The sequence below is a fragment of the Crotalus tigris genome, unplaced genomic scaffold (genome assembly GCF_016545835.1).
Source record: "Crotalus tigris isolate CLP2741 ecotype Arizona unplaced genomic scaffold, ASM1654583v1 scf7180000018016.4438896, whole genome shotgun sequence".
Lineage (NCBI taxonomy): Eukaryota > Metazoa > Chordata > Lepidosauria > Squamata > Viperidae > Crotalus > Crotalus tigris.
In genome coordinates this window covers 434,167-564,960 of record NW_024096778.1, presented here as the reverse complement: position 1 = coordinate 564,960, position 130,794 = coordinate 434,167, and the positions used below count along the sequence as shown (strand labels likewise).

The 130,794-nt window shown below is 37.9% G+C and overlaps 1 protein-coding gene across 3 annotated transcripts; it reads left to right on the top strand.

Moving 5' to 3' along the window:
• The first annotated feature begins 31,717 nt into the window (after positions 1-31,717).
• SENP6 (SUMO specific peptidase 6) lies at positions 31,718-130,426 on the top strand. 3 transcript variants are annotated; one of them, XR_005557079.1, is made up of 25 exons: positions 31,718-32,492; positions 44,102-44,195; positions 60,523-60,586; positions 62,703-62,845; positions 70,204-70,299; positions 73,887-73,907; positions 90,255-90,325; positions 91,112-91,257; positions 91,830-92,178; positions 93,497-93,726; positions 96,492-96,665; positions 97,762-97,795; positions 100,467-100,652; positions 101,948-102,174; positions 103,398-103,510; positions 103,587-103,703; positions 105,317-105,439; positions 106,061-106,153; positions 107,558-107,982; positions 111,149-111,252; positions 122,312-122,400; positions 127,139-127,207; positions 127,300-127,450; positions 128,144-128,455; positions 130,238-130,426. XR_005557079.1 is itself a non-coding variant. In XM_039346622.1 (24 exons), the coding sequence occupies exons 1-24, from the start codon at positions 32,417-32,419 to the stop codon at positions 128,342-128,344; spliced, it is 3,396 nt and encodes a 1,131-aa protein (XP_039202556.1). In that variant the 5' UTR covers positions 31,718-32,416; the 3' UTR covers positions 128,345-130,426. The 3 variants fall into 3 exon arrangements, 2 of the variants coding, with proteins under 2 accessions (XP_039202556.1, XP_039202557.1); XM_039346622.1 differs by having other exon boundaries at positions 128,144-130,426; XM_039346623.1 differs by lacking the exon at positions 73,887-73,907 and having other exon boundaries at positions 31,719-32,492; positions 128,144-130,426.
• The last annotated feature ends 368 nt before the right edge of the window (positions 130,427-130,794 follow it).

Here is a 130,794-nt window from a genome sequence, read left to right as displayed (position 1 = left end):
GACTGGATTTCATTCAATATCCCAAAAAAGAACTATTCTTACTTTAATTCAAATTTAAACCCAAAAAATCAGAAAACTAAATCTTTGAAAGGTCAGCAGTATTCATTAGGAGAAAAGGTGACACGTGAAGAGCATGTTTAAATTGGTGTGCCTGTTCTGAAGCAAATAAAATTGGTGCATTACCTGTTAACTAGGCATCTGTGAGGTAGCTTGGCATTTTAGCAGATCAGCTACTACAACAAACCAATCTTAATCAGCTACTATGACAAACCAATCTGTGAATCAGCTTCAATCATTGATCTGTTTTCACACTATAGGTGAGAAGCAGTTCAGAGTCAATTCAAGAAAAAATAGAAATCTTAACAGGAATAATTGCTTTGCTTTGCTTTCAATCTGGGATTAATGATTATGTGCAACAATAGAACATTATCTCAGTTTACTAAAGGCAAATGTGCGGTGAATGACTTACAACCCTCAGCATCAGAAATAACAAAAGCTTAGTGTATTCACAATTGGCTGGCATCACACATTATACTAATACACAAACTTTCCTTAACTTGGTTGCCCTCCAGATTGGTCAGCCTCGACTCCCAGTATTCCCGGTCAGCATAGTTATTAATTACAATTCTGGGATAGATTTCCATCTGGACAGCATTTAGATTGGGGAAAGCCAAACAGACTAATTACATGGCATAATATATGAATCCAGAGAATATCTTTAACACTCCTATCCAGTTTCCAAGCCTAAATCATATCCGAAAATCGTGGTAATTCCATGGTGAGAAAAACTGTTGTGGTTTGTGTAACTACAGGTAAAAGGTCAAATTGAATCTAAAACATATTGCAGGAGAAAGCATAATTATTCCCAGATACACAGCTCTATTTCTTTGACCAAACTTGAGCTTCCTAGAACATGTAAAAAGAATAAAATGAAATGACAAACATTCCCTTCTTTTATTACTAAAAGACCAAGTAGAAAATATATCAATAAAAGCTGGCAATTCATGAAAGTAAACAAAAACAGAATGATATATTTATGTTTCCACTCTGGCTAAGCCTTAAATGCAGTTTGCTAACACACTCAGATTTTAAATCTTTAGAAGCCAATTGAATAAGAATCAACATAATTGGACTGAGGCCATGGTGGATATTGTTTCTGGATGCATGACTTCTGATTTCCTCCTTACAAGGAAGCACATTTGATTTTTTTTAAAATCTGTTCAAAAGAACATTCTTAGGATAGTGTGTTTTGAGGAAAAATTTAGGCTTCATTCATTCTGCTGATGGAATGAACCCCAAATTAACAACTTAATATGTATTCTCTTACTTAGATATTTATTTTACATTTGCTTTATGTGAATTGTTCATGATTTAACAATAAATAATTTCCTATAACAAGTTTTTCATAGATAAAAGTTCCCATAAGGAACTGTTAAGACTCAAATTGAAAATTTTCACATATGCGTGTGGCTACTAAGCTAACGATTCAAGTGCAAATTGCAGTATTTATTTAGACAGAAGACATGAAGATAGATTTGTTGAACTGGGAACACATAAGGGAATTTTGAGAGCAAATGGTGGGGTATTTCACAAAATGGCTGCAACAATAGGCATGGAGTATCACAAAATATCCAGTTACCAGAAGGCATATAAGTGCCATAAGATGTGCTTTACCATCTCAGAGAAATTTTCATAGAGTCCAAAGATATAGAGACCGATGTTTTGTTTTGCAATTTGCCAGTTTGGCGGGCACAATTAAGATGCCTGAGTGGAACACTAGAGCAAGGCTTTTCAACCGGTTGTACGCATACCACTGGTGGTACGTCGGCACCTGGCAGGTGGTACGCTTACAATGGGTTGAAAAGCACTGTAAAAAAAAGTGTAAAAAAACATTGTAAAAATGTAGCATGGGAATGAACTGAAGCGGCGGCAATGCAGCACAGGCCTGTGGGAGAGCCAGCTGGATCCGCAGTATTGCCGGGGCTCTACTGAGCACCCAGGATCCACACTGGGCTCCAGTTGACTGGCACTTCCGGAAGCTGCACACAGCATGGGGAAAGGAGTCAGTTGCAGCTATACTGAAGTCGAGGAGGAGGGGATAGACATGGCTGCAGGGTATGTACATTTGGCCCAGGGCCACCCTGGAGACAGTGAGGGGCCGGCCCATCCCAGCTCACAAAGGAAAACCCCGAATCCAGCGGGCCAGAAGGCAGCCCATCCTCCATGCCCCTGCATTTCCTTTTCCTTGCCCTCTGGGCACAGATGCAACCGTAGCTGGAGCGGGACTTGCAAGTACCTCCATCCTGCAAAGCGCGCTCCCCAGGCACTCCCATCCACCGCCATGCCAGCAGCCCCAAATAAAGGTTGCACACTTGGGTCTCGCCCTGCCAAGAAAGGGGGCGGCGGCCGAGACTACAACAGATCTGCAGCTTGTCAGCAGCGCTCAACAGCTGCCCAACTTCACTCTGCAATTTCGGGGTTGGAAAGTGGAGAGGCAGCGCCACGTTTGCTTCCCCCCCACAGCGACCTCCTTCGGAACTGGCCTGATCCCGATGGGCCTGCCAGCATAGATCTGCCAGCTTCGTCCTGCAAAGCACAGCTCACCCGGCTCTCTTGTCTGCCACCATGCCGGCAGGCCCGTCAGAATTAGCTGAAGGGGGGAAGCAGGTTTCCTGGAATGCGGTGTGTGCGTGTGTGTGTGCACACGCATGCGCTTGGCTGCTAGCAGTTTGGGGAGGCGAGGAGTTTGTGGGGCACCAAGTTGTTCCCACATCAAGTTAGCCAGTGAGACTTGTTCCGTTCTGACCTAGCTGTCTCGAATCAGCTGTGTCCAGTGAGTGCGTTGAGCAGGTGACTGGTGGTACTTAGACATAGCCATATCCTAGAAGTGGCACAATCTCTGAAAAAGTTGAAAAGCCCTGCACTAGAGTATACTTCTGGATTATGAAATGAATTTCTGTCCTTGCTATTTACACTAGTTTAATATATTTGGTGTGCTGCTGTCCTTTTGATTCTGACTTCAGGTGGACTCTTCAGCCTGCCTTGTAATTGTTCTTTTATTTATATTCTGGTTTTGGTCAGAACTTGCTTTGCGGCCTCTTGATTCCAGGTCTTCTGTGCAGCACGTCTGTCTATGGATTGATGGCTTGATCGATTGGATTAGTAAGATCACCTAACTATAAAACTCGAGATTTCCTATAGGACAAGTTAAAATGATAATACAACAATAAAATAAAAAGCAAATAGCAAACAATAATCAAGAGCTAAAAAATTACAGCAGTTGTAGCATACCATAAAACTCCAAGGGCCCAGGGCAAGAACAAGATCTTTATGGCCCTCCTGAAGGGCAGCAGGATTCCTTGCTCCCAATTGCTGATCTCAGGCCATTGCTTATAGAGCAGCCCTAACAGTTCCTTCTGCCTTGAGAGGGCTCCTGAATGGTAAGCAACCTTGGCTCTTTTATGACTCGCGGATTTCAACTCCCAGAATTCCTGAGCCGGCTGATTCAGGAATTCTGGGAGTTGAAGTCCGCGAGTCATAAAAGAGCCAAGGTTGCCTTCCCCTGAGCTAAAGATTAGAGGCCTTCTTCTAATCCTTATCCAATCTGAAATTGCATTCATTTTTTCGTTATCTTTTGGAAAGAGAGTGTTACTTCCATCTTTTGGGTGAAATAGAAGCAGCTCTGACTACATACTGCTCTGCTTGGCCTCTTCACTGTGTTGAAAAGGCTGCCAACCACAACTGTCTTATTCTGGAGCAGAGAGTTTTTATGGTACAGGGCCCTTCTGAGTAAATACTTTGGGAATTGATGTTTTAGATATAGCCGGAATGAGATCAGTGGAAGTAAATTGTTTTTGTTTTTGTTTTTTGTCTCGCAAAGTGGGAAATTTGTGGCTCTCCAGAAATTGCTGGAGCCCATTGGCAATGATATCAAACCTACTAAAACTAAAAGACAATGATTATATAAATGATTCTCCTGCAGCAAGATTTCCACAGCTTCCCCACTCCCATTTCAGGATCAGACACTGGGGATTATCTGAAAAGAAACACTCTGATTCCATTTTTACTTTTGAAATTCATTCACTATTCTTATTACTAATCTATAAATACTTATGGCCTGGTTATGACATTGCTATCTTGACATCCACTGACCGGACCGAATTGTTCAGAAGCGATGCAGTCATGCAAGGATAACATTCTCAAGGGCTACAAGGAAGAATAGCCTTCAAATGGCTCTTGATCATTCCTTCTACGCTTGTAGCTGTTTTCTTGCTTAGAAATAGAAATGTTTTAAAACCCAAGTTAGTTACCAGTTTATTTCAAAAACAATCAGACTGTTCCCTGCGGTTTTTCCTTATACTGATTGGTTTAGCTATCACAGACTACTACCATCTTTCTCAAGAGATGCATCAAGGCAGTTCAGAAATATATACCGTCCCCCAAATCCACCTTGTAGGGGAGATGGGCGGAACAAAAATGTAATAAACAAACAAATAAATAAAATAAGTGTCTGCTGATTTCAACAGTATTTACTCCAAATAAGAATGTTTAGAATTGTAGTCTATAACAGCATTTTCTTTTTCTCTCCTTCCCAAATATGAGTACAATAAATGGCTGGGGGCAGGAAGTATGATACATGTAAGGCAGTGGTTACACTACTCAATTTCCAATACTGTTGCCCAAAACACAGCAACCTTGCTATAATTTCAGTCATATCCCACTTGCTTCACCAGGATAATTAAACACACAGTTTAATCTGTATCCACTCTCTGAACTCCATAGAATCTACTACAGAGTATACATGCATAAGGTAGCACTATCAACTTCTCTGAATGAAACATTAATGTGATGCTTTGTGAGATCATGTCCTGCCTTTATTCAGGCATAGTTCCTTTAACTGCTGCAAACAATCAGAAATGGGTAAGTGGTTAGCGCCCAATTTCTGCAATGTTTCCTGTGGAGCAACACAGGAAACTTATGTCCCAATGAATAAGATAATGTGAAAAGTGTGAAGGAAATCTGATGGCTGTAAATTGTTCATAACCTGACCCTTTACTTAAACTGCAAGTTTTAATCATCTTAATTCTGAAATTGGTTGTTCCAGAGAAAATGTTGGGATACTGATATTGTTAAGCAACACTAGGCATCCATCTAGTCAAGTGAAAGTACCGGTATATGAATCCACCATCATTCTGTCCCCCTTAGGGAAATAGGAACCAGAAAGCATAACAAGGAATATCTGGTACAATACTGAAATTATTACAGCAAGGTAATTATGGCATTCTTTTATAAATTGTCTAGACAAATTTTCTTTTAAAATCTAAACAGGTTTCCAAAGAAATTGTTATTTTTAAACAGCTATGAGCATATGTTAACCCTCATAATTCTTTTCAGTATTAAAAAAATACTACGGGATGGATAGTATATTAGTCTAAAGACCTTGCTGAGTAGATATTTCTTCTTTTCTTCCTCTGCATATTTTCTACAGTAAACAACAAAAGATGAAAGAAACGGTAGAGAAAAACAGAGCCATTTGAGATGGAAACTGAATCCCTGCATTACATCCAAAATCTCTACTCTTTGGTAAAATTCTACTTTTTCTAAAGCAGAACAATTGCAAGGTGAAAAATCTTATCTGGAAGTATCTGACGGCATTACTACTGGTACAATAATAAAGCTTTGTATAAAAAGATGATAGGTGTATAAAAACAATGGTATAAATTAATTTACCTATTTAGGGTATTTTTAATTCAGAATGTTCTTTGCAGCAAAGATTCTACTGAAAAAAATAAAATGAATAATATTTTTTTAAAACAAGTTTTTATTGGGTTTTTTCCCCATATATTCAGTAATATTTATTCAACATACGTGCTGTCTGAGTTTACATTTGCTAATACATATTTAGCTCCTAATCCTTTATTCTTTCCTCTAGCCATCGATAAAATAAGTCCCAAGTTTGGTAATATTCCGTTTCTTCTTTTTCTTTCAGTCTCATAGTCAATCTATCCATCTCTGAGCATTCTAGTATTTTTTTAATTATTTCTTCATCTGGTCGTATTCCTTCATTTTTCCAATATTGCGCAAATATAATTCTTGCCGCAATTTTGCCATTTTTCTAATTCTATATTGTATCCAAAAAATTTTGCCCATCTTATCATTGTTTCTTTAGCTTGTTTGCTTTCCATTTTCAAAGTTAATAAAAATATACATTTTCTTAATTAGTTTCTCATCAGAAGTTAACAATATCTTATCAAATAGTTTGTTCCTTATAAAATCCATACAGTTTAACATCTTTTATCATATCTAGCTTACAATTGTAAATGTGCCCAAATGATAAGTTGATACCCTGATTTTCCATTTCTTGTTTAGATTTTAAATTCCCTTCAGAGTTTAGAATATCTCTATATGTCCAGATTTTTTCAAAGCCCACTAAAGTTGGGTATACAAATGCTTCCATTGTTGTCAACCACCCTGGAATTTTCAAATATATTTTACATTTTATTTTTTCCCATGCTGTTAATAATGCATTTCTTATATAGTGATTTTGGAAGCATTTATGAATTTTATTTTTCCGTAAAAAGCGTGCCACCCCAATTGTAAATCGTGCCTCTCCAGATACAACAGCCTTTTATTTCTAAGAGTTATCCATTCTTTTGCCCATGTTAATGCAGATGCTTGATAATATAAAACCCATTCTGGTAAACCAAGACCTCCATTTTCCTTGGCATCTTGGCATCATCTTAATTCTAGTTTTCTTTCCTTGCCAAATAAATTTCAAGATTAATGGATTTAAATCTTCAAAAAAAATTCTCAAGTTTTATAGGTATTGTTTGGAATAAAAATAAGATTTTCAGTAGTATGTTCGTTTTCACTGTAGCAATTCTTCCTAATATTGACAATTGCTAATTTTTCCATTTTTCCAAATCCACTCTTATTTGGTCCAATAGTTTTGTATAATTATCTTCTTGTATCGTTGAACATCTTGCTGTTAAATATATTCCCAGATATTTGACCTTTTTAATTATTTGGAATTCTATTTTTTTCCGACATTTTTTGTTTTATCTGAAAGATTTTTAACTATTACTTTGTTTTTTTCTCTGTTTATTTTCAGTCCTGCCATTAATAAAACCAATAATTCCCAGAATCCCAGAGCCCAGAGTTGCTTGATAGTGAGAGGTGCGGTATATACATTTAATAAATAAATAAATTCTATCTATAAGATCTACTTTTATCAAAAGTTACTGGGGTAACAGGGGAGCCGTAATATTTCAACACTTCATGTGTTATAGCTTTGAATACAAAATTGACTTTAGCACTGCAATCCTTCCTTCCCAGAAGCGTTCCTACTAAACATAGCTCAATGCACTGTAAAACAGCAGTAAAGGAAACAGGGTGGATTAATATACTATTCTAGGCATGTTTACCCAGAGGATAGTTCCATGGAGATCAGTGGATCTTGTTTCCATGTAAGTATGCTTTGAATGTCAACCAAAACAAGTTTTCCACATAGCGTTAATTTTTTTTCCTTTGAAACATTTATCTAGCCTGTTATTCAGACATGGGCTATTAAAACAAAAATGTATCTCCCAACAAATTGGAGAATATCATGTAGTACATTTGGATGGGGGGTAAGATCCCTAAATATTTGTTAAAGGTCCAGTCAGTTAATGAACTACTTAAAATATGAAGATATTGCAAACAGAAATGTTCAGGATTTCTACTTTCTCTATCTGAATCACAGGGGGATCAATTTGAACTAAAATGTTGAAATACATTCATTATTGATATTGCAACCATTATGTAATAAAGAGATACACAAATTCTTTGTAGAACTATGATCGTGTGAATTGTCACTTGACAATTATCAGCACTAAACATTTATTTTTTTTGCAGAATTCTAACTTTGCTCACCCCCCCCCCCTTCAAAAACCTTCTATTTCTCTGCATATACCAGCATGTTATGTGTGATTTCAAGTCAGTTTTTGACTCTTGGCAACTACCTAGAGTAGTCCCTGCAGTTTTCTGGGCAAGATTTCAGACATGGTTTGCCATTGCCTGCTTCCTAGCGCTGAGAGACATTTACTGGACTAAGAACACCCAGCTGGCTTTGTGCCTAAGGCTAAAGTAGAACTCATGCTATCTTGGTTTCTTGCCTGATGCCTTAAACACTACACTGAACTGGCTCTACATACAGTGTAACACAGGGGTTCTCAACCTGTGGGTCGGGACTCCATTTGGGGTCGAACGACCATTTCACGGGGGTCGCCAAACAACGCAGTCTGCCATTTTTTCCCCCTTTTCCTTAGCTGTGCTACTCCCTTTTATTCTATTGACTTTTGAAAGCCAATAGAATAGACTCTCTTGAATAGAGTCTAATTCTATTGGCTTTCAAAAGCCAATAGGAATTGTCTAGGCTGTCTCTGCCTTGCTGAGCCCACCAAAAGTCCCATTCTGCAAACGGTGCTGCACCAGTTGAGTAGTCCTCGACTTACGACCGGTTGAGTAGTCCTCGACTTACGACCGGTTGGGGGTCGCGGCATTAAAAAGGTTGAGAACCACTGGTGTAACAGCATTCTATCACTTAAGCACCCAATTTCCATTGTTAAACTTACTTTTATGCTTTTCTTAACATTTCCCATCGTTACTTCCACGAAACAAAGTAGGCAGAAGTGTACTCTTATATACAGTCATTGTTATGACCAACCTTAATCCCTACCAACAGACTATATATTGGGCAATGTAATTGTTCTACTAGCACTTGTATACTTTAAAATCTCTTAATTTTCCAATTTTTAGCCAACTTTCTTCCAAGAAAGGGCAATGAAGGTCACAGTCATGTAAATAAACAATGGTGCTGAGTCAAGCCTCACCCCTTTCATATATGCACAGTGATGTTGCCTGTATGCTGCTTTTATTCTTTCATCAGTAAACAGCCCAACCAAAGAATTCCTAAGACCGCCGCCAGCCACACAGACAGGCAAGACGTCAGGATATAAATCGACAGCAAACAGCACTCCTTACTAGCACTGATGATGTTACCTAGTTCGGGTAATGAAACGTCTGCAAGAAAACAAGCAAGCTCAGAGAGCACCAAGGACCCCTCATTTTAACCCTGAGCTACAAATATTCTCCTTCATTGGTTTTATTCTTCCAACAAAAGCAGCAATAGCCTGCAGGTGCCACTGCTTTCAAGGTACACAAATTCATGTATTTTACCTATTGCAGGGTTTTTCAAACTTGGCAACTTTAAGGTACGAAGACCTCAGTTCCAGAATTCTTTAGCCCGCATGCTGGAATTCTGTAAGATGGATTGGTCCAAATAGCAGAGGACCAGTGATAGTGATGGGAGGCTGCTGAGTGATAAAGCAGCAGAGAAGCTTCATGATATAGCCCTCTCATCAATCACTTATTATCTGGGCTCCTGTTAAGCACTGGTTTAACATTCTTTCAGAAGAGTTTTAAATCTATGTTCAAAAGAAGCTGAAGAGCAGCTGTCTAATAAGGGAACTGCCCTGCCCTCTTTACCACATTACTATGAAGCTCTTTTTTCATTATCGGTCATCTGTTAGTTGAGTTCCTTTTGACCGTACTTCTGCAGAAGTAGGAAAGAGTTTAGCAATCTGTCTAGCAGTGTCAAAGTTTGCTTTGTACTCCGACCTCTCCCTCGGTAAGGGAAAATTATAAGTGGTTGCTTTCCCTCCAGGTCAGTGGTTCTCAACCTTTTTAATGCCGCAACCCCCAACTGGTCGTAAGTTGAGGACTAAACCGGTCGTAAGTCGAGGACTACCCAACCGGTCATAAGTTGAGGACTTTCCCTGCCCGGGAGCGCAGCGCATGTGTGGTGCTGCCCCCTGCACCAGCCGAGGGGTAGCTGGCAAGCGGCAGAGACGGAGCAGGCCGACCACCAGCTGGCCCAGCCCAAGGGAGGTAAGGCACCCGCCGGAAAAGGGCAAAAAATGGTGGACAGCCTTGCTTGGTGACACCCGTGAAATGGTCGATCGACCCCAAATGGGGTCGCAACCCATAGGTTGAGAACCGCTGTTCCACGTGATAGTATTTGGTGACAAAGGAGGTTAATAAAATGGGAGGAAACCACCCGTTCTTTTACGTTATATTTTCTGAACGCAGCAATTCCCAAAAAGCAGAGTAGGAATCAGCACAAGGGACAGTAAATTTTAGGTTGGCATATTTTTTTTCTGCTAGCTCAAGAGCTAATGGATAGCACATTAACTAAGACTCAAGGAAATCCTTACAAGTTGGATTGTTTTCTCTTGCTAGATTAATATATGACTCTGGGAATGTGATTCCCTTACAAGGGTTATTCATAAAGACAAATAGCATTAATATATGCAAAATCATGAATCAAGATTTATAAACTGGAATGGTTAGTTTCACACCCTTCTAAGTTAAAACCAAACAAAGATATTATGGCTTAGTGCAATCTGTGAACTCAGTCATTGTATTTCACTTCTGCTGGTATTAAATCTGTAACTATTTCAGAGACAAAATTGTTCAACATGATGAGTTTACTAAAATGTAAAGAGCCTCAGCTAGTTTGGTCATAAATAGCCTATTTGGTTTACTGCATAGAACTGCTTAAGATACAGGATTTTGTACTAAGTGTGAACTCTTAACATTTCTTCTACTTTTTTACCATTACAAGAAAGCACATTTCTTTTAATGGACAGTTGTTTCAGTTCTCCTAATTGGCTGGCACATGCCACAAGGAGATGATACGTTGAAGGTTCAATCCTATTTTGAGCACTCATCAGCTTCATTGCCAAACATGTGAGTAAAACATGTGGTCCTACTCCAGAGAGGATCCAGCATTTTCTTACCAACTGATCTAATTTCCAAAAGCTAGCAGGAATCTGTTCTTGTTTCTCCACTAGTCTTGCCTATAAATCACTCCTGGAAAGTTAATTCTAGTAGAGAGTTGTAAAAGAGAGAATGGATCAAAGAATGACACATTTTGATAGAAAAGAGCTAGGAAAAACACGGCAAAACTTTATAACACTGGAGGGTTTAGGGGTGTTTCCTGTCAGTGACCTTTTAGTGCTACCAATCACAACTGTTCTTGTATATTGCCACTGACAGTTCAGTTCAAGTATACCAATCCTTTTTCAGGGTATGCTTCTCAATAATTTCTGTCTGCCCAGCAGTCACTCAAAGCCAGAGATGACCAACTTTGGCAACTTTAAGACTTGTAGACTTCAACTCCCAGAATTCATCAGCCAATATGGCTGGCTGGGGAATTGAAATCCACACGTCTTAAAGTTGCCAAGGCTGGACATCCCTGCTCTAAGCTGTTTCATCCCATTTCACCATGTTCTCTATTTATGTTTAAATAAAGCAACAATTGGCTAGAAGTCTTATTCCTGACTTAAGATAGAATTGAATAGTCTGGATTTTTCTTGTTGTTTCACAATCTACCTAGGAAGTTTGCTTTATTCTATGAATTTCAATCTGAAGTTTGAAATTGACAGTTGGAAGAATTCTGGAGTTCATTATATCCCCAGTGTAATCAAAGGCTCCTTTTAAATCACTGGGTTATTTCCTGAAATTGGAAATGTGGTAGGTGAACTTTACATGACAGAGTCAATATCCCTTCCTTGCCTTCTTTTGCAATTGCAATATTAAAAACAAATTTTGCCTCTAATGATCAATTTATACAATTGCTGAAGTAGTAGCACCATTATTCAGGTTTTATTGCATTGGGTGAGAAAATCTGTCTTATCCTGGTATCCTTGTCTGTTAATCAGGAAATCAAGATGAGGGAAAGAAGTCTTAATAGAATAACATTTTGGTGGTTACAACACTGACCAACATCCAAAACACTTTAATAATAATAATAATAATCTGATAAGAAAGAAAAAATGTGTGGATAATGGACGTTATAGTACTTGGAGATAGCAAAATAGAAGAGAAAGAACTGGAGAAAATCACAAAACACAAAGACCTACAAATAAAAGTGGAATAACTGTGGCAAAAGAAAACAAAGATAGTACCAATAGTAATAAGTGCTTTGGGGGCAATCCCAAAACAACCTGAGTACCACTTGAACACTAAAAGCATTAACAAAATCACTATCAAAAGGCAATTGCAAAAAACAGAGAACATCTGCCTATCCTAAGTCCTTGGGAAGGACTCAATAGGTGAATAAAAATGCCAAATCCAGTCTAAACATCTGACTGCCTGAGTGACCAACAATAACATCTACTAATAGTAATAGTATTTTTTTTTTTTTTTGTCTTGCAGATGTTTGAGGGAGCAGAGCAAAACTGTTCTTATTACTCAGGGCAAGTTTTGGTTGGGTGACACTTCTCTGCAAAAACTTTAAAATTGCATAGAATTGAATGTCTCCATTCCAGCAGCATTTGGGAATCCATAAATAGTCAGAAGACCTACTCAAACCTGCCTTGTTTTCACTGTGAAATCCAAGGATTTGGGAAAGTTGGTCATTTTGGGGTCTCTCTTACATTCAGCTCCCCTAAATGCTATTTTCTTAGGCTTCTCATTATTTATGAGCTTTTAAAAATTTAGGAATTGGAAAAAGAAATGCCTTTGCTTTCCAGGGTACGAAATGGCTGTGCAACTGAAAATTCCCAACTTATGATGAAAGTTTCCTCAACACGTCATTCAGCTTCCCAAGGGGCAGCAACTAACATTTTATCTTTTATGCATATGACTTCTGAATGCATAATATCTTCCTCTGCTTTGTCCCATTCCCCACTATAAAATGTTTTGTGGTTAGAAAAAGAAGATGCAACAAGGTAATTACAAATACTTTGAAGCATTATCTCAACCTTCTATAAAATTCCATGAATTAAAAAGTTGTACAAGCTGTTGTACACCCAAGGGATTTCTGGGAAATTCAAATTCTTATGGGAAATATAGATATTTGTGAATATTTATTATTATGCATAAATGCAGGAAAGAATTTTGCTTCCTGACCAAAACTCACTGTGAGAGACATTTATATAATTGCCAGAGAGAATAAATGTGCTCATCAGCCCAGCTGTTCAAGTAATAGAAGGAGCAAATTGTTGATTGGTTCACCAACTGTGCCAAGACATATTGTGGTTATTTCAGTATTGGTTTAACACAGGTGTCTTCAAACTTGGCCCTTATGACTTGTGGACTTCAACTTCCAGAATTCCTCAGCCAGCTCTGACTGAGGAATTCTGGGAGTTGAAGTCCACAAGTCAAAAGGCCAAGTTTGAAGACCCCTGGCTTAACATATAGTGTGCACCCAGCCTTTTCTGTTTATAAACCATGTTTTATGGCTACAAATGCATGAACCCTTTTCGTGCTTTTTGTCAACAAGGCATTATTTGTATTTGAATAAACTGCAATTTTGGGTTATTCAACAGATTACTGTTTAACAAACAATAACTTGAGAACCAGCTTGGTCTAGCGAATTAAGGTACTGGCCTAAAAACCTGGAGACTTGGAGTTTGAGTCCCACCTTAGACATGAAAGCTGGCTAGTTGGCTTTGGGCCAGTCACCCTCTCAGTCCAACACATCACACAGGATGCTTGTGTGGAGAAAAGAGGAGGAAGAAAGAATATGAACTACTTATAAAGTATGACAAATTACACCAGTTATCAATGACAGGGTTTGAACATTCCATTTCTTTCCAATTTTCTTATTAAATGACTCCATCTCTGGCTTGATAAATGAACCTTGCTGTTTTGTGTGTCAGCTGAAGCCAGTAACAGTAAGGAGTGACATTGCTGTACTGAATAGTAGAAAACTATGAAGTTGACTGAATTCTTCTTGAGTCACTGTTTAGCCCTGCTTGTGCCAGGCTTCCCACCATTAACACCAATGTTTTGCTTTCCAAAGCTACAATAAGCATTTATTCCTCAGGCTTAATTATAGCTAACTCCACTAAGACTTGCCCATAATTTGAAAGCAGCATTAGGCAAGCAAAGAAATGTGGTGTGTGTATCTTGCATGAAGAGAAAGTGTGACTAACAAGGAAAAAAAATTCAGGCTTAAAGAAAGACTTGGTCAATGGCAGAAGAGTTTAAGCTTGGACACTTTTCTCCTTAGAATCTCTATTTTGTTTTAATTACTAGTTGAAAAATTCCTGAGTTTCAATCTTTTCCTCAGCCAAGGACTGCAATTCAAGATTTCAAACAATCCCTGTGTCATGGTTCCGGCAGATGAAACTCTTTAAAGAACTTTGGGGCATTGTTTACCTTAAAGAATCTTTATGGGAGTAGCATAGCTTCGGCAACTAACATAGTTGAAGCCAAAAACTGGATTCCCCTCCCCTGAGCACATAGTATCAAAGCACAATTCCCTCCTTCAATTAACAGTCATAAATCACATTGCCCAATTAGTTTGAAATGCAGGCTTTCCCTCCTGTTCTGCTACCCAGCCAATTCTTATCATCTCTTATTTCAAACACTAGTACAATATTGTTATGTCTAACTAACTCCCACCACATCCCGCCTCCTCCCCCAGCATCATCTAATTCTAAGAGTAAAGCATAAGAAAGAAAAAGGCTGCATCTTCATATGTTGTCAAAGCAAGAACATCCAATGTTAGCAGCGTTGACACTCTGATTGGGAGGTGGAGGTGAGGTTGGAAGTTTAAAATGAGTTAAGGCAGAAATTTAATTCCTTAGCCCCAAAAATGTACCCCTCCCTATGCAAAAAGGATCCCCTGCCTCTTGGGCTACAAAAGGGCACTTGTACAGTAAACCACACTTTTCCACTCCTGTCCAATGGCCTTTAGGATACTCTCCTAATATAGTAAGATGGCACTCCTTGCTTTTCAAACTGGGAGTCAAAAAGAGATTCTCCTCCCTATCTCAATAAACTCTTTGTATTACTCTGCTATTGTTAATAAAACAATAGCATAGAAGCTATGAGGGTGCAGTGGTTAGAGTATTTCAGACTAGCTCTACCCACTGCCAGAAGTTCAATCCTGAGTGGCTCAAGGTTTGACTCAGCTTTCCACCTGATATTGGTAAAATGAGGACCCAGATTGTTGGGGGCAATATGCTGACTCCGTAAATCACTTAGAGAGGGCTGTAAAGCACTGTGAAGTGGTGTATATATATGCTATTGCTCTAAGAAGTGCTAATAAAATTAATCCTTTTTATTGCATTGCTCTTGTTACAATTCAAGGCATAGTTAGCTGAATCCAGGGGATTGGGACTGATGATTAGATTGAGCTGGAAATCATATTAATTTCTTCCATGGTCCCATTCACTTCAATCAATTGTTCCCATCTGGTTGCATAATTATAAAACAATTACAGGTTTGGGTATATCAAACATCTTGTAGAGAATGTTCTTTATTGGTACTTTATTGTCCTAAGCACATTAGGTAATAAAATAATGCCATCTTGTGGTGCTTTACTGAAATATGTTTAATATATCAACAATATCTTATTATCTGTCTATAGCACATGGAAGAAAACCCCCACTATTTTTATACTTTATACTCAGGTAATACCATCTGACTTATCCAGGCAGTCGCCAGAAGTCAACATAGATTAGGAGGCACCAAGGTGGATGGATGGATGGTTAGCTAGACAGACAGACAGATAAGATTTTATAAGGTCTGGTATATGAGGCAGAACTACTATTTTCTTGGGCTGAATGATTTGATAGTACCATTGTTGTTCACAATCCAGGAATAAGGGTGTGTATGTATTTCTCTCTCATGATCAGGTTAAATTGATTTTATAGTTTTAAAAAATAAAAGTAGGGTGCATGCGTCCCTGCCTAGCAATATCAGTAATTAAAAAGCCATTTCATTCATTCCCTTTCTTTCCAAATAACTTGGAATCTTATTTTGAATGATCATTAAGATACACTTTATAACTTTTTCAGTTGAGCAAATAATATATATTTCCCCACACCAAAATGGAAAAGATACCTGTTATTCACTATGACACGTCTAGCTGTCAAAGCAGGATTGGAGGGAGAACTATTGCATTTATAAAAATGGAAGCTACCCTTTCGCTTTTTATTGGTAGTAAAAACCCAAGGAAAGCTACCTAATACAGTATGGCTATGGCTGATTTCTGCCACCCAGATATAGGACCTCTAATACTGTATTGCCATCCTGGGGATACTTCTATCCAGCATGAAAATATAAATAAAAATGTCTACAATGTAAGCACACTTCTTATAAAGTAAAATCTAATTTGACCCAGAAAATGAGCATAAAACAGTATGTATGATCCTCCAAAGTAGAATAAAAACCTATTTTACAAAGCCTAAAGGGTCTAAATTTTATATTAAACGTTCACAGGCAACCATATACTGTTCATGTCTATGCATAAAAACAAAATGCAACAAGACAAAAAGGCAAACTATTGGTAAAACATGACAAATTGTTTTCTTGGCCATTTCCCAAATCCTGCAAGCCTTCCTTGGCTCCCTATTTAAATATGCATAGCATTATGACTTCCAACAATGGTATATCTACTCCTATTTATTTGCTTGTGTCATTTGACCCAAAACTATCCTGCCCATTAACATAATAAAAATATTTATTCATAATACATATTTAAAAAGTTGGATATTAGAAGCACCCTCCCAATATTATGAAACAGAATTGGAAAATTACCTCTAAAGAACCCACTGAAGTGCCAAGACCTTTTTCTTCTTCCAAATGTCTCCGATTATTACTTTAAATGCTGGATTTTCCAAAAGGAGGATTACTCAGATCTTGAGGCAATTATTCTGAGAAAAATGTAGCAGTATCATTGGATGACATCACTATGTTAAAGGAGAAGTACAGGACATGTAATTACTTAAGAGGTAGTGTTATTTATCTGTTTTTGTAAGATTCCTCATCATCTTTACCTTGCTATGGGAATTTAGAGAAACATCTATGTACTACAGTAAATTACACAATTAATAATGGGATCCTTTTTAAAGAAAACTCCTGGCTAATTTATCAGTGGCACTATTAGTTTACAATACTGCTTAGCAAACTGATGCCTTCACTTTGTATGGAACACATTGACAGGGACATTTGGAATACTGCAAATATATTAAGAAATTAGGGAATGTTTGGAATGAAAACAGTGAGCTAAGTGATTGCCCAACATTGGAAATACCTAATATGCAAATTATTTAGCAAGTAGAAGGAAGAAAGAATAAGCTTTGAGACAGTTCCCTAGTCCCATTTTTTACCTAGTATACAGATAATATGCAGATAATACAGATAATATCTAAGTATCAAGATATGTTTGCATGAAAGCATGGGAGAAACACTGATATTTTTCCATTTCTGTTGTGATGCGCAATAATACAACAAGCTTCTTAGTAAGTTCTGGATAATGGCAATACAAATCTATTAAATTCAGCTCTAACCAGATTGTACTTTGCTGGGGAAAAAAAACAGCCTTAAATAGTTGTTGTTGTTGTGCCTGGACTAGAATAGTCCAGAATAATTATTTGACTATTTCAGGCTGCTTTATTTTTCCACAAATCCAATGTGTCTCTAGGGTTAGTGTTAATCACTAGAATGTCATGGTTCCAACAGACAGAGACAAATAAATTAGAACTGCAAGGCTTGCAAATTCCTCAAAGAACATGTTTATTAGTTACAAAGTATCGGCACATCAAAAATGAAACCAAGTCTGGAGACACATGTAAACAATTCCACAATACAAAGTTAAAAATCCCAACCCTAGAACTATGCAAGCAACTACGTTCCCCAATACATCTTCTTGGCGGGCTTTTTACGCAACACCCAGCCTGCAAGTCGGCCATAGAGACATTTTTCTTGGATACACGGTGGCTTGGGTTCATTGGTGCTTGACTTTCAGGGGCAGTCCAGCTTGATGTCCAGTACCACCGCCATGCAGTACCATTTGCGCAACAGGTTAGGAAAACCTCGAATGATGCAGGTTTGAAGCAAGTCACAATCTAGCCCGTTTGAAGTAGTTGATCAGTGACCCTTCTGGCCACTGCCCGAGCCAGTTAGCAACTCTCCTGAATTCTCGTACTCCTTAGTGGGGCAACCTCTTTGCTTCAGGCGGTAGATTTCTTTCTCGGCCAGCAGGGCTCGGGATTCATCTTCAAAATGACCCCTCAGTTGCTCCATGAATAAATTGTCATGCAATTCAGGAGCCCCTTCATCATGGAGGTTGACCACCCAGTCGGCCGCTTCCCCCTCTAAATTTGCTGCCACAGCATTCACCATCATAGCCCCATACAGGTAGGCATAAGCGTAGCGATCTAAATGAGCCTACACCCGGTTTAAGAAGAAGATCAGCTTCTCAGGATTCCCATCAAAGGTGGGCTTGATGGGAGGCGGTTCAAACCTCGGCGGAGCTGCCTGCACCTGCTGTTGGGCTTGGGCAGCTTGCTGGTCCTGGGGACGAACCACTCTCTGGACTTCTTTTGGCTGGTCTCTGGGACTGGCATCCCGAGGCTGCAGCAACAGACTTGGCTGGGATACAGGGCTTGGTATCACAGCTGGTTGGGGGGATGGGCAAAGCAGCATGACCCCTGGCGGTTGGGCTGGAACTCAGGCGAGGGGGAAGAGATGGGTAGCTCTTGGCATTTCCCCCCATGGCACCCACCTTTTGGGCAACAGGAATTGTATCCTTTACCTCCAGCCAGCTGAACTTCTCCTTCAGTTGTTTGAGTGAGGGCCTGTGGACTGCAGACTCCACTCTCAGGAGTCATCCCATCCCATCGACCCCAGTTTTTTAGATGGGAAAACTGATAGAAAGCCAGATGTTCACTCCAACAACAATCTTGATAATGAAAGTCAAACAGTCCTAATTGATCTCTAAGGTACGATTGAATAGACTGAAATTCCAGAACACCTTCAGTTATTTCTTAGACAATACTTTTTACACTATCAGTGTGCCTTGTTTCACCAGAAGGAGCCTTCTGCACATGACGCATAAAACAACTGGAGCATTGCAACATGAAGAATCATGTCAGTTTCCATGGTCTCTTGACAAGTGAAAATGAAAATGTTAAAAGAATTTGTTAGTTTCCCCATCTTCTTTAAGGCTGCATAGCTGACATAAAGTACCAAGTTGCCTGCGTTTTGTGTTTTGTATGAGGTGGGTAAGGGGGATTTTTAAAATTTAATTTATATGTATTATTTACAGGGCAACTTCTTGTTCTCATCATCATTTCAAATCTGCGGAGGTGAAGACAACTGCAGATCATCTTCAAACTGTTTCTGAGGGTTTGAGAAGTGAGAATAATGGTACTATGAAGAATTTACAACTCTTTACAGAACACAGTAAAAATAAAAAACATGGCCCTTAAAAATAATAAGAAATTGGTAGTGTTAGAGCAAAATGTCCTCCTAGAAGTACCTATAAATTATTGTTGATTCATAAACTAGAAAGGAAAATGAGACTGTTATTCTAAGACTACTTAATTTACCACTTGTTCCATCAAAATAAAATTTCCTCCTGAAAAGGTATATTTAAAATGGGGATTTAAATGTGAACTAAATCTTTGTTTCATACTTTAGAATCAAATATGAAGACAAAACTTGCTATTACCCAACCATATAACATAGTTTGCATTTAGAGTCACCTTTCTACAACTGTAGAGAGAAAAAACAGTACAGTTCTGAACATTTCTTCTATAGAAAGTTTTTCATGAAAGATATAATAGAAGCATGTCTCTAGGGGGACTAACACTGATTCCATCAGCCCTATAAATGGACAGCCCTATAATTCCATTACCATGTTTATTTATCACCTGAGTTGCATTTGACTCTAACATCCAAGTAGCCATAAAAACAAGGGGGAAAAGAATAGCAAATGAAGTAACACTCATTCCACCAATCTAGCCCATTGCTCAGTTATACAAAATACAACTTTAGGTTGATTTGTTTGAAATAAATAAAAGAATGTTTGATTGAAGTGCAAATTCATTTAATTTGTCTTCTGTTTCAAGTTGATATTATGATAATGCATACCAGGTGATTTCTTCTGGGATATTAGAAGAAAAGAAACACATGAATACATATTGATAAAACACCAGGATTTTCAGCATATTTTAATCTGTAATATAGAACAGGGCTTTTCAACCTTTTCACCCATTGAACCATTTTTAGGATATGGCAACATCCGAGTACCACCAGTCGCCTAGCAAGGTGTCAAAAACTTGATGACCACAAAAAAAAGGAAAAAAGTGATAAAGTACAGGTAGTCCTCGACTTACAACAGTTCACTTAGTGACTGTTCGAAGTTACAATTGCACTGGAAAAAGTGCCCCCCAAGCCACAGCCGAGCAAGACACCTGCCTGCGGCACTCTTCCTCCTGTCTGAGGTTTTCATTGTTGTGAGCATTTCTGTTGAGGATTGGCAGCAGGAGTGGGGTGAGGGGTGTTTGTTTTAATTCCCCCTGTCTGCTGGGTGGTTGCAGCAGGTTTTGGTCACTTCACATGACCCTGGGACACTGTGATCGTCATAAATATGAATCAGTTGCCAAGCATCTGAATGTAAATCACAAGACCCTGGAGATGCTGCAACATTCCAGCTGATCGGTGCTTCTTCTGGGCTCAGCAGAAGCGCCAGGATCAGCACCGAGCTGTAGCTGGAGCCTGGTGCTGATCCTGGCGCTTCTGCTGAGCCCTGACAGCCCTGCAGCTCCAACTATCTCTCGCTCAGGCTTGTGCGGTACTACTACCGGTTCAGCTCATTCCCCTACCCACTACCACTTTTCTAGGATGGTCGCGTACCACCTGCCAGGTGCCAATATACCACAGGTGGTACCCGTACCACTGGTTGAAAAGCCCTGATATAGAACATATAACAATATAAATTATTTTGTATTATATTATAAGGTTTAATTATACAAATAAATATTGGTTTATAATATATTAGTACATCAAGAAATATAATGGACATATCAAGTAATGCAATTTATTTAGTTGTATTTTTATTTATTATATAACTTATTAAATTGTGTAAGTAACTGAAATTAATCATCAGTTCATATTAGGATTGGGCAATTTAATAGATTCCAGATATTTTAGAACACATTGCTATTTACTTTTGGCCATTTTGTCCAGGGCAAGGGGAAGCTGAAATCAAGTATTTGAAGACAATCAAATCATAACATCATCATCATCACTACAAGAATGTAATAAATTTTAAAGAGTTTCCATTTGGAACCTTGATGCTGAACAAAAATAAGCCTAATTTTATGGTATAAATATAAGAAATGATTAATAGCATTATTAAAGTTTATTAACATATTGATATTTTATAATACAATATTTAATACATTAAATGTATTAAATATATAATTAAGAAATTGATATACAATTTATTGATATATTTTAAGCCATGCATCTTTCGTTCAGTTGATTAGAGATCGGGGAGGAAGGAAAGGTGGGAAGGTGATTATCAGTGAGCAGGATCATTTCTGTTTACTTGCTTCTACCTCACTACCTGTTTCTATCATTTGGAGGGCCAGAGGCTTCTTGTTTCTAGTCTTTGGACCCAACATTTAACTTAATGACACCACTGGCAGGTAAACAGTTTAAATTTCTCACTTGCGCCTTGACCATACCAATTTATCTGGTTCTTGATTATTCAAGCATCTCTTTAAGAGTTAGTACTAGAATTGTCATTCATAGCAAAGGAACAAAGATGAAATATGTGCTTAAGATTTTATTTATTTATCAAATTTATATAGTGGCCCATGTTCCCCATAGGGGACTCTGGGTGGCATATAATAAATAAAACAGCCAATATAAAACAGACAATAATCTAAAAGCCACAGTAATAAACAACATAAATACAAAAATACTACCGTAACTCTGGGACAAAGGGAAGATAAAAATGATCCCCCTCAGCAATGGAGCCATTGGGACAAATATCTGATTCCCTGGCAATCTTGAGGGCTTTATGAAAAAGGGATTAAAATTAGAGGCTTATCAAAGTTTTACTTTAGAACGGAAGTGCAAAATGTGTGGTCTCAGGGATATATTCATCCCACGAAACCTTAAGAGAGGAACTCCCCAGAATCCCCTCCCACAAGAAGTTTATAATTTTAATGTGAGAGAAGAAAAACTACTCAGTGTAGGACTGGGAAATAGTCCTGTTAAGTATATTTAATCTAATTCAGTTTAGTTAACTTAAATGTAAATGAAAATAATTTGATCTGTCCCCTTGTTCCACCTGTTTTTTTGGAATAGACCGTAATCCCAGGACACCACACAAAAGCAAGCCATTTGGTCTTAGAAAAATTGTGCAGCTTTTCTAAACTCTTGTGTAGTTGTAGAGGATTTAAAAGCTGATTAAACGTATTAGCCTACCTCTATGGAAAGCAAGATTGTCCCTTAGTTAAAAAATGTATTGAAAAAGGCTTAGAATGAAGTGACAAAAAGTGACAGAGCCTGGATTGTTTTCCTTTTAGAATCCAGTTGATTTCTGAGATTTCTGGGATGGAGATTTTCTCATTCTGATATGAACTGCTGAGGCAGCTGTTTTAAGAAAAAAAATCTATGTGATAAAAGAGAAATGATCAAGGGATTAGGATGTTAATTCCTCTCTGGCTTTTAAGATAACATTTCAATAATCCTCAAGTACCTGTGTTTATTTGGAGTCTTGGATCATCGTTCTTCATACCAGTATGTCCTACAATCAAAGTTGACATGTGGTTTGTGGGAGTAGCAAGAGCTATGGTGAGAAGAACAATGAAGCAAAATGGAAGCCACAATATAAAATAAGTCACATGGCTCCAGGATATTTTGGGGGGAAACTTCTTTTTAAGTAGGTATAAGAGGTTTCATTGAATTTCATGTAGTCTATTGTTTCCTATCTCTGCATTGGTGCTCATCTATGCCCTATAGGCTATATGATATCTCCCTCATGTCACACTTTCAATAATCAGTTCAATATCTCTCTTTTCCACAAATTTTAGAGCAGAAGCATATTATAATACTTCATTTTGATAAGTAGCAACTTATAGACACCTTTTAGGTATATGTTAATAGCTTGCTAACAGTAGTAGCATTAGTAAAAAAGAAAGCTGATAAAAATATTCAAAATAGTATGCATCTAACACTTTAGACCAGCTATAAAATAATTCCAGAAAAAAAAATCAGAATTGATTTATTGGCTCTTTTAAATCTCTCATTTAATGACAAAATTGATTATTTGTTTAGATATCTTTTTGTGGGTGGGAATACACACTCACAATTCAAAACAATTGTTCAATTTTAAGAAAAATACTGGGCAAAGGTTGGATAAATATAAATCAAAATGTTGCCTTATCTCAAATATCTTTCCTATTAATCTTCTAGACTTCTTTGAAGGAATTGATTGCCTGCTATTAGTATAATACTTAATTTTTCTATATATTTACAAAAGCATTATAACCATATTTTGTGTCTACAGCAAATAATTTTCAATACAGTTTGTACCAACTGTAAGATTGATGTTTCCTAGTGTTGTCTAAAAAAGGGGTTGAGTTTATATAAAGAATATATTTGATGGTGACAGAACACCATCATTTGTGTTTGTAAAAATACTACACATGGTAGTATAAATTAGTACAGCTTCATCTTCTTGAGATGGTTGACAGCTGGCATTTCCTCCCCTCTCTAATGCATGCCATTGGTCTAGTATAATTATTGTCCCCCCCATCTGTCTTCTTATTTTTCTCAAACAAATTTTCTAAGTGGCAGTGGTCTAAAAGCAAAATGTTGCTCAACTTTCCATCCTATAATGCTGCTGTTATTGTTGTTTGGTCTGGATGTAACAATGGATGTTGCTGAGAAACAAGAGACTTTTAGAATTGGAAGGTCATAACCTGAGGCTTGAATGGCATGGATATTTATGGTATGATGTTAAAATTGATGTGGATTTCATAAATCATTTTATTAAAATAGCCATATTGAGAATATGGAATAGATATAAGATTGTGACTGAAAACTCTTCTATGGATCTCAACTCAGGAAGCATACAATAGAAAACAAACAGCAGACAAGGACAAATGTTTGACATATTGGGAATTATTAGAAAACCATTGAGGGAAATTTAAAATTAAATCAAGAGAGCAGTTAATAGCAGACAGAGGTAAGATGTCAATTCCCATTAGAGTTATCAAAAGAATCTAAATACGCAAGAAATGGTATGGAGCAAGGTAAGACAGAATTTGAAGTAAAATTGTGAACTGATGATGGACGTGTATTTGCTAACATGTTTAAATTTTTGTGGAATTTGAAACTGAGGAAGAACAAGTTAAAGAATGTATGATGATAAAATGGGCTATGAATTTTAATTATGATATACAGATGAACCAATGGGAAATTATGTGGTTAAAAGAATTGAAATTCAAATTGATTATGATCTTAAACAGAATTTCTATAAAATGATCCATTGCTGATGCATGATGCAGAGAGATGGAAAGATTCAACAGTACCCTCTATAGAAGAATTGATAGTGAAATTGACAAATTGTGTTGAATTAACTTCTTTGATTACAGAAAAGACACTCTATTGTCACTGGAAACCTTGACTGGACTTTTTGAGTAAAAATAAATAAAATGAATTTGTGATATGTAGTTTTGATGATTAGATAGGATAGATTAGAGAAAGTAAAATATTATGATGTAACTTTAGAAAAAAAAATTAAAATATAATTGTGCTTATAACTGCTGTGAAGAATATCGGAAGCCACTTCATGTTTTTTTCTTTAGTTTCTACTTTTCTTCAACTTTTTTCTTATATTGCACTTTTTACTTTCTGTTTGCTTTTGCTTTTTTTCTTTCTTACTTAAATTAGTTTGTATTAGCTTTCATCTTTTTTAAAACCTTCATTGAAAATGATAAATGCTGTTATCAGGTGACTATGTTTGAGAGTATGGGTGAGGAAAAAAAGGACAAAAGAGGCATCTGCCAATCTACTTTCCTCACTTTGGTGAAAAGGAAGGGGAAAGCTGACAGTTGCAGCATCCTCACTGGAGGTTTAAGTGACAGTGAGCCTGGGAATTGGCAAATCCCAGACAGCTCTGCTGTGTGAAGGGGGGGAAAAGTTAGTATTATCAGTAGTGTACCAATGACTGATGCCTGGCCTGCTGTAAATTGGAATGTGAAATGACATTCTTCTGTTCTGATCTGATAGATATGTTCTTGAAAACCAGCCTCATATAATTCTACTGTGCTTTCCTTTATGCATGCTTAGAATACCAAGCAAAGGATAAAGGCAATACATCCTTGGCAATTAACCTTTAGGTAACTGACAGCACCAATATTGCCTAGAAGAACTGTAACTTTTTTTAAGAACCACTAATTCTTGCCCTCTGGACTGAATGGCAAATGATATTCAGGGCAGAAAAAAAAATACTATAACTTCAGTGGAACAATTTTAAAATTTAAGCAATTACCTCTAATCCAAAGAGAGCTGAAGAAACTTCTTGGATGAGAAGAGAAACCTCTTCAAAGAAAAACAAGAATCCCCATAGACATTTACCTCTTATCCATGTGTCAACACAAACGTTAGGTTCTCACTTTTCCAATTTAAGTTAATTGCTACAGTCCTCAATTTTTAAAAAATTTTGTATACATATCTTCAAAGATAAGCAGTTTGTAGATTATTTCCAATAATGCATTCATTTTAATGGACATATCCTCCATTAAATGTATATAATGCTGTATACATTTTGGATTAGCTAATTGCATTATCAAGAATCAGATAAATGTGAATACTGAAGGATAACTGTATTTCAATTATCAAATATGTTTGGAAATCTAAGAAATTACTTTCCTCTATAAATAAAGAACACAATGCAGTTAATGACTTTAATCCAACCTATGACAATACAGGTTTATTGTAACTTATTCTATTATTCTAAGAACTTATTTCCTTCCTTCAAATGTTATATAAACTACAACAAGGAAGTTGAATTTTTTTTGTTTAGTATTGTACATTTCATGCTACATAAATTACTTTCTTCTCAATACTCAAGGAAAACAATGGTGAAACTATAGTACTTTAGTCTATCTACTACAATGTAAGTTTATTGGGGCTTGTTCTATTATAGTTAAGAACTTTTCTTCCTTTAAATGTTATATAAACTATAACAAGGAATATTTGTCAAAGTACAAACTGCACATTCAGTACATTCTATACTATATTTCCCTCAAAAAAAATCAGGCGGGTATATCCACATTTCTCCTTTATATAGGTAGTCCTCAATTTATGACAACAATTGAGTCCAGAATTTTGGTCTTAAGTTGTACTCAGAAGTCAAATCACCACATGACCAGAGTCAATTTTATGTCCATTTTTATAACGGTCATTAAACAGGCCATTGTGGTCATTAAGCGAATCATATAGTCATTATGCAAATCATGTGGTTATAAATCCTAATCCAACTTATTGAATGGGCTTTTTTTTGCTGGAAAATGTCACAAAACATGATCATGTGACTATGGGATGCTGTAACTGATCATTAACGTGAGCTGGTTGCCAAGAACACAAATGTGATCACATCCTTGTAGTTGTAACTTCAAGGACAGGTCATAAGTAACTTTTTATTTTAGTCCGTTGTAACTTTGAACTGTTGTTAAGTGACCACTGATTGGTCAAGAACTACCTGTATTCTTGCAATATCTGGATAGGATAGGATAGGATAGGATAGGATAGGATAGGATACAGTAGGATACAATAGGATAAGATAGGTTGAGAAAAAGTAACCAACCAAAAACAACTCCATGTCCACCATAAAATTCATGACAGAAAAATCCATGGTTAATCTACGTCAAATAAATGTGACATTTGTATAACTGATAGAAGTATGATTTTTTTTGGAAATTATTTATGCTTAGCTAATTACTTCTTCTTTCACATTAATGTATAGTTCTGTTCCAAACCCAGGTCATACCTAATTATATTCAGATCACATAATTGTTATACAAAGTGCAAACATTTAAAATTATAAACATTCTTTTCTTTAGGGTATAGCCTTGAAAGCTTGACATTTTTATATTCTCTTGATTGTATTGCATTTTGTGCCTCTTAATTTGGATGTGAGCCAGGAAGTTGGAGTGCAGTACAAAATAAAATTATATGACTATATTTAGCTGGACTAAAGCTTCCACTGGAACTCCATTTACTAGATTATTCCATTCCACAAATATTACTTTACATCAAAGTTCTATTGCTGATTTCCTTACCTTTCAGTTAAAAAATAGAACCCCTAGTCCAGGCGAACGCAACCTTGGTTCTTTTATGACTCGTGGACTTCAACTCCCAGAATTCCTGAGTTAGTATAGCTCAGCTTGGAAACCTTTCCCTTTCCCCTCAGCATGGCTGGCTCAGCAATTCTGGGAGTTGAAGTCCAGCTTGGCTGACTCAGGAATTCTGGGAGTTGAAGTCCACGAGTCATAAAAGAGCCAAGGTTGCCTACCCCTGCCCTAGTCCTAATCCATTTATTTGCCATTTGTTGAATCTATTTTGTATTTCTGAGAACCAACAGATTAACATAAGCAATCTGACCACAAGCAATAATATTGTAGTTGTAGTGCAAATTAGATGCATTATTCCTATTTACTTAATACATACTTCTGAGAAAACATTCCTAAATGTATGTTTATGCTATATATTTCTTACATAAAGCTCAAAAAAATTAAATTATGTCTTTCAGGACATTTTATAAGCTTTTGGTATCAGTTACTTAATATCATCTAGATCAGGCATGTCAAACTGCCAGCCCACGGGCCGGATGTGTCACACCGAAACCACCCCCATCCCATTGTCGGCAATGGGGAAAAAGTCATGATACGTTGCGCGATGTCATGTGATGTTGCAAGTTTGACATGCCTGATCTAGATGAAAGAACAATGAATATACATAAACTCATTTAGTTGCTGTAATTTTTCATCATTTACATATAATTTATAATCATTCACTCCATTTTTCTGTCAAACATAACTACCTTTATTTTTGGTACATAATTTTTTCAAATTCATACTTACTAAAGAAATCTTAGGAAGGCCTTGCCTTAGTGGATCAAGCAGTTAAAAGTGGCAGCGGAATGTTTATATTTTCAGATGTGCAAAATTGATGTCCGCCCTTCCAGGTAAAGTAGACAGGAAACATGACTAGATGAACTAATTCTACTTCATTGTTAAGACTACATTAACATAATCTAAGTTTTTTTCTCTGACCGTTAAGCCATTGGGGATTTCTCTTGTTCAACTGTTTCCTAGGCAGATCTCTTCCCCTTGTCCCCCCAAATCATCCACACATGAGAACTGAAGAAGCTTCTTGGATGAGAAGCAAAACATCATTAAGGAAAAACAAAGAAATTCCAGTTGGCTCTTGAAAAAGCACCTTTGGGACAACCATAACCTGGATGGTTGAGAATCTCCATAGACATCCACATATTCCACTATAGATATATAGTTGGACATCTGTTCTGATGATATCATACTCTATGGTAATGGATGAGCTCACCCAGCAGCCTCATGTAATGTTAAATAGGAGAGGGGAAAGCACTGAACATTGTGGTAACCCACATAATAGGGGCAGAGGATGGGACATTTCTTCCCCAATTGAAATCTATTCTAGAGGAAGGAGGCAAACCAGCATAACACTGTGTGGCCAACTCCCAATCCTCTGAGCTGATCTAGAAGGATACCATGGTTGATGGTATTGAAAGCTATCAAGAGGGGAAGGATGGATGCACAACCCCATCTTGCTCATGTCAGAGGTCAAAAATGTGTCCAATATTGTTTCCATCCCATACCCAGGTCTGAATCGTGACTGAAAAGATCCAGATAGTTGACTTCCTCCACAGCTCTCGAAGTTTGTTGCGCAACCACCTTCTCAACTACCTTCCCCAAAAAAGAGAGATTAGGTACTGGGTGAAAATTGTCCAGTATGGTGGTTTCAGTGATGGCTTCTTGAGGAGAAGCGAATCAAGGCACAACCTCACTCAAAGAATTAACTAATATACTGCTAGAGCCCGTACACACATCCATGCACATGCAAGCACACACAAATATGTATATAGCATACATGGAGATCTATTTGTGTTTTCCATAAGAATTCTGGATAGCACATTGAAATTATGGTACAAATTGTGTTAAAGAATTGAAAATATTGTTGCAGGTACCTAATTTAAAAATGGCAGGTGCAGGAGAATGCGCAAATTATTGAACCATTACACCAATTCTTCACAGAAGATTTTGCTTAACATTATAAACTTTAGAGCCATACATGGGAAGAGGAATTCTAAATGACTAGGCACTTTAAAAATAATAATGAAATGTGAGATCAAATAGCTAATGTAAGATGAATAATGAAAAGAGTGATAGAACACAAGAAAGTATATCTTTGCTTCACTAATTATAGCAAGACCTTTAACTATGTCATTTAGACAAAAATATGGAATGTGTAAGTATGGCATACCACTTCTACACCTTTTCCTTTTTTCTGTTCATAGACACTTTCTGTTCAATTTGTAAAATTGAATTTACAGATATACTGTTGTTTTGGATATTGAAGATAATAAGACAAGTATATACAGTCTATTATTTTCATATTTATTTAACTAATATAGCAAAGAGAAGAAAGTCAAGATCAGCAATGATTTTGGAGATCAAAACACTAAACAATCTGAGATGTGCAGGGAATACAGCTATATTAGTCAAAAATAAAAAAAGAATTAAAAATAGAAATTGAAAAAATCTTGGTTAATGCTAAATATTAAAGAGGCAAGTATAATAGTTTAAATGTCTGGTGAATTTATGGTTGAAAGTGAAGAGAATGGATACTTTTGTTCATGGGCTCAAGAATAAATAATAATAGACAATATATTGAAAAAGAAAATAGGTTAATCCTAAGGAGGTTAACTGTAACAAGTTAGACAAGATTATAAATGGCAAGGTCATTTAAATGACAATAAATATTGGTGTGGCTAGAAAAAGAGTATTTCCAGTTTCCAGTGATAGTATGGCTATGAAACTGAGATATAAAAATAGTAGCTTTCAAGTGATGGGTTTCGAAATGATTAGTAAGAGCACTTTGGATAGCAAAAGAACCTGGACCAAATAAAGTTTGACTTTTTTGTTGAGAGTAAGGATGAGTAACAGAAGCTCATATATTCTTACTCAGAATAACAGAGTTGGAAGGGATCTTGTAGGTCATTTAGTCAACCCCCCCCCCAAGCAGGAGACAGATGGCAGTCCAATCTTTTCTTGAAAGGTTGACTGCTGAAAGCAAACTGTTCCATTGGTTGATTTTTCTCACTGTCAGAAAATTTCTCCTTATTTCAAGGTTGAATCTCTCCTTGATCAGTTTCCATCTGTTATTCCTTGTCTGGCCTTCAGGTGATTTGGAAAATAGGTTTACCCTCTCCTCTCTGTGACAGCTCCTCAAATATTGGAACACTGCTACCATGTCTCTGAATGAGTTACAACTAGACAAAGCACTAGAAAAAATTACTATGCTTAGGAAGGTTGAAAGGCAGGGGAGAATGCATAAGATTGAGGGACAGAATAAAAGAGATTTTGAGTTTATCCTTGGAAATTATTACCCAGGCAAGAAAAAGTGGGGATGAAGAGCATTTGTCTTGCTGTTATCAGCAATATAAACCTTCCTTGAGAGTACAGAAGTATCTATGCAGGGATTCTGAAGAAGAAAAAAAACATTGCTACTATGTAATACTAATATTACTATGATGGTTTGGTTCCTCTAATATTGTTTTTGGAATTTTCCATTAATCTTAGCTTTTTCTTTGGCTATTTTGGATATAAAGTCTGTTTTGCTTAGGAACATTTTGTTTTTATGTTTTAAACCGCAACAAATTATATTGGAAAAGCAATGTATACAAAGTTCTCAAATAAATTTTAGAAGCCCAGTGGTATAACTTAAGAAAAAGTAGCAACAATTAGGGTCCTTTGTTGACTATATTTAAGACTGAATTACAGGATTATTTTATTTAACTACTTTTATAACTCCTATTAAGTATAGTAATACTATTAATACAAACTACAGTCAGCTGCCAAAAATTAAAAAAATAAAGGAATTTCTAAGCCAATCCAATTGCTTGTAAGGTTGATTGCAACCAATGCATAAACAGGAGTTAATAAAAAGAGAGATGATTTTTAAAGATATAATAGACATGCCAAATGTTTTCCAGAGTTAAGTGTGGTTTGAATTTAATAAGTAAGGGATAGGAGGTGGTGGAATACCATGGGCTCACTGTGGTAGGTTATATTCCTAAAAATGTCAGATTAGCCATATTGAAAGATACTGATGCTGCAGCAGCAATTACACTGAAATTACCCCAAAATTAGGGTTCATGTATCTCAGGGCAAATTATAGCATGTGTTGGTTACGTTACATTTAAAACTGTCAGTAATTTCCTTTACATATACTGTATACTATATTTTTACATATTGTCAGAAAACAAGCCAATACCTTCCCTTGGGAGAGAAGGAAAACGTTATCAAGTATATTCATGGTAAAAATAATAATGAGCTATTCAGAGAGTTGGATTTTTTTTAAAGTATCCCTGATCCTAATGACTTGAGAAGGGAGTTATAAAAAAAAAACATTTGTTCATGCACTCCTTAAACAATTGAGTTAATGACCTCAACTTTCCCTCACTCCCTTCCTTCGGGGCTTTTCTCTAGAACTGAGGGGAGAGAAGGCAGCCGAACAACCAGGGACGCTCGTGCAACTGCGGCCATTTTAAACATGGGTGCGAGGAGGGGTGGGGAAGGGGAAGGGGGAGGTAGAGATGTTGGGTTCGTTGTCAAATTAGCTACACTTTCTTTTTTTGCGGCCTCTGGGAGGGAGCGAGCCCCCCAAAAAGGCCGATAGACACACTGTGGTGGTCGCGTACTGATCGGCGCGGCTTGATCTCGGGGCACCGGCGGGGGTTGAGGGGAGCGCCGCAAGGAGGGGAAAAACGTTGGCCGCCTCACAGCCGCCACAGCCTCAGCCGGGAGGGGGGAAGGGTGGCGGCAAGGAGCAGCCTGGCTCGGTTGGGTTCATTCGTTCTTACCGCCCCGCCTTTGGGTGGCAGGCAGCACAGCGGCCAGAGCGAGCCCGCCGGCGGGACTGCAGCGGCCTCGTCTTCTTCTCTTGTCTGCCGCGAGCGGCTGAGAAGCTCTGCTGTCGCCGAGCACAATAAAGGGAGGCGGGCGAAGAGAAGGCAGCCGGCAACGTTTCCCTTTCGCGCTTCGTAGGCCTGGCCGGGTGAGGGGCCCTTGAGCAGCCATCCCCCATCACAGCCGGCGCCTCCAGCCAGTTGCTGGGAAGTCGGCCGGGGGAGGCAAGGCGTAGGCGGCGTAGGCGGCGGCGGGCGCAGGCCGAAGGGAGAGGCCTAGTGTGCCCTACCTGCACCTCTGAGACACGGCGCCTAGGCCAGAACGAGAAAAAAAGGCTGGTCGGCGCGATGGTGTGAAACGAGAGCAGCGCCTGAGCGAAGATGGCCGGTGGTGGCGGCGGCCTCGGCGGCGGCAGAAATCTAGGAAGCATCCGACAGCCGGGCTTTCTTCTCGAGGGTAAGTGGATTTCGTGGGGAACTGGGGGGTTGAAAGCCGAAGCGCGCTTCCCCGAAAAGAAGCCTTTTCCCTGGGAAGTCAGGGCGTCCTACTTCCGAGTAAACCTATCTCGAAAGACGGCTCGGGAAGGTAGCAGCTGGACCCTCTTCGCATTGGCTTCCACGAGTGGGAATTTTCTATTCTATAGGATCGGGAAGTCTTGTGGGAGTGGGGTAAAAGAGGAGCAGGAGCGGTTTACTGTCTACTTTTTTCTTTTCTTTTACAAAATCCAAACAAAAGCAAGAGAAAAATCTGCATGCTGGGAGGGGAGCGGTGGTAGGATGGCTGGCAAAGGTTAATATTTAGATAAGAGATGAAGCTAATTGAGTCAGACTTTTGTGTAGTAGTCTTCATTGTGGCAGCTGCTGGCACCCCTTTTGCTTTATTTTCCTTTTACCCCATAAAGAAGATTCTCGTTTTCTGCATTAATTATTTTTAACGCTATCTTGAAGATACCGAGAGGAAAAATAATCAGACAGATGATAGAAAATGCTGATGTGAGAATTACTATACCCGGTTTATATGGTTTCCCCCACTACCCCCCAAATTTATGTGCTTCTTTCTCCATATTTTGCTATACATTAATTTGTGAGAAAACAGTTTACAGTGCTATCATAGATACCTTTACTGGGAAGTTAAGGCTTATTCTAGGAAGGTGGGCATGCCTATGCTACCTTAATTGAGCATCCATATTAGAAGAAATATCAACTCCAGGCCAACTCAGAAATCACAAAAATGGGCATCTTTTCTATATATTCTGGATAGAACAAAATGTGAAAAGTACCTTCCAAAGTTAAGTATAAAATGCTAGAATAATAAATTCCTTTTGGTAATTATATTTTCTTTGATGACTTAAATAGCTTGATATTCTGCTTCTCCAAGAATAATTGAATGGAGTTTTTTCTTATAAAAGAGATTCTAAGATTAGATTTTTTTAAGCTGTTGTTTAATTTTGAGAGTAGGATACATTCATATGTTGAATGTGCTGTCTAACATTGATAATGTTACTTTTAATGTTTGTATCCATGAAATGAGATAATAAAGGTTTCATACCAGCTCTTCAAATTCTGTGAGGAAGAATGATGTGAAAGCAGGTTCATATGTTACTTCTTTAGATTTCTGTAGAAATGTCCTGGATTTATTATCAGAGCAAAGATTAAACTACCTTTTTCCTATATGTTGAATAGCATATATGTATATATAATTCAGCAGTAATGCTTACAGAGTTATCAATACATTTCCTACCTGCTTTGCATACCTAAAAAGGAAAATATGAAGCATTCCTAAAATTTAATGGTATAGGGATTGTAGCAGTGCAGTGACAGAAAATGACACTGCGCTATTGAAGCATGCTGAAACAAAAGGAATACATTGGTAGTTGTCTCATTTGGAAAGTTGTATATATGAAATGGCTCTCTGTGGTTGGGCAGTTTTTGCCACATCATAGTAATAAACCTCTTCACAAATGTTTGTGAAATAAAAATGTCTATAATGTCGTATGAAGTTGTTTCACAAATAGTGGTTTCTCAGGCATAGAAGTCTTTATGCAGTTTAGTCTCAAATTGCTATTCATAAGTGTATTTTAGTGTGTTATCTCAGTACAACCACAGGGTGTAGTCCACATTAACTACCATTCCACTTAACAAGGTAGATTTGTGAATCAATCTTGAGCCATTTATTTTATCTTGCATTAATACATTAGTATTAGTAATTATTACATATTAGCATTGTTTTAGAACTTCTTACAAGTCTTTGTATATAAATGTGAATTACTGCTTGGATTGCAGGATTATAAACCTGTTGCATTTACTTCATTCAGCTTGTTATTTAAATCATATATGGGGGTAAAATTCCCTGCAATAACTTGGAAAATGGGAATATTTACTAAATGTTAACTTCCTATATTAATATCTGAATTGCATATATAATAGTACCATTCATATGTAATGATCTCAGAACAATTATGGCTTATTAGACCAAGAACTAGTGTTCCTCCTATTTTTGTTCCATAATTTAATCCAAGTATTCTAAGCTTAATTTTCCAATCTCCATCAAGATTTTAGAAACCATTTGGTTCTTATTTTAATATATTATCTTTCTAATCAGTTTGCAGTCTATAACTGTCCTCAGGAGCAAGCTAATTTAAGACTGAACTGGGCCAACAGAGAATAAGGAACAAGGAAGAATCATTGGATTATTGGAATGAACTGGGAGGGCAAGATGAGAGGATAGGGGTGTTTTCACTGATGGTACTAAAAAAAACAGCTGCAGCGACATTTGTAATTTTGAATAGGTATCATAGATTGCTATGGTGACAGTCACAGAAAGGCTACCATAAAAAAGGAGGAAACACAAAATGGCTGTTGTAGGTGAATGGCTAGTTCACAGTAGAATAGTAAAATCTACATAAGACAGATAGAAAGTGGCTCTTTTAATAGACAGTCATCGTTTTTATATGTGGTCACCTTTAAATATAAACAAATTCATATATGATGTGTATGACTTTATGGTTTCTATACTGATTTTTAAAACATTTTAATGAAAGTTAAATATCAGTTCTGTATTGGTATGATAAAGATAGTTAACACATCAAAGCAGAATTTGCACCAAATCAATATCAAATAGAAAAATGAAGCTTGGACCATTCCTTGCTGCTATAGTTTGAGTATTGTATTCTCATTTACAGGTTACTTATGTTCATTGCACCACAAGCATGAACTTGTTTTATTAATCTTAACATTTAGTTTACCTTTTCCACATATAAATACCTTTTAAAACTGATCACTGTATATAATAGCAATCAGCTTATAGAAGTCTCTTTACCCTTCTTATGTTTTCCAGATATGTTGTAGCAACATTTATTTACCTATGTATTTATGTTTATATTTATGTTTATACATCATTCCAGTCGAATAATAGTTAAATATTTATAGAATGGAATGGAATAGAGCAGAGCTGGAAGGGACCTTGAAGGTCTTCTAGTCCAACCCCCTGCTTGGGCAGAAAACCCTATACCATTTCAGAAAAATGGTTGTTCAGTCTCTTTTTAAAAACTTCCAGTGTTGGAGCATTCACAACTTGTGGAGACAAGTTGTTCCACTGATTAATTGTTTTAACTCTCAGGAAATTTCTCCTTAGTTCTAGGTGGCTTCTCTCCTTGATTAATTTCCATCCATTGCTTCTTATCCTGCCTTCAGGCGCTTTGGAGAATAGCCTGACTCCCTCTTCTTTGTGGCAACCCCTGAGATGTTGGAACATTGCTATCATGTCACCCCTCATCCTTCTCTTCATTAAACTAGATATACCCAATTCCAGCAACCGTTCCTTAATGTTTTAGCCTTCAATCCCCTGATCATCTTTGTTGCTCTTCTTTGCACTCTTTCTAGAGTCTCAACATCATTTTTACATTGTGGTGACCAAAACTGGATGCAGTATTCCAAGTGTGGCCTTACCAAGACATTATAAAGTGGTATTAACACTTAACGTGATCTTGATTCTATCCCTTGATTCTATCCCTCTGTTAATGAATAGCCTAGATAGAACTATGTTGGCTTTTTTGGCAGCTGCAACACACTGCTGGCTCATATTTAAGTGATTGTTCACTAGAACAATCAGCATGATCAATGGCTGTGAGATGGGAGAGATAGATATTATTAATGCACAACACAAAGTTGAGAAAAAGCGACTTAGTGGCACTGTTGGGAATTGTATGAATAAATTCTGATTGTGGCTATGATACATATTATGCAGTAAGTTTACTAGTCAACATATATGAATCTAGGCACTGTATGAAAAAATAGCTGATGGAGTAGTGTTATATATAAATCTGAACAATTCTGGCTTATTCAACAAACTCTGGCATCCTTCCCATTTTTAAAATGCAGATAAGTTGATATTTTAGTCAAGATTTGTCAAAATCTGTCAAGTCAGGAATATCAGGTAACAGACTAGCTACTTGGAAACTAGAATGTTGGAATATTATTTAGATTTAACTCAGCTCTTTCTTAGTTTCTAAATAATACAAATGTCTAATAGGAACAATTTTTCTAAAATCTTTGTGCTGGGCAAGTGGGCATGAGCAGAATGCATGATAAATACAGAAAGAAGTAGGAAAAAATGAAAGCAATTTCCTTGTTAATATAGTTTTTTTGTTTTTTAAGCATAAAACTTATTTTGGAAGGGTTTTATTTTACTAAAGTGGAATCTGCTTGAATAATACTAAAGAATTTGAAATTTGGCTTTGAGTTGCATTGTATATTTAGTTTTTCTGATAATACATTCCTTTATCTGGAAGAAAAAACTATTTGTGGACAATGTTGAAGGAAGTTAAAGTTGACTAATCATTTTAAAGCCGGGCGCCTTGTTCCTGATTAGTGATATCATTTTCAGTTTTATCACTCACAAGCAATCTAAAAATCTGGATTAGTTAATATGGGAGTCCCAATTTGTAGGATGTGGTTAAAAATAAAAAATAGCCATTTGAATTGTGCCTGTAATCCTAGTAGAAAGGGGTCCTGTTTTGTTAAAATTGATAAGAGATTATCAAAAACTTTAGTTTTGAATTCGCGTGGAAACAATTCACAAAATTAGTTAATGATTATTTAATTATTTTAAAGCAGAATTTAAAATGAAAAACAGTATGTTTTTTTGACCCTTTCCATTTTTAAGATTGAACAGAATTGATGGTAAAATTCAAAACTTAGGTTCCATTAGAATCTCAATTTCAGAGAAGCCTGTTTGATGTAGTGCAGGGGTTCTCAACCTTGGCAACTTTAAGACTTGTGGACTTCAACTTCCAGAATTCCTCAGCCAGCTGAGGAATTCTGGGAGTTGAAGTCCACAAGTCTTACAGTTGCCAAGGTTGAGAACCCCTGATGTAGTGGATAAGGCATCCAGGCTAGAAATCAGGAGAATGAACTCTAATTCTGCCATAGGCACAAACCCAGTTGGGTGACCTTGGACCAGTCACTCACTCTCAACCTTGAGTCAATGGCAAACTATTTCTGAAATGTCTGTGGAGATTCTCAGTCATCCAGGTCATGATTGTCCCAAGGTGCTTTTTCAAGAGGCAACTGGACTTTTTTTGTTTTTCTTTGAAGATGTTTTGCTTCTCCATCCAAGAAGCTTTTTCAGCTCTTACTGGATGGTGAGGAATGGAGGGATTTATATTCCTTGCAAATAGCTGATCATTTGCATTCTTTTAAAGAATTGTTGAGGCCACTTGGAGGTTTGTCTGTGTCCTCAGAGTTGCCTGAGCAGTGCAAAGGAGTATTTCTGAAATTTTGCCAATCAAAACTGCAGGGACTTGTGCTTAAAAAATGATTACACTGTGAGCAATCAATTTTTTTCTGGAAAAAGGGGGAAAAATCCCATTGTTAATACTGTACAGAGCTGTATGAAAAAATTAGGTCTTTCTAGTCAAATTAAACCTAACATGTTTTTTTTACAAATTTGAACAAATACTTATGTGAAGTTGTTTACAGATCCAAATTAAGAAGAAAAAGTAATATGGCAGATGGAGAAGTTCGAAGCCCCCTTCACTCAGTTCTTTGTAACACTAATAACTGCTTTCAAATATTTCTTGTAGCCAGCTGAAAATCTTTCTACAGTATTTCTATTTTTCCCCACTTATAGAACCTGTCTAATTCAAAAATACTCTTAGATCTATTTTTGTGCATTGCATGTTTGAGATTTATCCACAATTTTCAGTACTTAAATCTGAAGTTTGTGAAACATTTCAAAACCTTTGTCTTTATAAGTACTTAATGGTTGATTTGGAGATATGTTTCAGATCATTGTATTGCTGAAATTCATAGTCTCCTTTCAAGTATAATTCCTGTACTGACATTAGAAAAATGCAAAAGCGATAAGAGGAGGATTCTTAGTTTCATACAGGAAACATTGGAAGCTTTTTTCCTGGCAAAGTAGATGCTGCAGAGTAGCAACTGGAAGGGTGTCAAACTTCTGCACTTGCCATGTTGTGTGATATATATAAAACCAGATAATTGGCTGTTTCTGCTTATACTCTATTAAATTGTTGCATGTAGTGAAGTATTCATATAGTAAAACTGTGGTGTTATTTCCATAGTAGACATCCTCAACTAACAAGTATATAGGGCAGTGGTGGCGAACCTATGGCACGGGTGCCAGAGGCGGCACTCAGAACGCTCTCTGTGGGCATGTGCGCCGTCGCCCAGGTCCTAGGCCTTCAGCTGGGTTTTATAAAACCTTTTCGCTTTAGGCCTCCGCCGCCGTGTACAAAAAAAAAAAAGTTCAGCCAATTTCAACTTCTTGCGGGGGAAAAAAAAGATCTTGCAAAGTTTTAATTGATTGATTGAACTTTTTAGTCCCATCCAGTCTGCTGTTACCACCTCAGCAACGCCCACCCAATGGGCCACACCCACCCAATGGGCCACACTCACCTGGCACCCGACGATGCATAAGTGGGTTTTGGGTTGAAGTTTGGGCACTTGGTCTCTAAAAGGTTTGCCATCACTGATATAGGACAATAAGATTGTGTAATTGAGTACTGTAAACTAAATAAGAATTGGTTTTATTCTAATATTTATTTGTAAAAACACAAATAAAAGTACTAAAAGCAAAGACAAATTGTAAAAGAAAAATGGATTTTAAAGTAATAATGGTATCAAAAAGTAAGATAAGGCTCCAAAAAAATTCCTAGCCTTGCATTAATTCTTTCATTTTAAAGGACTATATAATGTGCATATTTTATGTAAATAGCCTTTATTTTTAATATTTTTAATAACCCTACTTAAAACTGTTGTGGCAGTGTGATAGATTAGTTCTTGGAAGTTCCTATGGAGTTATTTTATATACTATTTAAATGCCAATAGAAGAAAATATATGTAATTTCAGGGTTAAACTATGCAATCCATGGTGTTCTCGGAGCTTGGTTGTTTGCTTGCAGATGTTTTATTACCCAACTAGGTAATATCATGCTAATGAGTGTGAGGCTTGCTACCTGTTTACATTCAGTAGTAGGTTTCTCCTTAGTAATCTTGTAAGATATTATTTTCTGCTTGCTTATTTGCCTGGAATTAATAGCTTCTTATTTGGGTATTGGCTATTGTGTTGTGGTGTTTTTGTTTCACTTTCCTTTTTGTTGTCCCTTTTGAATGGTGTGAAAATATGGTTTATTTCTATGTGTCTACTGATGGCTGATTTGTCTGAATGCCAAGCTTCCGGGAATTCCTTAAAAGTTTTTGATTTAGCTTGGTGTACAGATGCACACAGTTCCCAGTTGAAATTTGGTTGAGTCTGTCCATGTGAAATGAAGGATCATGTCTTCTGATTGCTAATTCATATTCATGGATGTGCTCTGCTAGTTTTCTCCTTGTCTGTTCTATATAGTGGTTATCGCTATCCTTACACTATGGTGTAGAAACTTCTGATTTTTCTTCATGGGGTACTTGTTGATTTACTCAAGATGTTTTGAAGGTTTAGCTGGTTTGTATGCTATGGTGATGCTGTGTGGTTATAATAGTCTCTTGGTTGTTTTTGAGATGATTTGGATATATAGCAGTGTTATACTTTTCAGACCTTGTTACATCGTAGGCATTTTTTTAAATAAAGTTTCATGGTATCCATTCTGTTGGAAGAAGCTGTGTAGGTGATCTATTTCCTTTTTCTGTTGTTCCAGGTTGCTGCACTGAGCTTGTCTGAATAACATTCTTATACAGCTCCTCTTATGGGAACTTGGGTTGTTATTTTGGTAATAGAGCATTTGGTTAGTGTGGGATGTTTTTTCTGCAGCAATCCTGAACACTGGGGTTCCCGGCTGCTGAAGGCATTCCACAGATACAATGCTTTGACCCTCCACTCTAATTGTCTCCCAGAAGCTTCTGAAAGAGGAGTTTTTTTCCCAGGGGGTATATGTGGGTTGATGCCAGATGCTATTTGAAAAGTATCTTTGTATATTTTGTCTATTAGCTTTTATATTTGTAATTCTCATTATCATTACTGTTTTTTATGTTATGACCAGCTAAGCATTGTGTATGATTGCAGCAGGATATATATGTGATTGATAAGCAAATATGTAAAATGGAGAAGTACTGATTTTGCTACCCATATTTTCACAGCCAATATGAGTAACAAATATCTATGTTCGTGTTTCCTTCCAGTTGCATTTGAAGTTTTTTGCTAATATTTCTCTAGACCAGGAGTGTCAAACTCAATTTCATTGAGGGCTGCATCAGCATTGCGGTTGCCCTGGAGGGCTGGGTGGGTGTGGCCAGGGTGGGTGCAGCCTACTGTGTGGGCGTGGATGGAATGGATGTGGCCTACTGGGTGGGTGTGGTTTTAGAAGGCAGTGGGGCGCTCTCCTCACAGCACTGAGAGGTTGAGCCAGGCAGTGCGAAGCTTGCCAACTTTGCACCTTGCTGCCTGCTGAAACTGGGCAGGCTGGGGGCTAGACAGCATTGCACTTCTCATTAGATTTGCACCACCCAGCTCAGCTCTTGGCGCTGTGAGGAGAGCGCCCCGCTGCCTGCTGAAACCGGACTGGCTGGGAGTTGGGCGGCCTCGTGTTTCTTTTGGGATTTGCGCTGCCCAGCTCAGCCTCTCGTTGCTGTGAGGAGAGTGCCCCGCTGCCTGCCGAAACCCCTCCCCCAGAGCCCATCAAGCAGGATATGTGAAGTAGGCGAGGCCATTTGCTGGCCACTTCCAGGTGATGGTGCATTTCTTCATTCCTCACAAAGGGTGACACCTCCCCAGCATGCACCCAGGGGTGGTGCCGACGTGGCAGGGGCTGGTTTCTCACTGTTTCCAGACAGCCTTGTGGAGCTAAGACTGAATGAGTTTCAGCATAGATGGCCACCACAAAATTGTACATTGGCTTCCGGCCAGCCTGGGCCAGGGCCAAGGCAGCAGGGGCCGTTCTCTCACTGTTTCCAGGATGGCTTCGCGGGCCACATGAAACCACTTTACGGGCCACATCCGGCCCCCAGGCTTTGTGTTTGACATGTCTGCTCTAGACCTTTTTTGGTATATTTTACTTCATTTAATACAATGCTATGTACAGTGAATATTATTTTGGTATATTTCTTGTCGACAGAATATAGTGGATGACAGTGAAATAGATGCTGCCTTGTACCATTCAAAATATACATTGTTTAATGTGTATATTTGTAAAAGGATACAATATTTGATGTACTATATCCCTGAGGACATTATTTTTCTGTTGGTTGCTAAAATGGCATATAATAAGCTTTGTATTTTTCAAGTATTTTGTGCAATAATATTTATTTATTCAAATTATTGGCTACTCATCTTAGCACTAGATAACTCTGGGCAGCTATAATATTAAAAGGATGAAAATATACAAAACCTATACACAATATGAAGAAAATACTATAAAAATATAAAAACTCAATCCTGACTACAAGATGGGAAGGGAGGGAGGGAATAGGATGAGCAGGTAGGATCTGTTATTAATCTACATTTGTGATTAAATTCAAGAGTAACAGTGGCACATGGCAGAATGCAGAGATAGGGAAACTTCCTCTTCTGTTCAGCTATTGGTTATCCAGCTGACCTATGTACTCAGCTTCTAGCATTTGCAGTGGGTGGTGCTTGAATATGCCTCTCTTGAATTAAGGCAGCAGTGGCATCTCGGGAGATAGTGAAAGAATGATGCTAGAAATTGCAGAGGCAGATGATAGTTGAAACAATGTAGAGAAAAAGGGGAAAGAAGGATGCGGTACATCAGAAGCCCTGTGAAAAGTTGGATGGAGTTTTCCTTTCACATTGTGTATGCTTCTGTGGCATTCCCAGGCAAAGAAGGAACAAACTTCGATAGTGCTTCCACCTTGCCTATGCAGTGTATTTTTAAAAAAATTGTAACCATGTATTTTTTTAAACTTGTGACCACTTCAGCTGTATATTGTCTGCTAACCATTTCCCTAAGAGGTAATAATTCACAGCATGAGATGTTTTAATTATTTTATTTTTTCAGGCTGCAATAGGAATGGAATTCAGAATAGAACTAATTACAATTCAGATTTCATTTACACCAACGAAAGTGGGGAATGTATTATAATGGGAATTTTAAGCACCATATTCTAGTAGATGTGATTGATGACGGTTCCTGTTTCTGTTTCTATTAAGTTTCTTCCTCATTCCACTTGAAGTCAAAGTACAAATGGTGTTCATAACTAGCGCAGTAAGGAACATTCATTTTTAAGGAGTCAGAAGCAACCCTTTGCCAGAACTAGTATATTTATGATAAGACTACACATGAGCAGCATTTCTCCAAAACTGTTGTGCTATCCTACAAGTATTTGGTTTCAGTAAATTTCTGATAAATGGGTGGGAATATGGTGCACTCATTTTTGGAATGTTGTTATATTTGCTGGCTTTGAAATCATCATAATGCTCTTCAACTTTATAGGATAATGCTGTATTTAAAATAAAAAATTGGAACTAAACCATTATAGCAATATTAAACCATGAATAAACTTATGTATGAATATTGCCTAGGTTATCGATTTTACCATGAGAATACACAGTTTGACTCTTAAGAGCTTCATATGGATTTTATATGGTCCCCAAGAATTTCTCCAGGGGATAATATACACCTACATTTCTTTTAGTAGTAAACAATTGTTCTGTCCCAGCCTATGTGAGGCCTTGTTATGCTCACAAGGAGAAACCCTTCTTCCAAGAAACAGGTAGAAACCGCAAGAAAAAAACAATCCCTTTTATTCTCACAGACCTGAGTCAATGTCCAAGGAAAACAAATACAGTCCACAGAAACTCAATCCTCAACACGAATGGTTGCCTTTGGCAACCAGAAGTTCCCGCACCTTCCCTTTTATAATTCAGCCAAGGCTTCCTAATGCCTTCTCCTTTGCCTTTGGAGCTGCCCCATTGCATTCCTCTGTCCTACTCACTTCTCTTGCCTGCACTTTTGTGCATCCTGGATTCTATCCAACTCAGGCTCCCAGCAAAGCTATGTCTCAGCCTGAGCGCGAGAAGAGGGGCCAGGCTCCTCGTCCAACTGTAAGTCTTGGTGCTCCTCAGAGCCTTCCTCTGACTCTAATGTCACTCCAGGCCCCTCCTCCTCATCTGATTCCTCAGACTCAGCTGCCAGATCCACTGGCTGGCGAGGAGTCACAACAACAAGGCTGAGCAAAACACATAAAAGGAGTGAGAAGTATATATAGTATACATAACCACTTTCCATCATGATATGTTCAATCAAAGCTTTCTTATAATGCTTTTTAGTAAAATAAAAAGTGCAGGCCAGGATACTAAACTTAGTTGGACCCGTACTAGTTTTATCCCTAGTATACTCATGCTATTTTATGGAATAGTGTAAACTATATAGAGAATGCCTTACAAGCCTGCATCCCACCATTAGGAAATAAATGCATTAAGTGCATATGAACTGTATTTAATTTAGTTTGGTTTTGCCCACTCCTTTCCCCCAGTTTGAATAAACCTAAATTATACTTTGGATTGTTCATTATTAAAATTGCTTTATTTTATGTATAGATATATATTTATGAGTTTCTTGGAACCAGAACTGATCCTAACTTATTTCTTTACAGCTTTGGATAAATCACAGTCCAAGCGGGATGGAGGTTTTAAAAATAACTGGAGCTTTGATCATTCAGAAGAAAGTGAAGGAGATACAGAGAAAGAGTAAGGATACTTTACTCTAGGCTGTTGAAAAATATATAGTTATAGAACCTTGAACAATAATTCATTAGTAATAAGATATTCTGCTCACTCATTCTGATTTTCTTATGCACAAGTATTATAGCATAATTTAAACACAGAGAAATTAGTTCCTTTTTATATAAAATGTAGTACATTTTCAACTTAACCTTTTTCAAAATATGCTATTCTTTATTCCCAAAATAAGTATAAATTAACATTTTAAAATTCCTAGAATTTATAATAGAGGTATGATTGAATTAAGGACTGTACTTAATTTAGATTTTAAAAATGAGATTCTCTTTTTAGAAATAGTACAGAAATAATATTTCCAATTGTTCATGTTTGTGCCTTCTACATTTTAGTTCTGAATGTTTGAAAACTGTAGACCAGGTAGAAACATTATCAAATGAATGCTACCTAAATCTACTGGAGAGGTTTCCCCCCCCCCCCTTTTTTTTTTTGCCTACGCATGCAATATAAATTGAGAAATATTGCCAAGGTTATAAAGTCTGAGATTATTAACTAAGAAAAGTGAGATAATTTGAATAGTCTTGAAACCATAAGTTCATCTTCTATAATTAGATTTTTATGAGACAATTGCATTTTATTTTTATTTTTTAAATTGTACTGATTTAGAATAGAGGAGCAGATTAGCATTCTTTTCCTAATAAATAGGCTGATGTGATAACAATTGCTAACGCTTTAAATGTTTAATAAAAATAAACTAACCCTGATATTATTTTAGTGAGAACAATGACATAAATAAATATGAAAATATTTGAATATAAACTAAATATTTTACATCCTCTAGAACCTAAGTCTTCTGATCCATATTTTCCTAAATATAAAATATGTAAATGCATATGAATTTGTACAGTTTATATACAAATTAACTTAAAATAGTTTTTCATATGTATAAATAGTAATATAAGTCATATTCCCTAAGCAGTGGAATATTTCAGTATTGAAACAGCAAGAGAGAGAAAAGGAAATGAAAGATGGATGGATGGATGGATGGATCCACAGATGGAACTGTGTGTGTGATGGGAGAGAGGTGTGTAGTTTTAAGTTAAAAATATCTTAATACTCTTGGTATACACATTGTTAATTTTATGGGTTTCTTTTTTTCTCCCTCTATCCCAGGAGAAGAAATAAACCTATGTTATAACAAAAGTAAAAAGTATATTTTATGCCATTAATTATAGTTCTATTAATTAATTTGATGAGGTTTATTATACATGCACCCAAAGACTACATATTTCATTTACGTTTTACCCCAAATTCTAAAAGCAGGCTTTGGTACTTGTTAACTTTAACTCCAACAGTAAGTATATTACATAGCCACAATGTGGTTATTGGAAACCAAAAGGGAGATAATGGCATCTTCAGGGAAATTGTAGTATGTAGGTACCAATTCTTAGCTAGATGAATTGTGTGTTTGTGTTTGTGCACATGCAATCGTTAAAAAAGTCAAGATTAAAGCTATTGCTATGTGATGAAGCCCTGCTCTTTTATATGTACAATACATGTAAAAAAAAAAAAGATGGGCTTTTACTCTCGTGATTGTGGCTGCCATTTTTATGTTTTTTTTTGCCATTCCCTGCAGATGCCCTTGACTTTCTTTGCCAAAGTACTCTAAAGGCTCAGGCTACTCAATAGTCATGAAATGTTTAGTGCTTCTGTGTGTCTCTGCATATTTAGGAAGCAGAGCAATATGTAATATTCACAACACAATAAACTATGATCTACTGTTTCAACATTAATATTATCACAGTGACAGCATCTTTTGAAATCTACCATACAGGTAGTCCTTGGTTAACAACTGTAATTGGGACTGGAATTTCCATTGCCTAGCATTGTACATGTGAAGGAAGACATCACATGACTACATTGCTTACAACTGGAAATCTTGGTTGTCCCCATTGCTGTCATTAAATCAGGATTGCAAATTATTAAGTGAAAACCTCCTCATGACTTCCTGACAGCTTCTAACAAGCAAAGTCAATGGAGAAGCCAGCAGGGAGTCGCAGCTTGCAAACAGACCAGTGGGCAGATAAGAGTCTGTCCCTGCCTAGGGCAGACTTAGCTGCACTGTGCTGGCTGTGTGGGGGTGGGATGGTGCAGAAACCATTCTGTGCTCTGGTGCCCAAACAGATCTTTGCTATCTTCTTCCGCTGCTGATGAGAAGCACTGCTTGGTCCTTTGTGAGGCAGCTGATGGCTGAGGATGGCCTTCATGAGGCCTTGCAATATAGGTAGTCCCTGACTTATTGAGGGGGGAGTTGAATAGGACCCTGTGATTGTAAATGCAGGCAGGCCTCCAAGTGCAGTTCAAGATTGCAGATAGCAGTCACATGATCACAAGATGCATTTTAACCAAACATAACTCTGAACTGGTTGCCAAACATTTAAAATGAGGTCATGTGACCATTGAGGGGGACATTTTACTATGGCCAGAATTGCTTTGTGGGCCATAAAGCACCCTTTCTGAGGCCATTGTAACTTTGAACAGTTGTTGAGTGGCTGCTGGACTTCAGCAGCAACCCTGCGTCTACTAGATTTTCAGAGACATTTAAAACATCATTAAGGTGGGAGGAAATATATAGGGCAGGTGCTGAGACAAAAAAAGCTTGTTTCCTGGATGTCAACAAATGACGTTGTTTAACAGAGGGAACCAAGAGTGTGCCTATTCTCCCCAATCTTATTGGGCGGGCACAAACAATGCGAGATATACAGTTCCTCAAACAACTAGGTCCTATGCCATAAAGTCCTTTATAGATAATAATGAGCATCTGGAATTGTCCCCATATGCCCTTAGCAACTAGTATAAGTCATAGAGCAATGGAATCACATGGCATAATAGACCATGTCCATTGCTACCTGCATTGCCATATTCTGGATCTGTTATAACCTCTAAATGCTCTTCAGAGACAGCCTGTTAATAATGCATATTAATATGTGATATAGGAACTCCAGGGGTTTATACTTTTCCAGGGCAAAGCTGCTTGTTAGTAGAATAGAAGTAAGTGTAATATTAAAAATAGCATTTAAACACTCACCGAATGACAATTTATCTGGTATCTTATCAGTGAAAGGTATGAGATATTGTAGCAAAAACACACATATACACAAACACAATTATTGTGACATGCTGTATTTGAGAATGACACCAAGAGTTGGGCTAGTTGGAAATGTGACAATCTATTTAAAGTACTGTACAGGTCAAATCTCTTTCTTACAGTACCAGATTACTGAAAACCTTATTGATTCATTCTGATCATTTCTAACTACTTCTTTTCTCTGGTCATGCTTGCAAACCATATGAAGGTAGAATTCAGTTACGATGTTAATATAACAGGTAACGTTTCTTCACAGATACATACATACATACATACATACATACATATATATATATATGAATAGTGAAAATAAAAATGTGATTCCTGGGTGAATCCATAGTCAATTACCAATAAACCATGAACACCAGGAATATAATAAACTATAAAAGTTTAATACCATCACCGATCACCAAGCTTTCGTCAGATACTTCTGACATCGTCAGGGTTAATGCTGGTCTGTGGGAGAGTGCCTTTATAGGTGAGCCGTCATACCTATAAAGGCACTCTCCCACAGACCAGCATTAACCCTGACGATGTCAGAAGTATCTGACGAAAGCTTGGTGATCGTTGATGGTATTAAACTTTTATAGTTTATTATATTCCTGGATATATATACTAAAGATAAAAGAATGATTCCTGGGTGTATACATACCATCACAGACGACACGTGTCACCCTCCCTTATGTTAATAACGTCTCGGAAGCCACTGCTAGGCTATTGGCACCCTATAATGTTAGGGTGGCACACAAGCCCAACCAGACATTACGGTCTTGTGCCATGAGACCCAAGGATCCACTCCCCACATTGGAGAAATCTGGGGTAGTGTATAAAATCCATTGCAATAACTGCCCCAGCAGTTATGTGGGTAAGACCTCTAAGAGGGTTAAGACCATATCCAAGAGCACAAGCTGGCCATAAGAAGAGGGGAGCAGTACTCCCAAATGCTTACACACGTGATAGAGTCTGGTCATAACTTTGATTTTGATGGGGTGCAGGTGATAGCTAATGACACCACGAAGAGTGGCAGGCTATTAAAGGAGGCCTGGCTTTTGTGTGAAGGATCCATCAACCGCCACATTGATCTACGCCCTGCGCATTTAGCTTTAAGAGCGTGGGAAGTTCATACTCGATCACTATGGAATGGACGACCCAATAATTGTGGTCCCATCCCCTCACCTCAGAGAACTGATACTCGTGAGAATAACAGCCAAAGATCAGAGACCCTCCCGACCTTAAGGATGGATACGCACTTTCCGTGTATGAGGCAACCCAACAACCTTAGAGACCTCACCCCCTTCAGCCTGAACACTCCCCCCACTTGTATGGAAGCCCCCGTTACTGTGGACTCCCTCACCCACCCATCTGGAATGCACTCGCACCCGTATAGAGCAGCAGAATTGCCACAAGACAGAAGGACGACACGCGGGTTCAGCCCACCTCCCTATTCACTGCGTTCGAGGAAAGCCACGCCCCCTGTGGTTGCATGGGAGGAGAGCACTTGTGAGCTCCCTGCCTCAGGAACAATCATACATCCCTGGACAGCAGCGTTTCAAGCGACAAAAGAAGAAGGGGTGACTATTGGATGCCAATTAGATCGGGCACTGAAACAATCACCCCGGAGAGTATCTGCCGCCCCGCTTAGCAGACGGCAGGAATCACGGACTGGTTCCCCGAATGGAATAGGAACTATTACAAGAAAAAAGGAGATTGATGCTGTCAAGGATTACAGCAGGGGGATGGTTAGAAAGACCGAGTGTGAAGGGAAGTCAGATAGTGCGAGTGCGTGCAGGATGTTTGTAATAGGATCTCGGAACAGAGAGCAGGAACATGATGGTGATGGATGTCGAAAGGGTGGAGAGGTGAAGAGATCCATCTGTGCAGAAGGTTTCAGGGGAGAGGAGGGGGGGAAGCAACTTGGTGATGATGATCACACACTGGATTGTAGAAAGACCGTGTGCCCTCTTGAGTCACAGATGCAGAGAGGTGGGAAAATGAAAGCTAGTACGCATGTAGATGGGGGGAATGACGACAAACTGAATAATTGTGCAGCAATTGACATAGGTGCAGCAATTGGCCGTTTGGGACTTGTTACGTGGACCAGAAATCGAGTGCAGGCGCTGGCTTGTTTATAAATGTCTCTCCCATTGATTTATTTGCCCCCTGATGATGTTGGCAGGAGCCAACGAAAGCTAGGTCTGCTTTTTAAAAAAACTTTTAAATGTTTTATATTTAAACTTTTAACGTTTTATAAAACTTTTAATGTTTTAACTCTTCCTGGTGCTCACTGTCGGGCCCTGCGGGGGTTGCTGTAACATGCTACCACCAGCACCCTGATCCGGCCTCCCAGACGTCACTGGCCATCGCTGGACTTCCTAAATTACCGCTGAATCCCTCATATACTTACCGGCCGTGTTCTTTGAGGCCTGACATCTGAACGAGGACTTCCGAGCATGCGCAGTTCGATCATCGCGCATGCGCAGTTCGATCGTCGTGTGGATATACGCGCAGCCAGCTGGGATGGTGTAGGCCAAAGCCACACATGCGCAGAGGACGCTAACAGACAAACCGACTAACTGGGCAAGCGTGGACACAGCTTCGAAGCCGATCGACAAAACCGAGCGTGCGCAGAGCCAGCTGGTCATTGGAAGAACGTACAGCACCTGGAGGCCTCAAAGAACCGGATGGTAGCTTATCGGAGAATCGGGTGGGGTAGGAGCACATGGGTGGAGAAGTATGGGTGTGGTATTGGGTGTGGTAAAGGTATTTGCTATAAAAAGGTACTGAGGAGAGCTGTTTCCCAGTGCTAACTTTTTGCGTATCCCATATGATTATTTTTTTTTTAATTTTATTATTTTATTTTCATTACAATCATAAGAAAAAAAATTCAGATACATAACAAGTTAAAATACAACACGCAAATTCCGGCATTGCTCACCCATTTCCCCCCAAACTGCATCCCCCTCTCATCTTTTCACTTCCCCCTTCCTTCTTCTTCCTCCCTCTCCTCCTCTCCTCCCTCTCTCCTCCATCTTTCTACTTGCTTATCCCTCTCCTCTTCTTCTCAATCGGATGCGGTCTAGGGGAAAATGTCCGAGCAATCCTCTATCACCAAAAAAAGAAAAAAAAGTCTTAAAAATATAAAACTATCCCTACTTATCTGAACTATTGAACATACTACCCATACTCTCCCCTCCCCCCTCCCCCCTCCCCCCACGCCCTTCTCCCCCCCGGCTTCCCAGAGCTCAGTACAGGGTTACACAAAAAAACCTAAACATAATCAACTTAAATTTACTACTTATACAATAACCAAAATCATAATAACCCTTAACTCTCTGTAAACTTCAATTCATAATTTAATAAAAATCCATTATTCATAAAATAAATGAAACTTTGTTGTTCCATACTTCTTCTGAATATATTCTATCCATCTTCTCCATACAGAAACATATCTCTTTTGTGAATGGTCCTTTAAATAAGCAGAAATTTTAGCCATTTCTGCTAAATTAGAAATCTTGAATACCCATTCTTCTTAAGAAGGTAGAGAATCTTTTTTCCAATACTGACCCACCAGTAGTCTTGCTGCTGTTATTAAATTCAGCATTAAAATAGTTTCTTTAACATCAAAGTCCACAAAAATACCCAAAAGAAATAATTGGGGAGTAAATTTAATTTTCCTTTTAAAAACTTTTTGAATGCTCCACCAAATCATAATCCAAAAAGCTTTAATATTTTTGCAAGTTCACCAAACATGAAAATAAGTTGCATCCAAGGAACCACATCTCCAACATTTGGGTTGCAAATTCGGATACATACAAGATAACTTTTTAGGATCCAAATGCGATCTATAAAACATTTTATAAAAATTTTCCCTCAAATTTTGTGCTTGAGTAAATTTAACATTTCTAACCCAAATTATCTCCCAGGAATCCATTAAGATCGGTTCCTGTATATTCTGAGCCCATTTGATCATACAATCTTTTACTAACTCTGTTTCCGAATCCAATTTTATTAACTCATTATAAATTCTTTTAATATGAGCAAATTTCTGATCTTTAATCTGAGTTACCAAGTTTTCATCTGTTAAAGTAATTCCCACCTTCTTATCTACCCTCCATCTCTCCATTATTTGTAAATATTGAAATCATGATTGTAAAATATTTTCTTGCCTTAACAAATCAAAAGACTTTAATTGCCAATGTGTACCTGACCAAATGAGCAACTCTTTATATGAAATATTATCAAAATTCACCCCCTTATAAACCTCTTGAATTGCCTGTCCAGGAATTCCCCAAATGGGTATTTTATAGTTTAATTTGTAATAATACTTCTTCCAGACTCGAAGTATGGCATTTCTTAAAATATGTGACTTAAACACCCAATCTATTTTCTTATCAAAAACTAAATATGTGTGCCAACCAAATAATAAATCCCAGCCTTCAAGAACCAAAATATTTTTATTTGTTAAATTGAGCCAATCACTTACTAAAATTAAGGTGGCCGCATCATAATATAATTTCAGATTAGGTGCTTTAAGTCCACCCCTTTCTCTAGCATCTTGTAAAATCTTAAACTTAACCCTTGATTTCTTGCCACCCCATATAAATTTATTGATACCCTTCTGCCACTCTTCTAAATTTGCATCCTTTTTCAAAATGGGTAACATCTGAAATAAAAAAAGAAACTTTGGTAGAACATTCATCTTTACTACTGAAATTCTCCCCAACAATGATAATTGTAATTTTTGCCAGTCATTTAAGTCTTTTTGTACCTTTATCCACAATTGTTCATAATTATTCTTATACAATTTCCCATTAGATGTTGTAATATATACTCCTAAATACTTAACCTTATTAACTACTTCATAACCTGTTACTTCAGCTATAGTATCTTTTCCCTTCATAGACACATTTTTCAATAAAATTTTAGTTTTGTTCTTATTCACCTTAAAACCAAGACCTGTCTATACTGCGCTAAAATTTCAACTAATTCATTAACCGAATCTATTGGATAAGATAATGTCACCACCAAATCATCAGCAAAAGCTTTCAACCTATAATCAATCTTCTTTATTTTTATTCCTTTTAATCTAGGGGATTCTTGAATTTTAATAAGTAAGATTTCCATAGTTAATACAAATAACAAAGGGGATAGAGGACAACCCTGTCTAGTACCTTTTTCTATTTTAAATTGCTCTGTTAATCCCCCAGTAATTATAATTTGTGCTGATTGTTGCTGATACACAGCTTTAAGAGCACACAAAAATTTATCTCCAAAATTCATTTCCTCTACCACTTTCAATAAAAATTCCCAATCTAATTGATCAAATGCTTTCTCCGCATCTATAAATATTAAAGCAGCAGGAATTTTATTATTCTTATCCAAATATTCTATTATATTAACCAATTGTCTTACATTATTTTTCATATATCTTCCCGTTATAAATCCCGATTGATCAGTATGAATCAATTGTTTCAAAACCTGCATTAGTCTATTTGCCAATATCTGGCTCAGGAATTCTGGGAGTTGAAGTCCACGAGTCATAAAAGAGCCAAGGTTGCCGACCCCTGGTCTAGACCCTTTATCCAAAGAAATTTCCAACCATAAAGGACTATGATCTGAAAAAATTCTAGGAAATATCTTAGTATTCTTCACTCTGAAAGAAAAGTCATTAGTAACTAGAAAAAAATAAATTCTAGAATAAGATTGATGCCTGTCTGAAAAAAAGGTGAAATCTTTTTCCTGAGGATTACGTTCTCTCCAAATATCTCTTGAGTTCCAAATCATCCTTTAAATCAAAAAAAGCTTTAGGAAGTCTCACCTGGTTACACACTTTAAAAGAACCCTTCTTGTCTTTGCTTGGATCCAAAACACCATTCCAATCTCCCATCATAATAACCGATTTATAATCCAAAGAAATTAGTTTCTGATGAATCATCTTGTAAAAATATTTTTGTTGTTGATTGGGAGCATATAATCCAACAAGAAGAGTTCTGTTATCATTTATTAAAAGATCAATAATAACGTATCTGCCTTGTAAGTCCGAGTCAATTAATTTTGGTGAAAGCTGTTTTCTTACATATATAACTACACCTCCTTTTTTCTGCAATGCAGGAGCTATAAAATGTACCCCCAGCCGGGGGTTGAACAAGTATTTTTGATCTTTGGAGATAATATGAGTCTCTTGCAAATAAATAATATCATTTTTATGTTGTTTCAAATAGTAAAAAACTTTCTTTCTTTTCTGTGGAGTGTTTAGCCCGTTAACATTCCAGGTTAGAAGCTTTGCCATTCTTGGCAGGTTGAAGCCTTTGGAACAAAACCTTTAGACTTGCAGTCGACGATTTCTTTGGCCTTGCTCCTCCCACTGGCTCCAAAGTAAAGTGTGATCCATCATCAACCTTTTGTTGCTGTTGCTGTTGTTGTTCTCTTTCCCTCGTTTATAGGCAGCATGTGTAATTCTCTGTTGTTTTGGGTCATCAATTAATTGAATAGATTCAACCAATAACTCTTCTCCTGGGAGTAGCTTTAAGCCTAGATTTGATTGTGTTTCTGCCTTGCTCTCATCTTTTTTTGATCTTGGAGAAGGTGGTGCCTCTGCTTTTAACACAGTCATATAAAAATCTTTTGCTTTAGAAATTGTATTAAGACGATAACGTAAACCAAGATAGGTCACCACTATCCCCACAGGTACATCCCATCTGAATTGAATTTGTTGTTTCTTAAGTTCATCAGCCAAAAAAGCAAAATCTCTCCTTCTCCTAAGGATTTTTGAAGGTATTTCTTTTAAGATTATCACATCTTGAGTTGCAATCTGAAATCTGTGCTTATAAAAAGCCTGAATAATTTCATTCTGCAATGATCTTCTAGCAAAATAAACCACCACATCTCTTGGTAACTTCCTCTGTCTTGCGACCCATGAATTAACTCTAAAAATCTTTTCTATATCTCTCAACATTGCTTCAGGATCACATTCCAAAATAGAAGCCAATTCTATTGCAATTTCTTCTTTCAAATTCTCCTGAACATTCTCCTTCAAACCCCTTATTCTCAAAGCAAACTCCATTTCTCTATATTGTGACATTAAAATCTCATTCTGTACATTGTCTGCATTATCTTCTATCTTATCAACTCTATCTTGTAGTATTTCAACTTTCCCCACCACTTCATCCACCCTGTCATCAATTTTTTCTACAAGTCCAGCAAGCCCCTCAAGTGCAGAAATAATATCTAACCTCATCTGGTCATTTTTTTTCTCTATAAGTTCTGCTGTCTTTTGTATAGTTTTCTCATAAATGTTCTCCAAAGCATCTTGCAAATCTTTAAGTGTTATTGACTGTGGTGGTGGTGAGGGTGGAGAAAGTTTAGGTCTGGGTTGTTGTTGTACAGTCTGAGTTGCTGAAGAAGGAGTTGCAACTTTAGGAAGAGAAGCAGGTCCAGGACGCTTTGAAGTCGTTTAAACAAACTTTTTGCGTATCCCATATGACTATTAAAGGATTGTTCTTCGTGCCTGGCAGTGAGTTATTTTCATTCAAACGGATTCCTGGGTCAGGATGTTGTTAACGCTCACGTTTTATTTCCTAGTATGTATGTATGTATGTATATGTGTATGTATATGTATGTGTTGTGTGTATGTATGTGTATGTATGTATGTGTATGTATGTGTATATATATGTGTGTGTGTGTGTGTGTGAGAGAGAGAGAGAGAGAGAGAGAGAGAGAGAGAGAGAGAGAGAGAGAGAGAGAGAGAGAGAGAGAGAGATTAGAAATAAAAACAAAAACGCGACTCTTGGGAGTATTCATATTGTCAAAATAATGATCACCAAGAGAATATCTATCCAAAAATAGAATGTAATCCACCAAGCTTTCGTCAAATACATTTGACATCGTCAGGGTTAAAAGGCAAACGCCGGGGGAAGTCTTATATACAGTTGTTTAACGCCTGTTTCTGGCTCCTGGAGCGTGTCATCGGCCCCAGCTGATCGAATTGAGTCCCCTCTTTTTGGGACGGAATGGAGATGGAGTGGGGCTTGAGGAACCAGAGGGAAAACGGAATATAATAAAGTCTAACGAGGACGATGAGAACGAGGATGAATTCCCCCCCCCCCCCGAGGACACTACCAGGCACATTATGATAACCCGGTCGCGGTCGAGCAGAGGAAGGCACCTCTGACATTCTCAACACAAAGCTGCGCAGTGAAAGAGTGACTGCAATTAAAGGGGAAGAGCCCCGTATGAAGTGAGAATGGAGAATTGGAGATGAGTGGGAATGGTGCTCACCGACAATGGATGGAACAACAAAGCGCTGACAATGGGACAATGGCAGAAAACATCCTGAGTATGTGCGAGGGAGAGGCGTGAAAACGAACAGCAGATCATTCAGGAGAACTCACGGGAAGGATGAGGGGAGGAGGAATAGCATGGGTTGTGACTATGAGCCTGCGTTACAACCCCGAGGGATAGATAAACAAGATCAAAGTGGTCTTGGGGTTTGCAGGAATATTGGAAGCGATTTAAATAATTGCCCACCCCCGCTCCCTAAGGGAAGTCATGTGTGGGATGGTGGGGGAATTATGAGCAGGGGAGCAGAAAAGATCCTGACCCCCAACCTGACCAACCCTGAAACAGCTAACGGAGTAACGTATGACAGAATGCAAATTAACAACGGAAAGAAGATAGGTGCTGATGTGGGGTGTGTGCTTGGGACTCAATTTGATCAGCTGGGGCCGATGACACGCTCCAGGAGCCGGAAACAGGCTTTAAACAACTGTATATAAGACTTCCCCCCGGCGTTTGCCTTTTAACCTTGACGATGTCAAATGTATTTGACGAAAGCTTGGTGGATTAAATTCTATTTTTGGATAGATATTCTCTTGGTGATCATTATTTTGACAATATGAATACTCCCAAGAGTCGTGTTTTTGTTTTTATTTCTAATCATTATAACAGAGCAGTTTTGCTCATGGCAAGGCACTGGGAAAAGTCCGTTTGTCGTATCTCGGTTTGTTATCGCAAACTAGCCTTCCTGCATATTTGCATGCATGAAGAATTCCCGCCTAAATCGTTGATGAGGAGACCCGCAGTGAATTCTGCTGAGTGCCAACTAGCAGTGAGAGAGTTTCAACGTCGTAAGGTACGGGCACTCATCAATGACCAACACTGTCGGGTGGGAACCCTGAAGATGGGAGCGTATCGCCTTCGTGAGCAATGTAGTAAGGATTTGTCGGAGCAACATTTTCAAATGCTCGACCAGCACGTTCGGTCAATGGCAGAGAGAACTAACCAACAGACTGCCATATGCCTCCAACGTAAGATAGACACTTTACGGGGATTAAAGGGTAATGGGTACATGGATAATTCTAGTGCATAATTTGTCCTCAAAGTTCGTCACCCGCCCCCAACTCACTCTGCTGCAGCGCGATGTAGGACATAATCTGATGGATGCAAATCTGTTAGATTTTATTGCCGCGTTGGAACCTGCCATGCACCACGGGGTATGGGTGAGAATTCTGTGAGCTTAATCAGACAGCAGGTCACGGGGTTGCTTATGCGTCATAAGCACCACCAAGTGTTAACTAGGGACGAAATGGAGGCCCTGGAACAATTTAAGAAGGACAACACCATTGTGATACTCCCTGCTGACAAGGGGAGGGCCACAGTGGTGATGGACAGGGCACTCTATGTGGTCAAAGCGCTGCAGTTATTAAATGACGGGACAGCTTACAGAATCATTAAGGAAGACCCCAATGGTGGCCTTGAAAAATAAAATCAATAAATTACTTGACGGCTTTAAACGGTCAAAGAAACTTGATGAAGACACCTTAAGGAGAATACGGCCCAATGATTCGGCGCTCCCAAGGTTTTATGGGCTGCCAAAGGTCCATAAGGAGGATATTCCACTTTGCCCTATTGTGTCATTCAGAGGCACCCCCATTTCAGGGTTGTCGAAATGGCTTAGTGATCGCATATCCTACCTGGTCGATGGCAGCCCTACTACAGTTAGATCCGCGGAAGAATTCTTGGAAAGGATTAGGATCCTTAGGGTGGAGGAGGATGAGGTGATGGTCTCTTTTGACGTCACCTCACTCTTTACCTCCATCCCCCAGGATCTGGCCCTAAGAATCCTAAGAGATCAATTAGAAAAACTAGGAAAAACTGGACACTGGGATTCCCTGCAGCCTGGGGATCTGGCGCAACTCATTGAGCTATGTCTTACAACTTATTTCTCCTTTCAAGGCAGTATATATGAGCAAGTAAAGGGCACACCTATGGGCTCCCCAATATCCAGCGTGGTGGCAGAAGCGGTTCTCCAACAATTAGAACGCGAGGCCATGACCCGTCAACAGCCCACGTTTTGGGCACGGTATGTTGACGACACCTTTGCTGTCGTCAAATGGTGTCATCTAGCTGACTTTACGGGAGTGTTAAACTCAATATATCCGGACATTAAATTTAGGGTGGAGGAGGAGATCCGGGGCTCGATAGCCTTTTTGGACGTATTGGTCCAACGTTCCTTAGATGGAACTTTGAACACCAAGGTCTATCGGAAGCCCACTCATACGGATCGAATCCTCCACTACCATAGCAACCATCCGGCCTCCCATAAAGCCAGCTTCATTAAGACCCTGTTTAAACGGGTGCAATCGCACTGCAGCACTATGGAGTCTAAGGCAGAAGAAAGGAAACATCTATTCCGCGTATGCCGGATGAATGGGTACCCTCTAAGGTTTATTAAGCAACACAGTATTGTATCAGACCCCCGAAACGGACAGCAAGGAGAGGAACCCCTGACACGAACCGTACGGGTATCTCTACCGTGCATTAGTAATGTGTCAGAAGCCACAGCCAGGCTTCTGGCACCCCACAATATACAGGTAGCCCACAAACCTACTCAGACCCTACGAGCTAAAGTGATGTGCCCCAAGGACCAGCTTCCTACTGCCGAGAGATCAGCTATAGTTTATAAGATCAACTGCACGGGGTGCCAGAGTAATTATGTAGGCGAGACCTCAAAAAGACTTAAGACTCGTTTACATGAGCATAGGTTGGCTATTAGACGAGGCGAACAACATTCGCAGATTTGGGCCCATGTAGCAGAATACGATCATTGCTTTGATTTTGAGAATGCCCAAATCTTGGCCAACAACACGACAAAAGGAGGTCGCCTGCTGAAAGAGGCATGGTTTTCAGGAACGGAGTCCATCAATCGGCGTGTATACTTGTGTGCAGCGCATCAAGCTCTGAAAATATGGAGTGCCAGCAACTGTACTAACGTGTGGAAGGGACCCAATTAAAAAACTTGTAATCAAAAAAATACCGCCCGGCCTCCCTCCCTGCATAATCACACCGATGGAGCCTCAATTGACAGCTCCTCTCTCCCGGACATGCGATTACCAGCTAACCGACAACAGACTAACTTCAGCGGACAACCGCGGCTAGGTTTGTCACGACCCGCCTGGAGCAGACTCTTTTTGGGACGGAATGGAGATGGAGTGGGGCTTGAGGAACCGGAGGGAAAACGGAATATAATAAAGTCTAATGAGGACGATGAGAACGAGGATGAATCCCCCCCTGAGGACACTACCAGGCACATTATGATAACCCAGTCGCGGTCGAGCAGAGGAAGGCACCTCTGACATTCTCAACACAAAGCTGCGCAGTGAAAGAGCGACTGCAATTAAAGGGGAAGAGCCCCATACGAAGTGAGAATGGAGAATTGGGGATGAGTGGGAATGGTGCTCACCGACAATGGACGGAACAACAAAGTGCTGACAATGGGACAATGGCAGAAAACATCCTGAGTATGCGCGAGGGAGAGAGCGTGAAAACGAACAGCAGATCATTCAGGAGAACTCACGGGAAGGAGGAGGGGAGGAGGAATAGCATGGGCTGTGACTATGAGCCTGCATTACAACCCCGAGGGATAGATAAACAAGATCAAAGTGGTCTTGGGGTTTGCAGGGATATTGGAAGTGATTTAAATAATTGCCCACCCCCGCTCCCTAAGGGAAGGCATGTGTGGGATGGTGGGGGAATTATGAGCAGGGGAGGAGAAAAGATCCTGACCCCCCAACCTGACCAACCCTGAAACAGCTAACGGAGTAACGTATGACAGAATGCAAATTAGCAATGGAAAGAGGATAGGTGCTGATGTAGGGGGTGTGCTTGGGACTCAGTTCGATCAGCTGGGGCCGATGACACGCTCCAGGAGCCGGAAACAGGAATTAAACAACTGTATATAAGACTTCCCCCGGCGTTTGCCTCTTAACCTTGACGATGTCAAATGTATTTGATGAAAGCTTGGTGGATTAAATTCTATTTTTGGATAGATATTCTCTTGGTGATCATTATTTTGACTATGTATGTATGTATGTATGTATGTATGTATGTATGTATGTATGTACGTATGTATGTACGTACATATGTACGTACGTACGAACGAACGAATTGTTTTGCTCCCTGGATGCTTTCTTCTCAGGATTCTAGCTAAATTTGCTATCTTAGGGCTATGCCTTTGCCGCATCATGCGGCCTAATGCTAACACTGACTTCAGCATTCTCCTTATTCTGGTAATTCATATGGTTGCACATTTCTTTCTTCTCAGATCACTAGGAGGGTCTGCACACACCCCCCCTGCTTCCTTTTATGTTTTGCTCTAAAGCAGCTTTCAGTTTTTAGATTGCATTGATTGATTTATTGCCCTTAAATTATTTTAAAGAGATAGAGTGTAGTGTTAAAGGTACTGGGCTGGAAACTAGGAGACTGAATTCTAATATTATCTTAGGTTGGAAGCCAATGGGTGACTTGGTGCCAGTCACACTCTCTCTGCCCTTGTACAACAACTGTTGCAGAGGATTCCCCCCCCCCCAACGTTGAGTTTTATTGAAAGATTTTAATATAGCATCAAAATAATATTAGACTTGCCAGACAGGTAGGAAGGAGGAATGGAGATTTGAGGGGATCATACCTACATTGCAGTTTTGAAATCTGCAATGCTAAAATGTTGAATTTTATGAACCCTATTTTTGAAATAAAATTCTATGTAAACTTCATCTTTAAATAAAATAGTGCTGTTATCAAATGAAAATATTCTTTGAAATATGAACATTTTGTAACGATTGCTGAAACCGGGTCTGTGGTCTTAATCTATAAGTCAGTTGGTGAAAGTTTAAATATATTTTTCTTCTTATGTAGTGAAGCCAATTTGCTGACGTTTGATGAAAGTGATGGAACTTGCAGTCCCAATGGTGAAAGAAAAGTGAGCATATAAAATATAATGTACATTTATTCACTTTACAAATGCCCTATTACATGAAATGTTACATCAATTTAATCAAAGCTAATTCTGTTCTCGTCTTCAACTTACAACCACAGTTATGACCAGAATCTCCATTATTAAGCAAGACAGTTGTTAAGTGAGTCATGCATGATTTTATGATTTTTTTTGCCATGGTTGTTAAATAATTCACTGCCATTAAGTGAATCATGTGATGATTAAGTGAATCCGGCTTCCCCCATTGACTTTGCTTGTCAGAAACTGGCTGGCAAGATTGCAAATGGCAGTCACATGAAACAACCCCCCCCCCCCAAGTAGGCTGCAATCATTGTAAACACATACCGGCTACCAAGTGCCCACATTTTGATCATATGACTGTGGGGATGCTATGACAGTCATAAGTGTGAGGACCCATTGTAAGTGATTTTTTTAAATTGTAACTTATGCTGTTGTAACTTTGAACAATTACTAAAGAATAGTTGTATATTGGGGACAACCTATATAGGATATTTGCTACTTTGCATACTGTTTGTATCATGAAAAATATAGAATTATTAGCAACCTGGTAATTAAACTCTCATGTTTCTTTGGAAATTAAGAAACAATTATTATGTTTGTTTACAACGATATATATGTTTGTGGTGTTGAATAGGTAATATCAAGAAATCAGTAATTCATTGTCTTATCAAAAATGCCAGATCACTTGACAATAATTTGTTTATACATAGCACCAGCTCATAATGTAGCTTAGTTTGACTTCAATGAAAATTAATAATACTGTGTGAATATATTCAATGTATTTTGAAGCTTATGTGTTATTATTTTTACTTTTCACACCAAGCTAAAAATTAACTAAAATTGTGGATTCATTTCATTTCATTTCATTAATTTCTCAAATATAGCTGGTCCTCAACTTACAGCCATTTGTTTAGTGACTATTCAAAGTTACAACGGCACTGAAAAAAGTGACATGACCATTGTTCACACTTATGACCATTGTAGCATCCCCATCTGATCAAAATTCAGACACTTGGCAACTATACTGCATCCAGTTTTGGTCACCACATTACAAAAAAGATGTAGAGACTTTGGGAAAAAGTGAAGGAGGAGGAGGGGGTCAACTTATTTTCCAAAGCACCAGAAGGCAAGACAAGAAACAACGGATGGAAACTAATCAGAGAAAGAAGCAACCTGGTATTAAGAAGAAACTGTGAGGACAATTAACTAGTGCAGTGGTTCTCAACCTGTGGGTCGGGACCCCATTTGGGGTCGAACGACCATTTCACGGGGGTCGCCAAACAAGGCTGTCCGCCATTTTTCCCCCTTTTCTTTGGCCACGTCCCTGGCACCCGGTGATGTATAAGTGGTTGGGGGGGGGTCACCACAACATGGGGAACTGTATTATGGGGTCGCGGCATTAGAAAGGTTGAGAACCACTGAACTAGTGGAACAGTTTGCCTTCAGATGTTGTGGGTGCTTCATCACTTGAGGTTTTTAAGAAGAGACTGGATAGCCACTTGTCTGAAATGATATAGGGTCTCCTGCTTGAGCAGGGGGCTGGACTAGAAGATCTCCAAAGTCCCTTCCAGCTCTATTCTGATTGATTGATTGATAGTTCATATTTATGGCGGTTGCAGTATCCTGGAATCATATGATCCCCTTTTGCAATCTTTTGACCAGCGAAGTTAATGGGGAAGCCAGATTTACTTAATCATGTTTCTAACTTAACAACTGAAGTGATTCACTTATCAACTGTAATAAGAAAGGTTGTAAGTGGGGCAAAACTCACTTAACAACTGTCTCACTTAGCAATAGAAATTTTGGGCTAATTGTGGTGTAAGTCGAGGGCTACCTGTGTCCAGTCGACAGCCCCCCCCACCCCCAATTTTCTGGGCAGCATACATTTTTTTAAAAAAAAATATAAGGTGTAGAAATGTATTTCATTCAGAAAATTTTAATCCTGCTATTTGAGCAAGATCTTTCAGTGTGGGGACATCTGAGGCAGTATGAAATGGATTGAAAATATTTTAGTATTTGAAAGCTTAACAGAAGTATAGTTTCCTATTTTAATATGATGGTTTTTGTTGCTTTATTTCAGCCATATCACCACCGTTTAGTAGGCTTTGGAGCCAGAAATGATGCCTTAAGGACGTACAGCAGACGAAACAAAAGTGACACTCCTGGAACTTTAAAAAGCACGCCAACTGGACTTAACATATCAGGAAGCAGCAAGAAAATATGGTGTAGTGCTTTTCAGATGATCTCAAAATTGTTTAATATATGGTGTATTTCTGGAGGAAATGTTAGTCATGAGAGTGCTCCTAACACTGTTCAGCTGTCTGTTTCCACTTTGCTGATGTATTTTAAGCAAGTATAAGAACACATCTATTATAATATCCAAATATTATTATAGATATTGGAATATATAATTATGTATAAAAATGTCTAAACTACACAGAACTTTACAGAAACTTTACAGAAACAGATAGGAGTGCACTATTTGTGCTATTGAACAAAGAGACTGGACAGCCATTTGTTTTGAAATAGTGTAGGGTTCCTGCCTGAGCAGGGAGTTGGACTCGATGACCTTCCAACTAATTATTATTATTATTGATCATCGCACAGTCAGCCAGATGTTCAGACTGGATTTGGCATTTTGTCTACCTATCGAGTCCTTATCCAGGACCTGGGATAGGCAGATGTGGATGTTTGATGGTATTACAGATATCGTCGCAGGATGGAAGCAGTTCCTAATAAGGCTGCCTTTTGCAATTGACTAATAGCGAATTTGTCAATGCGCCAATGGTGTTCAAGTGGTGCTCTAGTTGTTTTGGAATTGCACCCAAGGAGCCTATGACTATTGGTACTATCCTTGCTTGCTTTTGCCACAGTCTTTCTATTTCTATTTCTATTATTATTATTATTATTATTATTATTATTATTATTATTATTATTATTATTATTATTATATATGGATCATCGCACAGTCAGCCAGATGTTCAGACTGGATTTGGCATTTTGTCTACCTATCGAGTCCTTACCCAGGACCTGGGATAGTCAGATGTGGATGTTTGATGGTATTACAGATATCGTCGCAGGATGGAAGCAGTTCCTAATAAGGCCGCCTTTTTCAATTGACTAATAGCGAATTTGTCAATGCCAATGGTGTTCAAGTGGTGCTCCAGTTGTTTTGGGATTGCACCCAAGGAGCCTATTACTATTGGTACTACACTTGCTTGCTTTTGCCACAGTCTTTCTATTTCTATTTGTAGGTCTTTGTATTTTGTTATTTTCTCCAGTTCTTTCTCTTCTATTCTGCTATCTCCAGGCACTGCCACGTCCACTATCCAGACCTTTTTGTCTTTCTTATCGACAATTGTTAAGTCTGGGGTATTATGTTGCAGGTGCTTGTCTGTTTGAATTCTGAAGTCCCAGAGCAGTTTAATTTTATCATTTTCTATGACTTTCTCTATTTTATGATCCCACCAGTTTTTGCTTACAGGCAAATGATATTTTTTGCAGATCTTCCAATGCACCATTGTTGCTACTTGTCATGCCGCTGCTTGTAGTCAGTCTGTGCAATCTTCTTGCAACAGCTTACCAGGTGGTCCACTGTTTCTTCAGCTTCTTTGCATAGGCGGCACTTACTGTCTGTTGCTGTCTTCTCAATTTTGACTTTGTATGCATTTGTCCTTAAGGCTTGGTCTTGTGCAGCCAGAATTAGTCCCTCGGTCTCTTTCTTCAATTTTCCTGCTCTTAGCAATTGCCAGGTTTTATTATTATCTGCTTTCCCAGCTATTTTTTTCATGTATTGGCCATGTAGTGCTTTGTCTTCCCATGCCTCTATTCTGTTCTTCATTTGGTCTTTCTTGTAGGCCACTTTGGTCTCTCCAGTAGTTAGTAAACCTTCCTGATATACTAATTTCAATGCATCTTCATCATTGTTCTTCAGATATTCTTCCAAAGCCATTTTTTCTTCTTCAACCATCTGATGTACTTGTAGCATTCCACGCCCACCTAGTTGCCTTGGTAGATAAAGTCTGTCAATGTCACTGCGTGGATGAAGGGCATGATTCATTGTCATTATTTTTCTGGTCTGCCTATCCATTGCTTTAGTTCTGCTTGAGTCCAGTCCACTATTCCAGCTGTGTACCTAATGACTGGGATTGCCCAGGTGTTGATTGCCTTTATGGTATTTCCTCCATTGAGTTTGGACTTTAAGATCTTCTTCACTCTCTTGATGTAGTCACTTCTAATCTTTTTCTTGACTTCAGTGTGCTTGATGTTGTCAGCTTGAAGGATACCCAAGTATTTGTAGTACTCTTCCTCATCCAGACTCTTAATGTTATTTTCGTGGGGCATCTTGATTCCTTCAGTTTTCACTATTTTTCCTTGTTTGATAGTAAGTGTGGCACATTTGTCCAAGCCAAACTCCATTACAATATCTTGGCTATATATACGGACAGTGTTGAGCAGCGATTCTATTTCAGATGATGTTTTTCCATACAGCTTCAGATCATCCATGTAAAGGAGGTGGGATAGTCTAGCAGATGTTTTTGATGTTTGATAGCCATGTCCTGAGTTATTCAGTATTGTTGACAGAGGAAACAGTGCAATAACAAATAGTAATGGTGATAGTGAATCTCCTTGAAATATCCCTCTCTTGATATTAACCTCTCCCAGCTTCTCACCATTTATCTGCAACTGTGTCTTCCATTGTGCCATCGATCTTTGCACAAATTTTCTGATGTTTCTACTGACTCCTGTTATTTCAAGGCACTTGATTATCCAATCATGTGGCAGAGAGTCAAATGCCTTTTTGTAGTCAATCCATGCCACATTCAGGTTGGTCTTCCTTCTCTTGCAGTTTTCCAAGATCATTTTGTCTATTAGGAGTTGATCTTTTGTTCCTCTGCTATTGGGGCTGTTTCCTTTCTGCTCAGGTGGAAAGAGTTTGTTTTCAACTAGATGCTGTTGTACTGCATCAGCTACCACACCAGTTAGTAATTTGAAAGTTGTTGGTAAGCAGGTAATTGGCCTGTAGTTACCTGGTGTTGCCCCTTTTGCTGGATTTTTCATTATTAGGTAGGTTTTCCCAGTTGTTAGCCACTTTTCAATTTCTCCACCTTGTAGTATATTGTTGAACTGCTTGGCAATGAGTGGGTGTATAACAGTTAGATGTTTCAACCAAAACCCATGCAGTTCATCTTCACCTGGTGCTGACTAATTTTTGATTTTCTTTGCTCTTTTTTCTACCATTTTTGTTGTTATTACTAGTTCTTTCATTTCAACTTCTGTTTTATTTGCATCCACCTCTTTTAACCAAGCTGCATCCTTGTTGTATTTCTTTGGGTTATCCCATACCTGCTTCCAGAATTGCACTGTTTCTTCCTTGTCTTGTCATGTACTGACTGATTCCTTGCAGTTTCTCCATTGATGGATTGGTAGAAACGTTTCTGATTGGATTGAATTTGGAGGTTCTGCCTATAGTTTGCAATTCGAGCTTCATATCTACTGATTTTCCTGGCTATAGCTGTTATTTGTTGCTTTATTATTTCCAGTGCTTCCTTGATCTTCCTTGTTTCTAAGTGGTATTTCTTGATTAGGTATTCTTTGGTCTTCTTGTTCTTCAGCTTCTTTTCTTTCATCTGTTCTAGCTTGCTTGCATGTGATCTTAACTTGCTGATCTTTTTTTCTAGTCTAACCTTCCATTTTTCTGGTGCACTGTTTGTTTGTTTTTCTTTTTTGTTGATTTTGCATCCCAGGTATTCTGTTATAACTGCAGCTGTGCTGTACATTAGTTGGTTTGTTTCTTGCAGTGAATTGGTGCTTATACTTGCTATTGCAGTATTTGCATCTTTTAATGCTTGTGCTAGCTGTTTCTTTGAAACAAGCTTCAATGCAGGTAGCCTTATTCTGTTGTTTTTGTGCTGTTCTAGATGCTCAGTTATTCTTTTTTTCAATTCTTTTATTTCTTTAGTTAGAGGGTTTTGTTCTTCCTGATGAAGAGGTGCCTGGTTTCCAAATGAGAACAGTTGTATATCTCTACTGGATTCTTTCACTGCCAACTCCCCCTGGTTTGCCTCTACATTCTGAATTACTTCTTGTAAGGCTTTGATTTCTTTGCCCTGGGTAAACCTTTGCAGTTCGTCTAATTCTGTTTCTGTAAATACTTTATTTCGTGTTATAAATCGGCTTTGATCTGCTAGTCTCTGTTCTGTTATTTCTGATTCTGGATGTTGTTCTTTCCAGAATTGGTGCATTCGTTTTAGATATCCTCGTCTTGTTGGACTTGATCTGTAGTAACAGATCATTATTTCTTTGTTTTCCATCACTGTGTATCTGCGACGGGTAAACACCCTTTCTTCCAGTAGTTCTGCAACTGCTGGCCCTGGTTGCTCAACCAACAGTCCTGAGTCCTGTAACCCATTTTTCACCAGATATCCAGGAACTCCAATATCTAGCGCGGATCTTGTTAACACGGGCGACATCCGAGCCGGTATGGCATTCTGAAATTTACGTCTCACCATTTTTTGTATGGGAGAGACACTCTTTGTCTGACTCCTCTGATGAGACCTGTCCAGTATGGTTGAACCTCTGGCATAGCTCTCATCTTCCTCAGAGTACACAAGCCCCACAACCACGTCAAGGTAGTGCCTCACTGGGGGATTATTATTATTATTATTATTATTATTGATCATCGCACAGTCAGCCAGATGTTCAGACTGGATTTGGCATTTTGTCTACCTACCAAGTCCTTACCAAGTACCTGGGATAGGCAGATGTGGATGTTTGATGGTATTACAGATATCATCGCAGGATGGAAGCAGTTCTTAGTAAGGCCGCCTTTTGCAATTGACTAATAGCGAATTTGTCAATGCCAATGGTATTCAAGTAGTGCTCTAGTTGCTTTGGGATTGCACCCAAGGCGCCTATGACTATTGGCACTACTCTTGCTCGCTTTTGCCACAGTCTTTCTATTTCTATTTGTAGGTCTTTGTATTTTGTTATCTTCTCCAGTTCTTTCTCGCTATTCTGCTGTCTCCAGGCACTGCCACGTCCACTATCCAGACTTTTTTGTCTTTCTTATCGACAGTTGTTAAGTCTGGGGTGTTATGTTGCAGGTGGTTGTCTGTTTGAATTCTGAAGTCCCAGAGCAGTTTAATTTTATCATTTTCTATGACTTTCTCTATTTTATGATCCCACCAGTTTTTGCTTACAGGCAAGTGATATTTTTTGCAGATCTTCCAATGCACCATTGTTGCTACTTTGTCATGCCGCTGCTTGTAGTCAGTCTGTGCGATCTTCTTGCAACAGCTTACCAGGTGGTCCACTGTTTCTTCAGCTTCTTTGCATAGGCGGCACTTACTGTCTGTTGCTGTCTTCTCAATTTTGACTTTATATGCATTTGTCCTTAAGGCTTGGTCTTGTGCAGCCAGAATTAGTCCCTCGGTCTCTTTCTTCAATTTTCCTGCTCTTAGCCATTGCCAGGTCTTGTTATTATCTGCTTTCCCAGCTACTTTTTTAATGTATTGGCCATGTAGTGCTTTGTCTTCCCATGCCTCTATTCTGTTCTTCATTTGGTCTTTCTTGTAGGCCAGTTTGGTCTCTCTAGTAGTCAGTAAGCCTTCCTGATATACTAATTTCAGTGCATCTTCATCATTGTTCTTCAGATATTATTATTATTATTATTATTATTATTATTATTATTATTATTATTATTATTATTATTAAATATATTCCCTTTCCAGTTAAAGTTTGTGGTATATCCAATGACATCTGCATTGTTAGGAAAAGAGTTGCCTGTGGATAATATGTTCTGTTGCCAGTATCTTCAGTTGCTATGTTGAGTTGTACAATGAAAAATCACAGTATGCAAGGGACAAAATTAGACCTAAGCTACTAAAGACTATCTGTTTCAATAATAGTATTATGCTACACTAATGGCTTGTGGTGTGCTTTTAAATAAAGAGTTACGGCCACATTTTTCCAACAAAGGAATATGCACTATACTATAGGCGTGATGTCTGCTTTTCAGAAAATGTTGACTTAGGCTATTGTTGCATCAATTTCCTTTTAATCCTAGAGCATTGTTTTTGAAACTTTGCATCATGGCCCATACCAATTTGTATAAAAATAAAAACTGTCTTTAGCAAACATTCAAATAATTATTCTCTTTCCCCTCCAGCCAGAGTAGCCACATTATTGCTAATGCACTGGTTGGAGGAGAAAGAGAAGTTTTTGAAATGCTACTTAGTGAATGAATTAATTTATAATTATTTTTTCTTAAATTTAATAAACTAAAACTTTATATTAATTGTTGAATTTCCTTGCAAACCATGCCAGAAATATCTTCTCAAATTATGCCAATTTGGTAGCAGTTCTGTGGTTTCTGGAAGCAATTCAATATGTTCTGGATCAATACAAAATTCTCTGGTTTAATAAATTTGGTATATCCCTGCTTCTTTATATTGATCTTATCAATAGATTCTCCTTGGATGATCATTGTTATAACTTAGATGCACCAATCGTGTTTAAAGTCTTAACAGATGTTATGGCTTTACTTTCTACAGCTCAAAAGAAAGTAAATTCTGCTCTTGAAATCTTTACTAGTTGAAAATTAAAACAAAAATATAGTTTTAGTATTGCCCTTGCACTGTGAAATTAAGCAATGTTAATTTTATATATTCTTCAGGTGAATAAAATGAATTGAAATAGTTTGATTTTTAGATCTTTTAGGGAGGATCTGCAAATTTTGTCTTTCTAGTTATGATCAAAAAGAAAAGATAATATTAATAAAATCATACTCAGTAAAACTTGTATAATTAGTAACCACAACTATATCTAATAATTATTTGTCAACTCTTTTGTTTTTATCATTTTTAATCTTCTTTGCCCATTTACTAAGCAATATTTCCTAACATATTTGCTGTGAACATCATCACCAAGATTATTAACTAGTTTTTGAAACGGACAAATTTGTTTCAAGATTGAATTATCTTTTTTCTTTTGATTTTTTATTTATTGTTTTAAAAGAAAAACAAAAAGAAAACAAGCAAAAAGAAGGAAAAAACGGTTCAGGAATATTTATAAGTGGACAAAGGAATTTTTGTACACGTAATGCTTAGCATTTCTTTGATTAAAAATTAATGGTAGGAAACATTAAGTTGCATTTAACTACATTAACTGGTTTTAATAATGTAAGTAAGAATTTAACTCTCTGAGCCTAGTGCCCAAATCTTTAATAATACTGAATTTTCAATTGTTACTCAGTTATTAAGAATGAACTTGTGAAACAAATTATTTGTGTGTGTGTATATTGAGAAGAAATTAAAAAAAGTACAACTTTTTTGGGAAAGATTTTTTCCCCACCCTGCTATACTGGCTGTAGAACATCAGGATCCTTTCTATTTCCTGTACTGGCTGCCAGTTGCTACTAATGAAGCACTTAAGCAATTGCTACGATTAGACAATGTAGTCGAAGCTCCGATTCATTTGGAGAAAAAATGACCTTTAAGACTTTATTTAAAATGAGTTGAACATTTGGTCCTGTTGTGAATAATAATAATACTTTTTCTATTTTATTATTATGTTTGCAGTGTAAATGCTGAAAATATATCCTATTCAGAATCGGAAGTCCAGGCCAGACATCTTTCTGCTCACACACAAAAACGAGTAAAAACAGCAGCCCAAAAGTAAGTTCTAAAAGTCATAGGCCACTAGTTTGACTTTATTGGGTTTGTCTTCTGTGCAATTTGTACTCAGTAGCTAAACATGATGTACTATTCATAGAATCAGAGACAAGACGGGATCTTTGAGGTCATCTAGTCCAATCCCTGCTCAGTGCAGGATTGATTAGAGCAGGGTTCCCCCACCCCCAGTCCGTAGACTAGTACTGGGCCACGGCATGCCAGCAACTGGTCCATGCAAACACCCCATCTGTGGGATGCAGGCAGTACCTGAAACCATGCCCCCTCCGGTCTGCGGAAAAACCTCTCTCCACGGAACCGGTCCCTGGTGCCCAAAAGGTTGGGGACCTCTGGAATAGAGTATCTATAATAGATGGTAATCCAGCTTTTGTTTGAAAAGCTTAGCAAAAGGGAACTAACCACTTCATATGGCAGCCTATTCCTCTTGCTGAAAGCTGATCTTTTAGGGTAGTTTCTTCTAATGTGTGGTTTGATCCCACTTCCTTGTAATAGTGATCCATTTATAATGGTCCTGTCCTCTGGGGCTATAGAGAACAAAGGATTGGGTCAGCCTTTCAGATATTTGAACACTGATAATCAGGTTTCCCTTCAGTCATTTCTATCTAGACAAAATGTGCCAGTTTGGTATAGTGATACCACCTGCTATCACATTCCAGTTTGTGGAAGTACCATTGATGAACATTCCTACAGCAATGTTCAGTAAGCCATGTTATCCACTTAGAATTAATCTGACTGGCCTTCCCTTTAACCAGTGTGTTAATGAGAAGGCCAGGAGGTTCTTTGTTGGATGCTCTGTTGAAAATAAGGTACATTGTCTACAGTACTGCTACAACCTACTCTGGAACTTAACCAAAAATGAGTAAAGATTAGTCCAGCAAGGTTTATTCATGATACATACATGCTGGATTATGAATTACTGAATTCTATATACAAAACAATCTTTGGGGAATTTTTTTAGTTATTGATGTCAAAACATCTGTAGTTTCTTGGATCAATTATTCTCTGTTTTGAAGATAGGGATAATATGCACCCTCCAGTTATTCTGTATTTATTAAAGATATAAGGATTCACCTAAAATTATCAGCAAGGTCAGTCAGTCTCCTAAAATGTATTTCCTTTGAACTAGAAGATTTAAATTTATTCAAGATAGACAAGTATCCCTGAATATATTTCTATCCATCTCAAACTTCAGTTCGGTTCCATCCTTCATCCTATTCTTTACAGTTTCCCAATAGGATACATACTCTCTAGTCAGAAGATGAAGCCAAAATACTAGTTGAATGGGTCTGCCTTCACTTTGGTCTCTTTAGCATTTTTCATTTTAACTAAGCAACTGGTATATTTTTTGTATCTTTTTTGAATGTTGAGTGCATCTGAAGAAGGCTTTCTTGTGTGTGATTTTTAGTTTTGTTTGCCAGCCTCCGCTCATTCTGAGCTCTACCTTTTCTCTCTATAGTTCTGTGCTGACTGTGTTGTTCTTAGTCAGTGATGGCAAACCTTTTAGAGATCGAGTCCCCAAACAGCAACCCAAAACCCACTTATGTATTGTCGGGTACCGAGTGGGCGTGGCCCATTGGGTGGATGTGGCCCATTGGGTGGGCGTGGCTGTGGTGGTAACGGCAGACTGCGTGGGACTAAAAAGTTCAATCAATCAATTGTAACTTCGCAAGATCTTTTTTTTCCTGCGAGAAGTTAAAATTGACTGATTGATTGTACCTTTTTTTTTTTTTTTTGTACATGGTGGAAGCCTAAAGTGAAAAGGTTTTATAAAACCCAGCTGAAGGCCTAGGACTGGGGCAGTGGTGCACGTGCCCACAGAGAGGGCTCTGAGTGCCGCCTCTGGCACCCGTGCCATAGGTTCGCCACCACGGTTCTTAGTGATATTTCCTTCAGCTATGTATAGCCATTTTATTTGTTTGATTCAGCTGTTCATTAAGTTCTTTGTGTGTCCATGTTGGCTCCATTAGTTTGGCATTTAAATTATTTTCAATTGTGCTTTTAGTATCTCCTTTTTGGGGGAAACTCTCACTATTTAAATTTCTTTTTCCATTAGCTTCTACTGCTACAATACTTTCACTGTTCTAGTATCACCCAATACAGTACTAAAGAGGCTTTAGTTGTTGAAATATTCAGAATTCCTAACCTGTGGAATTTAGAGTTGTTGAGTAATCTTGGACAACTTTAGTATTTCAACTTTTCCTTGCAGCAAAAATTAGTTGAGACCTTTTGAAAATTGTGTCTGATGGTGGTTTCTAATCCTTTTGCCTTTACTTGTCCAGCTCTATATTATATTCATTCTAATTCTTCTCAGAAATTGTATTTATGTTTGTTGGTTGAAGTCTGACTTTAAAGATTGTATGGGTGTGGGGGGGGGGGTTTGCAGCTTTATATGTGAACTTGAAGCTATAACATTTGTATGGCCTAGAGCTTTATTCAAGAATGTGGTTCTGAAATTGTTTTCCATTTATATGCTTTTGAAAGTTTCTGAAACAATCATGCTTAGTTTTTTATTTTATAATAGGGACATAGTGATGGCATTTTGATTTGTGGCAGATTGTTATTTCACTACTAGACATGTGTTTATTACAGGAGTTATTTTTCTCAGGTTTGGCCATTTTATTTTCAGCATTGTTTGTAATTTGGCAGTATTACAAAATAATGCATTTTTTTTTAATATTACCAAGAACCATACTCATGTCCTGCAATGAGCTTCGGAGAGTCCTTTATTCTGATCCAACACAGTTTTTCTTACACATATCAAGGACAGTTTAGTTTTCCACTATCACTATCACATCTTAGCTTGTTTGACTTATGTTGGCAAAGTATTTCTTTAAAATACTTCATTTTTTTCAATAAATAAATTCTAGATATATAGATGGGCAACTTTTAGATGTTTTGTCTATATAAGATGGGCATCTTACATCTGTTTTGTTTATATACTGCAGACCCATTCCAATGGATGAGATTGCACTTGGTGGCACAGAACAGATTATAGTTTTTTCTTGTAATAAAACAGAATTTTAGGGGAGATAGTTACAAGGACAGAAAAATAAGACAAAATAGCGTTGGAATAAGATTGAGTTCTCTTTCCTTTTTTACCTCCACTTGAAACTATTAATCAACCACTAGTGCTAAAAATCTCATGTCTTACTATGAACAACCTGAATAAAATTTTAGCTTAGAAGAATGGCTTATCCTTATCCAGTCCTTCTTCCTTGGCGTTTGTATTGGGCTCTTCTGCCTTAAGATCCATGGAGTACCTTTAAAGAATGGAAGTTAAAGTGCTATGTTCTCCTTGTGGAGGAAGAGCTGGTAACTCCCAAGTTTGCTCATTGAAGCAGGTCCTTATTTAATTACTGTATTCACCTGAAAATAATGAGGCAATCAGCTGATAACCGTATGTGGTTTAGGTTTCAATTACTTTATTTAAATGTGTAAGTTTAGTGCTACTTAACAACAAATGTTCTGCATTTGATTTAACTGTTAAAATACAGGTTTCTAAAAGCACATTTTAAAGATCTCATATCGAAAGCCTTTGTATCTTATAATATTTCTCTTTTTCATATTTTAAGCAATCGGGATCTAAAAGAAAGGTAAGCACAAGGTGAAATGGACATGATGATGAGAATGCTGTAGAAATATTTTTGTTTCCTTGCGCTACTGAATAGATTTTCTTACCTGAGATAGGTAAATGAGACAGGATTATCAACAGATAATCAGTTCTGGTTACATTTATTCATAACTTTAAGTTGTACAGGCTTCTGGCTTATTTTGAATAAGCAAGTGTGCCAATGCACAACTACTTCATTAGTCCCATTTTACTGCTTCTAATCAAAGCATGTCAGGAATTTGAATAAAGGTTGCCTTTAGATTCTACCTTGATGTGGAAAATATAAATGATGACTTTAACTTGACACAAAACTTGGTGAATTTAATTACTGAGATGGTCTGAAGGATATATGACATTGGAAATAAGAAAGAATATTTAATGTGATGGAGATGCTTATAATTTAGACTCAAAATCATGTAAAGGCTTACATGGTTGGTAAAAGTTTACTTCAGCAGGACAAAATGACTTCCAACGTTTTATAATATTAGATGGTTTCTTCTCTAGAGCTTACAGTTAACAAGGAGACCTCATTTAACAAACACTCCCTCAGCAGCTGTTCCAGGTTATGATGGAGCTGAATGAGTGGTCCTTATGACTGGTCCTCAAAGGTTTGGCTGTCCCAGTACTCCTGCGGTTACATGATCACAGTCTGGGCACTGGAAACCAGCAGTCACAAGTTGCTCTGGCAACTGGCTTGGAATCATCCACCCCTGCTTTACTTGTACCGTGGCTCATGAGCCGTTCCCCCACCTATCAGGAACCACCCATAATCTACTGTGCATTGCATACACCTGCCCACTGGCCTGCTTGCAAGTCCTGAATGACCCATGATTCTTGCTTACCAATGGCAACAGGGAGTGCTAAGATTGCTGTTGCTAAGCAATGTGGTCATGTGATGTAACATTTTGTGACTACATCACTTAGCGATGGAAATTCAAGTCTCAATTACCTAGCTTAACGAAGGACTAACTGTAAGAGATTTGGAAAGGGGATGTCAGAATCCTAATGGCAATAATAGATTTGGTTATTCAGATTATATTCAGTTATAATTTTTATATGCTATTTAATGCATTCAGACTTCTTTTCTGCTTAGGTTGTCATGTCTTGGCCAAGTAATGTTAATGCATCTATTTTGATTTTCAAAATAGAAATAGAGAATGAGAAGGGTTACAATTATTTGTAAGCATTTTTAAATTGTTAAATTTTTAATTTGTTATAATTATAAAAATCAAAATTATAATAAATAATAAAATAGTTTATTCTAATTTATAATTAGAAATAATTTTACAAATTATAAATTTTTAAAATTTCTTTATTTTTAATAGTAGTATATTGACTGATCTTGTAACTTTTATCAATAAAATAAAATAAACTACAGAGCACAATATACTTTCGGAATAAGATAGATAGGAGGAAACAAAATGTGTTAATTTAAGTAGTCAGTCATTACAGAAATGAATGTTCTTTACAGGATATCCCAGTTTGTTCAGTGTATTGGGTTCTTGGGACCACTATTATAAACTTAGCAGTTCTGCATACAATATATACATTTGAACTCAGGACACTCTGTGTTTTGGTAGCAGTGGGGCATATGGGGGTACCAGCACAACTTCAAATGTCTGTTGATGCCCCCCCCCCAGACTTCTTGATGTATTTGCGCTTTTTTAAATATCCCTTTTGTTTAAATGAATAAATGACAATGTGTCATACTGCAAAACATCTTTAATTAGCCTCTCATCATCATGTTTATTCAACCAAGTAATTGTAGTCAACAAAGATCTCACCAGTAGAATATTTGGGGGGGGGGGAGGAAGGGGGCTGGTTAGTTTGTTGGTAAAGTATCCCAATTATTTAGTTAAGTTTTTGGATAAAAAGATGTTTTGTGGTAATACTATTTCCTTAATATCATCAGACTATTACTTTTACCAGATTCTGATAGCTCATTACAATGATTAATAGTATGGTTCTATCTTACCAGCAGCAGTAACAAAGTTTAGAGATTAATTCTGATTCATTTTATTTAATTCTTTACCTAAAAGAATGGTGTCATTGCTAAAGCTCCGAGATACTTGAAAACTTCTACTTTATTGCATGAACCGATACAAAGTTACTAATTTTGTGATATAGTCTGGTTCAAATTATAAAATGTGTTTGCTGTAATATAAAAGTAATAACATTCTTAAAATTACATTATCAATTTTATTTCAGTTTACCAGAAAGGAATGTTTTGTTTTCTCTTTTGTGAGCTCCTTCACATAAATTATGATAAGGATTTTAGGATAAAGTTTCAAATGTGTTGGTTTTGGTCGGATATTTCACAACCAATTTATTTGATTTTAGACATATGTCTTTTCTCCTTATCAGTATCTTTACAGCTGGCCACGTTTGAGAATGTATCCTATCATTTGCTGTGGATATTGAAATAAAATTAGCTTCTGTAGGGAAAAATAATGTACACATTTGGGAAAATACTGTATGATCTCAGGCAGAAATTATTACAACAGCTGGCTTATAGTGGGGTGGCTCAGCAATTAAGGTTAAGCCCTAACTCCTACCAATTGCAATAACATTTAGACTTATATATCACTTCACTGTGCTTTACAGCGCTCTCTAAGTCAGCGGTTCTCAACCTATGGGTCGCGACCCCATTTGGGGTCGATCGACCATTTCAGGGGGGTCGCCAAACCACGCTGTCCGCCATTTTTTTTCCCTTTTCTAACTGTTCTACTTCCTCTTATTTGGCTATATAGAAAGTGCCGTTCCTGCCTCCCTCCTCTTTGCGCATGCGCAGCTTTTTTCTATTTAAAGTTAGGAAGTTTCGGTTTTGGAGCATGTGGAGGAAAGCAATACAGAGGACAAGCGAGAGAGAGCAAGCAGCGGAAAGCAAGAGAGAAAACAACTAAAAACAGTAAGTTTCCTCTCTGGCCTGCCGCTGAGCTTCTTCTGCTTGGCAGAGGAATATATGTACCGTATTTTCCGGCATATACGGGTACTCTCTAATTATTTCAGTGGAGTTTAAGTTTGTAGTTCGTTTTGTTAAAGTTAAACAAATGAATCAAAAATCCTTGCTTACTTATCTCTCTAAGCGTCAAGGATCGCAAAGCAACATGAGCCCCAAATTACTTTTGTGCATCAATTTCTCACTATTTCCCATTGTGCTAAACATGTCCCGAATTTGTAGGTTCCAGGTGAGAAGGATTTTGTCCGTTGCGTGCAGAAAAATGATGGGACTCCCAGATTTTTTAGCCTGGCTGGCTGCAAAGGAAGCAGCCACTGCTTCTCCATGCAAGCCTTTGCGGAACAAGAGTTCCGTGCAGCAAAATGCAGCAACCAATCGTGCAAGAAACATCCCGCAAGAGAATGGCTTCCCCCTCTTATCCAATAAAGCGGACAAAAAGCTTACCGTTTTTGTACTGCATGGCATTCTACACGCATGCAGTCTCCCAAACTGAGAAACCGACCGCAAACAAGTTTGCAAGCCAACTTCTCCTAGGGTCGGAAGGGCAAAGGCACGCCAACGTGCCAAGGCAAGGTTTTTTTTTTTTTTTTTGCATCCTATCGTAGAAATCCCCGCATCTTCCCTGCTTCTCTGGCTTCCCAGCCGCTTCTCTCTTTGTTCCAGCCTCTCCCCTCGCCGCCTGCTGCGCTCTCCAGACTACTGTTTTGGGCTCATCTCGCCACCGCCCCCTCCCTCACTTCTGAGCGCCACCTCCGCCTCCGGAGCCAACCCTCCCCTCCGCCCGCTGCCCTGGTCAAGTCCCTTTGCGTGCTCCACTCACCACTCGCTTCTCTCCATTCAGCACTGTTTGCGCTCTGCTCCTTGTAGCCACCGATGCCGCCTCCTCGCCATGTCCCAGCGCGGCGCTCCTGCTGGCGCACGCTCCACTCCCCGCTCGGCTTTAGGCGCCCTCCATCCCCGAGGCGCACGCCAAACGCACCACAAGGATCGAGTCTCTCGAGCTCGACCTACCAGCAGGAGCGCCGTGCTGGGACATGGCGAGGCGGCGGCGGCTACGAGGAGCAGAGCGCAAACAGCGCTGAATGGAGAGAAACACTTCTCTCCATTTGGCGCTGTTTGTGCTCTGCTCCTCCTAGCTGCCGACGCCGCCTCCTCGCCATGTCCCAGTGCGGTGTTCCTGTTGGTAGGTTGAGCTCGAGAGACTCGATCCTTGTGGTGCATTTGGCGTGCGCCTCGGGGTGAGGAAATGGGGTCGGGATGATCTTCTGGAAGCTGAGGCAGGCAGGAGCCATGGAAGTGCAGTCGGTATCTGAGCCGTCGGTGGCAGCGGTGGCGGGGGCAGTGGCCCCCGGCACCAGTGCTCTCCCTTTGGAACCGGCAAAGGATACGGACCGCCAGCTGCGTCTTCGCCTCTGTGTCCTCAACCGAGCATGATTACGTGGGCACCCTGCGCTTCCTGCAGTCGGTAAATGCCGGGGCTCCGGAGGGTATGCCTGGACCCCGGAAAGGGGAGGGAGTCACTGGGGCAGGCGAAAGGTTGCGTCGAGGAAGAGGAAGGGCAGCTGTGCATCTGCTGTGGCGATGGGACCCGCGGCGGTGAACGTGGAGGGGGTGTTTTAGAAATTGCTACTGGTGGGCTTCTTCTAGGTTGGTGGTAAGAAGCGTTTGCCTCTTGGGAAAACTGGCCCTTGATACAGAGGCTTGGTGTGGTTTTTAAATCACCCCTTTCAACATCCCGAAGCCTTCAAGATGTTTACACACAGTTGATTGGTCCTGCCAGAGTTCATCAGGTGCCTGGTTTGCAAACGACAGTGATATAGTATTACTAATGGATTTTTATTTTTTAAGCATAGTGATAAAATCCTTTCTGGTCTGAAGGCTTGTTTTAAAGGGCTTTCTTTTTGTTGACTTTGTTCTTTTCCAAAAGAAGCTTGTGGTGCATGGTTTAGACTTGGCAACTTTTTCATCAGTAAATCTTGGCTTAAGTTGAAACTCTTTTGACTATTTTAAAAGTAATTCCAGTCACCTTTGTAGTTTTCCTAGAAACTACCAGAGAAATGTTTTTTTTTTCCTAATTACAACCTGTGTCATTTGGGGGTGGCCATGTCCACCAGATGCAGAGCTGCAGATACCCAGAATTGGTCCTGCAACCTTCCATTGTCTCCCACTGACTCACATCCACTTAAAAAATATTCCTGTACTCTGCTTTTTTCCAAGTACAAACAAATGCTCAAAGAATTCAGCTTGGACTTTGGAAGGAGGTGGCATCAGTATGTTGATGGCATTTTGCTTGCCTTGTGTTTGGCCCAGAATCAGTGTCTGAGATCAGTAAGGGGTTGGGAGGGAGCCAGTCAACTAGCTGAGCTGATTGTGCAGTCAAATGGTGTCAGTCTGCTTTCCTTTCCTCCTGAATGAATCTTCTTCACCTGGATGCCCTCTTGATGTGTGGATTAGAATTTGCCTCAACTGATGCTCTCAACTGGTGATCTGGAGATACAGATCTTTGATACAGTTTTGGTAACTTCTGCAATGTGCTGCCTATGACTTCTGGTTTGTGGTTTGGTGATCTCTGTGTTTTCTTGCAGATGTTTCGTTACCAAACTAGGTAACATCAAACTAGGAAATACCGTATTTTCCGACGTATAAGACGACCCCCAACTTTTGAGAAGATTTTCAGGGTTTAGGATTCTAAACCCTGAAAATCTTCTCAAAAGTTGGGGGTCGTCTTATACGCCAGAAAATACAGTATTCCATTTCTAGTTTTAAGTTTCTGTTACTACTAAACCTGTTTTAAGACTTTTATCAATTTACAATTTCCATAATCAAATATTGTTTTACTTCAACAGATTATCACTTCAATTATCTCTTCCAGATATGTTCAAGTTCTTAATCTCTCTCATCCCTCTTTTAATCACCAGTCTCATTTATATCTTCTTCCAATAAAAACTAACTTAGTTAAAAAAAGAAACAATGTTAAACCTTACTTCATTTCAATTCATTACACAAACTTCAAATCACATCCAAATAATTATCATACCTTACCAGATAATATTATTATACACAAAAGTTACCTAATTAATTTAAGCACTTCAAAGTTCCAGTCTAAAAACTCAACATTTTTTCAATTCAAGTACATATATATGTCTATATATTGGGCAGATTCTGCCTACACTCCCTGAGATTGGGTGGTGCATCTTGGGCTCCCAAATCATGATGAATACTTAGTTATGTGGCCACCTAAATATGGACTTGTGTTTTCTCATGGTCTCAGATCTCTGGCTAAAAATCTGAATTTCACGAGCCCGGTTTCTTTCCCAGGATAATTGAGTTGATTTTCCACTAAAGGGGGGGGGGGTAAGACTCCTCCCATGGAGTTGGTGATTGCTGGCTGTGAAGTTCTGGGAGTTGAAGTCCACATGCCATAAAATTGTCAAGGTTGAGAAACACTGGGTTTGAAAATAGAACAACACAGAGAATGGTAAATCGTAGGAAACTTTAATGAACTGTTTTGACTGAACTATGCCATGTGTCATGTTTTGTATTATTGAAGCTATTGTTACATATTTTCACTAGCAAACCATTCAAGACAATGGATCCGAAGAACATCAGGAAAAGGAAATATAGTGAGGATTTCCTACAATATGGCTTCACGTCTATTTGTACAGCGGGAATCGAGAAACCGCAGTGTGTACTTTGCTCTGAAGTTTTGTCAACAGAATCAATGAAGCCTAACAAACTTAAACGGCATTTTGAGACCAGGCATCCAAGCTATGCTGGCAAGGACATAAACTATTTCAAATCCAAAGCTGATGCACTGAAGAAAGGCAGACTTGACACTGGTGGCAAGTACCAGAAGCAAAATGTAGCAGCCCTTGAAGGGTCATATTTGGTGGCACTCAGAATCGCCAGAGCCATGAAGCCTTACACTATTGCAGAGGAGTTACTGTTGCCAGCGGCCAAAGACCTTGTTCGAGTTATGATCGGAGAAGAATTTGTGACAAAATTGAATGCAGTTTCCTTGTCCAATGACACTGTCCGCAGAAGAATAGATGACATGTCTGCTGATATTCTTGATCAGATAATCCAAGAAATTAAATCTGCTCCACTTCCAATATTTAGTATTCAGCTTGATGAATCTACAGACGTTGCAAACTGTTCCCAGTTACTGGTTTACGTGAGGTATGTTAATGATGGCGACTTTAAAGACGAGTTTCTGTTTTGCAAACCTCTTGAAACAACTACTACTGCACGTGATGTATTTGACAAAGTTGGTTCATTTCTGAACGAGCATAACATATCTTGGGAAAAGGTTTGTGGTGTTTGCACAGATGGTGCTCACTATGCTAGGATGTAGATCTGGATTTCAACGTTTGGTACGGAATGAGTCACCAAAAGTCATCGGAACTCACTGTATGATTCATCGGCAAATATTAGCAACAAAGACGCTGCCGCAAGAATTACGAGAAGTAATGAAAAGCGTCATAAATTGTGTCAACTTTGTAAAGGCAAGCAGCTTAAACACAAGATTGTTTTCATAACTGTGCAACGAGCTGGATGCGCCAAACAATGCTCTGCTATTTCACACTGAAGTGAGATGGTTGTCGAAAGGAAAAGTTTTAAAACGTGTTTTTGAGCTTCGTGATGAACTCAAAACATTTTTTATTCAGAAAGAAAGACCACAGTTTGAAGCTATTTTCAGCGATAACAGCGAACTGCAGAAAATAGCTTACTTAGTTGACATCTTTGCCATCTTGAATGAGTTAAATTTATCACTGCAAGGACCAAATGCAACGTGCCTTGATTTGACTGAAAAGATCCAATCATTCCAAATGAAACTGCAGCTTTGGCAAAAAAAAAATTGGATGAAAATAAAATTTTCATGTTGCCTTCCTTATCTGCTTTCTTTGAGGAACATGACATTGAACCAGACAACAGGATTACGTTGATAAAATCTGTTAAAGAACACATGCTCATGCCTGCAGATGAAACCTCATCGTACTTTCCAAATCTACCTGACATCCCATTTGCACTTGCCAGAAGCCCATTCACAGTCAACGTTGAAAATGTTCCTGAGACAGCACAAGAGGAGTTCATTGAGCTTATTAACACCGATGCAGCGAAAACTGATTTCTCCACAATGCCAGTTACAAAGTTCTGGATCAAATGTTTGCAGTCATATCCTGTTCTGTCTGAGACTGTGTTGCGCCTTCTTGTTCCATTGCCAACAACATATCTTTGTGAAACAGGGTTTTCCAGCTTGTTGGTTATCAAGTCTAAATACAGAAATAGACTTGTTGTGGAAGATGATCTTCGGTGTGCTCTTGCAAAGACTGCCCCGAGAATTTCTGATCTGGTGAAAAGTAAGCAACCTCAACCTTCGCACTGATGTTGGCTTTTTATGCATACTGTTGAAAAATGTAGCAATGTAGTTTACTGTGGTTTGTTATATTAAGACTGTTACCCATGCTACACCATGCTTCCACACAAAATTTCATTGTTTTGTAATTAAAAATAAATATTTAACTATATATAATTACATATTGTTTTTGTGATTAATCACTATGCTTTAATTATGTTCAATGCAAATACATCCTGCATATCAGATATTTACATTGCGATTCAGAACAGTAGCAAAATTACAGTTATGAAATAGAAACTAAAATAATTTGATGGTTGGGGGTCACCACAACATGGTTGCCACGCCCACTTGGTGGCCACACCCACTTGGCCACGCCCCTGGGGTCACCACAACATGGGGAACTGTATTATGGGGTCACGGCATTAGAAAGGTTGAGAACCACTGCTCTAAGTGGTTTGCAGAGTCAGCATATTGCCCCCCCCCAATCTGGGTCCTCATTTTACCAACCTCGGAAGGATGGAAGGCTGACTCAACCTTGAACCTGTGAGAGCCAACCTAGCAGTTTGAAATTGCGAGTAGATAAATAGATACCACTTCGATGGCAAGGCAACCTTGCTCTGGATGTCATGCCAGCCTCCCGACCATGGAAATATCTTCGGACAGCGCTGGCTCAATGGCCTTGAAACGGAGATGAGCACCACCTCCTATAGTCAGCACTGATTAGCAGAATAAAATTCACAGGGACTCCTTTATCTGTTTTTACTGGTTTACAGTAGAAATACTATGCAGAATTATATATCGCCATTTATGTTCATACATCACCACCACCCATAGTAAAGATTAGATATAAATCGAATGGATAAATTTAAAGTCATGAAATAATACTACTTTGAGAAACATACCTAGAAAAGAAAACAAGCACAATTTTATTAGAAACTACAGTGATACTTTCAGATATTCATAAAGTAGACTCTTCCAAAGTTCATGTCATACTGCAGACCAGAATATCTCTGCTAATTGGGCAGATAAAACTCAATCTTAGATCAGTTTTTCCTCTTTTGGTAAATTTTATTGATTATGCCCTTCCTAACCAATGTTCTCTTTAATAGACCATTCAAAATAGACATGGGGATTCATAATAAGCATAGCTCTTCTAGAACATGAACAAGAATACGTACATTTTACTTTCATGCACTATTTGCTCTACAGTGTCAGCCCTTTGTACAAAATCTGGCCAACATGTATTCATATTCTATTACATTTAGTAGAGCTATACATACATACATACATACATATTCATGCACACTGTGTGTGTGTGTGTGTGTGGTTAAAGATGCTGAACTTGGCTGGAAAGCTAACGGCCTGGGTTCCAGACCTGAGCACCGCTTGATAGGATGAGCTCCCATTAAATGCCCTGGTTCCTGCCCATCTAGCAGTTTGAAGGCATGCAAAATCAAGTAAATAACTAAGTACCACTTTGGTGGGAAGGTCATTTCATTTAGTGCGCCTTCTTGGCATAGAATCATGCTGGCCACATGAACATGAAAATGTCTTCTGACAATGTTGGCTCTCTTCGCTAAGGAAGGGAGATGAGCACTGTCCCCTAGTACAGGGGACATGACTGGACAAGGGTAAACTTTACCTTTTTGTTAGCCCTTTGAGTACGCTAGGTTGTAAAATAAGTTCCACAAGAACTATTGGAACTTTGTTTTATTGATTGAGAATGTAATAACAGAATCTCGAAAGCCTGACAGAGATTCTCTATCCCCCATATTATATCAAAGAGAATCCAAGTGGGGTTATCTTGAGTTTCTTTCTATCCCTTCCTCCCTTTCTGGGCCATATGGGTGTTTTAATGGTTGTTGAATTTCTTCTTGAAGGCCATTTCCATACTTCCTTACAGCTAGAAATGAACCATAAAGATCTCAAACCTATAGTATATGCTTCATCCTTCTCGAGTTCAGTGCAATAAGATTGGAAGTTTCATTCTCTTTTTTAATTTAAGTGCAATTAATTTTTAGATTAAGCATTCTATGTTCAATTTAACAACCATGGCTTAACCCATTATCTTTTGTTTTCTTTAGATGACAAAAGTAATCATAGGAAATTGTAATTAATATAAAACAATTAAAACAGCCAGGTTCCTTATGCCCATGATATGTTGTATTACTGTTATTTCAGTTTATTAGCTGCCTCAGTTACCAAAGGAATTAAGGGTTAAAAAAAAAAAAAGGAACACATTGACATGTAAGGGCTTACTATAGCAGTGATGGCGAACCTTTTAGAGACTGAGTGCCAAACTGCAATCCAAAACCCACTTACGCATTGTCGAGTGCCGGGTGGGTCTGGCCCATTGGGTGGGTGTGGCTGCGGTGGTAGTGGCAGACTGGGTGGGACTAAAAAGTTCAATCAATCAATTTCGACTTTGCAAGATCTTTTTTTTCCTGCAAGAAGTTGAAATTGACTGATTGAAACTTTTTTTGCACACGGCAAAAAGGTTTTATAAAACCCAGCTGAAGGTCTAGGACTAGGGCGATGGTGCGCGTATCCACAGAGAGGGCTCTGAGTGCCGCCTCTGGCACCCGTGCCATAGGTTCGCCACCACTGTACTATAGCCATTGAATATGTCGCAATAATTGTGGGGAGGGGACAAGTCTCTCTTTTGGATGTGCATGCAGTTAGCCACAGAGATACTGTATTCTTCCTTAGTCTGAAGTGAAGCATCTTGAGCCTTTGCAAGTGTCATTTTTAATATATGCTTCTATTTTTAAAATTTAATTGATATTTACTTTAATTCCTAGCAAATTACATCATTTACATCATAAAAACTTTAATACATAACAGGAATTGCTGTAGGTCAGTGGTTCTCAACCTTTCTAATGCTGCGACCCCATAATACAGTTCCCCATGTTGTGGTGACCCCCAACCACTTATACATCACTGGGTGCCAGGGGCGTGGCCAAAGAAAAGGGGGAAAAAATGGCAGACAGCCTTGTTTGGCGACCCCCGTGAAATGGTAGCTTGACCCCAAATGGGGTCCCGACCCACAGGTTGAGAACCACTGCTGTAGGTACTGTAAAATTAAAATTAATTAAAATTTCCTTAAAATTAAGCAAAATGTAACTGATAGTTAGATATACAATGGACTTGCTCATTATTTGTGGGGGATATGTAAATGGAATTCCATTTGTTGCATCTTTAAATGAAGATTCATTCACTAGAAATACAACTGTTTAGTACAGTGCTTTTCAACCAGTGGTACAGGTACCACCTGTGGTACATTGGCACCTGGCAGGTGGTATGCGACCATCCTAGAAAAGTGGTAGTGGGGGAGGGGAATGAGCTGAACCGGTGGTAGCACCGCACAAGCCTGAGCAAGAGATGGCTGGAGCTGCAGGGCTATCAGGGCTCCAGCTGGAGCTCAGCGCTGATCCTGGAGCTTCTGCTGAGCTCAGAAGAAGCACCGATCAGTTGGAATGTTGCAGCATCTCCAGGGTCTTGTGATTTACATTCAGATGCTTGGCAACTGATTCATATTTATGACAGTCACAGTGTCCCAGAGCCATGTGAAGTGACCAAAACCTGCTGCAACCACCCAGCAGACGGAGGGAATAAAAACCAAACACCCCCCACCCCACCCCTGCTGCCAATCCTCAACAGAAATGCTCACAATGAAAACCTCGGACAGGAGGAAGAGCGCCACCGGGTGGATAGGAAGGTGTCTTGCTTGGCTGTGGCTTGGGGGGCACTTTTTTCAGTGCCATTGTAACTTTGAGCAGTCACTAACGAACTGTTGTAAGTCGAGGACTACCTGTACTTTATCACTTTTTTCCTTTTTTTGTGGTCATCAAGTTTTTGACACCTTGCTAGGTGACTGGTTGTACTCGGATGTTGCCATATCCTAAAAGTGGTACAATGGGTGAAAAGGTTGAAAAGCCCTGGTCTAGCATATGAAATGTATTTGCAAAGTGTCATTTACGATGAACTGCTTTAAGTGAACAGAATTTTTTTAAAAAAATAGTCACTTGTTTATTTTTTATGTATTTATCAAAATGTGATTACTCAGCGTGTGGTCCTCAATGGAACTGCATTAACATGGAGGGAAGTGTGTAGTGGGGTGCTCCATAGCTCTGTTCTGGGCCCAGTGCTCTTCAACATCTTCATCAACGATTTGGATGAGGGGATAGATGCGGAACTCATCAAATTTGCAGATGACACCAAGCTGGCAGGAATAGCCAACACTCCAGAAGACAGGCTTAAGATATAGAAGGATCTGGACAGATTTTAACACTGGGCACTAACAAAATGAAATTCAATGGTGAAAAAAGCAAGGTTCTACATTTAGACAAGAAAAACCAAATGTACAGGTATCGTATAGGGCAGACATGTCAAACACAAGGCCCAGGGGCTAGATGCGGCCCGCGAAGTGGTTTCATGTGGCCCGTGAAGCCATCCTGGAAACAGTGAGGGAACGGCCTCCCCTGCCTTGGCCCTGGCCCTGGCCCAGGCCATGTACAATTTTATGGTGGCCATCTATGCTGAAACGCATTCAGTCTTAGCTCCACAAGGCTATCTGGAAACAGCGAGGAACCAGGAGAACCTTGAGCAGCAGCCTTGAGGAAGTGGGGCTGGGCTTGGTGCTGCGGGCGCTCAAGGACCAGGCTGGGCATTTGACCTCTGCTGCCCAGGGCTCCAGGCAGCCCGTACCACCATCCAGGCCCCCCGCATGGCCTGAGAGGAATAGTGAGGCTCCTCCAGTGGACATGGTCCCACTTGCCCTGGTCCCACCCCATTCTGCCGGAGACCCTCAGATCTGTCCCACTCCTGCCCAGGCCCCCACAGGTACCCTTGACGCGAACGACGTAGAGCTGGCCACGCCCACCAAGTAGGCCACACCCACTCAATCCACGCTCACCCAGTAGGCCGCATCCACCCTGGCTACACCCACCTGGCCCCCTGAGGATAACCTCAATGCTGATGTGGCCCTCAATGAAATTGAGTTTGACACTCCTGGTATAGGGGGTACCTTGCTCAATAGTAGTAACTGTGAGAGGGACCTCAGAGTCCTATTGGACAATCACTTAAATATGAGCCAGCTGTGTGCTGCAGCTGCCAGAAAGGCCAACACAGTGCTGGGCTGCATTAACAGAGGGATAGAATCAAGATCACGTGAAGTGTTAATACCACTTTACAATGCCTTGGTAAGGCCATACTTGGAATACTGCATCCAGTTTGGTCACCGCGATGTAAAAAAGATGTTGAGATTCTAGAAAGAGTACAGAGAAGAGCAACAAAGATGATTAGGGGACTGGAGGCTAAAACATATAAGGAACGGCTGCTGGAATTGGATATGTCTAGTTTAATGAAGAGAAGGATGAGGGGGGACATGATAGCAGTGTTCCAATATCTCAGGGGCTGCCACAAAGAAGAGGGAGTCAAGCTATTTTCCAAGGCGCCTGAAGGCAGGACAAGAAGCAATGGATGAAAACTAATCAAGGAGAGAAGCAACCCAGAACTAAGGAGAAACTTCCTGACAGTTAGAACAATTAACCAGTGGAACAACCTGCCTCCAGAAACGGTGAATGATCCAATACTGGAAATATTTAAGAAGAGACTGGACAGCCATTTGTCTGAAATGGTATAGGGTTTCCTGCCTGAGCAGGGGGTTGGACTTGATGACCTTCAAGGTCCCTTCCAACTTTATCATCATTATTATTATTAAATATTGTCAAGTAACTAAGTGACAAATCCATGATATTTAGAGACAACGAAATATTTTTTTTAAATGTAGATAGGTAGAAAATACACATAGTTTTATTCACCATACATCTAAAGCGGGGTTCCGAACCAGGGGTGCGAGATGATATTCCAGGGGGTATGAAAGCTTGGGTTTTCAAAATTGTAGTGTATATGCATAATTCATTGCCGTTATTTTGAACTTTTGTAAAGGGTGCAGGAATATATCAGAAGCATTCTAGGGGTGCAGCAGGGTATAGAAAAGGTTGGGAGCTGCTGATCTAAAGTATTGCCTGCAGTAAGTGTATTGCAATTGAGATAAAATATAAAATTCATCAAAATTCAATAGAGTAGTGGTTCCGGCTATCTAAGGTTTTCTATTATTGGGCAATTATTATTTTATCTGCTAAAATGAAATAAATAATAAGTTGGCTATTTTTAAGATTGATATTTGTCCTGTAAATAAGTATGGTAAGTGTAATTCTCGGTGAGCATCTAGTTCTTTGTTTAGTATTCATGGTTATCTCCCCAAATTTTACACTAATAGGGAATAGGTTTCTCATATTATCACTAGTTTTCTCCTCCCCCCCCCCAATTTAGTTAAATAGATTTTCCATTGTACTGTAACAACCATTGAAGACCATGTTAATTTTAAAGGATATATAATCTAAAATAGCTAAAGAATATAACATGCAGTATCAACTATCAGTTCCGTTTTATCCTAAAATATGTTTTTTGCATCTAGTAATAATTTAGTAAAGAGAGTCTTATTCGCATACAATAATATGCTAAATTGCTAAGAATTCTGCCTTTTTTTGATAGAATTCTGTGAGATCATTTCTATTGAGCTTTTTATTCTGGGAGAAATAGCTAAACCAACCAGAAAGACTTACATTGTGGTTTATTCAGCATGTCCTCCAAACAGTTTTCTTAAGAAGTCAGAAATTTGTTATTCTTAGATTTTGATTCCTTGCTACTTTAGAACAAGTTAGAAAACCTAGTTCAATCAGGTACTGAACAAGTCAAATGGAAGCTTTCTGGTTTTTTAAGTTTGGCATGCTGACAGAAGGGATTGTTAGACAATAAAATGTCTAATTTGTTTTATAAGCTAAAATTCATAATAGCTTAGGTGGCTATGGACAAAGTGACTGCCAAAACTAAAATATAAATAGCAAAAGAAACCTTGTATTTTTGGGATGTAATCTCTCTCTCTCTCTCCATTATCTATTGTAACAAAAGATTTACTATTTCAAGTACCTTAGTACACTTCACTCAATCAGAATTTTTTCTGGATAGTTATTGCAGTACTGCAAACTTTTTGTGTCTATCAATACCTTAAAAATGTCAATACCATCTTATTTTATGGGTGCTTTCATCTTAATTGTATAATGAGAATTCCTGTTCCACCTCCCCCCCCCCCCCCCCGCAGCATGGAAAAATATGCTTTTCTCCTCACACAAACAGTTTGTCAGGACAGTGGCAGTTAACTACATACTTATTTTATGTAGCTGACTGATGGAACCCATTGATCAGTAACAGCATTTATGTTGTGATTGAAAGTCAAAGATAATATTGTCAGGAATTTTCTTTTTCATAGCCTTTAGTTTTACAGATAGTCCTTGATGTAAGACCATGATTAAGCCCCAATTTTGGTCATAAACCATGAAGGTCAACCTTTTTTGTGGAGAACATGGCCACCGTTAAGTGAACCAATTGCAGATGCAGGCCATTTGCCATTTGCCAAATGCCCAAAATGCATTCATGTGACTGTCGGAGTTCATAAGTTCCAGTTTTGGGCTTTGTCATAACTTTGAACAGTTGATAATAGACTGTTGTAGGTCAAGGACTGCCTGTATTCTGACCAAAGAATGGAAGCTAGATACAGCATTTAATAAGGTAGACAATCTTAGTGGCTAAAATCACTTTTATATTATTTTAGAGGTTTAAAGGGCATAGGATAGATGTAAATGGGTGAGGGATTTGTGTCTATGTGGGTGTGTGTCAGTGTTTACTATGATAAACTTTTCTGTAATTCCTATTTAAATTAGTAGAAACTCAACAAATTTCAGCATGGTCAGACAATGTAGTGGGAGTCAAAAATAAGAGGTTCAGAAGTTTCACATAGCCTTTCAGCCACTGTTTAGAAACTTGTAGATTTCAATATGCTAGGTTTCTACAATGTAAAATATAAATACCTTTTAACATTTTGTTAATTTGCTGTGCTTTAAATATAGTTGCAATTTTTCTGAATACAACTTCTGATTGACTTTTCCTAGGAAAGAATATCCCCATAATATTCCAAAGGTGGATAACAATTGCAATAAGTGGTCTCAGCTTCAGGAGATGAGTATGTCTTTTTTAATTTTTAAAAATATTAAAATGATTTAAATGTATATTACATATAAAAAGAAATAAATGCATGTTTGGCCTTCTCAATAGAAACAGTTATAAAAGAATTTTTTGTTCTGCTTGTTGTTTAAAAACTATTTTTATATTGATCTTTTTTCCTTTTCCTTATTTTGTTTTATTACTTTTTGGCAAGAACAAACCTTTTACTTAAGGAGGGGATTAATAGGGCTGTAAGTTATATTTTTAATTGATGATATGGACATTTCAATTTATAACAATATGTTTTGAAGTGGAAAATAAATCTCTTTTCAACTATCCAGTAGTGGGAATTATATTTATGCTGCTTTGTTGGTTGCCATTCTCTTAACTACTTTACCACTGTGTTGTTATTCTTACATTTTTTTTCCCCTTAAAGAACTTATCATTGTCCAATTCTGATTTACTTAGTTATTTAATATATTGAAGTCAACACATTCAGTTTGTAGGCTAGGGTCTATATTGTGATTTAGAAAAAAAAATAGGTCTTTGTGTTGGTATATCAGTTTTCATTTGAAGTTTCAGCTACATGCTGCTTAGAGTGAGAAACAGTTGTTTTGAATGAATAGCTTTGCAGCCTTTTTTCCCCCTTGAATTATCATAGGTGCCTGGACAGAAGCAATCAATAACTATTTTTTCTTCATCCTGATGAAAAGCAAAAGAGTAAATTAGAGTTGCTGTTCCAAGTGAAGATATTTGGTGGTAATTAGTAATGATCTCCCTCTTTTTTATTTTTATTTTTTTTTAGAAAGAGTGATGGAGAACAGAGATGAGTCTGGTTCAGAGTCAGAGTCAGGAATTACAAGGAGGGTACAACAGAAACGGCAATGCAGTTTATATCAGGCTGGTTTGCTTCCATCTCCTGCCACCAAAACTAATGCAACCCACATAGAGGTGGGTTATATATTTACTTTTCCTTATTTTCTGTTAAATTCATGAAATGCCATTATTAAAAGGGTAAAACTACAGTTTAAAACTTTGATTATAAAGTCTTTTGCAATTGTCACAATTTGGCTGCATATTCCTTTTCTAATACTGTTGTTGTAACAGTTTGCCTTTTTAAATCTAAAATTAGTTTCTTTTACACAGACTCCATTAGAAAATAAACTAGATACTTAGGTATTAATCTTCAAGTTGTAAAGTAGTGGACTTGCTGAATTATTACTCTTTCACTGCATAAACAGGTGGTAAATATTTTAAAACGTCTTTCAACAAATCTGTGATTAAATATTTGAAAATGTTAAAATATAAGAGTAATGGCTTGGAAAAAGAATGACGGTGAAAAACCTGAGAAAAAGCAAAAGTACAGCTGAATTAGCTGGTAATTTAAATTAGATAGTAATTTATGACAGGAGCTTAATTCTATTTTTTAAAAAAGAAAGTTAGATCTGTGAATCTATGCAAGTTGTATTCCACACCTGTTACATTTATTCATAATATGTGCAAAAATATCTTTTTAACCCTAGGGCTTGGATAGTTGCTCCAGAATTTGCCCATGCATTGGAAAAACAAATGAAAGTGAAACTGAATGCCAACTTCCTGGGGTTTTTGTTAGAAGCTTGCAAAGACAGGCCACACAAAGCATGCCTTTACATGATAACTTGACACGAGAATCAATACATGACAGTTCAACAGAGCAACATTCTTTAAGCACGGGATTAAATGCAAAAAAGTTTTATGGAACCATTTCTGCAGAAGTCATGGTGAGGCGCAACATAGGTCCTGCTATGTTACGGCCAAATGGAAAAGTGGGTTCTAAAATGACTGGACATTTACGACAGAAGACTACAACAACATCTGAACTAAATGATCCAAGTATGTCTTTTTGTTTAAAAAAAAAAAATTAAAGCTAGGTAAAAACTAAAATTATAACCTTCACCATTTTGAAGAGGAAATATATCACTGGAGTTACTTAATGGTCTTGGAGCATGTTCTGAAAGTCTCTGATGTAGCAGAGTTCTATATGTATAGAACAGTGATGGCGAACCTTTTAGAGATCGAGTGCCCAAACTGCAACCCAAAACCCACTTATTTATCACCGGGTGCCAGGTGGGCATGATCCACTGGGTGGGTGTGGCTGTGGTCATGGCAGACTGGGTGGGTGTGGCCAAGGTGGGCGTGGTCACCTTGATGTTGCTTGTGGGGAGAGACGCCTGTGGGGGCCGGGCAGGGTTGGGGAAGATCCAGGGAGTCTCTGGCAGGTGGGGCGGTGGGCAGGAGGCTCGTCCTGCAGGGTGAGGCGAGGCAGGGCAGGGGTGCTATTGCCGCAGGGCAAGGCGAGGCAGGGGCACGGCGACGGCTGCCTGACACCATTGGCCCCTGCACCCAGAGGCCAATGATTGCATGGGGGCCAACAGTGTCTGTCAGCTTCCACAGCCTGCCAGCACCTCGCCCAGCACACTCTGGGGCTCCACGGCTTGCCACCAGCAGTTCAGAGAAGCCACCTCTGAGCTGGACAGCCGGCTGACAGTTGAAGAAGCGATGCAGTGGGTCATGCCTGAGAAAAGGAGAGCATGCGAGGCCAGGAGGGATGGGACATGGGGGAAGGAAACCAGCCATGCTGGGATGCATCCGGCCATGTGGGACCTCGCTGAGTTAGCGGGTGGCTGGTTGAAGGGGGACGGTTGCCATCTCCGGGGCATGGTGCGCGTGCCCACAGAGAGAGCTCTGAGTGCCGCCTCTGGCACGCGTGCCATAGGTTCGCCACCACTGGTATAGAACTAGAGAGTTCTATTTAGTGTCTTTCATAGAGACCTCCTAGGAAACATATATTTAGTTCTAAGTTCTAAAATAAGGTTAAAGATATGATGTTTGCTTTAACAGATACTAGAGCAAAACAGAATATTAATGTATTCTTTTAAAGTTATATAGAATACAAATCGCATTTGTATCTTAGATGCCTGCATATGAATAGTATGTCATGTCTGTTGACAGCTCTGCTTTTGAGATCAGCCAGTGCGGGTTTGGTGCTATGAGACACAGAATTTTCTCTTGTTCTAAATAGACACTTCTTCCATATCTTCAACTTCTTATTTAGAATTGGATAGTAAATTTTAGTTGTTATGATAATTTTAAAGGTTCATATTTTAGTTATCATAAAATATAAACTTCAGAAAAATGCTTTTGTTTTCAGTTGTTCTATCCAGTGATGATGAAGAAGATCAGATTGGTGTCACTAATAGAATGGAGAGCGTATCGCCACGCCCAGCAGATTCAGCCTGTTCTTCTCCTGCACCTTCCACGGGAAAAGTGGAAGCAGCCCTGAAGGAAAATACTTGTGAACTAGAACAAAGGCTAACTGGCATTACAGCAGAAACGGAAGCTACAGTAGCATTACCAAGAAAAGCAAGAATGAAAGACCAGGTAGCTCCTCCATATGCAGAATGAAATGATTATGTATGCTTATCAATGATTTCTCTGTGTAAGTGGAAATGTAGGATAATGACTGCATAGGTATACATGGAGTTATCTAGTGGGAAAATAGTCCTATCTGTCAGTGGTTCTGAAAATAGTAAGAAAGTGCTTGCTTCTTTATCAGGTGTACATTTATCCTTCTAATGTATAACTAATTACCTTTCAATAGGATTACTGCATAGCTATCTTTTTTGATATCTATTAGATATTTATCTGATATGCATGTTGGCTCTCTAAAACACAAAGTGAAGAATTGCAGTTAATAACTACTAGGCTTTGTGAAAAATATCAGGTTTCCCAAACAATATGGCAAACTATTTTTGAAAGATGTAAAAAACACTATTAAATGCAGTACTAAAGATCAAGTGTAGGCACCAGCGTAAACGCAAAGAAATGAAATCTCCCCAGAGATGAATGAGTCTGTTGATGTAATTAAAGCTGTTAGCTGGATTGGGACATTAGTTAAAACTTGCCTCAGTAGTATGGGAGCCATTTTTCTGTACTACTTTCCATGTTAAATTTGATTGTCCAAATCACAGGAACTGTGTAAGAAGAATGAAATCAAAGGTCAACAACCACATCAGTTTCAAAGATGGAGCCCTTAAATTGGCCAAAGAGGATATTATCTTTATGTGGGCCATCACTTCCATGTTGCTTCTATTCCTATAGAATCAGAAACATGGAAAACAGCCCAGGAGAGTTGTTGTAACAGTTTTGCTAATAAGTATAAATCAATTTCAGGAGATAAACTGATTCTACAAGGAAAAGCATCCTTAAATTAAAATACATTGAAAATTGTCCCAATTAATAGCACTTCACTGTAAGGATTTCATGGTGGGGATTTTTGTTTTTTAGTTTGAGCATCACTGCAAGAATTGGATAAACAAAGACAAAAATGCACCATGAACAGGCTCCTTAAATGCTGTCAAGGGGGACAACTTTCACGGTATGTTAATCTAAAGACTTAATAGTCAAGGCAGCAACCTTCTGTAGGGGGAATTCTAAGTTATGAACTTGTTTAAAAAATGCAAATATGCTTTACAGCAATCCACTAGATAAAATGGATTGAAATAATGTAATATTTATACAGACCACATAGTATTAGACACAAATGCCACAATACCTCATATGTATGAATAATTTAGTTGCCTACACTGTAGAGTTGATACAAAATGAGATGAAAATAGAATCTGGTAATTTCAAATACATTGTTATTGTCCAGTGTCTTGAACTTGGCTTTTAAAAAAAAAAGTGTACAGGGGAGGGAAAGGAGGTATATGATTCAACTAAAATAAAATCAGTGGGACTGTTTCAGCATCATTATTTTTAACTTTATGTTCGGTGCTTCTAAAATATAGTGTACTGCTTCAAATGTTGCACTTTTAGAACTGTTTTGGCACTGTTTATGTTTTGATAGATGAACATGTGCAGAATAATTTTTATGACAGTGTTTCTTATTCTTTTTGCTCTGATGTATCTTGTATATAAGATCTGCATGTGCCCCTTTTTATGAAACTCTGAACCTGTGTCGATTCAGATGGAATGTACAGTTCTTCCTTTTGAACACAGAGTCTTTTGTGAATGATGGTTTATACATAACAGTGATTCCAGACTATTTTACTTAGGGTGATACAGCATCTTTCCCTTAGGAAAAGAAGGCACAAGAGTCCAGAATGGAACTGTACCCAAAACAAAGAATGCCTTAAGGGCACCGTACATTCTTGCATGTTGAGTCATCAGTGCACCCAAGTACTTATAAGATTTTAGCATTCATGTGAGAATTTTGTGAGAGTTTGGCTTCTTTTTATGCTTTACAATCTTAAAAGATTTTCTAAAGCCTCATGAGATTTGGATCATTGTTTTATTTTAAAAAACCTATTAGGTTTAAATTAATAGGTGTGAGTAAGTTGTAATACTCAAGTATTAACTACCAGAGCATTGAGAAGAGTTGATGTTCATAGATATCATGTTGCCAAACCTAGTTTTAAAATCCTGACACATGCTGGCTGGGAGTTGAATCTTAAATCTTAAAGCTGCCAAGGTTGAGAAATGATATCCTAGCAAACATAACCTAGAATGAAGTTACTGAACAATTGCATCTCTAATTATAGGCCTGTTATATCATTCTAGTCATTAAGAGATTATATTAGTGACATCGCCTTCTGGAGATGTCACATGGTAATGATCCAGGAAAGGGATTTTCAGTCTTTTATCTCCTGGAACAATCTTCTCTCTACCCAAATGAAGGCTTATTGGTATTATGTTTTGACATCTGTTGAAAGATACATCTATTTGCTTAGGGCTCTTTGTAATAATGGAGTTTGCATGAACATCAAAAGCATGTTACCAAAAAACTTTATTGCTTAATTCAAATACCTTTCTTATAATTTTAGACTTATCCTGCTTTGTCTTGCAATTATTACTGATGTAGACAATATCTTTAAAGAAATTATGCTTGTGATATGGAAGCAGTTAATTCAAATTCAGAAGAGTTACATATAGATCTGTTCATAATTTGTAGATATAATGTGGCGTTGACATGCTTTTAATATTTACATTGTTGCTACAAATGAAAGTTTTAAAAAAAAGTTTCACTTGCAAATATTTCGGCCAGTTTTCAGTAATTCTGAAGGATAGCTCATATGTTTTAAATGCAAGTTATAATTAGCAATTTTTTTTCATAAATTAAGGTGGTGATGTTAATTATTTTACAGTTTGGCAACATTGTATCCAATGCTCCTGTAAAGCGTCGAAAGGTTTTCTCCCAAGAGACTGTGACCGATGTCATAATACCTTCAAAATATCAGAACTCTTACGAAAGTGTCATATTAAACTGTCGGAGTATAAGAATAGGAACTCTGCGAAGAATGGTGGTGGATCCTGTAGTTGTAAGTAAAGTAATAGATTTGGAGTTTGTCAGTTCTGTTTTATAACAGTGGAGAATCTAAAGATATAGTTATGTTAAGGCAGATGTGATAGAATTATACTTTTTAGAGTTAAACACAGAATAGAAAATGTTTCTATTTGTTTTGCGCATAGAGCAAACAGGTTGTCTCTCATATGTTCTGTCACTATTCTGAGCCAGTCAGTTTTCAAACAATAGAAGCCTTATTGTTTCCCTGTTTTGGGTTCTGCTCTGACAGAATCTGGAACAGAGCCAAAAATTCTAGATGTAGCAAATACCAGGTTTTTGGACCTGCAAAGATCCAAGGAGAAGATTACGTGGCAAAAAAGGAATCGAAGAAAACTCTGCTGCCATCCTTTGATTTTTGGAATAGAAGAATCTGATGTTGCCAGTTGCCAAGTATCTGAATTCTGATTATGTGACTATGGGGATGCTGTAAAGACCATAAGTTCGAAAAATGGTCTTAAGTCACTTTTTTCAGTGCTGTTGTAACTTTGAACGGTCACTAAATGACTAGTTGTAAGTCGAGGACTATCTATATAGCTAACTGTGTTCTTAAGACTTAGGAGTTAAAGGTGTTAATATATTATTAAATTGTTCCAAAAATATTAAATCCTTCACTCTGTGAAGACGTTTGGATATATTGAATTTGGACTGTTATCTAAAAAAAAGTGATTATGTACTCATGGAAGAATGCTTATGTCCTAGAATTGTGGGAAAAAAATATTAACAAAATTTGGCAAGTCTCAACCTTTGCACTGAAGCAGATGTAAGCTAGAATAATTCTGTATGGTCTAGGTTTAATTCATTGTTCACCAAATTATAACGTTGAATACATTCAGGGGGGAGGAGAGAGAGAAAGACAGAGACAGAATATTAAGGGGGAGAGAAAGAATTAAACAATTTAGGATTCTGTCTTTCATTTATGTTTTTTTTTCTAGGGATTTTTTGGTAGAGGGTCCCCCCTCTTTTTTTTACTTTCTACTTTAATATCGGAGTTTCCTTGTATGTGAATGATTTCAGACTATGGGTTGGTAATGAGAACATATACCTGTAGTAATATAAATTTTCTTTTTCAGTTTTGTTTAGATTATATTGAGATACATTTGGAAGGTTAGTATTTTATTTTTATTTTCCTGTTATAATTTTTCTACATATTGTTGTATGTGATAAATATATTACCTGGTAATTACATATTTGTTTCTATGTGTTTATTCTGGTGAGTTAAAATATTTAATATATCAGATACTTAAAGCAAGCAGGAATGGTTTCCTTATATATAACATATTAAACACCAAGGAAATTTCAAACATTTGAAATACTTATTTTAGGAAAAATATTAATAGACCAATTGAAGACAATAAATGAATGACTTTCAGAGATACTAGCAATAATTTCCAGTGTTTAATGTTCAAAGTACAATACCAATATTTAGGTAGTGGTTGAGAAAATAAGCTCGATGGGTTTTATGCTTTGAATTTTTTTAAAAAATATTGTATTAAATAATAAGGTGACCAACTGTCCTCCTTTAGGGAGGACAGTCCTCCTTTTGTAAGGTCTGTCCTCCCTCGAAAAGTGTCCTCCTACAGGTCCTCCTTTTTGATATTTAAAGACTAATCTGCAGGGCTTTTTTTTTTCTCATAGAACACTCAGAACGGCATTCCAGCATCTTTTTTTGATGTTTTTTTTTTTCAAATTTTGCATGAGCTGTTCTACTCTCCCTATTGGCTTTTGAAAGCCAATAGGAATTGCTGCTGAGCACGCCAAAACACCCGGCTGGCAAACTTTGCACATGCAAATTGTCTGCAGCAAAGACGAATTGGCAAAAAACTTCGCACCCCTCCCTTCTACCCAACTACACCATCTCCTAGTTCAGTGATGGCAAATCTTTTAGAGACTGAGCGGCCAAACTGCAACCCAAAACCCACTTATGCATTGTTGAGTGCTGGATGGGTGTGGCCCATTGGCTGGGTGTGGGTCAATTGGGTGGGCGTGGCCAATTGGGTGGCTGTGGCTGTGGTGATAACGGCAGACTGGGTGAGACTAAAAAGTTCAATCAATCAATTTCAACTTTGCAAGATCTTTTTTTTCCCACAAGAAGTTGAAATTGATTGAACCTTTTTTTTGTACATGGCGGAGGCCTAAAGCAAAAAGGTTTTATAAAACCCAGCTGAAGGCCTAGGACTGGGGCGATGGCGCGCGTGCCCACAGAGAGGGCTCTGAGTGCCGCCTCTGGCACCCGTGCCATAGGTTCACCACCACTGTCTTAGTTAGTTCCGAAGATACCTGGAGGAGACTGGAGCGGTAAGTTTCTCTTGATCTTCAGCTCTGCTAGGGCAATAATGGGTGTGGGCTCAAGATGCAGGGGCAGCAGGTGTGCTGCAGGTAGGGGTGTGAGGGGCGGCAGCGGCTGGCTGCCCCCCGGTGTTGTGGGAGCCACGGGCTCTCTCTACACGGGGCTGCGCAGGGTGAGCAGTGGTGCTGGCAGGGCAGCTGCAGGCAGGGTGTGTCAACAGCGGGCTGCCCCCCGGGGCCGGAGCAGCGCAGCTGGTGCTTTGGGAGCCGCGGGGCCTGCTCTACACGGGGCAGCGGTGCTGGTGGGGTGGCTGCGGGCGGGGGCTCAGAAGGTGGTTGACCTTCCATGGGCCGGGCTAGCTTTTACGATATTTTTTTCTTCAATTTATTTGTGTCCTTCTTTTTATTGTAAAAAAGTTGGTCACCTTATAAATAATATTAATATAATTTGTTCAATAAATAAAGTAATTCTTGTTTCTTATATTTTAAGAAATATGGATATAGATATGCAAAAGAATAATTCAGATGCCACAAAATTACTGTTTTGAAGCCCATACAATCATAATCACTTTCATACTATAAAAATATATATTGAAACTAATGCTGTCTCCTTCACTAATCCATATGTGCAAACTAACCCTCTGTTTTTTATTACAAATGAGATATATGCTGCTGCTTTTTGGTGAAAATAGAATCTCGGAGCTATAGAAGCCATATTATGTAGCCTCTTTTTAGGCAGGGGAGTTGGTTCATAGAGGTATGAGAAAGGAAGAAATATTCTAGGGAGAACAATTAGGCATTTGCCGTTATGAATTCTATCTCCTAGCCAATCCTTCCTACCCCCATCCCCCCCAAAAATGGCCCTCTACATCCTTCAAAAGCTTTTATTATGAGATATGAAATGGGAGACTCAGCTGATTCTCTTTCTATGTTCACAATTTTCTATCCAAGCCTATTTGTTTCCTGCCAAACATACTACCTAGTATTACATTAGTAGACTGCTGCTTGCATATTTGGATTTTCTTTAGGAGTTCTACAGACTATCACTTTGAAAAAATATTTGCCCACTTCCCATTCTGCTGATAGAATAGGTTTTAATTTGATACCTTCCAAAGTTCAGTCTCTAGTTGTAAAAGCTTTGAAGTTAATTTCAGGGAATAATGGACATTGTTCCTTATAATATTAGATGGACCAGAAAATTTAAATAATAACTATATTTTTCTAATCTGATTTGGTGTTTTTTTTACAACCTTTGAAATAACAATATTCCTTCTGTGTTGACCTTATTCTTTTTTGTTTTATTTTATTTAAAAAGTTGTCAGGCAAAAACTTAAAGGCGTTTGACTAGGAAATACTTGATCAGTAGCACATTTAGTGGGTATAAATATAGACGTTTCCTTGGATACTATTGGTTTGTTCTGATAACGGTTTGTTATTATTTTGAATGAGTATTAATGAAATTTTGATTGAATATTTTTTATTTTTTTAGAGTCAGAAAATGATACTAGAGATATTAATTTAAAAACGTTGGACCTTACAAAGTGTGAGTGGTGTGGTGTACGGAAATTGCCAGTGGTTTTCTTGCAAACTGTACCTGCTGCCTGCCAAAGTTTAAGATCACAACTAAAGATGAATAGGGAAAAAGATAATGTCTGGTATGATTGTAAAGGAGCAAGTAAGTAGATGTTGTTGTGATATTCCTTTTTAGAATTTTACGAGTAGACTAGAATATGGGAAACTAGATTAATGTTCATGCTGTTTTCTGAAAATGTATAAATAAAGTAGGGTTCATTGTCTCTTTGTGATTCATAAATGTGGGTTGTGTATTTTTGCATATCCCTTTTGGAATCTTCTCGAGCCTATAAAATCCTTGGCAATAATCCTTATATCCACATGTGCTTTGTGGATAATGCCATATTAGGCATTATCATACTGAATAATCTTAGTTTTTACTATCATGGCAACAGCACCTTTGACATCTGAGCTTTCAGACTTCTAGAATATTTCTGCTTTCTCTAATGCCAATAATTAATTTCTTTAGGTTAATAATCACAAGTTTAGCTGTGTTAAAACATATATACTATTTTTACATTCTTAGTAGTGATATTTGCTTTTGAATAATAAAATAATCTGATCCCCAATCTATCAGCCGTGGCCTATTTGCAATCAGGCCATGTGAATGGTGTGCCAGCATGCTCACGCTCACAGCCCCACTTGTGTGAGTGGCGAACACCAGCACTTTCAGTCCCACTCATGCCAGCGTCTGGCGCTTGCAGCCTCACTTGTGTGAGCGGCAACCACCAGCGCTCACAGCCCCTCTCGTGCAAGAGGTAGGCTCCGGCACTCTCAACCCCACTTGCTTGAGCAGTGGACAAGTGCACATGCGCATGCCTGCCCCTTATGCAAAATCATCCGCTCTCCCCCCCCCCCTTTGCCAGTCCAACAACCCAAAAAGGTTGGGGAATGCTGAGGTAATCTATTTTAGCAAGAGCATAGTAAAGACTGTTCTATTAAAAAGAGCATTTATAAATTCAGCATTCTGAAACTTACAGAAGTTAAGTGCATTTTCACTAGAACAACATTAGATTAAGAACTATTGTCTTTAAGAAACAATTCTCTTAGATTATTTTGCTCCCGGAGTAACTGTTCAGAGATATTTGAATGCAGTACAAATATGTTTGTGGACATGTTGTATTAACCCCAGCCTTCTGTTTTGCTAAAATAAACTAGATTATCAGCATGTGAATATTAAATTCAAAAGACATAGACATATTTATCAGTAAATTATTCCAATATATAGCCTCTTCATGTGGAGATTCTTTAATGTACTGTTTATTTCTTGTAATTGTCTATTTCTACAGAATAAACAACATATAAACTTAAAAGAGAATTTTGATTGCAGTTTATGTTATAATTTTAAATTTATAATAAATGCATGGGCTTTTAACATTACATTTTCTTTTTTTATAGATCCAGAAGAACAATACATCATTTTGATTTTTGAGACAGGTCTTGATCCTCATGCAAATGCAATATTTGAAAAAATAATAACCGAAATTGGTATCAGGAACAACATTTCTGACTTTTTTGTGAAAATTACTTTTGAAGAAGCAAATAGTAGGCTTGTGGCCTTTACAAAATCTTTTGAAGATACTTCTAGAGGAAGCAGTGGTCCTAAAGAAAGCAAAACAAAACATGTACTACTTTTAAAAAATTATTATTTCTATAATTTTATACATAATATTGTCTAAAATATTTCATTAAAGAAAACATCAAACCTATTTTTTAGGTTATGTGTAGACTGAAAAAAATGTAAAATGTTTTATTGCAAAGACTTAAGGTTTTTCTTGTAAAGATTTAAAAGCTAGAAAAATCTGAAAGAGCCAGTCTATCACAGGAGAGACGTATTCACATCACAGTTCATTGTTGGTTTGTTTCTCCTCTATTTCTTTTGTTGGTACCTCTAATATGCTAGTAATAGAAGATTGTTCTTCCTGCCTGGTTTCTGTTTGGGTCTGTGGGCTTCTGTGTTTTAGATTGCTGAAGATTTTTTTTTTTTTATCTACAGATAGGGATGCTACTGTTATTTTTTTTTTTGTATTGTGTGCACAGGTAGGTTAGATTTTTTTAATCCCACCTTTATTATATTTATAAATAACTCCAAGTGACAAACATACATAATTTCTTCTTTCTGTTTTGCTCACAACATCAATCCTAGGTGGTGGGTTGGGCTGGAAGAGAGTGACTGGACCGGTTTTCATGATTAAGGCAGGAATAGAACTCAGTGTCCTGGTTTCTAGGCCAGCACCATAACCAGATGTGATACATTTTTTCCCCTATGTGTGTTCTTGTGTAGGAGTGAAATGTTTTGTTCATTCAGGTTATTATGAGGGTCTCATCTTTTTGTTTTAATATTTTATCTGTATTTTTATTTCCTAGTTTTGTTTTGGTAGTTTTTTTGGGGGGGGCTAATTACATTAAAAGTGATGCATGTGGTGACAGTATCCTCACATGCTGCAATTACACACTTGCTTCATGATGTGTCATTTTATAACTTCCATATGAAATCCCATATTAAGTGGATATCACTAGACTGCCAAATTTTTCAACTGCCCCCCCCCCTTAAGTTTTCTGAGCACATAATATAGAGAACTGTGTTTTAAACAAATTAGGATTTCAGCCAGATCTAGAGTGTGTGTGAAATGGGCAAGGGAGTGAGGAACACATGCTTTATAAACAATAGTACATGAAAATGAAGCTGAGAATAGGCCTAAAGTGATATCCAAATGATCCAGTGTTATTATATTTTATTTTATTGTATTTCAATAATTGCTTATGAAAAAGAAAAGATGTGTAATGTTGTTTCTTTGTCAGCAAGGATTTAAATATATTATGACATTAGTTTGTTAATTTTCTTAAGGTTTTAGAATTTTCTGATTCTAAAATGCAGCTGCAAAATGCAACACAGTTCCAGTTCTTCGAGGATGATGAAAGTGGAGAGCCACATACTGTCTTCATTGGTCCTATAGAAAAGTAAGAGCTAGTTCTACTTTTTGTAATTTCTTAACATGACATGACTTCAGCTTACTTCATATTTGTTTTTTTGCAGGTTGATAGTTTATCCGCCTCCTCCAGCAAAAGGGGGTATTTCTGTGACCAATGAAGATCTTCATTGTTTAAATGAAGGAGAATTTTTAAATGACGTAATAATTGATTTTTATTTAAAGTAAGTTGTGCAGTGTCCATTTCATGTAGATAAAGATAATTGAGAAACTCCTTAAAATTAAAATCCAAAATTCACAGCTAAGTAAAACCTTTGTTAGAACTAATCAAAATAACACAAAAGAGGGTTTAAGGCTTTGAGTTCTCCAGAACTCTTTATCTGGCACAATATTAAATAAATAAATAAATAGGGGAGAGCAAGGGTATTTAAAAAAATGAGATATGGTGATCCAGCCATGAAGTCAGAAGCCTCTCGTTAGCCCTAAGCTGAAGTTTTGACTTTTTTTGCATATTTTTTGGTTAGTGATTTTGTAGGTTATGCGAGTGTTTAGAAGGGTTACTTACCCATACTCTGAAAAAGCAAAATATTAGCTATCCATTTGTCTCTTACCACATCTGATATATTAAGCTTTTTCAGCGTTGTTGATGTAAAGATCAAGGATTCACATTTGTTCCCTTAATTCAGTGCTTCTCAATTATTTTCTGTCATGCCCCCCTAGGAAGAAAAAAACATTTCGCGCCCCCTGCGCGACTGTAAATAGTATCATTTGTCTATAAAATTGTTATAAATACACCTCTGCATAACACTGTATCCTTATTAACGTATATGAGAATAAAAAAAGAAAGAAATGTGGATCAATTTACAACAAAGAATAGCTTTATTAACTGTAGCAGAAAAGATTTAAAGGAGCACAATATTAAAAAAAAACTTTAACCTGCAAAACAAAAATATATAAAATAATTTGAGCTGATTTTTTAAATCAGAGGTGATGTCTGGATTAATGGCTACAATGAGCACGTTTTTCAATGCATAGCTTTTCGAAGCGGGGTTTGAAGCAGGACACAGCAACTCTCAGCTCCTTCTCAATGTGTAGCCGAGACCTGTATTTTTTTTCTGTACAGAGGGCCGATTTCCGGGTCTAAAAGTCACACGGGCGGGTTTGGCCAATCAGGATAGAGCATCATGTCTATCCAATCGGGTCCTTTGCATGTGTCACGTGCGTTGGCGGTCATGTTGTCCTCCGCGTCGGGCTGCTACTGGGGCTGCGCTGGGACAATCTTCAGTGTTCGCGCCGCGCTGCTCCCTCTCTTCAGCTCTAGAGTTGCTAGGCAATCAATGCCGTTTGGGACGCCGCTTGCGAGTGAGTCGGATGATCCGATCTAGAAATCCAATATGACAGTATTTGCCGAGGTCAAACGAGCTCCCCTTTACGGAGCCTCGCGCCCCCCCTGGGGGGCGCGCCCCACTATTTGAGAAGCACTGCCTTAATTAAACATTATTTTAAGTGTTTTTTTCCAAATGTATCGAGATAGTATATTGTAGCTGAATAATAATCCAAAAAGCAAATCATTTCTGAGAATTATTACACTAGTGTTGAAAATAAGTTCTGAAACTTCTTTCAAAGTTTCACTGCCTTTGGATGCTCCGCCTCCTTCAGTAATGTCAACCCTTCAGAGGTTACATTCTGGTTGGAACGCAGAGGCAAAATAGTTCAGGTTGTTCAAATAAAAGATTTGAAATATTACTTTTTAAGACATTCAAAGCAAATTACAGTTTATGCTTTTAGTTTTAACTTTGTGCCCAATATATTGTGTATTCTCTGTTTCAAAATAAAGGTATCTGGTGCTAGAAAAATTAAAACAAGAAGATGCAGATAGGATTCATGTGTTTAGTTCCTTTTTTTACAAACGCCTTAATCAAAGAGAGAGAAGGAACCTTCAAGAAACTTCAAAGCTCACGTAAGTCTGGCTGAGAGATATTTGTAAAATTTCAGTTAAATGAGCGGCCTAACAGAAATACAGGTAGTCCTCGACTTATGACCACAATTGCGCCCAAAATTCCTGTTAAATGAGAATTTGTTAAGTGAATTTTGCCCCATTTTACGACCTTTCTTGCCACAGTTATTAAGTGAATCATTGCAGTTGCTAAATTAGTAACACAGTTATTAACTGAATCTGGCTTCCCCATTGTCTTTGCTTGTCGGGAAGTTGTAAAAAATGATTGCATGACCCCAGGGTTGCTAAAACAGTTATAAGTGTGAAAAACAGTCGTAGGTCACTTTTTTCACTGCCGTTGTAACTTCAAACAGTCACTAAATGAACTGTTGTAAGTCGAGGACTACCTGTAGTTATTTATGTAAAGCCAATTCATACATTTTAATATGTTTTTGATTTGATGTTGGGATCCAATTTCATCTAGAGATTCTAGGTTAGAAAAATGTACTGATATGAGTTCCTGTATGGAAGACTATGGAATAGAGTAATTAATAAATTCTCATTGTGGGTAGAAAAATACTTAATTCCCTAAATATCCTCTAAAAAATTATAAACACATCTCATTCCCTGTTAATTTATTCACAGAATTCAGCAGAAACGGCATGGTCGAGTAAAAACATGGACACGACATGTTGATATTTTTGAAAAAGATTTTATTTTTGTTCCTCTTAATGAAGCGTAAGTAATGTGTAGAGCATTGGAATTTCATTTATATTGGTGGAATCCGTACATCAGATATTTCTTTTCACAATATTTATTGAGCATAATATATGAATATAACTAAGACATACTTAAGGTTAATTTATATAATTCATGTGTAAGGTAAATTATAAAACATAGTTTACAAATCACAATAGTTGTGCTCAGAACCAAACATGCACATTCTGGTGTAATATAGTGTGTATACCACTGGGACTTACGATGGAGAGGTCCTCAAAAGCCCTAGCTCGGGTAGGCAACCTTGGCTCTTTGATGACTCGTGCTGGCTCAGGAATTCTGTGAGTGCACGAGTCATAAAAGAGCCAAGGTTGCCTACCCCTGTCCTAGTTCTTTTGAGATTTTGCCTTTTGGTTTGCCACCCTTTGCTCTGAGAATATACAGACTTTCCCTTCTCCTCTTTCACATACAAAAAGGGGATTCTTTAATACACACACTGAGTGTTATGTCTCCCAGATAATCTCTAAAAGCAACCGTCATGTTCATTGCCCTTGAGGAACTTGTGAAGCAGATTTTTCTCGCTCTTTTCCACTTCATGCTTGAGAAGGGGGTAGAATTAGTTACAGTGACATGCCTCAGTATACCTGACAGCTGTTCTAAACACTTTTGTGGCAAGGAGTAAACCATATTCCTGTCTCTTAACTGAAAGAAATTAAATGAGATGCGTGCTCTAATTCTATTCTCGGGGACTCATTCATGATTAGAGAACAAAATATCTCTGAATGGGTGGGCCTTATTTGTTGTGCTCCCATTTTAGTTCTAAAGTTAGACCAAGACAGATGAGCAGGTAGTTTTGCTTGATGTTATGTTGATATATAGCAGTGATGGCGAACCTTTTAGAGATCGAGTGCCCAAAAACTGGCTCCGCCCGCCACTCCACCCTCTGCTCCGCCCCCCACTCCACCCCCACCCCACCTGCCCGCAGGGCCACTTACCGCCTCCAGGGCCCACCACAGATCGCCCAGGCAGCCCAGCAGCGCCATGGCGGCCATGCCCTCTGCCCACGCCCCGCAGCATCAGCTGTGCATGATGGGGCGTGAGGGCAGAGTCTTGTCCACGCTACCTGGCTGCCATGTCCTTGGCTGCGCTACTCCGCGTGGGCCACGCTCGGGGGCGACTCTCCACCAGAGGGACTGCTGGTGAGGAGGGGGTCGCGGGGGGAGGTGAGGCTGGGGCAACAGCACGTGTGCCCACAGAGAGGTCTCTGAGTGCCACCTCTGGCACGCGTGCCATAGGTTCGCCACCATTGAAATATAGCATATCAGGAAGAAGAGGTAGGGGAGCATTGTGAAAACTTATTGGATACTATTAGGACATGTTATGAAAATACCTTTTAAATTCTTTGTTGTTGTTTTTCATTTGCAGTGCACACTGGTTCTTGGCTGTCATCTGTTTTCCAGGTTTGGAGAAACCAATATATGAGGCTAACCCATATTACCAGGAAAATGTATCTACACAGGTTAAGTCTTCCTCTTTAGATCAAGACAGAAGTGCTTCATCTCCTGCATGCCCTGAAATGGATCTCTTACAGCAGTCTCCTCTAACAAGGAAGTTGTTCAGCAAGAAACATATTTCAGAATTAACTGACACAAACACAGATTCAGAGGAGACTGAACTGCTATACTGCAAAAGAAACTCTTCTGAGAAAAGTGGCTTGAAAAAATTAAATCATTTGAACAGTGCTATAGAAGAATTCAGGACTATGGAACCCATATGTCCTAAACATGATCTTAAAACTTCAGAGGCAAATGGAATGCAAAATGAACATAAAATTCATATCCAAGCTAGTGGTATGTAGTCTTGCCTATTCAATTTTATTTTAGTATCAGGAATTTTAAAAAGTACAAAAATGTTATAAAGTACAAAAATGTTATACTTTGGTAACAGGTTGATCAACTTTGTAATTTAGAGCACAATAGGTAGATTGTAGATTAGGCACTTGTGTTATGGGTTTGTATACATCAGTGATGGCGAACCTTTTAGAGACTGAGTGCCCAAACTGCAACCCCAAACCCACTTATGCTTCGTTGAGTGCCGGGTGGGTGTGGCCCATTGGCTGGGTGTGGCCAATTGGTTGGGCATGGCCCACTAGGTGGGCGTGACTGCGATGGTCACGGCAGACTAGGTGGGACTAAAAAGTTCAACCAATCAATTCCAACTTTGCAAGATCTTTTTTTTTCCCATGAGAAGTTGAAATTGACTGAACTTTTTTTTTTTTTTTTTTTCACATGGCAGCGGAGGCCTAAAGCGAAAAGGTTTTATAAAACCCAGCTGAAGGCCTAGGACTGGGGCGACAGCGCATGTGCCCACAGAGAGGGCCCTGAGTGCCGCCTTTGGCACCCATGCCATAGGTTCGCCACCACTGTCCTAGAACCTAATCTTAATCTGAGGTCTGCATTTTACCTCAGTTTCTGTTAATAGTTTTACAATACAATGCAATAACATTGTTGAAATGGACCTTGGAGGTCTCCTAGTCCAACTCCCTGCTCAGGCAGGAAACCCTACACCATTTCAGAGAAATAGTTGTCCAGTCTCTTCTTAAAAACTTTCAGTGTTGGAGGATTCACAACTTCTGGAGGCAAGTTGTTCCAATGATTAATTGTTCTAACCATCAGGAAATTTCTCCTTGGTTCTAGGTTGCTTCTCTTCTTGATTAGTTTTCATCCGTTGCTTCTTGTCCTGCCTTCAGGTGCTTTGGAGAATAGCTTGACTCCCTCTTCTTTGTGGCAACCCTGAGATATTGGAACACTGCTGTCATGTCACTCCTAGTCCTTCTTTTCATTAAACTAGACCAGGGTTCAACCTTGGTAACTTTAAGACTTGTGGATTTCAACTCCCAGAATTCCTCAGCCAGCTTTGCTGGCTGAGGAATTCTGGGAGTTGAAGTCCACAAGTCTTAAAGTTGCCAAGGTTGAGAACCCCTGAACTAGACATACCCAATTTCAGCAGCCGTCCTTTATATGTTTTAGCCTCCATTGCCCTGATCATCTTTGTTGCTCTTCTCTGCACTCTTTCTAGAATCTCAACACCTTTTTTACATTATAGTGACCGAAACCTGATGCAATATTCCAAGTGTGGCCTTAGCAAGGCGTTATAAAGTGGTATTAATACTTCACGTGATCTTAATTCTATCCCTCTGTTAATGGATAGACTAGAACTATGTTGGCTTTTTTGGCAGTGCAGCACACTGTTGGCTCATATTTAAGTGATTGTCCACTAGCACTCCGAGATCCCTCTCACGGTTACTACTACTATTGAGCGAGGTACCACCTATACTATACCTGTGCATTTGGTTTTTCTTGCCTAAATGTAGAACCTTACTTTTTTCACCATTGAATTTCATTTTGTTAGATAGCACCCAATGTTCAAGTCTGTCAAGATCTTTCTGTATCTTAAGCCTATCTTCTGGAGTGTTGGCTATTCCTGCCAGCTTGCTGTCATCTACAAATTTGATGAGTTCCCCAACTATCCCTTCATCCAAATCATTGATGAAGATGTTGAAGAGTACTGGGCCTAAAATAGAACCTTGAGGTACCCACTGCATATTTCCCTCCATGTAGTTGCAGTTCCATTGAGGACCACACATTGAGTGTGGTTGGTCAGTCAGTTTTGAATAAGTTACAGTGGTTGTGAAAAGAATTGCCCATTTTGACTTTTGCTTTGATCTATTTATTTATTAAAAGTGTATACTACCATCCAGCTGGCGTGACTTTCTTTAAGCAATCTCCTTTTTTCTTTTTTCTTTTTTGCAGTAAATGTAACTGCTTTTTTTTTTAGGTCTACTTGCATCAATGTTCCGGGTTGGTTCAGGCTTCCTTGGAGTGTCATCTTCCTGTCTTAATATCTATGTTCTTTATCATTATTGAGATATTATATGGGGTGGGATAGTACTGTCACCCCCAGTGACTTTTGTCACCAATCTCTCCATTTTTCCCTCCTTCTGCAGTTCTGTTACCTTGACCATAAGGGAATAGATCTGCTTTCTAAGAGCCAGGAATTCATTGCATCATGCATGACTTCTGTCCAGATTCTGTCCAGAATTGTATACATTGATAAAGTTCACAAAACAGCCTCACATCCCTGCAGTTGACTATATGCTTATAGAGTTTTTTAAAGAGTTATTTAGATGGACAATCAGTTCCCTTAATGTATCAGGAAGAGAGAGGGCCTAAAATCCTGACCAACTGGCTTACTGCCAAACTTGTATGGAACCTTAATTTGTAAGTCAGTTTCACTACAATTTATAATAAAATATATGGCAACATGTGGAGGAAAAGTAAAAGCTACTTAGTCTTGATCAATATATGATCATGACCTTGATATATCTTCTTTGGGACTTGGGTATGTCAAGTGTGACATGGAGATTTGTAGATACAAGTAGGACTTGTGTAGGCCAAGTATGTTTTCCAGTTTTCACATTAGAGATGATCAGAGTCAAACCATTCCTGCCTTGGTGCCTGAATTCCATATGTCAATAAGAAGTATACTTGTTCATATGGAAAAAACGTGGAAAATTTTCTCACAATGAATAATCAGAAGACAAGCTACTGCTGTGATCTTTCACATATTGAACTATTTAATATAGTTAGTAATGATAGTGATATCCCTTTTTTTAGAATTGTTTTCTTGAAATATAGAACATTAAGGATGGAATTTATAGGAGTGCTTTTATTTTGATAATTGAAACAGCAGCCTGCTAGCCACTTATATGGGCATTAAGTGCCATAAATAGGAAGACTCCCAAGTTCTCAAATCATGGGTAAGGTGGCTGATGGTAATGTTTAATGAGGAAGTTTTAATTTGTCAAGCCAAACTAAATCCTTTTTAAGAAGAATGATTTATGCTAAGAAATAAACAATATTCCTTTGGAGATTTAACCTTTTTCATAAAGTTATGATAATGTTTCTTTATATTCTTTTCTTTATATCATTTTGTTAATCTTCATGGTGAATACAGATGGTTTACAGAAAATCAGGCTAAACTGTACCGAAAATTCTGCTGACAGCAATAAACTAAATGAAGATGAGCTCATAGATTTTTCAGAAGATCAAGATAACCAGGTAAAACATCTAAAACAACATGGTTAGGTAACTGTTATTTTTGTATACAGAGTAAGCTTTTCCAACAATGTTTTAAAAACAGTGAAAACAAGTAGAATGAGTATAGTAATCATTCTTTGAACAACTTGTTAAAATGATTATGTTTTAAATACCGTTTGTTGTGGCATAGGTAAAATTGAGATTATTTCAATTTGCGAATTTGAGAGACATTAAACAAGCTTCTAATAAGTAGCTGGGTTCAAATATGTTGCTAGGCTGTAACATGATTTGCTTGGTTTGGAGCTCTCGTGTGTATATAGCCATATTAGATAGCCGTAAATATTTTTTTATGCCTTAGTTTGTCATTGGGAAATTTCATGGATTGAAGGCAGGAACTAAATTTACATGGAACAGTTGTGTAAATACAGAACAGAGGTCAGTGTACAAAGATGGGAAAAATTATTAAGAATCCATTGCTTTGAAAAGGCAGGAGAAAAAAGCCTAGGATTTAACCTTTGGTCTGACAAAGACACCCATATAATAATAGGAGGGAGAAGGAGGGAGAGAGTATACAGGTGGTCCTCAGTTTAGGACCGTTTGTTTAATGATTGTTCAAAGCACGGGTGTCAAACTTGCCAAGTCACGTCGCGACATATCGCAACTTTTTTTGCATTGCTGGAATTGGGGTGGACGTGGCCTCCGTATGATGCAACTGGCCCACAGGCCGGCAGTTTGACACCCCTGGTTTAAAGTTATGATGGTGCTGGAAGAAGTGACTTACAAAGACACCTTGCACTTAAAACCATTGCAGCTTCCACGTGGTCATTCAAAATTTGGGCATTTGGTAACAGGCATATGTGTCATAGTTCTGACTAATGAAACACTTCAAAGAACTTACAGGCATTGTTTATCCTAGAAAGACTTTATTACAGTGTAACAGAGTGTTGGCACACCATGGATGGATGCCAAGATCTGAATTTCCCTTCCTTTGAACATAACATTCCAGGCTATTCCTCCTCCCCTTTTTGCAGTCATCATTCACATTTTCCAATCAACCTGGAGGGCAAAGATTCACTTCCATTCCCCACAGTACTTATTTTTCTCCTCCCTCCTCCCCCAACCATCTAAATTAACTCTAAAAATACCAGACAGTTCTGCATATCTTGTCAAAGCAATAATATCCAATATTAGCAGCGTTGACAATATGTTTATGTTGGTTGCAGTGTCCCATTTGCAACCTTCCTAGGGGAGTCCCAACAAGTAAAGTCAGTGGGGAAGCCGGATTCGTTTATTGACTAATTGATTCATTTAATGACCATAGCAAAAAAAGTCATAAAATTGGGCACAACTTACTTGACATCCCCATCACTTAGTGACTGAAATATCAGTCCCAGTTGTGGTAATAAGTAAGTCAAGGACTATTTGTAGTGAGTTACTCAATAAACCATAGTAAAACAAGCTCTAAATTAGCAGGCAAGTGATTTGATCACTCTTTTGAAATAAAATAGTAAGATAACAATTGATATTGTGTTGTATTTTCTTTTATACAGTTCATTGGTGGAAATGTAAGGTGTGTGTGCACGCACGTGCGCATGCAAGCATGCTTAGAATTTTTTAATAGATCTCTGCTGTATGTTCATTAAAAATATTACAGTATTTTCTAACCTCTGCTTTGGATGGCACTTTCATAATCATATTCCCAGTACTATCCACTAGAAGGCAAGCTTTACCCATTTTTCTGATCACAAAAAGTGAGAATCCGTGTGCATTAATCTGCACAAAGACAACAAGAATCTCAGAACCCTTAGTTTTAGTATCTTTTCAGGAAATATAGCAGTGATTTTTGCATGTATTTCCCAAGCGCAGCCAGAAAGCAGATGGCTAAACTGTGTTCACCATTTACAGTTTGTCAATCATATTGGCAACCAGAGAATTACTGCAAAATTTACCATCGTTTTTAAGTATTTGAAGTTACATTTTTTCTTCCTAATAGTTATGTAATGATGCCTTACTGCAGTGTTATGTGTTAATAGATATTTCAGCTGCTCAATTTTATCTGCAAGAATCATTATAATAACGTACAGATAGTGGCAGTAACAGCCCAAAGTCTTCTTGGATTTAGCTGTAATCTATAGTGTATGCTTAAATATTTGGAAAAGGAATTTAGTTGTAAGGAATTTGAATTCATTCTCTCAGTTGCCTTTCTCACAGTTTGGTTTGCTTTCGAAAAAATGTTTCAGTAATTGTACAAAGTTTCATTCTGCAGTATCAAAGTCTGCTAATCAGAATGTATTATACCACTGTTTGCTTTGACCCTTTTAATTTAAAATGGTTAAGAAGTCAAATTTTGTTTCAATATTAATTGTTTTAAATATCAAAGGGTGTAGTTTGGAAGCTCAGAATTTAAGTCAAAAAGTGCTGCAATATCATGGATAGAAAGTCATAATAGTTTGACTCTTTTAATTTTTTAAATTATGTACTTTTTTCTAATGAAATCCAGTAATAGCTAGTTAGATAATAAAAATTTCAAGTCCTTGTAGTTTGAAACACCAGATCCTTTAAAGAAAAATTATATTCAGTAAAATAAAATCCAGCTACCATCTTATACAAATGTAAGCAGAAGGCAGGCTCCGCCTATCATTGCATCTGTAGACTGGAAATTGTGTCATCCAGATCATCAGTTTTTCTCAGTTTGCAAAAAAAAAAAAAGGCTTAAATACATTCTTTGTATATGTACCCTGGTTGCTTTTCTGTATGGTCTTATCTTATGCTCTTCATTACGCACAGGCTTTTAATATTAGGTTATGTTTTAAGGATGTATACCAGGGGCCTTCAAACTTCTGGACTTCAACTCCCAGAATTCCTCAGCCAGCCAGGTTTTTGATTTCAGCTTGAGGCATAATGTTTTGAGAGAATATTTTGAGTTCACAGTATTCCAATGGGAGAAAAAAATCTGTATTAGCCTTTGTTTTCCATTTTCCAGAATTCAAAATATTTTGGGAGTTGTAACCTTGGTAAACAGGAGGATGTGCAGCTAGCTGCTCCTAATTGTCTTTACTCTATGTTCACAAGAGTAGTGGGTGGTAGTCCATACTGAATATTAGTCAACTATTCAAATTACAGATTTGGTGAAAGGCTTGATTTTAAACAAATAAAAAAATAAAAGAAACAATGGGAAAACACATCTTGATCAAGTTTTCTTTTTGACTTTTTTCAGATTATTTATTCAATAAAGCAACTTTTTTTCCTATGCTGATGCTTTTGTTAGTACATAGATGTAGCTGGTAGCAACAAAAGAATCAAATAAAAGTATGCCACTGCTTTTTTGATTGCATAAATAATGTTATTCATGCTGTCAAACAACAGCAGCAGCCTTTTATTTGTTTAATCTTTACAAGAGAACAAACAAGCATGCCAATGTACTCATACCCAAAGCTCAAAAAACTATCCCAAACCACCATAAAATACTTCTCAAATGAATACTATTTCCCCTAAAACAAAGGTTTGTTTGGTTTAGTTTTTGCCAGACATATAGCTGCAATCATCATCTTTCCTCCCAGTAATTTTTCTCCAGCATCATCTGAACCAATCTAAGCTAATAGCAGTTAACTAGGACCTACTATTTTCCTGGCTAGACTGGAAACTGACTGAAAAAGGGACAGCTCAATCATAAGCCATGAAGTAGCCATTGGGACATTCCATATAATGCTATTCAAAGCACCCACATTTTGTTTCATGCTTGGATAAAAACAGCAAATTTGGTTTCACACTTGATTCCCATCCTTCTCAAACCATCAATTTCAGAGTTGGATTGTTTCAAGACAATCCATGTCCCTGCTGTTCTGTATTATATTGATCATGTTAATTTCTACAACAAATGAGCTGACTGATGAAATAAATGAGCAATGTTGACTTATAGCCGGTGTTTTAATTAGAAAAACTCATTCTTCTGTAAGGAAGAAATCATTTTTTGGGCTGCTGCAAGAATTATTTTATAATCATATTTATGTGTAGCTCCAAACGATAGATGTAAGCCACCCAGAATTGTTTTGGAATTGGGTACCCTCCAAGTCCAAATAATTAAAAGAAATAATTGATACTTTTATGATCCAAAGAGAAGAGGGCTAATTCAGATGCTTTTTGCCACTCTGAGGAGAAAATATGAAATGGCTGTGGAGTTTGCATACATGCTTTCTAACTGCTGAAAAAGAGTGAAAGACTGTTGGAAACTGAGGTCTCTTTAAGATTTTACAGAATTGTAAAGTTAAGACTGTGCTATGATATAATTTTTAAATTAGAGTTTAATCATGTATATGAAGAAATATGCATTTGGATAAGCCCTGATTTCAGGCTTAGTTTTCAGTGTGTAAACTGAGAATGTCCCCAAAGACTTCTTTAAATTGCTTGGTAGAATCCTATGTGTATTGGGAGATGGCATTTCAGCAGAGTGTTTGAGTACCTTAAATGAACTTCTGTCTTATTTTTTTTAACATCAAAAAGCAAAAACATTTTTAAAATAGCTGTTTCTACTAATGACATAATTATTTACGTGGTAAGAAATTCATTATGGAAATTAAAGGCTGATCAATTTTTGATAGCTGTTATTGTCACAGTTATTAACAGTATTTTTTTTTTTTTTTTTTTATTAAAAGTTTTATAAATTTTACAAAAAAAAACAAGAACAATACAGAACAAAAAACAACATATACAAAAGAAAAAAAAATTAAACAATACATATAAAAAAAAACCCCCCACCCCACACCCCTCCCAAAAACCCTCCCTTCCCCCCCCCTGAGCTTCCCAGAGCAGAATATAGGCTTAAGAAATAATAATAAAAAAAAAAAAAAATAAAAATAAAAATTAAATTAAAAACTTTATATTTATATATATAAAAAAGATATCTATAATATATATAAAAATAAAACTTATGAAAAAGCTATATAATATTTTTGTATACCCAATCTAAATTGTATAAATTTTATCCATTTGTCCCAGATAGCAAAAAACTTCTCTTGCGTTTGTTGCTTTAAGAAAGCCGAAATCTTTGCCATTTCTGCCAGATAAGCTACTTTAAAAAACCATTCCTGCAATGTAGGCAAAGATTCCTTCTTCCAATATTGTCCAATTAACAGCCTCGCGGCTGTGATCAAGTTTAACATCAATACAACCTCCTTTGTATCACAATCTGTAACAATACCTAACAAAAATAATTGCGGAGTAAATTTTACCCTCCTTCTAAAAATTCTCTGGATATTCCACCATATTTTGATCCAAAATGCTTTTATCTCTCTACATGACCACCAAATATGATAATAGGAAGCCTCCTTATAACCACATCTCCAACATTTAGGTTGCACGTCAGGGTACATGTAAGACATTTTTTGTGGATCAAGGTGCCATCTATAAAACATTTTATAAAAATTCTCCCTTAGATTCTGTGCTTGAGTAAATTTGACATTTCTCACCCAAATAGTTTCCCAGGTGTCCAATGAAACTGGCTCACCAAAGTTCTGCGCCCATCTAATCATACAATCTTTAATTAGTTCCGTTTCTGAGTCCAATTCAACTAAAACCCCATAAATTCTCTTAATGTGGGTTTGTCTTTGATCCTTCAGTTGCTTAATAAGATTTTCATCTTCTCTAAGAAAACCCACCTTACAATCCATCTTCCATCTATCTAGTAGTTGCCTATATTGGAACCAAGAATAAGTAAAATTTTCTTGTGCTAATTCTTCCCGTGATTTTAATTGCCAGTTTTGTCCATCCCATTTAAGTAACTGTCTATAAGACACCATATCCATTTTAACCCCTCTTTTTATTCCTTCTATCGCATGCCAAGGTATAGCCCATAATGGTACTTTAAAATCACTTTTATAATATTTTCTCCAAATCCTAAGTAAAGAAATTCTTAAAATATGAGATTTAAAAGCCCAATCTATTTTTTTATTAAATATTAAATAGGCATGCCACCCATAAAGTAAATCCCATCCCTCTAGATAAAGTATCTCAGAATTTGTCAAATTTACCCAGTCACTAATTAATGTTAAAACCACCGCATCATAATATAATTTCAAATTTGGTACCTTGAGTCCGCCCCTCTCACGGAAGTCTTGCATAATTTTGAACTTAACCCTTGGTTTTTTCCCTGCCCAAATAAATTTATTGAGACCCTTCTGCCACTCATTTAAATTAATCTCATTTTTCAAAATTGGTAACATTTGAAACAAAAAAAGAAACTTGGGTAGAATATTCATTTTTATCACTGCAATTCTTCCCATTAGGGATAATTGCAGCTTTTCCCAATTCTTCAAGTCTTTCTGTACCCCGACCCACAACCTTTCATAATTATTTTTAAATAGTTTTGCATTAGAAACAGACAGCATCACCCCCAAATATTTTACCTTATTAACAATCTCAAAACCCGTCGAGTTAACCAAAATCTGCTTCTCCTGACTCGACAAATTTTTAGGTAAAATTTTAGTCTTATTTACATTAATCTTAAAACCCGAGACCAAACCATAATGGTGAATCAACTGTAATAAGTTTACTACAGAATAATCAGGTTGCGACAAAGTAACAACCAAGTCATCCGCAAAAGCTCTCAACTTATATTCTTTTTTATTAACATATATTCCTTTAATTTCCTGAGACTCTCGAATTTTAATCAATAATATTTCCAATGTTAAAACAAACAACAATGGCGATAAAGGACACCCCTGTCTAGTACCTTTCTCTATTGTGAAAACCTCCGACAAACCTCCATTAACAATAAGTTGTGCTGTTTGTTTTTGATATATTACCTTAAGGGCTTGTAATATGTTTTCACCAAAATTCATTTCTTCCATTACTCTTAGCATAAAATGCCAATTCAGTTGGTCAAATGCTTTTTCAGCATCTAAAAATATGAGCCCTGCAGGAACTTGGTTGTTCTTATCTAAGTATTCTAATAAGTTAATAATTTGTCTAACATTGTTTTTCATATACCTTCCTGTTATAAACCCTGATTGATCTTTATGCACAAGATGATGCACCACCCTCATAAGCCTATTTACCAAAATTTTTACAAATATCTTATAATCCACGTTTAAAAGAGATATAGGCCTATAATTTTTTGGTAAAGTAAGATCTTGATCCTCCTTTGGAATCAATGATATAAAAGCACTACGCCATGAAGGAGGAATCTCTAAACCCTGTAAGATACCATTAAAAAGATCATTTAATGGTTGAATCATCTCCTCCATTAAAGCTTTATAATAAACAGCTGTTAACCCATCCGTACCCGGTGCTTTCCCTAATTTCAATTGTTGAATTGCTGAGGCGATTTCCTCCTTAGTAATTAAACCATTAATTTCATATTTCTGATCCTCAGTCAGTTTAGGAAAACTTGCCTCAGCTAAATATTTATTTATATCTAACAGTTGTACATTAGTAGATTTGTATAGGTTTTGATAATAATCCAAAAAAGATTTTTTAATTAATTCCTTCTGAGAAACTAGTTTACCCTTATAATTTATTTTCTCTATTATTCTCAGTCTCTGTTTCTTTCTTAATTGATAAGCCAACCATCTCCCCGGCTTATTAGCATTACAAAATGTATTTTGTTTCATAAATAATAAATTGGTTGCAGCTTGATCTGCTATCAACATATTAAATTGTGACCTTAATAACTTTACAGATTCTTTAGTACTTTCATCAGAAGGATTTAGAATCAAAGCCCTTTCTTTTAGTTTAATTTCATCTTCAAGTTCTCTACGTTTCTGAGTCTGATTTCGCTTATAAAAATTATTCATTTTTATCAAAACACCGCGCATAAATGCTTTACCTGCATCCCATACCATTGACATTGAAGTCCCCTTATACATATTCAAAGCAAAATAGTCCTTTAAACACTCCTTTAGTTTTTGAACATTCTTCTCTTGTCTAAACAAATTTTCATTAACTCTCCAGGATCTTCTTTCCTCTTTCTCTTGAATCAACTCCATCCAAACTGGACTATGATCCGTCAGTGATCTAGGAAAAATCTTTACATTCTTTACTTTATTATACAAATCCGTGGTAATCAAGAAAAAGTCAATTCTTGAAAAAGATTGGTGTCTGTCAGAAAAAAAAGTAAAGTCTCTCTCCTCTTGATTACGTTCCCGCCAATAGTCCCTTAATTCCCAGTCTTCTTTCATATCAAAAAAGGCTTTAGGTAGCCTTGCTTGTTTAAGAAAAGGAGAGGAACCTTTCTTATCCCTTTGTGTATCTAAGACACCATTCCAATCACCCATTAATACCACCGATCTATAATCAAGCAAAGTTATTTTTTGGTGTAACTGTTTATAAAATTGTTCCTGTTGTTGATTTGGAGCATAAAGTCCAACTATAAGTACTTTCTTACCATAAATACCAAGTTCAATCATCACATATCTCCCCTGGGGATCTGATTCTACCAGACAAGCTGGCAGGTTTTGTTTGACATATATAACAACTCCCCCTTTCTTCCCAGGTGCAGGAGATATAAAATGAGATCCCAAACGAGCATTAACTAAATATTTCTGATCTTTAAGTAGAATATGAGTTTCCTGTAAACAAATAACATCATTGGTATGTTGTTTCAAATAATAAAAGATTTTTTTCCGTTTCTGAGGAGAATTCAATCCATTAACATTCCAGGTCAAAAACTTTGCCATCTCCCTTGGCACGCAGCCTGGAGAAGACACCATCAAACTCTGACAGAGCTGCGTGTGTTGCATAACTCTTGGGTCTTGCTCCTCCCACCGGCGGTGATGCACTTCCAGGAGAATTCTCTTTGGGCTCTTTTTTACGTTGCTCTTTCTCTTTACGCTTATAAGCTGCACGAGTCATCCTCTGCTCTTTAGCCTCCGTTTGGCGTTGCTTTGCCACTTCTATCATCCCTGCGGAAACCAAATCTAGTGCCTCAGATTGCTGCTCAGGTTCCTTAGCACTCAAAGATTTCCGACCAGATGAAGTTGAGCCTGCACTCAGGACCGAAGTATAGAAATCTCTAGCTTTGTCAACTGTGTTCAATCTGTAACGTGTCCCAGCATGGCTCAAAACGATACCCATCGGAATTTCCCATCTGAATGGCATCGATCTAGCTTTAAGCTCATTGGTTAAAAAAGCAAAGTCTTTCCTACTTCTTAAAATTTTAGATGGGATTTCCTTTAGAATGATGACATCTTGGGCGGCAATCTGAAATCTTTTGTTGTAAAAAGCTTGTATAATCTCATTCCGCAGGGACTTCTTTGTAAAGTAAATCACCACATCTCTGGGCAAATTCTTCTGCTTAGCAATCCAGGAGTTGAGTCTATAAATTTTTTCTACTTCTCTCTGTAATTCTCCTTTATCCATATCCAAAGCCAGCGCCAGATCACTAAGAACCACCTCCATCAAATCTTGATTCATATCTTCCTTGAGGCCTCTAATCCTCAGAGCATACTCCATTTGTCTGTATTGAAACATCAAAATATCTTCTTGTGAGGAGTCCACCTTCCTTTCCACGTCTTGAATTTTGTCATCTAAAGAGTCAACTTTGTCTTCCACTTCCTCAAGCCTTGCATCGAGCTTAACCACCACAGTAGCCAAACCTGAAACAGCTGCCAGTATATCTTGTCGTAATTCATTATTATTTTCTTGCAATTTAGACTTTATCCCCGTTATCTCTTCTTTGAGATCAGATTTAATTTCTGATTTAATCTGTGAAACAAATTGAGTCATTTCCTCTCTCATTTGAACTACAATCTCTCCCATTATGCCTCTAACCTCTTGCACTGAAAGTCCAGGTAGAGGAGGGGAGGGTGGTGGCTGAGCCGGTGGTGCATGTTTAGATTGTTGTTGTAGCTGTGCAGTGGAAGTTATAGGAGAAGAAATAACCTTGGGTACTGAGGAAGGCTGCTGCCTCTTTGAAGCCATTTTTAAAAAGCACAATTATCACTTCCCTTTCCCCTCCAGCCAAAAAGGGAGGAGGAAAAAAAGAAAAAAAGAATTTTTAAAAAGAGACAAACTATAATCATTAAAAGTCCAGAATAAATCCCAAGAATAAGTAATAAAAGAGCAAACAATTCAAAAAAAAAATTCTAAGCCAAAAGCAAAAGCAAAAGCAAAAAACAATCCTTAAAAAGGGAAAGTAAAACAAAAGAGAAAGGAAAAAAAAACTCCGACACTTTCAAAACGCCATCTTAAGTCCTTTCACTAGTATAACAAAGAAAAGGAGGAAAAATAGTAAAAATCAAAAGATAAAAAAATAAACACCTAAAATATAAGAAAAAGTCCTTTAAACTGCTCCGTCCGTTTAAAAATTACTCACCAAAATGCTGTAAACACGGAGATAGAAGCGGCGGTTTCTTTTGCTTCCAAGGAAGCAAAAACAGCTGGGAGGCGGAGATCAGCAAGAGCTCCGAGGGAACACTCCTTTCACCCCCTCTAGAAATAAATCCAGAGGGGGTTCAGGGGTTCTACCTCTACTCTTGCGTTCTCTATCCCTTCCCTTTGCCCGGGAAGGGATTTCCGAGCCGCGGGCCAGCTGATGCGCGCTGCGCTCCGCGGCTCTGACACTTCCCCAGCTGGACGGCTAAAAGCTAGCCGCCATCGCCGTCGCCTCCCACCGGAAGCTCAGTTATTAACAGTATTAAGACAAGTTAGAAGATGACAAATATTTTGGGTTACATTTATACTATTTAATAATGCTCCAATATAGCTTTTTGAGAAATGGAGAGTAAGCAGATACCAGGCTTGCAGAATCTACTTTATTTATATTAGCGATTTGAGGTTCATCTCCCAGAGCAGATGCAAAGGACATGAATGAAATATAAATTCAGAAATTTGTTATAAATAACATCTCAGAAGTACATGAAGATTACAGTACTTTTACATACAGATATCCATTCCTGATTACCCAGAACCTTTTCAATCGCAAAAGCATATTTGGAGGGTAGAATAGTAAAACATGTAATTGCTACTATTGATAAAGTTTGGGGAAGCTGAATTTCTGCCTATGTACTTCAGATCATGTAGCAGATCCCTATTTTTCTCATAACTCTGATTTCAGACATTATATTAAAATAGTTTTTTTTTCTAGGACAATAGTAGCGATGATGATGGTCTTGCTGATGATAACTGTAATTCAGAATTAGGACAATGGCATCTAAAGCCGACCATATGCAAACAGTAAGTTTTAAAGTAAGATATTTATAACTTGTATACATCGTCAGGTAAGCTGTAAAGATGAAATGCCATCTTGAAAATCATTACAAGTTTTGCTCCCAAACTGTTTGTCATTTTAAAATTCTTTTTAATTTACTTTTATGTTACAGGTAGTTCTTGACTTACACCCAAAAAATTTATGTTGCTAAGTGAGACATTTGTTGAGTGAGTTTTGCCCCATTTTACGATCTTTCTTGCCACAATTAAGTGAATCACTACAGTTGTCAAGTTAGTATCACAGTTGTTAAGTGAATCTGGTTTCCCCATTGACTTTGCTTGTCAGAAGGTTACAAAGGTGATCACATGACCCCAGGGACACTGCAACCGTCATAAATATGTGTCAGTTGCCAAGCATCTGAATTTTGATCATGTGATCATGGGGAAACGGCACTGATTGTAAGTGTGAAAAATGGTCATAAGACACTATTTTCAGTGCCGTTGTAATTTCAAACGGTCACTAAATGAACTATTATAAGTAGAGGACTACCTGTATTGTTAGCTTTCAAAATCCTTTTGGAATATTAGTCTGAAGGGGAAACTGAATCAAGTATTTGTTCCATCTGTTTTCCTTGACAGAAAACCTTCACTAAATCTTGTGCTTCAGTAGAGAAGCTTGGATCCAATTGTAGTCTTCTGAGGAATAATAATCTAATTCTCTGGCAACTTTGATCAGCTGTGTCCATTTTAAATTCATCAAATGGAACTAAATTCAGAAAAACAGACATAATTGATAATTATTATTTGATAAGACATGAATTCTGTTTGTCGTAAGACTATTGTCTTTAAGCTAGACCTTGGCCCAAGTTGATTCTGAGAAGTGGTTGTTCAGTATTTTGCTCTCTGGCTGAGATCTAAGAATGGCTGATCCATTCCTGACAGTCAGAACAATTAATCAGTGGAACAACCTGCCTCCAGAAGTTGTGAATGCTCCAACACTGGAAGTTTTTAAGAAGAGACTGGACAACCATTTGTCTGAAATGGTATATCCTGCAGGGGGTTGGACTAGAAGACCTCCAAGGTCCCTTCCAACTCTGTTATTACTATTACTATTATTATTTATTAGATCAGATGCCAGCTTTTCTTTGAAAAGGGGAAAATTGTTTTAAGTATCCCAACATTTTACCTCAAAGCTATTTGTGTTGCTTTTCTGTTTTCCATTCAATTGTGTTTGATTCTCAAAGACCGCCTGGACAAGTCCATGCAGTTTCCTTGGCAAGGTTTTTCAGAAGAGGTTTGCTGTTGCTTGTTTCCCTGAACTGAGAAAACCATTTGCCTAAGGTCAGCCGCTGGCCTTGTGTCTAAATGGGGACTAGAACTCATAGTCTCCTGTTTTCCAGTCTGATGCCTTAACTACTACATCAAACTGGCTGTCACTTTAATGTTTTTTATGTTGTCATCAGTTTCTTATTTTTTTTTTTTTTTTTGTAATAGGAAGTTTTAATTATCATTAGAACTGCATCCTTATATCCAGGTAGTTCCCTGACTGAGAAAAGAAGAACATTGCTGTTAAAAGTTTTGAATAGATCAAAAATAACTGGGTGTAGAACAGAGTATATTTCTGAAGCCTTTTTTCCAAATTCCATTTAGTGAAATCCTTTAGGTATTATAATTTGCAAGTTAAAATTGCATCTGTCCTCCTGGAATAATGTGGAAAAACAATTGATTCATTTGTCTATATTATTTCATATCACAGCTGTGCATATTTTTTAAAATGGCTTAAAGAAGTGCCTCAGAATTTGTGTTTTAAGTAGCATCTCTCTGCTACTTAGTAAAATAGCTATATCTTGTTTACAGATTTCCCTGTAAGTCTGAATAAAAATGTTAGTACTTAAAGAATGGTATTAGACATATTTTAATCAAGCAACTCATTTAAGCAATCATGTAGTTAATTTTTTCAGTCTTGCAAAAATTCCACAAGAATTGTTTGAAACATACATAGCCCTGTCTGTAGTACTATTCTAAGCATTAATTTTCAAATATTGTATAGAATGCAGGTTAAGAGACTGACTCATAATATTGAACTATTTTTTTCCTTTGTGAAGAGCTCAATAAATAGTCATAAGCTGTAACAGAGTCTCTTGCTCAACCTATAGGGAAGGATGTTAAATGTAGGTTTATCTAATTTAGTCATCAGTCCAAATATCACTGAACAAATAAAAAAACTTGTTTTTAAAATCTCACAGGTTCCAAAAATGTGTAGTACAGGTAATCCCCGAGTTACAAGCATTCACTTAACCCTCATTAAAAGTTATATGATGAGCACCTCCTAGTGCTTATGAGCAAGTCCCGAAATTACAAATGTTGCCATACCATGGCGGTCGTTCACCCTTACAAGTGGCCACAGTGGTAGGGCAACATTCACCCTGGTTATTACCTCCCTTCCCACCCCCGGCCTGCATCTCCCTAGGTACCATGCCTTCAATACTCACCCTGCGAAGATAGAGATCCTTCAGTTTCTTGGCTGCTCCAGGCCTTCGGTGTGTTCACAGAGAATAGAGGTCTAAAGTAATGCAGGATCATGTGAGATCAGTGTCACGAGATCTTATGCTACTGATCTCTCATGATCTCGTGGTACTTTAGGCCTCTGTTCTCTGCAACAGAGAACAGAACCGAAGCCGGGGGATGCTTCTGCAGCCCTCTGGAAGGTGAAACTTTTCCAGGCCATTGCTGCCCGGATCTGAGGGCAGGGAAGGCTTCTTTTCCAGGCTGCTTCTGCTCAGAAATGGGCCTCCGGAGGGCCACAGAAGCGTCCCCGGCCTCAGATCCAGGCAGCACCGGTCTGGAAAAGGCCTCTGGTGGCCAGATCCAGCCTCTGGAGGCGTTCCCCAGCCTCATCTGGGCGGCAGCAGGAACCACAGCAGAGAAAAGACAGATCTTTTCAAGTTGAGTCCAGTGCAGCAGGAAGAGAGGGGGAAACATGAGGAATCTTAGTGGGTCGGGGAGGCCTTGGGGTCCTGGTCCATCACTAGGCCCTCCATCACTAGGCCCACCCTGAGATACCTCATGTGCACTTAACGAGCCGCGTGTATCTTAATGAGCAAGGGAGTGATCTCAGTTGAGGTATGAGATTCCATCCCACAAGTTTTCGAGTCACAAGGGGAATGGGCAGGCTCCATTACACTTGTAACTCGAGGACTACCAGTATTTCAGAGCAGCGTTAAGTGTACCCATTTTTGTTCTGTTTAGACCTGTTTTTATAACAAAGGTTCCTACTTAGTATTGTATTTAATCAAAGAAACACCTAGAAACAAATAAAGATATAACTAGTAGCCAGCATGGGTTTGTTAAAAACCGATCATGCCAAACCCTTCTTTGATAAAGTGACTAAATTAGTAGACCAGCAAAATGCTGTGGACATAGTATATTTAGACTTCAGCAAGGCATTTGACAAAGTAGACCACAACCTACTTCTTGGTAAGCTAGAAAAATGTGGGATAGACAGCATCACCAACAGATGGATTTGTAACTGGCTGACAAACCATACTCAATGAACAGTCCTAAATGGTACTACATCTACATGGAGGGAAGTAAGCATTGGGGTATCACAAGGTTCTGTCTTAGGCCCAGTACTCTTCAATATCTTCATAAATGACTTAGATGAGGGAGTAGAAGGGGATTTCATCAAATTTGCAGATAACACTAAACTGGCAGGAATAGCCAACATCCCAGAAGATAAGCTCAGAATCCAAAAAGATCTTGACAGACTTGAACAATGGGTCCTGTTCAACAAAATTATATTTAATGTGGAGAAAAGCAAGGTTTTATACCTGAGCAGGAAAAACCAAAGGTACAAATACAGATTAGCCAAAATCTGGCTGAAAAACAGTAACTGTGGGAGGGACCTTGGAATCCTAGTGGACGATCACTTAAGCATGCGGCAACAGTGTGCGGCAGCAGCCAAAAAAGCTAATACAATCCTTGGTTGTATAAACAGAGGCATAGAATCAAAATCACGTGAAGTATTAGTACCTCTTTATAAAGCCTTAGTAAGGCCACATCCAGAATACTGCATCCAGTTTTGGTCACCACATTATAAAAAGATTTTGAGACTTTGGAAAAAAAATGCAAAGAAGAGCAAGATAATAAAAGGCCTGGAGACTAAAACATATGAAGAACAGTTGCAGGATTTGGGAATGGTCAGTCTAGAGAAAAAAAGGACTAGGGGTGATATGATAGCAGTATTCCAGTATTGGAGAGGCTGCCACGAGGAGGAGGAGGAGGGGGTCAACTTGTTTTCCAAAGCACCAGAAGGCAAGACAAGAAACAACAACGGATGGAAGCTAATCAAGGAGAGAAGTAACCTGGAATTAAGAGAAACCTCCTAACAGTGAGGACAATTAACCAGTGGAACAGCTTGCCTTCAGGCATTGTGGGTGCTTCATCACTCGAGGTTTTTAAGAAGAGACTGGACAGCCACTTGTCTGAAATGATATAGGGACTCCTGCTTGAGCAGGGGGCTGGACTAGAAGACCTCCAAGATCCCTTCCAGCTCTATTCTGATTGATTGATCGATTGATTGAAAGACTAAATCTAGTTATAGTTCACCATTCAATTTTTGTAGACTTGATATTTGGATGAAAACAAAATTGAATACCATATTTTATTCATAATGTGAACAGAAAAAGGTTCTTCATATCTGTAACCAAAATGATTTAATGTGAGAGTATAGTAAAGAAGTGAAAACATACTGTATCTTTTTTAGGCCTTGCATTCTGCTCATGGATTCACTAAGAGGCCCTTCTCGATCAAATGTTGTCAGAACACTAAGGGAGTAAGTAATTTAGTCTTTATAATATTAAACTATCTTCCATATTGCAATACTCAATACAAATGGTCTTCTGGTGCTTGATATTTGTGTTGCAGGTATTTGGAAGTGGAATGGGAAGTAAGGAAAGGAAGCAGACGAAGTTTCTCCAGAGATGTCATGAAAGGCTCAAATCCCAAAGTGCCACAACAGAACAATTTCAGCGATTGTGGAGTTTATGTTTTACAGTATGTGGAGAGCTTTTTTGAGGTGAATCTTTTGGTCCTTCAAATGTTATATTATGATTTTTGTTCTAAGTTATTTAATTTAGTTTCAATATTTCATTCATTTTACATAATTTATATCTTACATCGTTTTAAAAATGATAAAGTAATTGTTAAAATTACACAAACACACACACACACACATAATTAGCACAGTATAAACTGTGAATAAAATAAATACAGTAATGTCTGTCCAGACAGTGAAAGAGTTTTGATTTATTACGACTGATTTGTACTATTTAAACAATAGAATTGTACAGATGCATTCTTAGATGAATTCTCTATTTGTTTCATGCTTTGCCTATTGCTTCTGGAGAAGGCAAATTGTGTTTGGGGATGTGGAATGACTTAAAAGTTTATTTTCTAGAATTGAGTTCCTAGAAGGGTAGGAAGGTAATCCCCAGAAAGGGAGAAAAGTGTGAAAATATTTGTGGGAAGATTTCTTAGCAGTCTTGACTGTTGAGTAAGACTATTATGAAATGCTGATGATGGATAGAGCTGGATCCACAGAAAAGCGCATCATTGAAACTTTTAAAATGTGCATGAAGGATTGGGAAAAGTTTCAAATGTAACATTGACAAGATTTTTAACTCCTAAAGTTGTAGTACTTTGTACAATGTTATTATGTAGAAATTTCATGTAGACACTATTGTAAGCCTATCTGTTTGGTTTCTCCTAGACTCCTATTCTAAGCTTTGAACTGCCAATGAATCTAACAGACTGGTTTCCACGTCCAAGAATGAAAACAAAACGAGAAGAAATAAAAAACATAATCCTGAATCTACAAGAACAGCAAAACAAAGAAAAGAAGGGGCAGAAAGACACTAATCTAACAGATAAATATTTTCAGGAAAGAACAGAACAATTTATCAGCAGCTGAATCTTTTGTCATTTGTTAACCATACATCAATTTTTTTTAAAAAAAAAAGGGAAAAAAAACACCTTGAAATTTACTTGTCTCTACCAAAACAAAGGACTTCTAGTATTATCAGTAAGTAAACTTACTGTTGAGGGGTGTAAATCCAATTCCCCCAGTGTATTAAGTAGAATAATCTGTATATATGTTGATTAGGCCAACTTTTTTCAACCTTTGTAATTATGTTTTTCACTACTTAGGAAACCTTTGTTATGTGTTTCTGTTTATAGAACTTAATAGCAAATTCTAGACACAAAACAAATAAAATAAAATATTTATAGGATAATTTGGTTAACTTTTTCTGTGTTAAGTAAAATTATTCAATATTTCCCAGTAAGACTTCTATATTGCATGGGGAATGCTTATGTAGAAAGATAATCAAATTCATATTTTAATTTACAATTGCCATTACAAGATGTTCTGCTTCAGAAATGTGCAAAAAAAAATGTGGCTAAGTGCATTGTGTTTCCAAGGTGAGTGGTTTGCATTTAAAAATCCAAGTGCAAGCAATACAAGATTCAGCAAGAAATGCTTCAGATACTGGGAAAAGTAATTCACAAATACTTGGGAAATGCTGCTTTCTGATTGCAAGTCTTACTCGAGCAGTATTTATAATAGAGTCTCAAAGATTGGCTTGAGTAGTACTTTAGATCCTCCTTCATTACTTTATGTGGTTCCTGAATGTTGTTTAAATGTATTTTCACAATCCTTTCATTATAAAATTGTATTTTTGGTAAATGTAGCAGCAAATTGCCCACCTTAAATTTTCTGTCAGAATTCTGAATGTTGCATTCATATGTGCTTTATCTATCCGAAATTTTTTTAATGTATGAGTACTATTTTTTGTAACACACAGAAAAACCAAAATATTGCTAGACATCATTGCTTGCTTGCTTCTTACTTAAACTAGAAGTCTCTAAGGATTCTAAGTCACCTTGTTGGCATTATTTCCATGATGTAATTTGATTTTTAAATTGTGTAAAAAGACAATAGCTTTCTTATACCAACCTCTGAAAATCCAAAAGGAAGCAACTAGGTCTTACTACATTTTAAAAATACTCACAAGATATTGTCCTCAAATGAGGGAACTGAAACACTTTTGCAAATATGTTTGTCGAATAATGCCTTTGTTAAAAAGAAATTCTTCTTTTTGGGAAGGAGGATACCTTTGATGTAATGAAAAATATTGTAGATGAAACAGGCAATACTGCCATTGCAACATACAATCCTTTTCAGCCTCTTCACAGTAGAATATTCTGTGTAGAAAGAATATTTGCACCCAATTTTTACTATTACTATGTTGCTGTCATCACAATAGTCATGTTTTCTACAGGATCAGAGATCGCTTTGTCCAAAGAAAAATTCTGAAGATTACATCGCTTTGGTCTGCTGCTCTGAATTCACCTTGTTTAAATCCTGTAGACCTCAATGTAACAATAATAGGATAGTAACTTAGTGGCAAAGCTTTCCATGTTTTCCTCCGTAAATTATTTTTAATAGATGCACAATAATAGGGTTCTCATGACACTGTCAGTATTAAAACAAATGAATTGGGATTATTTGTTCCAACAAATTAACGTAAAATCAATTCTTGGTCCTAGAAAAGAAAGAGAAACATTTATTCTACATTTTCCAGTCTATGTTTAAAATTAGTCAGAGTAGCAGTAGAAAAGAGAAGCAAGAATAAACAAGGGGTTGACAACAAATGTAATTTACTTATTTTGATTTTTTTTTTTTTAGTGTTACTTGAACACATTGTAGGGAAATTTTAATAGCAAAATGCACATTCTTGTGCAAGATTATTTGTTGCAATATTTGGACTTATATGAAATTAGATTTTGCTTTTGTTTTCAATAGGTTGTGGCCTATCCTAGTTTTTATTTGTTTGGTTCTGTTCCTGAGAATGGCCTGGAGTTGTATTCCTTTTCAAGATGTGAAGAAAGCAATGTTTCTCTCTTAATGTTATGGTAAAGGATCATTCATGCAGCAAGCTGATAAACATGTTGACAAAAGATTTATTTTTTTAATAAAACATTGAAAACAATCGAAATGACCATGAGTATTTGTAATGCATATTGTTTAGGTAAATATAGATGTGTTCTTAGTAACAGTCTTTAAAAATAATGTATCCATTGGAAATTAATTCATGTTAGTTAGATTGTTCTAGAGCACTGTCTTTTCTTCTCATTTTAAAATTTACCTATAGTAGAATACATTCATTATAAAATTTGTAAAGGATAATTTTAAATTTAAAAACAATGGGCTGTTTTTTTCCAATACCTTCAGATTTCACCTCTTTCTTCCATCTTTCCTTTTTTGCAATTTTATACAAGCTTGTTTGGGAAAAAGGTTTGCTAAATATCAGTAAGCCTTACTTCTGAATAGATTCATTCAACAGCATTCTTGCTTAAAAG

Excerpts from the sequence above, each read along its gene's own strand:
- SENP6 (XM_039346622.1), top strand. The coding sequence starts at position 32,417 with ATGGCCGGTGGTGGCGGCGGCCTCGGCGGCGGCAGAAATCTAGGAAGC. Across the intron at positions 102,175-103,397 it reads AAGAAAGCAAAACAAAACAT|GTTTTAGAATTTTCTGATTC; the intron begins GTACTACTTTTA and ends AATTTTCTTAAG. Across the intron at positions 106,154-107,557 it reads TTTGTTCCTCTTAATGAAGC|TGCACACTGGTTCTTGGCTG; the intron begins GTAAGTAATGTG and ends TTTCATTTGCAG.